Genomic DNA, 144,179 nt, shown 5'->3' on the forward strand with positions numbered 1-144,179 from the left:
CCAGAACTGCTGAGCCCACGTGCCTAGAGCCCGTGCTCCATAACAAAAGAAGCCATCACAATGAGAAGTCCGTGCACCACATGGAAGTGTAGTCCCCGCTCACAGAAATGAGAGAAAGCCTATGCACAGCAAGGAAGATCTAGTGCAACCAAAAATAAAATTAATTAATTAATTAAAAAAAGAATGATCGCTTGAAAGAGGTTGTGTATTTCTGTGTGTATGTGGTGTGCGTGTGTTGGCCCTTGCACCCATGCTCATGCCCACAGGGGATGGCTGATAAATTTCCATGTGTTTTTCTGGGACTCCCATCCTATGCGCTCTTAACTGACTCTTGGGATAGACAGTGACTGGCACTCTCCCAAGACGGACCCAGGAGCTCTAACAGTCAGCAGGTGTCCTCTCCATCATCTAGCATCTTTGCCTCAAAATCAAGTAAATACTAATATTCTGAACTCTGCTACAGTAATGAAGGAAAACAAAGGACTCATATCTGTACCCTAGTGTTACGGATTGAGTTGTATCCCCCCAGTTTCATCTGTTGAAGTCCTCACCTCTAGGACCTCAGGCTGTGACTGTACTTGCTGGATTGGTGTTTGCAGAGGTAATTCACCTGAGATCACTGGGGTGGACCCTAATCCACTGTGACTGGCTTCCTTATGAGAAGAGGAGTTTGGGACACAGACATGCACAGAGGGAAGACCATGAAGATACAGGGAAAAGATGAGTGTCTGCAAGCAGAGAGAGGCCTCAAGAGGAACAACCCTGCAGACACCTAGACCTCGGACTTCTGGCCTCCAGGACTGTGAAGACATTAATGTCCGTTGTTTAAGCCCCCCAGCCTGGGGTCCTTTATTGTGGCAGCCCCAGCAAACCATTGCATGAATGACACAGAGAGACTGCTGATGGGGGTATAAGAGGGAAGGGGTCTTAATACATGGACCATGGTTTCATGAAAACTCTCCATGTCTTTTGAAATGGTTACCTTTCCTTTCTTAAAGAAATTTTTTATTATAAAAATGACATATACCCTTTAAAGAAACAATGGAAAATAATGGGGTTGGGGTCGGGGAGTCTCCAGGGATTCATTGCTACCTGAGTACAACCAGCCTTTGTTTTTTGTTTCAACCATGCCGCATGGCTTATGGGATCTTAGTTTCTCAACTAGGAATCAAACCGTGCTCACAGCAATGAAAGCGCAAGTACTAACCACTGGACCACCAAGGAATTCCCCCAGTACAACCACTGCTATTATTTCTGGAGACTTTTTTGCCTTCCTGCTTCTGCCAGGCCACCCACCTGTCAATCATCCTTGGTGAATCAGCTTGGATCCCACTACTTACTGGAAGCCCTCTTTGGTTTCTCCCCCACCTCCTACCAAATGCCCCTCCTAGGCCCTGCACTTGCCTTCATCACTGCCTCAGTAATGGCCCCGTTATCCCACCTGTTCTGTGTTTCCAGCTGCCTTTTCAGCTGGGAGTTTGAGGCACAAACACCCGCTGTCCAGCTTCTCCAGGAGGGCCTCCAAGGAGAATAAATCAAACTGATGTTTTTATTTTTGGCTGCGTGTGGACAGTGGTTCTCTAAAACATGCTTGGATTGCTACTTATAATGCCATCTAAAACCATTTATCTACCTGTACTTCAGAGGCACCTACCGGTATATAATTAATGTTTCAGGAACTGCAGGCTAAGAAGCAATGTTGTAACAAATTCAATAAAGACTTTAAAAATGGTCCAGATTAAAAAAAAAAAAGGAACTGCAGGCTACCCTTGAGGTTCAAGCTTCATATTCATGGAGTTCTCACTTAGACCGAAAATTGCAGCTCATATTCTGATAGGAGAGGATGCTTTGGGGAACTGGAAACCAGATACTGGAAATCAGACTGAGCAAATCTGGAATGTTTGATACCTATATGTCTTGGTGTCTCTTCAGCCAATGGAGGGAGGCCTGATGTTGGCCCCTTGTGGGGAAGCCCTTGGTGATACAAACAGTGTGTTTTAAGGGCATGGTTGAGCCATCACTTTTTCTTATCACCTCTGTATTGCTTTCATTCTGATTCTGGGTTGAATTCTATTGAAAAAATATTATAAATCACAGAAGCTGAATCCCTTTGAAAATGTAGTGCTCCCTATCATGCTCATGACCCTAGACTAATCCATAGATGGTGTTGGGCCACAGGACTGAGGCTTGAAGACAGTGACTGAGAATCAGGAAATACACATATTGGTAAAGCAAGGTGGAGAAGGACTGGCTGGGACTGCAGGCCATGCTTCCCACCCTCCCCACTATCTCTCCCCCTCACTATCTCCCTCCGTCCCTCTTCTCACTCTCACCATCCCCATCTCCCCTCCGCTTTCCCCCCTCTATGCCTCTTTCTTAGCTGGACCATTCCTTTCCTTTGTCTCCTTGGCCGGCCTTTCTTTTCCACAGCTCTCAGTCATGACTCCTCGGCCTTACAGTTCTATTGCATTGATAGGTCTTTAGAGATGAATTTACCCATCTCATTTTCAAGGTTTTTCCTTCTGTTGCTTTTTGAAAAATTGTGATAAAAATGCACAACAAAATCTGTCATCTTAACCACTTCGAAGTATACAGTTCAGTTGAACCAAGTATACCATTCAGTTGTACTAAAACGTGTCAACCATTTCGTTTTGCAGATGGGAAGCCTGAGGCTCAGAGGGAACGGGACATGTCGGGGGACATGGCAGAGAGAGGACTCACACTCAGACTATGGATCGCCTTCTGGGTCCCGAAAGAGGGCAGGACATGTCAAAGGGAAGAGGAGGAACAGGGTAGAGGGAGAGGTGTGAGGCATGGGCAGGAGGTGCTGGGTCATGGTTAGACAGTGGTCCGCGCTCTGTTCTCTCCTCCTCAGCTGGAAAAGGCATGAACTATCAAATGAAAAGAACATACTCAGTGAAAGAAGTCAGGCACAAAAGTCATCCATATACTGTATGATTCCATTTACAGGAAGTATCCAGAATAGGTAAATTCATCGGTGCAGAAAGTGGGTTGGTGGTGGTCAGGGGCTGGGAGAGACTAGAGAGTGACTGCTTAATAAGTAAAGAGTATTATTATTATTATGGGTGATGAAGAGTTTTGGGAAGTAGACAGAGATGATGATCCCACAATACTGTGAAGACATTAAATGCCACTGAAACATAGTATTCATCCAAAGAACACTGTCTTTTATTACAGGTTAAATATTTAAAGAGGAACATAATAATGTATAATAATACATGCATAATAATAATGTAACTGAAAACTACATTATATTTCGTATTTATTATTATCTACTGAATTTGCTTTCACTTATTTAAGAGGTGCAGAGAAGGCAATGGCACCCCACTCCAGTACTCTTGCCTGGAAAATCTCATGGATGGAGGAGCCTGGTAGGCTGCAGTCCATGGGGTCACTAAGAGTCGGACATGACTGAGCGACTTCACTTTCACTTTTCACTTTTATGCATTGGAGAAGGAAATGGCAACCCACTCCAGTGTTCTTGCCTGGAGAATCCCAGGGACAGGGGAGCCTGGTAGGCTGCCGTCTATGGGGTCACACAGAGTCAGACACGATTGAAGTGACTTAGCATAGCATAGCATGGCATTTAAGAGGTGTTAATTGCTTCTTATGAATATGGAACTTTGTTTTCGTCCTAATGAAAAAAAATGCCACTGAATGCTTTACTTTAAAATGGGTAGCTTTCTGTTCTGTTAATGTCACCTCAGTCAAAAACATTTTTTTTCCCCCAAGATTGTTAGTGAATCTTGCAGATGACAGAATATCACATAACAGATGTTTTCATGGGCATAGTCGTGGTGGGTGACACTCACCAGACAGAAGACAGATGGGAGACACTGCCTTCCTTCTGCCTTGAAGGATTTCCTCATCCACCTTGACAGTAGATTGTAGGAGTGACCAGAAGTGACAGTGTGCTCCCTTTCTGGATATTTTTCCACCCTCTCCTTCCTGCAGGACCATGACAACAGTCGCTCATCCCTCATGACTTAATTCAGGTGTCAACTCTTTCCTGAAGCCCTCTTTGATTGCTCCCCACCCCCAATTGCACGCCATGCTTACATTCCCTGCATTTACCAGGACAGCTGCTGTGAAGCGATTATCCACTGACCTGTCTGCTCCCACCCTGTCTATGGGCCTGTTGAGATCAGGGACCTTTCAGAGGCAGAGTGGAAATGTAGATGTAGACTTTGATGCCACATCTACCTGGGTTCAAAGCCTGGCTTGGCCAACTTATTAGCTGGGTGACTTTGGGGCAAATTGCTTAGCCTTTAGGAACATCAGTTTCACATCTGGAGAATGAAGATGAGATTTCCATTTTAGGGCTGTGTCAAGGCACCTTGATTATATAATCTTATTCCCTGAGAGATTTTATCTTTTTCTTCTTCGCCAGCTCCTCTTCCTTTTCCATTATGATTATTTTACTTTTCATTTTCCCTTAGTTTCAGCCCTTTCTGAATATTTTCAAACTGTCTCTCTGACCAGGTGAACAGCAGAATGGGTAACCTGGTGTCCATGGGGGCGGGCTGCAGTGGTGCAAGTGGGGCGAGCTGAGTGAGGTGGGTAAGTATCTGGGAACAGTGATGTCTGCTGCCATCGCCTAGGGGCAGGAAAGGACAGTATTAGCTTGGATTGCCAGCTCATTCTGTGTGATGCAGCCAGAGAGTCACCCTCTCTGAGCCTCCACTTCTGGTTGTGTAAGTGGGGGTTCATGTGAGGACTTCCCTGGAGTGTGGTGAGGGTGAAATACACACCAGTGGAAAGGTCCGTATAGTCAAAGCTATGGTCTTTCCAGTGGTCATTTTCAGATGTGACAGTTGGACCATAAGGAATCCTGAGCACCAGAATTGATGCTTTCAAACTGTGATGCTGGAGAAGACTGTTGAGAATCCCTTGGGCAGCAAGGAGATCAAATCAGTCCATTCTAAAGGAAATCAGTCCTGACTATTCATTGGAAGGACTGATGCTGAAACTGAAGCTCCAATACTTTGGCCACCTGATGCGAACAGCTGACTCATTGGAAAAGACCCTGATGCTGGCAAAGATTGAAGGCAGGAGGAGAAGGGGACAACAGGGGATGAGATACTTGGATGGCATCACTGACTTAATGGGCATAAATTTTGAGCAAACTCCGGGAGATAGTGAAGGACAAGGAAGCCTGGCATGCTTCAGTCCATGAGGTCGTGGATTCAGACACAACTGAGCGACTGAAAAACAACATGGGAAGACCTGATGCAGACAGAGGTCATAGGAATGGAGCATGTGCTCAATAGCTGCACATGCACAGACATACCACCAGATGCCTTGCTTTTGTAGTATCCCTGCTAAATTGGAGAATGATGTCATGCATAGAAATAGAAATGTACTCAGCTGTTTGCTGGGTTCTAAACAGATTCTTCCGTCAGTGAGCTTTCAGGAACTCCACATTTCTACCCGAATTCTTAAAATGATTTGCAGACAAGTAAGAAAGGAGACAACTTGGCAACTGAACAACAGTAACAAGGAAGGAGTTCGGTTTCCCAGGGGTTCAGCGTCTGCCAATACAGGAGATGTAAGAGACGTGGGTTTGATCCCTGGGTTGAGAATATCTCCTGGAGGAGGGCAGGGCAACCCACTCCAGGATTCTTGCCTGGAGAATCCCATGGACAGAGGAGCCTGGAAGGCTACAGTCCATGGAGTCACAAAGAGTCAGAAATGACTGAAGCGACTTAGCACACACACAGAAAGGATGCTTCCATTCTTCTTTTTTTCGCCTTTTTAAAATTGAAGTTAAAGTTGATTTACAATGTTGTATTGGTTTCTGGTGTCTGGCAAAGTTTAGTTTTATATATATGTGTGTATATCTGGATAAATTCTTTTGCATATTCTTCTCCATTGTAGTTTATTACAAGATTTTGAATATAGTTCCCTATACTATACAGTAGGACATTGTTCTTTATGTCTAGTAGTTTTTATCTGCTAATCCTAAGCTCCTAATTTATCCATCCCCCATCTTTTCCCACTTTGGTAACCATAAATTTGTTTTCTCTGACAGTATGTTTCTGTTTTGTAAATAAGTTCATTTGTATCATCTGTTAAATTCCACATGTAAGTGGTATCATATGACATTTGTCTCTTTTGGACTCACTTCACTTAGTAGGATAATCTGTAGGTCCATCCATGTTGCTGCAAATGGCATCATTTCACTCTTTTTATGGCTGAGTAATAGTCCATCACATATATGTATATATTTATATATCACATCTTCTTTATTTATTTGTCGATGGACATATAGATTGCTTCCATGTCTTGGCTATTGTAAATAGTGCTGCTATGAACATTATGGTGAAAGCATCTGTTTGAATTAGAGTTTTGGGGGAGTTCCATTCTTGTTGTCACAGCTGGTGCCTGGTCTTGCAGGCTGAGAGGTGAGCAGGTAAGGGACAAGAGGCAGGAAGTGACACCCCCACTGAATTCCCTCAGACCACAAGTGTGGGCTAAGGCCCCCAACTCTTGTTGGGTGAGGAAGGTTGAGAAACATGACCTGGACATGTGAAAGTCAAGTCCCAGTGTTGAGTGACTTTGGAGCAAGAAGGGAGACGGGGGTCCCACCCTCCAGGCTGAGTAGGCTATAGCAAGCAGCTCCCTAAAGACTCTAAACTCCAGGGCAAGAGCCCAGTTGAAGTCTTAGATCCATAAGTGGTAAAGAAACATCAGTAGGATGAATCAAAAACATGGGCTGATCCCTGAATTCCCTCTTCTCACTTCCATCCCTATTCAATGGAAGGAAATGTTCTGCAAATTCTTGAGCTCAGTTTCTCTATATGTCAAATGGGCACAATCTACCCACTTCAACAGATTCCTGTCTAAGATGCTACGTTAAGGCTCCCATCCAGGTTGGGGTTTCACACAGGCTCAGCAGGGCAGTTCCTCTCTCTTCTCTCTTACACTATATGGAACCACTTACCTCTCCAGACTTCCATCTTCTCTGAAAAGTGGAGGAAGTGTGCTGTCCCCATTCCCACAAATGGAAGTGTGTGAGCTGCAAAGGCAGTGATTGAACTCCCCGTCCCCTCTGAGCCCAGGAAGTGCTGAGTGGGCATTGCGGAAGGGCAGAGATGTCCCAGGAGCCAACGCTGCTCTGCAGCATGGTCCCTCCTTCCATGGACACCCTCCCGGTCTGTTCCCAGTTCTCCTTGACTCTCAAGCTCTGAAGAAACAAGATCCCTGTCTGGCTCCATCCTCGTCTGTTTCCTGAGATTCCTTCAGAGGTTCATGGACTGACCGCCCATCCTGGGCTGAAGAAAGGAGTCTTCTGGGTCTTTCTTTAGGTCCACCTTATGGGCATTAGATGGGACAGACCTGAGAACCTTTCTCTTCATGATGTGAAATCAGTCAGTGGGTCCCTAACAGGTATTCTCTGAGCAAAACACCTAGGAAAATACTTCTGCCCTTAAAGAGGATGCACTTACAATACAGATTAATATATTAATATATCTACCATGGTACTTGAAATAGATGTGGATACGTGTAACTTTGTACATGCATGTAAATATGTATATATGCCTCCAAGCATTTCTTCACCAACTCTCTATGCCCTACAGTTCAAGCTGCTGTAAAGTCTTTCTTGGACCATCACAGTAAATATCCATATAGATATATACACAAGTAAGAGGTGATAATATTCCTACATGGTGTTAACCCTGGGCATAATTCCAGCCATTTTGCAGTTTTCAACTCATCTATCATCTAAATGAGTTTGAGCAAACTCCGGGAGATATTGAAGGACAGGAAAGCCTGGCATGTTGCAGTCCACGGGGTTGCAGAGAGTTGGACATGACTTAGCAACTGAACAACAGCAATCCTCTAAAACTATCATTATTTCCATTTTACAGATGGAAAAAGTAAGGCATCAGAGAGGCTAAGTATCTTGCCCAAAGTCACACAGCAGATAAGTAACAGAGCTGGGATTTGAACCCAGGCAGTCTGGCTCCAGACCCTGTGCTCGTCATTCTATAATCTCCTGACACTCACCAGCAGCAGCCTCTGATGTGCACATCATCTGCAGAATCAGCCCCTTCAACCAGTCTTCACACACTCTGGAACCTACCTCCCTATTACCTAAAACCCTCCAGCTCACCCCTCACCCCCGTCTTTGGGATAGCAGTGAAACCCCTTCAGCAGGTCCTAATGCCCTCCTCTGCCTCATTTTTAGAAGTGGCTCCTTTGCAACATGCACTTGAGGATCAATATCTCTGTCTTTTTCAGTATGAAGCCTCCTTTATAATGTCAAAATAATTCTTGAACCGAGCATGGTAATAGTTCTACTTTTAGTATCTATTGATTTAGAAAACATCTACCAGCAAAGAGCTACCATGAATTCCGCAATACTTTAAAATATATTTGCTGAATTGTGATATGTGATATATTACTTTTTCAGTTTATAAACCAGGCTGGATTCAGAGATAAATTCTCAGACTTATACTAAATCCCTGAACCCAGAGATTCTTATCCCTTAGCTAGGAAATCACTGTTTTTCTCCACTCTTTCAAAATTTTGCAAGTTCCCAAGGCACATTTGAACATTCTGATAACTTGTCCTGGAGTGACCCTCCCTAAGGACTCGGCTAAAGCACCACCTCCTCTGGGGAGTCCTTCCTGACTCATCTCATCACCCCATCATTGCCCAGCGAATAGCTCTGCTCCATTGTCTCTGCACCATGGCTCTTCTTTACTATTGCTCAGTCACATTGTCCCATCGTCATTTGTTTGCAAACACTAGTGTATAATTTGGCCAAGTACAAGGAGCCTTGGCATCCATGAGACCCAGTTTTCTGTCTTGGCTGTAGCATCTTCTAGCTTTGTGTACTTGGGCAAGCTTGAGCAAATGCCTTCACTATTTTTGAGCATCAGATTCTTCACCTGTAAAATGAGGATGTCCTCCTAGCATCACCTGACACATTTCTGATAACAGAGCCATTCTTTCTGCTTTTCTTCATCTCTATTTTAAAGTAAAGAATCCATTCTATGTGGTTTGATGGGGCTGCAGTGGTGGTAGGTGTTCCAGACCTGGACAAAAGGAGGGCTCCATCTCCTACTCACAGTAATTGGCTTGAAAGTAGGCATGTGGCTCCAAGCAAGCTAATCCAGTCCTGTCTGGAACTTTCTGTAAGAAAATAAGAAGAGATTTTCTTGTCACTCAGGGGTTGCTATGCAGGTAAAATGTGGCTCTAGAGGGGTGGACAACTACCTTACCTAACACACAGAAAGAATCTAAGAAATGGAGCAGAAGATGAAACATTGACTATATCATACAAGTCTCTTGATCCAACCATTCCTGAAGACAGTGAACTCCTGGGTTTCTAATTACAAAAGCCAACAAATCCTTCCCCAGCCCCTTCCCTTTAAACTTAAATTAGCATGAGTCAAGTTTATTTCCTTTGTACCAAAAAGAATTCTATGGCAGTCCATTACGTTCATGGTTCTTGATGAACCATGTTTTTTAGTATTCATGCCCCTGAGTTGTCAACTCCTATCGACTATGGGCGGAGCTTGAAAGTGATCAATGAAATGAGATGGAAGTCATGCTGTGCCTATTCTGGGCCTAAGTCTGAAGAAGGCTTGACAGCTTCTGTCCTCTTGGAAAGCCTGAGCGGCCCTGTAAGTTCAGGAGAGACCATGTGGAGATGCCACATGAAGAGGAGGACATCCATATGCCACATAGAGAGTTAGAAGCTCAGTTTTCTGGGGTCCCAGCTGGATCCAGTCCCTGATCACAGGCAAGACCAGATAAATCATCCAGTCTAGTCCTCTTCAGATTACAGTATTTGGAGTGATGATAAAATGATTGCTGTTTTAAGCCACTGTGATTTGTTGTAGCTTATTATACAGCAGTAAATAACAGGAGCACTGACTAATATACTTCTTCACAGGGCTGTTGTTAGAACTAAGATACTGCATGTAAATTGCTTAGCATAGTGCTTGGCACATAGAAAATGCTCATTAAGTATCAACTATTTCTTTTCTTATCATTGTTATTATTATTTTACCCAAATTTTGTTGTTATCCAAATGTTTGCTGCCCAAATTAGACTGTGATCTCATTGTATCATATACATTGCTATATCCCTGGGATCCAGCCCAGAACATAACATATGTTTAGCACTCTGTCAATGCTGCTTTCAATGAATGAATGAATGAATGAACAGCAAAAGAAGTGTTCACAAATGCAAAATTCAGTGCATCATGCATAGTTTATCTTTAGCGTGTATTTTTGATCTGTGTATATTTCAGATGGAATTCGATCCAAAGTTGTCTAGACCACTGAGGGTCTAGAAGACTTTCCTGGACAGCTGATCTCCTTGTAGTAACTCAGTGATCCAGACGGAGGGAGGTTTCCGAAGTCTGTGGCTATACCATCTAGAACATGGCCTCTGATTGGGTAGTATATTAGGTGAACACAGACATGGTGAACACCACATCGGCTCTTAAATTCTTTCCAGTAGAAGGGCACACCATACTTCCTGTTACACTTCATTGGCCAAAGCTAGTCACATGGCCCCATCTAATTTCATATGTGACAGAGGGCTGTTCTCAGGAAGAGGGAATTCCTTAAACCTTCCCCCCCTCTAAGCAGGTGCTTATGCTTTATGGGCAAGATGGTCAACAACTCTACCACTAGATTAGCCCTGGTATAGTGAAAAACAAAGATAATACTCCGTGCATCTCATTTTACAGAGAGAAAATCAAGACTAATAAGCAAAGTGACTTCCTTAGACCCCCAAGATTGATCAATTTTTAATTTAAAAAATTTAATATATATAAGATAATACTAGTCTAGCAAAATGTTAAGAGTAATTTTCTGCAGTGGGGACACAGTGTTCAGTAGAATTCCTTCAATTTTTCTGTACATTTGACATTTTCTGTAATGTTGGAAATTTAAATTTACTTTTAAATCAGTTAACATTAATACATTTACATTATTCAAAATTCAGAAGGTATCAAAAGTTAAATATTATAAAATCTTCCTTCTCCCCTGTCCCAGGTTCCCAGGTTCTTTCCCAAAGGGAACCAATGTTATCAGCTTCTTATGATTCCTTCAAGAGATATTCTGTGTCTGGGCAACCACAATTGCAAACAGATGCAGACTTCTCTATTTTTAAAAAAAAAATTATTATTAGGTAGCAGAGTTTTGCCAAGAGAACACACTAGTCATAGCAAACACCCTCTTCCAACAACACAAGAGACGACTCTACCCATGGACATCACCAGATGGTCAATAACAACATCAGACAGATTATATTCTTTACAGCCGTAGATGGAGAAGCTCTATACAGTCAGTATAAACAAGACCAGGAGCTGACTGTGGCTCAGATCATGAACTCCTTATTGCCAAATTCAGACTTAAATTGAAGAAAGTAGGGAAAACCACTAGACCATTCAGGTATGACCTAAATCAAATCCCTTATGATTATACAGTGAAAGTGACAAATAGATTCAAGGAATTAGATCTGATAAACAGAGTGCCTGAAGAACTATGGACAGAGGTTCGTGACATTGTACGGGAGGTGGTGATCAAGGCCATCCCCAAGAAAAAGAAATGCAAAAAAGCAAAATGGATGTCCGAGGAGGCCTTACAAATAGCTAAGAAAAGAAGAGAAGCTAAAGACAAAGGAGAAAAGGAAAGATATACCCATCTGAATTGCAGAGTTCCAAAGAATAGCAAGGAGAGATAAGAAAGCCTTCCTCAGTGATCAGTGCAAAGAAATAGAAGAAAAAAATAGAATGGGAGACTAAAGATCTCTTCAAGAAAATTAGAGATACCAAGGGAATATTTCATGCAAAGATGGGCACAATAAAGGACAGAAATAGTATGGATCTAACAGAAGCAGAAGATATTAAGAAGAGATGGCAGGAATACTCAGAAGAACTATACAAAAAAGATCTTCATGACCAAGATAATCATGATGGTGTGATCACTCACCTAGAGCCAAACATCCTGGAATGTGAAGTCAAGTGGGCCTTAGAAAGCATCACTATGAACAAAGCTAGTGGAGGTGATGGAATTCCAGTTGAGCTATTTCAAATCCTATAAGATGATGCTGTGAAAGTGCTGCACTCAATATGCCAGCACATTTGGAAAACTTAGCAGTGGCCACAGGACTGGAAAAGGTCAGTTTTCATTCCAATCCCAAAGAAAGGCAATGCCAAAGAATGCTCAAACTACCGCACAATTACACTTATTTCACACACTAGCAAAGTAATGCTCAAAATTCTCCAAGCGAGGCTTCAACAGTGTGTGAACCGTGAACTTCCAGATGTGCAAGCTGGTTTTAGAAAAGGCAGAGGAACCAGAGATCAAATTGCCAACATCCACTGGATCGTCGAAACAGCAAGAGAGTTCCAGAAAAACATCTATTTCTGCTTTATTGACTACGTCAAAGCCTTTGACTATGTGGATTACAGCAAACTGGAAAATTCTTAAAGAGGTGGGAATACCAGATCACCTTACCTGCATCCTGAGAAATCTGTATGCAGGTCAAGAAGCAACAGTTAGAACCAGACATGGAACAATGGACTCGTTCCAAATTGGGAAAGGAGTATGTCAAGGCTATATATTGTCACCCTGCTTATTTAACTTATATGTAGAGTACATCATGTGAAATGCTGGGCTGGATGAAACACAAGTTGGAATCAAGATTGCCGGGAGAAATATCAATAACCTCAGATATGCAGATGGCACCACTCTTATGACAGAAAGTGAAGAGGAACTGAAGAGCCTCTTGATGAGAGTGCAAAAGCTGGCTTAAAACGCAACATTCAAAAAGTGAAGATCGCGACATCTGGTTCCACTACTTCATGGCAAATAGATGGGGAAACAATGACAGATTTTATTTTCTTGGGCTCCAGAATCACTGTAGATAGTGACTGTAACCATGAAATTAAAAGACACTTACTCCTTGGAAGAAAAGTTATGACCATATTAAAAAGCAGAGACATTACTTTGCTGACAGTTCTGTGTAGTCAAAGCTATGTTTTTTCCCAGTAGTCATGTACAGATATTAGAGTTGGACCCTAAAGAAAGCTGAGTGCTGAAGAATTGATGCTTTTGAACTGTGGTGTTGAAGAAGACTCTTGTGAGTCCCTTGGACTGCAAGGAGATCAAATCAGTCAATCCCAAAGGAAATCAGTCCTGAATATTCATTGGAAGGACTGATGTTGAAGCTGAAACTCCAGTACTTTGGCCACCTGATGTGAAGAACTGACTCATTTGAAAAGACCCTGATGCTGGGAAAAATTAAAGGCAGGAAGAGAAGGGGACAACAGAGGATTAGATGGTTGGATGGCATCACTGACTTGATGGACATGAGTTTGAGCAGGTTCCAGGAATTGGTGGTGGACAGGGAAACCTGGCGTGCTGCAGTCCATGGGGTTGCAGAGTTGGACACAGCTGAGCAACTGAACTGAACCCACTGCACACACAGCTGTACATTGAGAATGTCCCTTGCACTAGCTAAATGCTTTGTACCCAGTATCTCTTTAATCCTCATAGCAACTCTGTGAGGGAATTGTGATGTCCCCATTTCATGGATGAGAAAACTGAACCACAGAGAAATTAAGTGAATTGTTCCAAATCCCATGAATAATAAGTGGCAGCATTAAGATGCTAATCTAGGCTTTCTGACCCCAAATTCCGGGCTATGAGCTGCCACCTGCAGCACAGGCATGGAGGATCAGGGGGATGTTCTGGTATTTTGTACACAAGGATGGCATTGAAACACACTCCTTCTGATGGGACTCAAACCCAGCCATGCCTCAGACTAGGACTTGAACCACAGTTCTTGGCTTAGAGGGGAAGCAAACACACTGTCTTTTAGTTGAAACATCTCGTTTGATCTCAGGACTTACTGGAGCTCAGGTTCTTTTGTCGTGATGCAGAAAAGATTCAGCGTGAGGCAAAGTGATGGACAAAGAGTGAATTTATCAGCATAAGATGCTTGTGAGAGATACAAGCAGGCAGGCGAGGGAGTGCAGCCCTGAGAACAAAGAGGGCTACATTTTTATAATTAAAGAAAAAGTGGGGAGCAAAGAAGACCATCTTCTTTCCCCAAAGGGTAGACATCAAGGCTTACATCATTAGTTCCTCCTTTGAGCCTATATGGTCTAACCAGAACTGTTGTCGTGCTATTTAAATAACTAGTATGTTGGCATAGGATGGTAACATACACTAACATATGGTGATTCAACTCAGGTTTCAAGATAATATCCACCTTCCCCTAGTTTTTTCACCTTTCACCTATATTCCTGTATTAACTACATGCAGAAATGCTAGTCTTCAAGGCCCATTAACACCTTGACTTCAAGTAACAAGATTCAGACTCCATAGCTCTTGTCTTGTGTTTTAACTATCAGGATTGATGCCTTGAGGGTGCCTGGTGCTTGAATGTGCCTGGTCTTCCTTCAAGGCAGAGTAGATTGTTGCCAGGTTACTGGATTCTTCTCTTCCATGGTCATTAGCTTACAACAATCTCCCAGACTTCCTGCAACTTCTGTCTTCGATCCCCTAGCATGGTATAGAGTTTTATAAATGAAGCTAGAAATGAGAACAGGTATATCGCTGTGTGAACTAAGTCCCATTCGAGTGTCAATGAGACTCCAGTGCATCCTGCTAATTTTCACTGAGTCTTACCCAAGCAGTGTCTCCTGGGATGGAAATAGATTTACAGCTGTCACAGTGACTAAGCAGGTATAACCAGAAGCAATTTTGTCTCTTCTGTCCCACCCCAGTGCTCTGGGGCTTGTTCCTGCTCTGATCCTGTAAGCAATTATCTCACTCTTTAGGTAATTAAAAGTGCTTTCACGCTGGTGGACACCCCAGGTATATCAGTTCAGTAACTAGCATGTCGAATTTTATTTAATGGTTGAAATTCCAAATTTTATTCAGAGATAAAGCTTCACCCCTCCTCTGGCTGCCAGAGAAGGAGCCGGCAATGGGAAAAGGGAATGGGGCCACATTTCTTGATTCTCTGTATTTCACTCTAATTACTCATCCTCTAGCTTGATAAGAATTGATGTTAAGAGGGCAGGAGGTTCTTGCCTCTGTGGCACTCTTGGGAAAGGGTGTAGGCTCTTTCTGGATTTGAAAGTGAAAGTGTTAGTCACTCTGTCAGGTCCCACTCTCTGCAACCCCATGGACTGTAGCCCGCCAGGCTCCTCTGTCCATAGAATTCTCCAGGCAAGATTACTGGAGTGGGTGACCATTTCCTTCTCCAGAGGATCTTTCCAACCCAGGAATCGAACCGGAATCTCCCACAATTGCAGGCAGATTCTTTACCATCTGAGCCACCAGGGATCAGATGTTTAAAGTTGAGTGTTTCAGGAGACCACTTACGTGGATTCTTTGGAGATTCTCATTGCTAAGAACTTTTCCTTCCTTTGTGGGTGACATTTCTCAGAAAGGACACTGGAGAATCCTCTCTTGATCCCTGGGCATCCACCTCCAGCTTTCCAGCAGTTTTCTGCTGAGGTCTCTTCATTTATCTAGGCAGCGGTCAAGTGCAGGATCTGAGACCATCTTTTGCTAGCTTGTTCTCTTCTGTGGTCATGTCTACAGAAGATAAGCTCCCCAGACAGCATTAGACTCTCTGTAGCTAGGAGTAGTGTCACTTGTCAGTCAGAGTTACGTACTCGGCTGCCCCTGACCACTTCATCAGACAACAATCTATGAGGCCTTAAGTATCCAGAATACCTGAGTCAGCCTTTTGCTTTGGCTTGCTTGGAGCTTCTCAAGCAGTCCCTGGTGGATTAATCTGCAAAGATGGCCACCAACAATTCCTCTCATCTGTATGTACACTCCACTGATCTCAGCAAGAGGTAGTCTTTCCTCCTCTCTTTTGATGGGTGGAGATGACCTCATGACGTATTTGACCAACTGAAAAGGTACTAGTGATTTGTGCAAGTTCTGAAACCTGGACTTCAAGATACTGTGTAGCTTCCACTTTTGCTTTTTTGGGATCCAGTTGCCATGTAGAGAAGCTTAGGCTAGACTTCTGAATGATGAGAAACCAGATGAAAAGAGACAGACCTGGCCAGTCCTCCACCATTCAAGCTAGTCCAGCTTTCAGCTAAATGCAGTCACATGGGTGACCCCAAGGGACATCATGTGGAAGAAGAGCTGCCCAGCAAAACCCAATTGACCTACAGAATCATGAGACATAACGCATTGTTGCTTTAAACCACTAATCATGACCACAGAAAATTGAAATTAAATTTGGTACCTAGAAGTTGGTACTCCTAGGACCTAAAAGACATGGCATTGTCTTTGAGACTTCATGGAGGGTGCAGTAGGAGGGTATGGAGGAGATTGTTAGTGAGGCTGCAAGAGCATTGAGAAAATTTCACCTAGAGGTTGTAGAAAGGTGGATTCCTTCATATAATATCAGAACTTTTAACAACACTGTTATCTACAATAATGCAGATGATAGAAAACTGCATGATGTATTTATGGATATTCTAAGAAGATGTTTCAGGCCAAATGTTGAAATGACAGTTAGCTTATTTTACTGATATGTAATAGGTATCTCAAAAGAAAATTAAATTGAAGAAGGAAATTTATAGGTAGAATTTTGAGACAACACAGGACCCAGAACAATTTCTCTAGTCAGCAAAAAAATTCTCAAAATAAGAAATAGTCTCAGGGCAAAGATAAAACATAAGGGCGAGTAAAATATGGCCTCAGGATAAAGATCATATCAAAGTTGTAAAATTTCTTTTAAAGACTTTTAAAAACATTTAACGTTTTTCTTTATAGACCCTCTCAGATAGACAAAGATTTCAAAAATCTTAAGGGAGTGTTCCCATACAGCCTGCCATGCTCAAAGGAGAAAGAAACCTATCTTGGATAGAATTATGGGTGGGTCTTTTGGGACACAGAGTAAACACCAATAAGATTCATGTGAAAGTGAAAGTCGCTCAGTCGTGTCCGACTCTTTGCGACCCCATGGACTATAGAGTCCATGGAATTCTCCAGGCCAGAATACAGGAGTGTGTTGCCTTTCCCTTCTCCAGGGGGTCTTCCCAACCCAGGGACTGAACCCAGGTCTCTCACATTGCAGGCAGATTCTTTACCAGCTGAGCTATGAGGGAAGCCCGATAAGATTCATGGGAAACATAAAATTTTTAAGGAAAGTGATTGGTGAAAGGATCATTAGGCTGGACTCAAAGAGAGACAATTCAAATTGAAAAGAGGTCTTTGGGATCCCAACTTTCTATAGTTAGGAAGCAAGTTGAGAAAGCTGTTCTGCTGCAGAAGAGAGGCCATTTCCTATGGAAAAGATGACTTAGAAGGTGGAGCCAAGAGCCAAGATTAGTGGATTAAGGAATTACTCCCTAGTGAAGCAGCTTTTCCTGCCCTAGAATAGGGGACAATGGTAACATGTACTCAGCTGGATTTCCAGATTTTCTATGGACCAGTGACCGCTATGTGCTCCCCTTTCCTCCTCTTTTTATATAGGCCTCACCATTGTATGCTGGGTACATAGGGGCAGAAAACTTGTCTTTTGGTTCATGAATCTCTGAATCAAGAGGAAACTGAACTTGAGGAGTTGCATCTGAGGAGCCTCATTTGTGCCTGGATGATGGAAATAGAGTTTTGCCAAGAAAATGCACTGGTCATAGTGAACACCCTCTTCCAACAACACAAGAGAAGACTCTACACATGGACATCACCAGATGGTCAACACCAAAATCAGATTGATTATATTCTTTACAGCCAAAGATGGAGAAGCTCTATACAGTCAACAAAAACAAGACCAGGAGCTGACTGTGGCTCAGATCATGAACTCCTTATTGCCAAATTCAGACTTAAATTGAAGAAAGTAGGGAAAACCACTAGACCATTCAGGTATGACCTAAATCAAATCCCTTATGATTATACAGTGGAAGTGGGAAATAGATTTAAGGGACTAGATCTTATAGATAGAGTGTCTAATGAACTATGGTCGAAGATTCGTGACATTGTACAGGAGACAGGGATCAAGACCATCCCCATGGAAAAGAAGTGCAAAAAAGCCAAATGGCTGTCTGAGGAAGCCTTACAAATAGCTGTGAAAAGAAGAGAAGTGAAAAGCAAAGGAGAAAAGGAAAGATATACCCATTTGAATGCAGAGTTCCAAAGAATAGCAAGAAGAGATAAGAAAGCCTTCCTCAGCGATCAGTGCAAGGAAATAGAGGAAAATAACAGAATGGGAAAGACTAGAGATCTCTTCAAGAAAATTAGAGATACCAAGGAAACATTTCATGCAAAGATGGGCTCAATAAAGGACAGAAAAGGTATGGACCTAACAGAAGCAGAAGATATTAAGAAGAGGTGGCAGGAATATTCAGAAGAACTATACAAAAAAGATCTTCACGACCAAGATAATCATGATGGTGTGATCACTCACCTGGAGCCAGACATCCTGGAATGTGAAGTCAAGTGGGCCTTAGAAAGCATCACTACGAACAAAGCTAGTGGAGATGATGGAATTCCAGTTGAGCTATTTCAAATCCTGAAAGATGATGCTGTGAAAGTGCCACACTCAATATGCCAACAAATTCGGAAAACTCAGCAGTGGCCACAGGACTGGAAAAGGTCAGTTTTCATTCCAATCCCAAAGAAAGGCAATGCCAAAGAATGCTCAAACTACTGCACAATTGCACTCATCTCACATGCTAGTAAAGTAATGCTCAAAATTCTCCAAGCCAGGCTTCAGCAATACAATGAACCGTGAACTTCCAGATGTTCAAGCTGGCTTTAGAAAAGGCAGAGGAACCAGAGATCAAATTGCCAACATCCCCTGGATCATCGAAAAGGCAAGAGAGTTCCAGAAAAGCATCTATTTCTGCTTTCTTGACTATGCCAAAGCCTTTGACTGTGTGGATCACAATAAACGGTGGAAAATTCTGAAAGAGATGGGAATACCAGACCACCTGACCTGCCTCTTGAGAAACCTATATGCAGGTCAAGAAGCAACAGTTAGAACTGGACATGGAACAACAGACTGGTTCCAAATAGGAAAAAGAGTATGTCCAGGCTGTGTACTGTCACCCTGCTTATTTAACTTATATGCAGAGTACATCATGAGAAATGCTGGGCTGGAAGAAGCACAAGCTGGAATCAAGATTGCCGGGAGAAATATCAATAACCTCAGATATGCAGATGACACCACCCTTATGGCAGAAAGTGAAGAGGAACTCAAAAGCCTCTTGATGAAAGTGAAAGTGGAGAGTGAAAAAGTTGGCTTAAAGCTCAACATTCAGAAAACAAAGATCATGGCATCTCGTCCCATCACTTCATGGGAAATAGTTGGGGAAACAGTGGAAACAGTGTCAGACTTTATTTTTCTGGGCTCCAAAATCACTGCAGATGGTGACTGCAGCCATGAAATTAAAAGACGCTTACTCCTTGGAAGGAAAGTTATGACCAACCTAGATAGCGTATTCAAAAGCAGAGACATTACTTTGCCAACAAATGTTCGTCTAGTCAAGGCTATGGTTTTTCCTGTGGTCATGTATGGATGTGAGAGTTGGACTGTGAAAAAAGCTGAGCATCGAAGAATTAATGATTTTGAACTGTGGTGTTGGAGAAGACTCTTGAGAGTCCCTTGCACTGCAAGGAGATCCAACCAGTCCATTCTGAGGGAGATCAGCCCTGGGATTTCTTTGGAAGGAATGATGCTAAAGCTGAAACTCCAGTACTTTGGCCACCTCATGCAAAGAGTTGACTCATTGGAAAAGACTCTGATGCTGGGAGGGATTGGGGGCAGGAGGAGAAGGGGACGACAGAGGATGAGATGGCTGGATGGCATCACTGACTCTATGGACGTGAGTCTGAGTGAACCTCGGGAGTTGGTGATGGACAGGGAGGCCTGGTGTGCTGCGATTCATGGGGTCGCAAAGAGTTGGACATGACTGAGCGACTGAACTGAACTGAACTGATGAAAATGATGAGATCCTGGACCTTAATTTTGCTATCAAACTGAGAAGAGACTTTGGGGATCTTGGGACAGTCAAGTGTGTCTTATATGTTTGATATCTGTGGCCAAAGGGCAAACTGGAGTGAATTAACGATAGTTGTGAGTTCTTTGCACCTTCTCTTATCAAAAAGTGCAGTGTCTATCATCCTCTTTGAATTTGGGCTTCTCTGTGACTTGCTTTGACTGATACAATGCAGCAGGAAGCCAGCTACCACATAAAGACATCTGAACACTCTGCCAGAGAGAGAAGTCCTGGAGGATAAATGACAACAAAGGGTAAGAGAGAGCCCAGCCATTCCACTAATTCCCAGTGGTGCCAGAGGGTGATAGAAAAGCCATTTTAGATCCTCTAACTTGTTGAAGAAACTTAGCCAACACCCCATGGAGCAGAGGTGGGCTGTTCCCACCAAGCTTTGCCCATTGCAGAATCATGAGGCAACAAATAGTCATTATTTTAGGACACTAAATGTTGGGCTTAACATAACTCATTAATAGAAAACTGATACAGGAGTTGTTACCAGAAGTGGGATTTGAATCTACACAAATGTTGAATCCACTGACAACATGTGCCTCGCTGGATATCATATTTCTATGGCCTATTGATGCCTATGTACCTTCTGTTTTCTCTCTTCTTGTTTTTTAATGGAAGCATCTATTACAGTTATCTCACACTGTGTGGGCATGTGTGGGCATGTGTGGGCATGCCACTCCTCCCATCAAAATGCAGAATTTATTTCTCCAACCTCTTGTCTCTGGGATGTCCTTCTGACTTGCTTTGACCATCAGCATGGGTAGAAATTACACTGTGTGAGTTTCTGAGCCTAGACTTCAAGATGCCTTGTAGTGTCCACCTTTGTTTTCTTAGGATCCAACCATCCTCTAGCAGAGCTTGAGCTAAACCACTGAATAATGAGCACCTACACAGAGAGACAGAGTCCCAGCCAGTCTCTAGTCCCTCTAGTTCACCCCACCTGCTGTGCCAGACTTGTGGATGAAGCCTCCTCGATTTCCCAGTTACACCTAAATCCCAGTTGAGTGTAGCGATGTGACTAATCCTCAAATGACACCACGTGGAGCAAAAAACCACCCAACCGAAAGAATCATTAGAAATAGTGCATCATTGAAGATAAGTTTTGAGATTTTTTTTCCCCCACAGTAATAGGTAATTGAAGCATACCCCCAATAATGACCCCTCAGGGTTGGGGTACATTCTCCAACACATCCCACTAAAGAAAAGTTTTCAACCTTCAGCTTCTCTGCCTCTCCAACTTTAACCCTCTTGTAGCTCCCAGTGGATGAGAGGCCAAGAGTCACACAACTGTTTTTTTGTTTTTTTTTCACTTTTTAATTTTTGCAAGACCAGCATAAGGGATCTAGTAAAGGGCTGGGCAAACCATAGTCCAAATCCAGCCAACCACCTCCCCTCTCCAGTTTTACTGAGGTATAGTTTGTTTAATGGCTCGTAAGTTATGGCCCACAAAGCCTAAAGTATTTAGTCTCTGGCTCTTTAAGAGAAAATTTCCCATCTAGAATCTCTCTTTGGTATGTGGGAACAGTTGGCAGCTCTTACGTTGGTCCCTGAGCTAAAAATCAGATGACAGTCCTTCAATTTCAGCATACTGTTTCAGATGTTTGACAAATAGAGCATTCAATGGCCAAATAAACTTGAGAAATGCACCGTGGAAAAAGCAAAACACGTAAATAAGATTCTTTAATTGCAGCCTTCTCTCCAAAGGGGCAAAAAGAGGCCTCTCATAGGCTGTTCTGCTGTTTTTCTAAATATCCTGGAACCTTTTCCACTGGAGGGTCTTATATGATTTGTGTTCCATATGACACACTTTGGGAACTCCTGCTTTCTGATTCAAAAGATGGTGAACATTCAGAGAAGTGCCAAGAGGCCGGTCTGAATTCTTGATCCTGTGCCTTCATCTTAACCATTTTGCCCTCTTTCCTCCCTAGGGTTTTATCTGGCTGTCTGCCCTTCTTGGTCAGAGGCAAGTCTAATTCACACTAGGGTATAACAGAGTTAATGGTCTCTGGTGGAGCGGAGGGTAGGGGTTGAAGATCTCACGTTTGAAGGATGACAGGAAAGGACAAAGTTGAATCCAGGGGTGCTCACTTTTTCTCTTTTTTGTCACCATCAAAGTTGTGATTTGTCAGCCAGCACCTCTCCTGTAACAGTTCTGTAGCTTGCCAGAGTTACTTCTGAACAAGTTTCTTTATGATCAGAAGGAATATTTTATGCCAGGAGGAAATTAATCTGCTCAGACTTGCTGCATACCCCCTGACATGATGGGCTCCTCTGTCAAAGGATGTTTTAACTTCCAGCTTCTTCCTTTGATTGCATTCAAAAGGACCTGACAATGCTGAGCCATCATTTCAGCTCCTAAGAGCTTTTCTCTGCATTTGCCGTCATCCCAGGAACTCAAGAAGAATTAACTTGCAGTGGAAAACGGTGGAGAGAGGGAAACTCTCTTCTCTTTGCAAAGCTAATTTTGGTCTGGAGGAAGATTTATGCAGGAAGATTAGAGAATATGTTAAAAAAGAAGCCATGGTTGTGTTTATTTTCAGCCGCATTTGCACACATGACATTTGCGGATGCTCCAACAGTAGGGCCTCAACACATAAAGCTTTGATGAATTATCCTCGAACAACAATCTTTTCTTTGATTGGCATAAAATTTCTATTTCTGATTTATTGAAATGCTGAACAACAAAGAGGCATTTTGAGTGATATACACTGCTCTGCATGTTCAAATTCAGTGAGGCTTATCCATAGTTACACGTATGCAGAACTTTGTGGTCTAAGTAGAATTTAATTGTGGAATTTAGGCTTAACAATGGAGTCATGGGGGTGATTCTTGGGCCTGGGGACCTTCTTTCTGCAAAAATGGATGACAAAGGACTTCCCTGGCTGTCAGTGGTTTAAACTTCGCCTTCTAATGTAGGAGGTATGGGTTTGATCCCTGGTTGGGGAGCTAAGACCCCACATGCCTCAAGGTCAAAAAACCAAAACAGAAAAAATACCAGAAGCAATACTGTAACAAATTCAATACAGACTTTCAAAATGGCCCACATTAAAAAAACTAATTTTTAAATTGATTATGGGACAGAGCTGACTCTGTGTGTGCATGTGGTTGGGCTCCTCCTGGGCTGGTCCTGACATTCCTGTCTCAGGCACCCCCGGGAGCATTTGGTATCTCACTTGCCAAGATTAGAGAAGAAGCCAGGAAAGCCTTGCTGTCCACCGGGTGTGCTATGGTACTTTATAATCGCTCCTCCTGTGAGCTTAACAAGCTGGCACAGGGCACACATTTGACTCAGCTCTGAGTGCATGGGCCAATTCAACTCTGGAGCCTTCAACACCGAGGACCGACCCAGTCTGCGGTGTCTGCACAGGACAGTTGTCCCCTTTCACTCCAGCCCCGTCCTCAGAGGCCAGGTGGAGCAGCTGGTGCCTGGCACTGGGATACAGGGTCACAGCTGGGCCCATGCACAAACCTTGCTGGGCCTGAGTCTCCAGCGATGGAGGGGCCTCCTCCCTCCAGGGAAGATGGATGCTCCTTTGGCCAGGAGGACCTCACTGCCTGTGTCACTACCCAGAGCAGTAAGGGCCTCATGCACACCCCCAAGATGGCACAGGAGTGGAGATGGTACCAGAAACACTGCCATTTGAGCTATTCCAAATCCTGAAAGATGATGCTGTGAAAGTGCTGCACTCAATATGCCAGCAAATTTGGAAAACTCAGCACTGGCCACAGGACTGGAAAAGGTCAGTTTTCATTCCAATCCCAAAGAAAGGCAATGCCAAAGAATGCTCAAACTACCGCACAATTGCACTCATCTCACACGCTAGTAAAGTAATGCTCAAAATTCTCCAAGCTAGGCTTCAGCAATATGTGAACTGTGAACTTCCTGATGTTTAAGCTGGTTTTAGAAAAGGCAGAGGAACCAGAGATCAAATTGCCAACATCCGCTGGATCATGGAAAAAGCAAGAGAGTTCCAGAAAAACATCTATTTCTGCTTTATTGACTATGTCAAAGCCTTTGACTGTGTGGATCACAATAAACTGTGGAAAATTCTGAAAGAGATGGGAATACCAGACCACCTGATCTGCCTCTTGAGAAACCTATATGCAGGTCAGGAAGCAACAGTTAGAACTGGACATGGAACAACAGACTGGTTCCAAATAGGAAAAGGAGGACGTCAAGGCTGTATATTGTCACCCTGTTTATTTAACTTATATGCAGAGTACCTCATGAGAAATGCTGGACTGGAAGAAACACAAGCTGGAATCAAGATTGCCGGGAGAAATATCAATAACCTCAGATATGCAGATGACACCACCCTTATGGCAGAAAGAGAAGAGGAACTCAAAAGCCTCTTGATGAAGGTGAAAGTGGAGAGTGAAAAAGTTGGCTTAAAGCTCAACATTCAGAAAATGAAGATCATGGCATCCGGTCCCATCACTTCATGGGAAATAGTTGGGGAAACAGTGGAAACAGTGTCAGACTTTATTTTTGGGGGCTCCAAAATCACTGCAGATGGTGACTGCAGCCATGAAATTAAAAGACGCTTGCTCCTTGGAAGGAAAGTTATGACAAACCTAGATAGCGTATTCAAAAGCAGAGACATTACTTTTCCAACAAAGGTTCATCTAGTCAAGGCTTTGGTTTTTCCTGTGGTCATGTATGGATATGAGAGTTGGACTGTGAAGAAGGCTGAGCATCGAAGAATTGATGCTTTTGAACTGTGGTGTTGGAAACTCCAGTACTTTGGCCACCTCATGCAAAGAGTTGACTCATTGGAAAAGACTCTGATGCTGGGAGGGATTGGGGGCAAGGGGAGAAGGGGATGACAGAGGATGAGATGGCTGGATGGCATCACTGACTCGATGGATGTGAGTCTGAGTGAACTCCGGGAGTTGGTGATGGACAGGGAGGCCTGGTGTGCTGCGATTCATGGGGTCGCAAAGAGTCGGACACGACTGAGCGACGTATCTGATCTGATCTGATCTGATAGCTACTAGGCAGGCTTCCCTTCATGGGAATCCCTGTCTGGCCTTTCCATCATGTAGGCTGCCGTAGCAGGGAAATGTAAACCAAACCCAGTGAGAATGGAAACTAGATACCTTTATTCCCAATTCTCAACCCTCCCATGACCACCATCACGTGCGGAAAGAAATCCCAACTCCTTCCTAGGACCCAGGACCTAGAAGCTCTGGTTCTCTGCCTACCCTGCCTCTGACCTCACCTCCCACCTTGCCCTTCCTCCTTGACTGTGTGCTCCAGGAACCTTAGTAACCCTGTTGGTCCTAGGTAGTGATGCCATGGGTGTTCTTACTGCCAGGTCTCCAGCTCCTCCCTCAATCTGGAATCTTCTTCCTCAGATATCCTACTTCCATAGCACTCTCTAGAGCTTCACTGGGGTCTCTGCGCAACTGTTGCCTAATGGGAGAAGCCATCCCCAGCCGCCACATCTAGGGAGGCATCCAGTCCTCCCCTCTGCTTCTCTCTCTCCTCACTTTTTTTTTGTTTCTTTAAGGCTCTTCCGCTGCTTGCCTAGGAATTGCCTATTCATATCTCCATCATTTGTCTCCCCCACTGGAAAGAAAACCTCAGCGTTTTCCCCACCCCCAGAACCGGTGCCTAGCAAAACAAACCAGTCAATAAATAGTTAATGAATGGATGGATCCGTGAACTAGAGGAGGTAACTCAGTATACACGGTGTCCTGGCTGCGATTCAATGGTGTTTCTGAGTGGAGGGAGATGCCTGGAAGGAAAAGCAGGGCTTTGACCCCCAGCCCTCAGGACAGACAGGGAGTGGCTATTCCCACCACTCCGCACTGGGGTGCATCTGATACACTGTGTTCACCACTCCAAAGTTTAATTTAGCTGATGCCTTGGCTGCAAGCAAGAGCTGGTAAATTTAGTTGGAGGATTAAGGAACGTATAAGATGCATAGCTCCTTAAAAGGTGCTGTATGTCAGGGGAGAAGCAAAGCCGACGCATCTCGAAGTTGGCTGTCAAAGTGGAGGCGGGAAGCCTTCCAGAGCAGGGCAGGCTGAGGGACCATGTTTGCTGGGTCTTTTCAGGGGCAACGTTTCTGAGTGGGGATGGTGAGGGCAGTCACCCAGTCACTGAGCAACCCAGAACAACCTGCTGACAAGGAGACAGAGAGCTCTAAAGCCACCAGGCGGCCCAGAAACCATAAATCAATGGATGGGCAAATGTGACTGGAGGAAGATGCAAAAAAAAAAAAGCCATCACAAAGGCAAAAGCAAGCAACAAGATGGACAAAAAAATATTTACAACACACATGATAAAACAGGGGTTGATGGATGCTGATTTACAGAGTTTATAACCCGTGAGAAAATGATGAACAATTCGATAGGGAAAAGGGTCCCGGACTTAAAGAGAAGAATAAAAAGGAAAGGAATACAGATGGATAATAAATGTATAAAAATCTGCTCAGACTCATCAACCATCAAGGAAACACAAATCAAAATGAAATGCCTTTTTCTTTTTATTGGATTGGCAAGAATTTTAAAGTATGATCCTATCCAGCAATAGAAAATAGCAGTGAGGAAAGGAAATGCAAATTTTCCCTGTGGGAGGGAAATTTGGTGATTTCTATCCAAATTAGAAATGCACAAGCCCTTTGACCGAGAAATTCCACCATTAGGTAACTACCCTATGGATACTTACGATGGTTCTCTAGACAAAATGTTTGTTTCTGAAGGTTTTTGGCAAAAAAAAAAAAAAGACTATAAGCAATTTAAATTTTCATTAATGGAAGATACCTATGGGTTAGCCATACCTGAGGGTTAGCCATACTTGTGGGTTAGCCATAGGTGTGTTAGTCATTCCTATGGGAGATACCTATGGGTTAATAATGAAATATACTATGGAGGTTTGTTTTTGTTTTTACTATGTACATCATTTTTATTTAAAAAAAGTTATTGGGTATAACCTGAATCCCAGGATGTTGAACCCATTTTTGTTTTCTGACTTAAAAAAAAAAAAACCCTATTATGTGTAATATAAGATGAAATAGAAAAACCTGCAACTGGTTTCAGCAAGCTGGACTCCAGACATGCAGTCTGAAAATTGCATCTGAATGACTTTGCCATTTGTTAAGCTATAGGATGACTCTGGGCAAGTTGTTTCTTTCTTTCTTTCTTTTTTTTTGCACCTCACTGGTTTTGTTAAAGGGGAAAAATAATCCTTATTTTGTATTGTGACTTTAGGCAAGTGATTTTACTTCTTGGGGACTTGAGCTCTTTGTCTATAAAATATAGATAATAATAGGTACTCTTGGGATGGTTGTGAGAAGTAAATAAAATAACTCATGTCAACATTTAACACTGATGATGACTGATGATGATAATGAAGATGATGGTAGAAGAGGAGGAGGGACCAAGATGAGGCGGGTAAAATGGAGCGGGGGGAAAAAAAGAAGGCCAGTTGGAGCCTCCTGAGTGTGGGCACTTTACATGCCTCAGCTCAGCAGTCCCCAGCCTTTTTGACACCAGAGACCAGTTTTATGGAAGATGATTTTTGCATGAATGGAGGGTTGGCAGCGAGTGGGGAGGGGATGGTTTCAGTATGATTCTCAAAAGGAGCATACAACCTAGATCCCTTGCATGCTCAGTTTCACAATAGGGTCCTCATTCTTATGAGAATCTAATGCCACTGCTGATCTGATAGAAGGCAGAGCTCAGGTGGTAATGGAGTGATGGGGAGCACCTGTAAATACGATGAGGCTTCACTTGCCACCTGCTGCTCACCTCCTACTGTGCAGACTGGTACCAGTCCGTGGTCTGGGGCTTGGGGACTCCTGTCTTAGCTAATGCAATTCTTCTAATTATGCCATGAAGTCTACATGTTGTAGATGAGATAGGTGACTACCCCATCTGCCTTGGATGATCAAGGAAATATGGATGATCAAGGAAATAAAGGTCAATGTTGTGACCAATCTGAGGTCACCCAGAAGCTCCCAATAGAGCCAGCATTCAACCCAGGGTTGAACATTCAACCCTGAAGATGTTTTTGGTTCCAAGCCTCCCCATAGCACCCAACACCATGCTTGGCACATAGTAGGTGATCAATAAATGTATGCTAAATCAAAATTTATTTCTAAGAGAGTTTTTAATCCCTCTAAATGATGCTTTGGGAGTTGCTCTAAGACCTGTGGTCCATTTCTTTGCAATTCCCCAGTGGCGAAGGTAGTCTGATTATTAAGCTATGAATTCAGCCCCAGACCCACACTTTTCTACATCCCACCTCTGTGGTGCTGGAGCTGAGATTTTGCAAACCCATTTCTGTGCTGCCAGCTGGCTCTTGTAGGGCTCTGCCACTAGCGGATGCAGAGAGAGGCCTCAGGCTTGCGGGGGAAGGAGGGCCTTGGGTTTTCCCTCCTCCTTGCCTTTCCCCTGAGCATCACCCAGCCTCATGTCTGCACCCTAGCAATGGCCCGTCATCTGCATGGCAGCACTTGTTACCATCTCCAGTTTTTCCCAACTCCCCAAAACCAGCCTTATTGCATTCCTTCAGATTCCAGAGCCATCGGGTATTATCCCCTTCTCAGCAGTACAAATCTCAGCTCTCCAGGGTCCCTCATCTGACTTGCTAGGTTCTCAGACCTGTTGAAACAATTTCCTCTAGTAAATTCTCTCTGTTAAAATAACTTGTACTTTCTCATTTTCTGCTGGACCCTGGTTGAGGGCTCCAGTCAAAGATATACATTTTTTTGTTTGTTTGTTTTGGTGGTGCAGGCTCTTTCTTATGGTGTGCAGGCTTCTCTAGTTTTGGGGTGCAGGCTTAGTTGCCCCATGAATGTGGGATCTTGGTTCCCTTACCAAGGATCGAACCTGCATTCTTTGCATTGGCAGGCAGATTCTTTACCACTGGACCACCAAGGAAGTCCCTGTAATGAACAAGGTAGATTTGATTTGGGGAAGTAACTATTCTTTAGACCCCAGTCTTGGGGGGAAAAAGAAGAAGGAAGAGGAGGAGGAAGAGGATCAGGCTGTCTTGTTTGCATTTTTGTTCATTTTGCGTCAGAAGTAACTCTTGACCATGAAGAAATGAGACACATGTTCTCATATGACTTACTGAGCTATCTCCTTCCTCCTGGTTTTGGATTTCTACCTTTACAACCCTGACAGGAAAGGTGTGAACACAGGAGATGAAGGTGGAGCACAGAAAGTCCAGTTTCCTCGTGGCAATGAATAGCACCTTCCCTGGGGTCTGGATCTGTCATTGCCTTCACTGTGTCCTAAGGGGTTGGGAAGAAGGTGCTATGATCCTTTGAATGTTCCGACCCAACCAGGCCCACAAACTCCTTCCTACTTTTATCCTTGGAATTCAGGCAGAATCAGTTTGAAACTGTCAAAAGACCTCACTAAACCCTAAGGGAGGGCAGCTGAGAAGTAAACACGAAGAGGACATGAATTTAGGCACGTCTTGCTCAGCTCATCATCTGGTGTTTGGAACCTGCTTGCAGCCTGTCACTCAAGAGAATCCACAGAAAGCTGGCTTTTCTTGGGTCCCTCACTAACTACCCTGGTAGCTCAGAGGGTAAAGAATTCCGCCCGCAATGCAGGAGACATGGATTTGATCCCTGGGTCAGGGAAGATTCCCTGGAGAAGGAAATAGAACCCACTCCAGTACTCTTGCCTGGAAAATTCCACGGACAGAGGAACCTGGCGGGCTACAGTCCACGGGGTTGCAAAAAGTTGACACAACTAAGCGACTTACACACAACAAACACTGCAGCCTGTCACTCAAGAGAATCCAGAGAAAGTTTGCTTTATTTGATCCTCATTAACTAGCCCTTGGCCTACTTCCCTGGGCCCAGTGCCGTTTGCCATCCCCCACCCTGGGGTGTTGATCCCAAGCAAGGGCTCTTGTGTCCAAGATGCAGAAAACCAAACATTCTCAGTAGATATTTGCAGCAAAGGAAGGGTTTATTTCAGGCCTCCAAGCAAGGGAGTAGGAGACAAATCTCAGATCCACTCCAACTTGGTTTATGAGTTGGGGTGTTTTTAAAGGAGAAGAACGAAGAAACTGGGATGAATCATCTTCTTGTGACATTTCTTAATCGTAGCTTTGGGCGTCAAGGTGTCTTCAGGTTACGATTCTCTGGCCAGGTGGTCCATGGCTTGGGGACCTGTTAGCCCATCATGCCTGGACAAACAACCTGAGTTTGTATGTTAATAATGAAACCAATAAACATCAATTTTATACCTCAAAGACAACTTCATCAACAACAGCAATTTTATTCATTGACCATCTTCATAATTCAACAGTAGTTTGAATTATCTGACTCTGATTGATTAATTTTCAGTTAGCATAAGACTGAGGTCGGAGGGAATAAGAAAGGGTTTGGAGAGAAAGAGTAAACATGAACTTGAAAAAGAAACTTGGCTTTAGAGGGGGCAGTTCCAGGTTATGGGGGTGCTGATAATGGTGAGATAATTCATGTATTAACTCAACCACCCCATGAGACACTATTCTGAGCCCCATTCTATAGATAACAAAACTGAGTCACAATGAGGTTACTTAACTTTCTAAAGTCACTCAGCTGAAAGGTAGCATACTAGGATTTGAACCCAATCCATCTGCTTCCATAACCCCTTCTAAGGATGTCACCCTACAGGGGCCCCACCTCACTAGCATACTGCCATTGATAGAAAATTCTTTATATTGACCTGGCATTTCCTTCTAACCCTATACCTGGAATTTCCTTTTAAAGACACACAGAATGAATCTATATTTCTTCAAAGCCGGCGTGAGTCTCTTTCTGAGTTTTCTCCCCTTCTTATACTGCTGGAGTTCATACTGCCTCTTAGCAGTATGACCTTGAACCAGTTACCCACTCTTTGCCGCAGTTTCCTCATCTGTAAAATGGGAACATTGGAATAGCTATCTTATTGGGTACTTTACACATAGAGCCCCTGGAGCAGTGCTGAACAGAGTAAGCCCTTGATGTAGATAGACTGTTTTTATTGTTCTGTAGCCTCAACTTTCCCACTTCAAATGGGGATAGTATTTACTCTTGCTCTGTACAGTGTGGCTATGTGGAGTCAGCCATGGATTTTGTGATCCTGACTTCTATCTGTCCCTCTCTTCAGACCCTCCCTTGGATGCACAGTCAGCCTCCTACCTGATCTTCCAGCTTTGGTCTTGTCCTGTTCCCACCCATCTTCCCCTTGGCTTTCTTGATGCTCGAGGTAAAACGTAAATCCCATTCAGTCCCACCCCTGCTCAGATCCCTCCCCAGCTCTTCCTGGGCTTCCAGATACAGTTCAGTCTCCTTCTTTTGACTTTTAAAGCCCTCCTTGGTCTGTCCCCTGCTGACCTCTCCATCTCGCCTCTCCTCTCTCTGCCCTCTTGTTCCATTTTCAGCCAAATGACCCAGCTCCCAGGTCTCTGAGCCTCACCTGACTTTGAGCTGCTTCTGCATCCTGCCTGATCCCCCAGGGCCCGGCACAGGGCCTGGTGCACAGCAGAGGCTCTCAGTCTACAGAGGTGCCCAAGGGCTAACACAGAGCGAATGCTCTAAGGCAGTGTGACATTCGTGTCAGTTAATGTCATTATTTTGGGGGGAATCCCATTCAAGATCTGTCACCACAATTGTCTGATCCACAGCAGTGTCCTGGAGGCTGCCTGATGATCCAGGCATTAACCCTTTAGTCGCTGGATTATGAAGAGGCTCTGGAGGTCCGTGGGGAGAGTTGGGGGTGGGGTGGTAGTACACGGGCACCAAACTGGGATAGAAGTGCCAAAGAATGGATGCTTTTGAACTGTGGTGCAGGAGAAGACTCTGGAGAGTCTCTTAGACAGCAAGGAGATCCAACCAGTCCACCCTAAAGGAAATCAGTCCTGAACATTCATTGGAAGGACTGATGCTGAAGCTGAAGCTCCAGTACTTTGACCACCTGATGCAAAGAACCAAGTCATTGGAAAAGACCCTGATGCTGGGCAAGGTCGAGGGCAGGAGAAGGAGATGACAGAGGATGAGATGGTTGGATGACATCAGTCACTGTCCATGACCCAATGGACATGAGTTTGTGCCAACTCCAGAAGACAGTGAAGGTCAGAGAAGCCTGGTGTGCCATGGGGTCACAAAGAGTTGGGCACGGCTGAGTGACTGAACAACAAAAGAAGCATATCAATATTTTGATGATGGCACAGCTGTGCCTGCTTCTCTGGAAAGCTCCTCCCCCGCCCACCCGGCACCTGCTCCCTCCCTTCTCCCCAGGTCCCCAGTCCTGTTGCTCTGTGGACACCTCCAACCCCTTACCGTCTGAAGACTTTTATTTTGAAGACTTTATGGCACTAGGGTGACCCATTTTTTTCTTCCCCAGAGTTTGGCCACAGGGTTTGGAAATCCTTCCTCACCACATGGCACTGTGGACACCCATCTGGCCTGGTTTCTTTAGACTACAAGTTCCTCAGCCCTGAGGTCACACACCCAGGATGGGGGCCAGGGAGCTCCTAGACTGCTCCCCTCCCTCTTCCCCAGCACACACTACACAGACAGCAGGGGGGCATGCAAGCTCGTGATTCACCACCTGAGACCTCCATCCAAATAGGTCTGCAAGCTGGATTAGCCTTTGAGACACAGTTTAGCCACCTCATTTAGGAATGAAGGATGCGAATTGAGATGTCCTTGATTGATGGGAGCCTGTGACCTTGGACCAGGTACTTGGCCTCTCCAGGCCTCTGGGTCCCCTTGGGCCAGGGCAGATGAGTCTCCCAAAGGAAAATCCCCTCCCCTGTATTTGTTGCTTCATGGTCTCCATGGTGCTGGGTGCTTGTTGGCTGCTCAAGTTGGGTCCATTGGAAAACCATCTTTAAATTTGTAAGAGTTAGAAATGTCCGCAGGAGAATCATCAAGAGATGGCTGAGGTCAGCCCTTTGTGGACGGGGCATTATCCTTTGAGAACGTGGAGTATGTCACTCTGGTGGTGGTAGTGGTTTCGTTGCTCAGTTGTGTCTGACTCTTGTGACCCCATGGACTGTAGTCTGCCAGGCTCCTCTGTCCATGTGATTTTCCAGGCAAGAATACTGGAGTGGGTTGCCATTTCCTTCTCCAGGGGATGTTCCCGACCCAGGGATCGAACCCACGTCTCCCAGATTCTTCACCACTGAGCTACCAGGGAAGCCGACATGTCAATCTAGGGAGTCTTAGTTGCCTTGTATAAAATGCGGGCTGTTGCAGCCTGCAGTGCCAAGGGAGCCAGGTAAAGCGCCAGGCCAATTCATGGCCCCTGCATCTGTGTTCTTCGTCAGAGGGAGCTCTGAGCCCCAGGCTGGGTGATGAAGCCACAGGCACTCTGAAACGAGAAGGATGGAACTCCAGTCCCAGCTCAGCTCTGTGACTGGGGGCAGTTCATCCCCCTCTCCAAGCTGGAGTTTCCTCATCTATGAAATGAAAGATATACTGCAAAGGAAAGATAAAAAATGTATCGCAAATTTTTATAAAGTGGCTGTTATGCTATGCTTCATTCCTGGAGGAGTTGGGAGCAGGTGACCTCTTAGTTCAGGGGAATACTTTGATTAATTTTTGTGAGTTATTAGAAAGAAGTCCCCTGGGCATAGTCTGTGTAAAAGATGCTTATACACACAAAAAGCAATAAACCACTTTGTACGAAGAAAGGTAGCAGCATTGGATTCTCCTCCCTCCTGAGCACGAGCTGTCATTATAGAGAAAAAGTATAAACAGTATAATCCCACAAGGACAAAGGGACTAGAAAGGGAGCATCAAGAGTTGAGAGATTACAACACACTTTAGAAGAGGGATTTGTTTGGAATGATGGTAACGTATTTAGAAGGCAGCAGAAACCAGAGTACACAGAAGGGGACTCCAGTGAGAGAACCCCAATAAAGTCCAGGACTTAAGGGGTGCAGGTGGAGGGGATGATGGGGTAAGTTAAAAGCCAGCAGGCAAGGGCTTACCCTTGAGCCTCATGAAAGATGTTTATTCTCTGGAGACCATTAAGGGGAGATTCTTGGGGCACCAAGGCCACCAGCATGACTCAGGACAGGGACAAGACCTGGGGATGAAAATGGTATTAATTGGAAATTTGCTTTCCAAATGGTCAGAACATCCTCCTGATCCTACCACCCCCAATCCACCCTTGCCCACTCCTGCATTCCAAGCATAGAAGTTCAGCTGCAAGGCAAGTTACTGGAAAATTTACTAGAGAAAATGACTTATGCATGCTATCTTTGTGAGTATTCCCAACAAGATAGTTGCCTCCTGGCCCAACACCCACATAGACACCTGTCAGTCCACAAGCCATCGCCCACCCTTGCAGAGCTGATCAGCCTTATCAGCATGTTTGTCTTAAATAGTGAACAACCAAAGAGCATCAGACAACTGAAGAAAGCCACCCATGTGAAACAGAGACATCAAACTAAAATGATAAAAGAAATTGAAAGAAACATTGTCCCACTAGATTGCATTTCAGAATGAATCACTGGGGAATCCCTGGCATTCCAATGGTTAGGACTCTGCGCTTTCATGGCCAAGGACCCATATTTGATCTTTGATTGGAGAATTAAGATCCCACAAGCTGCATGGTGCTGTCAAAAAAAAAAAAAAAAAAAGAATCATTGTATCAGAATGACTCCAGTCAAGCCACAGGGCAGGAGCAAAATAAATTGCTGAACTTCACCAGTGGTCTAGTGGCTAATTCCCCATGTTTTCAAAGCAGGGGACCAGGGTTCAATCCCTGGTCAGGAAACTAAATCCCATATGCCACAGTGAAGATCCCATGTACCACAAGTAAGACTGGAAGCAGTCAAATAAATACATAGCTTATTGTTGCGTGTCACTGCGATTTTTGTGGCTGTTACACAGCAAAAGCTGACAGATACAATTCATAAAACCAGAATAGGAAGCTGTGACTACTGAAAAATCAGAGCACAAGAGAGAAAACTTGAAATTTAGCCAAAGGTAGCCAAAATAAGAATTTCAGTAGTAGTTTTGGAAAATAAGTCACAGAAATATCTCTAGGGTATAAAAGGAAGAATTGGAGATGGAACATATGAGAGGGAAAAACAGACTTAGAAAAACAATTCAGGAGGTCTAACATTTGACTTAGAGGAATTAAAGAATGAGAGAGCAGAGAAAATTATCAAAGAAATAATTAAAGAAAGTTTCCACAAACCAAAGATCGTGAGTCTCCAGATTGAGTTGGTTTATGTGGAACTAGTAAAGTGAACAAGAAATAATCCATATCACAAACATCATCATAAGACCAGCAACAAAGAGAAGGTCCCAAAAGCTTCCAAACTTAAAAATAGTTTTAATACATTGAAAGTCACTTACTCCTTGGAGGGAAAGTTATGACCAACCTAGACAGCATATTAAAAAGCAGAGACATTACTTTGTCAACAAAGGTCCGTCTATCAAGGCTATGGTTTTTCCACTGGTCATGTATGGATGTGAGAGTTGGACTGTGAAGAAGGCTGAGTGCCGAAGAATTGATGCTTTTGAACTGTGGTGTTGGAGAAGACTCTTGAGAGTCCCTTGGACTGCAAGGAGATCCAACCAGTCCATCCTAAAGGAGCTCAGTCCTGGGTGTTTATTGGAAGGACTGATGTTGGAAGCTGAAACTCCAATACTTTGGCCACCTGATGCTGACACATTTGAAAAGACCCTGATGCTGGAAAAGATCGAGGGCAGGAGGAGAAGGGGATGACAGAGGATGAGATGGTTGGATGGCATCACTGACTAGATTGACATGGGTTTGAGTGGACTCCGGGAGTTGGTGATGGACAGGGAGGGCTGGCGTGCTGTGGTTCATAGGGTTGCAAAGAGTCAGACATGACTGAGCGACTGACTGAACTGAAGTCGTTGCTGACTATCTATTTTATATATAGTAGTATGTTGATCCAAACCTCCTAATTTATCCCTCCCCTCTGCCTTTCCCTTTGGTAACCATAAGTTTGTTTGTTTGTTTGTTTGCTTTTTTATAGAAAAGTTTTGCTTTATTTTTTAACACTTTTATTTTTTTTAACTTTTTTCTGAATTTATTAACATGATTTGTCTCCTTTTGTTAATGTGGTGAATTACCTTCATTGTTCTTTTTTTAAATTTATTTAATTGGAGGTTAATTACTTTACAATATTGTATTGGTTTTGCCATACATCAACATGAATCCACCACAGGTATACACGTGTTCCCCATCCTGAACCCCCCTCCCACCTCCCTCCCAGTACCATCCCTCTGGGTTATCCCAGTGTACCAGCCCCAAATTTCCTGTATCATGCATCGAACCTGGACTGGCAATTCATTTCATATATGATATTATACATGTTTCAATGCCATTCTCCCAAATCAACCCACCCTCTCCCTCTCCCACAGAGTCCAAAAGACTATTCAATACATCTGTGTCTCTTTTGCTGTCTCGCATACAGGGTTATCATTACCATCTTTCTAAATTCTATATATATGCGTTAGTATACTGTACTGGTGTTTTTCTTTCTGGCTTACTTCACTCTGTATAATAGGCTCCAGTTTCATTCACCTCATTAGAACTGATTCAAATGTATTCTTTTTAATGGCTGAGTAATACTCCATTGTGTATATGTACCACAGCTTTCTTATCCATTCATCTGCTGATGGACATCTAGGTTGCTTCCATGTCCTGGCTATTATAAACAGTGCTGTGATGAACATTGGGGTACACGTGTCTCTTTCCCTTCTGGTTTCCTCACTGTGTATGCCCAACAGTGGGATTGCTGGGTGGTATGGCAGTTCTATTTCCAGTTTTCAGTTTTTTAAGGAATCTCCACACTGTTCTCCATAGTGGCTATACTAGTTTCATTCCCACCAACAGTGTAAGAGGGTTCCCTTTTCTCCACACCCTCTCCAGCATTTATTGCTTGTAGACTTTTGGAGAGCAGCCATTCTGACTGGCATGAAATGGTACCTCACTGTGGGTTTTTTTTTTTTAATCATTTCTTTTTTTTTTTTTTAATTTTATTTAATTTTTAAACTTTATGTAATTGTATTAGTTGTGCCAAATATCAAAATGAATCCGCCACAGGTATACATGTGTTCCCCATCCTGAACCCTCCTCCCTCCTCCCTCCCCATACCATCCCTCTGGGTCGTCCCAGCGCACCAGCCCCAAGCATCCAGCATCATGCATCAAACCTGGACTGTTTTTTAAGTCTAGGGTCTGTTTTTGTTTTACAAATAAGTTCATTTGTATCACTTTTTTAGATTCCACATATAAGTGATATCATATGATATTTGTCTTTCTCTGACTTCCTTCAGTTAGTATAATAATCTCTAGGTCCATCAAAAATATAAATATAAGCTTTTTATTTAGAAATATAGAGACACTTAAAGGAAATAATGAAAAGGGTTTAAGTAGTTCCTTTGTGGGTGAGAAAGACAGGGCTTCGTAATTTTCTTTTTTGTTGTGAAATAAATGTCTACATCTTTTGTTCACATGATGACAGAGGGACGAGAAGAAGTAACAGGTGCAGTCAGAGTCACTGGTAGGGAGGAGAGTTGGAAAAGAGGGCTCACATATGGGAGAAGATTCCTGCAGGGGGCCATGCCTCCGGCCCAGGACAGAGAGCTGGCGAGGAGACCCCTACACCCTCTAGTCAAGCCCATGCCTTCCAACCTTTCCTGGAAGACTGCCACTGTGGTCTGAGGGGACTGAGGGGCAGAACTTGCCCCATAAGGGACTGCAGGGCCCAGCGGGGCTGGGGTAGGGATGGAAAAGTGTGGCTGCAGAAGAGTAGAGGAGACGTTTCTCATCCTGGAAGCACCTTTCCTCAGGTAGTACTTAGAGGCAGTAGAAATAGGAGTTGGTCAAGCAGAGAAGCTGTGGACACGACTGGGGACCAACCTGCAACATAAACTGGAGTTAGGTGAGGAGGGGAATGAGGCCTGACTCGGGCTGGATGGAGCCTGGCTTGAATGGAAGCCATCCGGGCTCAGTGTCCTGAGAGCCAGAAGGATTGGAAGGCTGAGAGTCAGATGTATTTAGGGAAGGCCTCCCTAGAGCCAGTGTGGATGATAAACTGCAGGGCTGAGATGGAGGAAGACCAGTTAGGCAGCTGTTGAAATAACTCAGGCCAGACAGGAGGGAAGTCTGAATTAAGACCAGACTGGGGACTTCCCTGATGGTCCAGTGGTTAAGAATCTGTCTGCCAATGCAGGAGGAACAGGTTCAATCCCTGGTCCGGGAAGATTCCACATGCCATGGGGCAACTAAGCAGGTGTGCCACAACTACAGGGCCCATGCTTTAGAGTCCGGGAGCTGCAAGTACTGAAGCCTGAATGCCCCAGAGTTTGTGCTTCACCAAGAGAATCCCCACGCACCACAGCTAGAGAGTAGCCTCTGCTCTCTGCAACCAGAGAAAGCCTGCATGCAGCAATGAAGACCCAGCACTATCAAACTTAATTAAAATTTTAAAACCATAATAAAGTCCAGGCTGTAGGGATGAAGAGGTGGGGGAAGTTGGAGGGAACTTGGGCAGTGAAATACATTCCCAACCAGTAAGATATAGCAGCTAGAGGGGGATGAGAAGGCCACGGTGACTCCCAGGTTTCTGGCTTTGATGAATTCGGAGACAGAATGTGTGAGGAGGATCCACTGTGAAGAGAGAGGGAGGCCACCTTTGGGGAGCTGGGGGCACCTAGATGGAATGTCCAGGAGGCATTGGGACACACAGGCTTGAAACTCCGGGGAGATTTGGGGGAACCACTAGTGTGTACATGGTCCTGGAGGCAGGGAGTAAATGAAACCCACAGCCAGAGAGAGCATGGAGGCTGAGAAGGGGGCTGAGGAAGCAGATGGCAAGGAGCCTGGGATGGAGCCCCTAGACTCACAGGAGGAGATGTCAGAGAGGTGGTGCCAGGGAACAAAGGCAACTTCGTGGGCATCAGAAGAGGCCAAGGCTGGAGAATGGGTGCCACATAAGGCATGGATTGGACACACCAAGTGTACCACTGGTCACCCTGGCAGGAGGTCCCATCAGGGATGGGCGTAGATCACCAAAGAGTAAGAGGATGGAAGGGCGGTTATGGAATTTCTCAAACCTCATGTTGAAAGCTGTCCCGTTCCTGGGTTGTGTTTCTGGGTGGTGGGGTGCTCTGGGAAGCTCTTGCACATTGTGGGCTTGGAGAGAGGAAGTGCTTCCTTTAGCACAGAAGGTGGAGCCTTGAGGTGGAGGAAACACATACCTCAGTCACCAGGGTCCCAGCCTGGCCCAGGGAGAGGGGAGTTCCTGGGACGGGAAGCCCAGTCCTAGTGGGTCTCCTTGGCCTGCATCTGATTGCCCCCTTCGTCACATCCTCCTTCCCACCAGCTCCTGTTGGTCCTGCCTTGGACATTGGACTTTGGAGACTCATAGATGAGTATGACACAGTCCTTGACCTAAATGTGTTCATGGTACATAATCCTCAGCAGGAAGAGATAGAAGGCTAGAAGGCGCTCTCACAGAGACCCGCAACTCCCAGGAGCTGGGAGAGAGGCTGCCCAGTCTTCAGAGAAAGTCTTTGACCAGCTTAGGTGATGCAAAGAATTACAAGAAAGAGGAAAAGCCATAGCGTCACAGCAGTGGGAGGGAAATGGGGAGAAGGCATGGAGAGAGGCCAAGTTGATCTGTAGAAACATAAGGGAAACGCTCTGGGGGCGCTCGGGCTGGAGGGAGAGCCTGGGCGAGGGAGGCTCCCCTTTTGGTGCCTTTAAGAAAGTCAAGTTCGTGGGGAGAGGGAGGGGCGAGATAGAGGTAGGGTATGAAGAGTACAAAATACTGTGAAGAATCTGCTGCCGGTGCTAGAGACTTGGGTTCAATCTCTGGGTCAGGACGATCCCCTGGAGAAGGAAATGGCAACCCACTCCAGTATTCTTGCCTGGAAAATCCCATGGACAGATGAGCCTGGCAGACAGTCCATGGGGAGCCTGGCAGACAGTCCATGGGGTCGCAAAGGGTCGGACACGAATTAGTGACTAAACAACAACAACAATATATTGTGCAACCCAGAGAATATAGCCCATAACTTTTAATAACTATAAATGGAGGATAGCTTTTAAAAATCGTGAATCACTATATGGTATACCTGAAACTTATGTAATGTCATAAATCAATTCTACCTCAATAAAAAAAAATGTGAAAAGAAATGGAATCATTAAAAAGAAGTGTCAATTTCCAGCATGGCCAGGCTGTACAAACTACCATCAGAGGAGCCCTTCCTTCCTGGGGCAGAGTTCCATTAGAGGCAGTGACACCATGGTGGCACCAAGAAACAGCTGTAGACCCCTCAGGAAGGAGGGGGCCCTGGGTCAGGGAGGGCACGTACTTGGGCAGCTGCTCAGCCTCATCTCCACCTGAGCTCTCCTCAGCTCTCACTCCGTGCACTCTTACCAGGGAGACTCTTGGCTCCTAAGTCTGCTGCGGGGATCTGCAAAGTATGGGCCGAGGGCCATGTCTATGACCTATTTTTGTAAATAAAGTTGTATTGGAAGTCAGCCACACCCATTCAATTATTTATTGTTTATGACTGCTTTCATGCTGTGACAGCAGAATCCAGTAGTTGTGAGTGCCTGAGACTGGCGCCCTGCAAAGCTTAAAATATTTACTATCTGGCCCTTCACAAAACACTTTTGCCAACACTGCTCTAATGGATATAGTAGGACACAGGCTTCGTGGCTGCAACGAAGGTCAAAATCTCAGTGGCTTGAACACAACAGAGGTTTCTTTCTTTCCCATGAACAATCTGAATGTAAGCTGTGCAGTCTGGTCGGAGGCCCAAGTTCCCTCAGCCATTCGTTCTCCACTGCAGGCCTCTCCAGCTAGCAGGAATGGGAGGAGGAAGGTGGAGGACATGCCTTCTTCCTTTGAGGGTACAGCCCAAAAGTTGTGCCCGTAGCTTCCCTTCCCATCCCACTGATGAGCTGTTGGTCACATGGTCACATGTAGCTGCAAGATAGAGTGGGAAATGGTACCTTTTCCAGAGGGCCATGAGTCCAGTCCAACTTCTTATGGACTTCATTACCAAAGGAAGAAGAGGAAAATGGATTCTAGAGCATTCTCTAGTCAAGAACAGAGTGAAGAGGGAGAGGAATTTGCATTCCCTAGAGGATCTTGGAATAAAATTTGTAACATGCCCAACTTGAGCAGGTGTCTGTAATATAAAATGACTCCTTCCCCCATTTTCTTCCTCAAATATTTATTGAACCCTTGATTAGATCAGGCTCCAGCTGGGTGTTTTTTTTTTGTTGTTTTGTTTTGTTTTGTTTTTTACAGATAAGGAAGCTGATGTTCAGAGTGGTTAGGTGAGTTGTCTGAGGGCCTGTCCTTTTGCTCCAGGCATGAGACTCCGCCTGGCAGACCATCCTGCTTCCCTGGAGACATTCTAGTTGGGAGCTAGACTTGTGGCCTGTGAGGCTGCCTGAGTATTGGGGGAAAAGCAGACAAATTATTTTAACAGTGAGAATTTAATATAGGGGATTGATTGAACGGATCTCAGAAGACTGAAAAGACAAAAGGAGACACTGAGGTAACCAGATAGTAACTGCTTCCTATAGCCGTGGGAATAGGAGGAAGAGGGTGGGGTTGTCATGACTTAGAAGCCTGGAAGAGGGAGCTGGTGGAGGGAGTGTTGGAGCCCAGCTGGGGCTGGTGTCTTAGAAGCTTGGTGAAGGGTCCTCAGGGAGCTCGGACTCAGAACTTCAGACCTCTGAGGAGGGAGTGGGGAACCTCATCCTGGGAATGTGGAAAGAACTAGAAACTAGAGTCAATGGTTACTGGGACCAACTATGGCTTCCAGAGCAGCAAGACTGTTGGGTACAGTGAAGACATATGAAGGAGTGCCTTCCTCCTCTCCCTCTAGTAGCCGCTATTGGCAGAAGCTATTGGGAATCAGCTGGCAAAGCAGAAAAGTGGTTTGGAGACCCAACCCCAGCTCCAGAAAGCTGAGCATAGAAGGGTAGATTTGTTTGTTTTGTTTTTTGGCTGTGCCCCATGCAGGATCTTGGTTCCCTGACCAGGGGTCAAACCTGTGCCCCCTGCAGTGGAAGTGTGGAGTCTTAACCTCTGGACCACCAGGGAAGTCCTCAGAAGGGTAAGTTTGGAGCTGAGAGGAGATAACAACTAACCCAGAGGCTATAGCTGCACTTAGACCCCTGGTCTTTACAGATGGAGCCCCCATCTCTGAGCCAGCGTGGACCTGGAACCTCGAACATCTGCCTCTTGATACACTGGCTGCCAGGAATGCAAATGGTGCAACCACTTTAAAGTTAAATATGCAGGTATTAAACCACCCAGCACCCCCCTCTTAAATATTTACCGAAGAGAAATGAAAACTCATGTCCACACAAGCACTTGTGCTTGAATGTTTGTAGCAACTTTGTTTTAATAACCCCAGACTTGGAAACAGCCCCAGTGTCCATCAACTTGTGAATAGATGCCAAATTATGGTATGTTCCTACTATAGACTGCTACTTAGTGATAAGAAGAGTAATTACTGATATACACATCAACACTGATGAATTATACCCCGTGAAAGGAGCCAGGCACAGAAGACTGCATGCTCTGTAATTAATTCCATTCATATGAAATTTGAGAAATGGCAAAGTGGAATGATAGCACACAGATCAGCGGTTGCCAGGGCCTGGGGTGGGGAAGGGAGGAGATTGATGCACAGGGGCGTGATCCTTTGGGAGTTTTTCAGGGATAATGGAAATCTCCTGTATCGTGATGCAGTGGCTACATAAGTGTCAAAACTCATTGAATTATACACTCAAACTTGGTGAGTGTTTTGTTTGTTTGTGTGGTTGTGCTGGGTCTTCGCTGCAGCTCGAGGGCTCTCTAGTTGAAGCACATAGGTCTAGTTGCTGCTCGGCATGTGTGATCTTAGTTCCCCGACCAGGGATCAAACCTGAGTCCCCTGCATTATAAGGCAGGTTCTTAACTACTGGACCACCAGGAAAGTCCCTAAGTTGGTGATTTTTATTGTATGTAAATTATACCTCAATAAAGCCAGTTCTTAAAATGCTGTTAGAATGGGGCACATAGTCTATTTACTTCTAATACCACCTCCTGGGAGCCTCTGTTTGAGCAGCAGACAAAGGGATCTTTTTAAAACATTAATCAGATTACATCACTCTTTATTTAAACACTCTCATGGATTCTCTTTCCTCTTTGAATGAAATCCAGAGGATTACTGGGGTCTACAAGTCCCTATGCGTTGCTTACTGACACCAACACTAGGGGGCTGGAGCAGCAGGACAAATGAAGCCCGGGTACTGTGTGTTTAAATTCTTATGACTGCTAATAAGACAGTTCTGTTCTGCCTTGAAATTCTTATGACTGCAGAGCGAGCCAACAAGCTGCTAATAAGACAGTTCTGTTCTTCTGCCTTGACCAGTAGACCTTCATGGGGAGCTGGAAGGCCAGGTTCACAGTTAGAATTCTTAGAGTCCTTGCAGTTCTGTGCCAGAGGTAATGGCATGGAAGGCAGACCCTAAGCCACAGTTTGCCCCACCCCCTTGAGCTTTCCATCCAGGCTCCAGCCGACACTGAAGATACCTGCCAGGCCCCTGGAGACATCTATGTTTGTAATCCCCTGGAGGCTGAAGACAGCATTGGGTATAGAATCAGGGAAACCGGATTCTTAACATGTATCTCCTGATTTCTCCCCAACCTGTGCTTTGCTCTGAATCCCTGAGTGTATATGTGGGCATGCATGCGTGTGTGGGCATGTCTCCATGCGTGCGTGGGTGCACCTATCTGTGTATGCTCACTTGTGTGCAGGTGCATATGGATGCATGTGTGTGCTTGTGTGTATGCACAGATGCATACATGTGTACTTCAGCAGTGGTATGAGTTCCATGAAGGCAACTACTGTGCCAGATTCATCTCCGTATCCTTTCTACCTGTACAGAAGAGATGCTCAATGCTTGAGAAGTGAATATATGAATGAATTAGCCAGTCCAGCACATTTATTGACAGTGTGGGTTTGAAATCAGCCAGATTTAAGGTCAAAATCTTACTTCATCACTCATCCAGTAAGTAACTTTGGTTCAGTCTCCTAATCCCATAGAGCCTTGGTTTCCTTATCTCAAGAGCAGGGGGAAAATGACATATTATAGGGGTTGGAATGAGGATTAAGTAACAGTAATCAGAGCCAACATGTATTGGGCTGGACTTTGAGCCAAACACTGTAGTTAGGGCATTGAAAGTGCTAACTCACATACTCTTGCAATTTTGTGGTGGAGGGTTGGTTAAACAGTAAACTCTGAGTATCTTAGCCATTATCATATATGTGATTAAAGGAGAGGAGATTCCGGATCTCTCCTCAGGGGGCTTCTTCTCATGACTCCTGCTCAGATTCTGGCTGATGAGGCCGCCTGGAGATTTGGCTGTGGAGTTCAGCAAGCAGCGCTTTGCCAAGCTAGCTCTCACTATTTGACCCTCTTGTCGAACCGGTCCTTTCGCTTATGACTTATGATGTTTCCTCCTCCAGGTGGCGCTGCAGAGTAGGTCGCAGCGTCCCCTGGTGGTCAATTTCCATCAATGATTTTGATTAGGCACAGAGCGGTTTCCACAACTCAAGTGCAGTGACAGTGGATGACATATATGGGGGGAAAATAGAATTTGATGTAATAAGTTTTAAGTCAGAGGAGAGTGAACTGTGCAGGGGGAGAGAGACCAAGAAGGGACCAAGCCATATCAAGGAAATTATCATCAACATTAACATCAGTGATGTCCATCAATTACTGTCCATCTTCCATATGCCAGGCATTATACTGAGTTGGCATTCACCAACTTATTTAACCCATCTACAGAAGGTTTCATGAGAACAATGGCTTTCATTGAAGCTGGGCACAGAGTAGGTGTCTGGGACATAGTAAGTGCTCACTACGTTTTGAGAAATGAATAAGGCAATAATCCTATGAAGCAGGTATAATCATCTCCATTTAGAAAAATGAACAAGGAAACTGATGGTCAGAGAGGTTACATAACTCAGGTGTGTCAGAGCCAGGGCACCTAAGTTCCAGACCCAGCTCTGCTGCATGCTGAGACATCACAGAGGAGGGCAGGGCCCTTCTGCCTTCCGGGAGCTTGCTGTCTAGTTGGCTCCATCCACACCTTCCTTGTCTTCAAATGCTGCTTCCTGGGGCCTGCCAGGTGGCTATTTATGGCTCAGGGAGGAGGTCAGTGAGGTTCCCCTCATAAATTACAAAGAGAGACACATGTGGGTCAGGATTGGGGAATTCAGTACGTAAGGGATCCCCAGGAACCTTGCTCAGTCTAATCTGGGATTTTCCTTCTCTTCCTTAGGAGAGTCATTATTCCAGGCGGTGGACACTTGCTGACTTCCTGTAAGATGAGCTCCAGGGCCATCTCCCAGTCTTGCCCCAGCCCCTGATCATCATCATGCTCTTGTTTCTGCCACTGGAGCTCTTAGCCCTGATAAACAGCTACTCAGAGGTGGGTTTCTTCATTTTATCTTGCAGACCTGCAGCACTTGAATGAGAAAGGTTTGAAAACTGCTGTGCATTTTGTGACATTAAGATCTAGTCCTTAAAAAAAAAAAAAAGATCTAGCCCTCATTCAGGACTGGCAGCCCTCAGATATGTTCTGAGAGTATTGAACCTTTCCTTGGAGATGTGATTATGAATGGGTATTAGTGCATGCATGCATGCTAAATGGCTTCAGTCCTGTCCGACTCTTTGCAACCCTAGGGACTGTAGTCCGCTAGGCTCCTTTGTCCATGGAATTCTTCAGGCAAGAATACTGGAGTGGGTTTCCATTTCCTCCTCCAGGGGATCTTCCTGACCCTAAGATGGAACCTTCCGAATTGCAGGCAGATTCTTTACTGCTGAGCCTCTGGAGAAGCCTATTGAATGGATATTAGTAAACCTTCATAATGCAGCAATGCCCCTTCTCCGGGTGGCCCCTGGTTTATTTTTTTTTAATATATAGCTTCAGTGTCTTCCATTTTCTTTCTTATTTATTTATTTATGACTGTGCTGGGTCTTCATTGCTGTGCGAGGGCTTTGTCTAGTTGCAGGGAAGAGGGGCTGCTCTTCTTATGGTGCTTGGGCTTCTCGTTGTGGAGGCTTCTCGTTGCAGAGCACGGGCTCTAGGGGGTGGGGCTTTAGTAGCTGCGGCTCTGGAACGCAGGCTTCGTAGTTGCCGCACCCAGGCTTAGTTGCCTCACACCATGTGGGATCTTCCGGGACCAGGGATTGAACCCGTGTCCCCAGCATTGGCAGTTGGATTCCTAACCACTGGACCACCAGAAAAGACCCTAGCATTTGTTTTTGAGTCCTTGAGCCTCTATTTTTCAGCGTTCTCTTTGGCAGCTTACTGTCAGAATGTCAGAATGTCACTTTACTGTCATTGCTTCCTACTGACACTTGCAGTTTTCTTCCTCCTGACCTTTTGGCTTCAAACCTCTGAGCTGTTAGCTTTGGGTGTACATTCAAAGTAACCTGGTGGGAAGGGAGGGCCTGCAAACTTGTTTCTGTGAATAAAACACGTGAGCGTTACTGCCTGGACCGGAAGCTACCAATTCGAACAGTTGAATAACGTGTGTGAGTTTTTCCCACAGGCTGTGGAGAGGGGAGGTTATCACAAGTCAGTTCTCAAGATGCAAGAGGTCACTTCAGGCATTTCTTTGTACCTACTCAGAAAGACTCAATACAACTGTGCTGCTTGGAATGTGTGAAGGGTTTGGCTTCTCTTCCTGGCAATTCCTCTGCCTCATTCTCTCACCACAGCAGCAGCAGCAGCAGCAGCAGCGGGAGACCAGTGGTGGGGGTGAGGGACACAGGAATCACAGCAGCAGCAGGACCGGGGCCACTGCTGACAGAGTGTCTGGCCTCAAATTACACTGTATCAGAGCTTAGGCATAAAATTAGCAGCAGTGTTCTGTGTATGAGGAGCCAGAGAAAATAGCCAGATTCAGCAGAATTATGGGCAGAAGAAAGGGAGAGAAGGAGTTGGGGAGGGGAAGAGCTGGCCCACGACAGGCCTTCAGCCCTTCCCTGGACAACCCTGGACCGCTGCCCCGAGGCAGAGGCAGCTGCCCAGTGGCTGAGTCAGGTCCCCAGGAGGCTTTTTGGGGTGGAGGGCGCTGGGGATGGGAAAGGAAGATCTTGAGAAACCGGGAAGGTGAAACTGAGGGTTTATCCTACCCTACACACACACACACACACACACATAAACACATGCACAAAACAGAACACACAACATGCACACATACACACTGAAAACTTGGCACAAGATGTAGATATTCCCATATCTAGGCACTTTTCGTGCATTTTTTCTCATTAAGTTTTACTACAACCCTATTTGGTAAGCCTGTTTCACAGATAAAGGGATGCCCAGTTCATGTGCTACGGATATATTCATGTTTATGCTCAGTTTGGGCTCACTCAGATTCCAGCATTTCAATATAGCCTCTCTGTGGCCACTGTGGAGAAGAGGATGGAGCTTCCTTAAATGACTAAAAATGGAGTTACCATGTGATCCAGCAACCCCACTCCTGGGCATATATCTGGAAAAGATGAAAACTCTAACTCAAAAAAATACAATCACCCCAATATTCATAGCAACAGTATTTACAATAGCCAAATATGAAAGCAACCTAAATGTCCACTGACAAATGAATGGATAAAGATGTGATATATATATATATACCCCCCCACACACATACACAATGGAATATTGCATGCATGCTCAGTTGCTCAGTTGTGTGTGACTCTTTGCAACACTATGGACTGTAGTCCCCCAGGCTCCTCTGTCCATGAGATTCTCCAAGCAAGAATATTTCCTCCTGCAGAGGATCTTCCTGACCCAGAGAACAAACCTATGTCTTCTGCATCTCCTTCATTGGCAGGCGGATTCTTTACCACTGAGCCACCTGGGGGAACACAATGCAATATTATTGTCAGTGATAAAAATAATGAAATAATGCCATTTTCAGCAACATGGATGGACCTAGAGATTATTATACTAAGTGAAGTAAGTTAGAGAAAGACAAGTACCACGTGATATGGCTTATGTGTGGAATCTAAAATAATGATACAATGACCTTATTTACAAAACAGAAACAGACTCACAGACACAGAAAACAAACTTATGGTTACCAAAGGGGAAAGGGGTGTAAATCAGGAGAGTGGGATTAACAGATACAAGCACATGTGTGCCAAGTCACTTCAGTCATGTCTGACTCTGTGAGACCCTGTGGACTGTATTCTGCCAGGCTCCTCTGTCTGTGGGATTCTCCAGGCAAGAATACTAGAGTGGCTTTCCTTGCCCTCCTCCAGGGGATCTTCCTGACTCAGGGATCAAACCCAAGTGTCTTATGTCTCCTGTATTGGCAGGTGGGTTCTTTACCACTAGTACCACCTGGGAAGCCCAACAGATAAACGCTACTGTATATAAATCAGATCAAGAACAAGGACTTACTGTATAACACAGGAAACTGTATTCAATACCTTGTAATAATCTATAGTGGAAAAAGCCTGAAAAAGAATACATATATATGGATATTTACATATATATATATATATCTGATCACTTTCTATACCAGAAACAAGCACAATATTGTAAATAAATTATGCTTCAGTAATAAATAAATATAGCCTCTCAAACTTACAATGTCACGACTGTATACATTGCATATTCTTAATATATACAATATAAATACCCTCACACTTGTCTACACAGACTCATATATGTTTAAAAACATGTTTGTATATATGTTTTCAACTAAGTGCATATGGTGATACAATCGCATGCCAGTGCTAGATCATACTTCTTTGCTAACATCGTTGTCACTTCTGTTTTTCCTGACCAGCTGCAGGCCAGCGTCCTCCCGGTCCCCAGCCACAGCTAGGTGCTTGCACCTCTTGGAACTCACAGGCACCTGCCACACGTAACCCTGTCCTGTTACTGCTCGTTTAGTTTCATCCTCCGGATGGGGAACCCTGAGTCACCATGACTGGGACAGAGTCATTGCCTGTATTATTTCTAGTTCTTTGGGTGTGAATTCTTTGGTATGCTGAGTCTATAAGCTATTTTTCATAGTGGAAAGGTTCTTGCCACAATTTGCATTTTTGGTCTGTAAGTCTACAGGGAAGTTTTGTTATTGCCTTGCAAGCTCATGGCATCCAAAGTATTTTGATGTTACTACTTCAGCTTGGGATATCTATACTGCGTGGGTAGCTTGGATCTGGGTCTGACACCAGTGCATATTTTAGGTTTGAGGCTCTGATCTTGTATATGTATCTCTCATTTTGCCCATGTCCTGGGAGAGCATCTCAACTCCTGCAGTGACCCCAGGCTGATAGTGGAGATGTTCTATTCCTTTAATCAGTTCTGACACCCAGCTTCAAACTGGGAGTGCAGATTTGATTTCCTGCCAGCAGAGCAGGACGTAGAGCCTGAACCTAGTCTGAGACTGGTGGCTAGTCCCTGATGGCTCAGACAGTAAAGAATCCGCCTGCAATGCAGAAGAACTGGGTTTGATGCCTGGGTCAGGAAAAACTCCTGGAGAAGTGAATGGCAACCCACTCCAGTATTTTTGCTTAGAGAATTTCATGGCCAGAGGAGCCTGGTAGGCTACAGTCCATGGGGTCACAAAGAGTCGGACACGACTGAGTGACTAACACTTTTCACACTTTCAGTCCCCGATTAGGCATTAAGATCTTAGCCCTATGAGCCCATTTCTACCCCTGGTTTTCCCACTGGGTGTGGGGTGCCTCTCACTGGTATAGGTTCCCTTTTCTTAGAATCTGAAAATTACACTTTCTTGCTTTTGAGCTGGACTTGATATGTTTAAAATACTTAAAAATATATTATCTTGCAGCTTTTATATGCCTGGAGTAGGATGGGAAATTTTGACTTGTGTTCACCCTGCCATGTTTATCTCTGTATTCCAAATGCCCTGTTTGATAAATAGTTGGTTGGGTACATCCCTCCATTTTTCTCCTTTCTTGTCTTCTGTTCTGTCCTCCAATGTTGTTCCTGCTTCCCAAGGAGTCCATAAAGAATCTTGGTTTCTGAAGAGCCCTTGACCCTGGCCAGGCTGCAGGAAGGGAGGCAGATCCTCATTGGGTCAGGGCTGTAGTGCTGGGCCCAGAGCATATTGCCTCCTGGGGATTTGGGCTCTGCCCTGAACTCTGTTTGGGGCAGAAGGTCCCTTGAGGTGGCTGGGTGGAGTGGGGATGAGGTTTACAGGAAGGGCTTGAGGCTGCCAGCTGTCCTTCATTTGTGAGCCAGATAGCCCTTGGGATCCTAAGAATGACTCTTATCCCCAGTCTCTGTGTGGTGGAAACAACGAAAGAACTACACTGGGAGATCCTGGTTTCAGGCTCCACCGGGCTGGCTCTGTCCCTACGGAGCCTCGTCCCAGCCCTGCGGGCCCTAATTCAGCTTGGGTTTGGGACAGAGGGCCAGAAGGGCCCATTCTGTGATGCCAGAAGGCATGTCTTCCCTATCATCCATACCCTCTTCCTGCTGCTTTCTACTTTGCATCTGTGATGCAGGAGTGAATGTGAATGTGAGTGTGTGTGTGTGTGTGTTTGTGTGTGTGTGACAAGTGGGTGTGGCTCTCTTGGGAGAGCTCCCTTCAGAATTCTATAGCCATACAGGTTAGAGGGGCCACAAAATCATGTTCATTCCCTGAATATTGGGTGAGCACTTGCAACGTGCTAGGCACTGCACTAGCTGGGAAGACAGTTGTCAGACATATAAAAATACAAACAAATATGGAGTTACAATAGTTCTCAATGCTCTAAAGCAGAAGCACAGGGATCTGGGAGAGAATAGCAGAGAGAGGGGGACATATTTAGAGTTCAGGTTCCTGGAAGGTCTCCCGGAAGAGGTGACTTCCAAGATGAGCCCTAAAGGAGACAGGGAAGAGCATTCCAGCAGAAACAGCCTGCATGAAGGCTAAGAGGGGAAGACATCTTGGAACATTCTAGAAATGGACTAGAGGCCATTGTGGGAAGGAAATAGCCCAGGAGAGGGGGCTGGGGAAGCCAGTAGGGTGTTCAGAACTTTGGAGGCAGACAGGACTAGAAGTTTGGACTTTCTCCTAGTGCAGGGTGAAGCAGTTAAAGTTTAAGCAGGGAAGAGTATGCTCAGATTTGTAATGTGATGCTCACTCTGGTTGGCAGCCCTGTAGGGAGAAATGGCTGTGCCAGGCCCAAGTAGGCTTGGGGATCTAGGCATGAGAGAAGTGCAGCCCAGAATTCCAGGAAAGGGGGAATAGAGAAAGATAAACCAACCCTCACATTCTAATATGACACAAGTGCCTGTGAGCACTAATTTTGTTGGGGGTACCAGGAAGGCTTCCTGGAGGAGGTGGCATCTGAGAGAGGACTTTGGGAAGGAAGGTGAGGTGGAGGCCCGCACTCCCAGCTTAGGGAATAGGTTGGGTAAAGTCTCGACAGTGAGGGGGTGCAGGCTGGGTGTGATGAGTCAGTGGATGTGAAGTGACTCCCCAAGGATGTAAGCCCCCTCTGGTGGCTGAGTCAGCACTGAGGCCCAGTCTCTGATGGAGAGCAGGTCTCTGATACCCAGCCAAGATCTGGCACCAAGAACTGACATCGAGGAAGTCCCCAAATGCCCCTGCCAAATCAGTGTACCCCACATACCCAGCGTCAGAGAGTGTGTACTTCCCCAGCTATGGTACATCTGCATGGTGGGGAAGAGGAAGTATGGGCCACAGCCAGCCCCAGAGGGCCTGGAGGAGGAGCCTCTTCTAGAGCTGAGAGAAGCTTGGCTGGGGGCCTCCCCAGAGGCAGCTCCTGGGGACTCCTGGGACCACAGCCTAAACGAGGCTAGCTGGAGGGAAGTGAGAGGTGACCTTGGTCTGGGCCCAGTCGTGAGAACCTCCGCCACCCCTGCCCTGGACTGACAGCCATGGCCAAGGCACAGCAACTTCGGGCTGAGAGGTGAGTGCAGGGGCGCTGCCCGCCCGGGGCTTCCTCACTGTTCCCGGCAGGCCTTGCAGGGCAGAGGCCCACCGTCCTGCAGCCGCTTATCAATGTCAAAAGTTGAGAGGTTGGAGTTGAGTCAGACCCCAAATACTCAGAAATACAGACTCTGAGAACTTTTTAAAGGAAACTCCTAGTAGTGGCTCACTTCCCTCAGGCATGGGTGAAGACACTGAGGTTCAGAGAGGGGGAGTGACTTTCCCAGGGTCACGGAGGAGTGGGTGGTGGAGTCTGGACGGGAACTCAGGTGTCTGGGGCCCAGGGGACCTCACTACTCCACAGTGTTGAGTAATGGCTTTTCATCTTCTGTTTAGATGGAGGCACAGAATCTGGCTGTTTTCCAGGGCTTGGCTCAAATGTCAACTCCTTCAAGAAACCTTCCTTAACAGCCCCCTCCAAACACTTACCCTGTTTCCTTCTTCTGTGTAGTCCTTACTTCTCTGGCATAATAGTCTATACGCACTCATCTGTTTTCTTTGTCACTGGCTCCGCAATTAGAAGGAAGTCCCATAGGGTATTTATCTCTTTTGATCATTGCTATATCCCAGGTCCATCTAGTCAAAGCTATGGTCTTTTCAGTAGTCATGTACAGATGTAAGAGGTGGACTGTAAAAAGTGCTGAGTGCCAAAGAATTGATGCTTTTTCATTGTGGTGCTGAGAAGACTCTTGGGGGTCCCTTGGACAGCAAGGAGATCAAAATAGTTAATCCTAGAGGAAATCAACCCTGAATATTCACTGGAAGGACTGATGCTGAAGCTGAATCCATTACCTTGGCCATCTGATGTGAAGAGCCAACTGATTGGAAAAGCCCCTAATGCTGGGAAAGATTAAGGGCAGGAGAAGAAAGGAGTGGCAGAGGATGAGATGGTTCGATAGCATCACCGACTCAATGGACATGAACTTGAGCAAACTCTGGGAGATAGTGGAGGACAGGGAAGTCTGGTGTGCTGTAGTCCATGGGGTCGCAAAGAGTCGACATGACTTAGCAAGTGAACAGCAAATGTCCCAGGATTTGAACAATGCCAGTACTAAGTACTTAGTAAATGCTGCTGAGTGAGTGAGTGAATGAACGAATAACAGATGGATGGATGAATCTTTGAGCTGGAAAATGTCTTTAGATCATTCGGGACCAACACTGTCATTGTATGGATGAGAAAACTGAGCCCCAAGGAGAATAAAATATTCACTCAGGGTCACATGGAGTGAGTGGCAAGGTTGGGGCTCCGAGCATAGCCTTGCCAGGGCCTCCCCTCATTTCTTAGGAGACATTCTCTGAGTTTCCTCGGTAGGTCAGCCTGTGCTCTGAGCTGTGGGGGGACCTGAGGACATAGGGCTTGGTTCCTGCCTTTCTGGATCAGAGCTGCAGATGACATCAGAAAGAGTGTGGTAAAAGCATGGAAGTGGCTCAGAGGGTCACCAGGGATGGGTCAGGCTGGTCTGGCTGAAGTGGGCAGCAGAGGGCCCCTGGGGGACTCTGCGGCTAGAAGTGGGAGCCGGGATGGAATTCCTGAATGTCAAATGTCAGAAGGAAGGTGTGTGTGTGTATGTGTTGCAGGAGGGATATCAAATGCAAATGCTTGGAGGGTGATTCAGGAATGCCCTTCCAGGGATTTTCCTAGCAGTTCAGTGGTTAAAACTCTGCACTTCCACTGCAGGGGGTATGGGTTTGATCTCTGCTCAGAGATCTAAGATCCCACATGCCACGCAGTGCGGCCAAAAAAAGAAAAAGAATGGTCTTCAAGAGCCACAGAGGGTGGTGCTGGGGGCTGGGGTGAGGTTCAGGAAGGCAGGAGCCAAGCCCTATGTCCTCAGGTCCCCCCACAGATTCCAGCTCCTCCAGCCCCCAAGTCCTCAGTGGAGGCTGGGCCTGGCATGTAAACCTGAACCTTCAGGAAATAGCTGCTGTTTGAGGCTGGTGCACCTCCTGTTTCTCAGGGCATGTGGGTCAGAGAGATGATGCCCAGAGCCGACCCCTCCCTCCAGTCCTGGTCCCCTGGAAGCTGTGCTTGCCCCTCTATGGGGGAAAGGTGCCCTTCCCCCCTCTTTCATGGGGCTATGGAGCCGCGCCTGGGGTCTCTGTCTCCCTGTACCTGGATGCCTATTTAAAAGTGAGGTCTGGATGCCTGAGGCCGAAGTGGAGGACGTAATGGGAGGGCAGCAGATTTCTGGTAGCAGGACTTTCTAAGGCGTGAGGCATCTGAAGGTGGAAAGGACTGCTGTGGGGGCATTGAGTGCACTTTCCACAAGCGTGTTTTGAGCGCCTACTGTGTGTAGGAGGCAGGAACCCTGAACTAGCTGCTGCCCCAGGGTCTTTCTACCCGTCACCCAGCTCCTCCTGTCCAGGCCTCCCAAATGGACTTTTCATGAACAATATCAATCTATGGGCCCTGAGTGGACTTCAGTTCAGAGGGGTTCTGGCTGAGGTCTCCAGGGGGCAACTCTTCTAGGGGGACTTGCTGCCCATTTTTTTGCACCCCTGCTTTTGCCTGGTGCAATGACTTCTTGGTTCAACTCCCTGGCCCCGCCTTGCAGGCAGCCAGGCTGTTCCCACGTGGCCCACAGTGGTTGCTTTTGTTGTTGTTTAGTTGCTAAGCCGTGTCCGACTCTTTGCAACCCCAAGGACTATAGTCCGTCAGGCTCCTCTGTCCATGGGATGTCAAGCAAGAATGCTGGAGTAGGCTGCCATTTCCTCCTCCAGGGGATCTTCCCAACCCAGGGATCTAACCCACGTCTCCCTTGTCTCCTTCAAGTCTCCTACACTGCAGGTGAATTCTTTACTGCTGAGCCACAGTGTCAGCACACAGTGGACTTGCTGTAAAACAGACACGGGGAGTGGGCTTGCATCTCCCTGAGCACCTGCTATGTGCCAGTGCTGTTCTGGGCACTGGGGATACAGCAGTGAGCAGGGTCCCTGCTCATTTGGGGCTTCTCCAGCTACGCTTGTTACAGATGTGACCTCCAAACCCTCCCGGGATATAAATACCTCCTTGGGCCCCATCTCGGAGTGGTGGAGGGGTCAGAGCTCAGAGAGGAGTCTTCCCAAGTCTGCTGACCTTGGCAGTGTCAGAGCAGGAATTCAGGTCTTCATCTTTCACCTGTGCCCTCCCCTCTGTGACACACAGGTCTCCCAACATAACCCTTCTTTGCCCCACCACCCCAAGGCGGGGCACAAAGCACCCTTCATGAGTAGGCTCTGCTGGTCTCCCTGGCCTCATCCCTTGTAACTTACCCCTTCTTGCATAGTTGAGGCCTCTGCACCCACTCTTTCTCTTGCCTGTTGTCCTGAGTCGACTCCTCTTTACCTGGTGCCATTTCTTCTAGGAAGCCCTCCCTGATCATCCTCAGTCTGAGCACACCTTGCCCTCCCTGCAGGTACAGCATCCTTGCTTCTCCCTCTGATAACTTCACCCCCATCTTAGAAGTGTCGGCTTGGTGAGCTTTCTTGCCTGATGTACTACTGATTCTTCCAGGGACTATAGTAATGGCTGGGCTCCTGCTGTAGCTTGAAACGTTGTGGACTTTTCCTTCACAGCTTCTATGATTACTGAAATTATGTAATTATTTATCCAACTCTTCCAATCAACCATGAAACCCAGGAAGGCAGAGGCCACATCCTAGAGTTCTTAGGACAATGTCTGAGTTACAGTAGCTGCTAACAATATTATTACTGTTGTTATTATTTTAGATGGGAGACTGATGCTGTGAGGGGCTGGGATTTATCTGAGTTTAACACAGCCAGCTGTTGGGAGCTTCAAACCAGGGCCAGTGGACTGGGAAAAAATTCTGGAGCCAAATCCCAGTTTTTTTACTTTTTGGGACAAGTTTGTTAACCTCTGTACCTCAGTCTGGAAAAAGGTGACACTGTCTTAGAAGGGTCCCTGGTGCTCCGTGTGCTTAGGACATCGTCAGCTGTAGTTACCATTACCTGTTTCCCTGCAAAGGGCCGTTCTGCCTCTCCAGTTCCTTCCTGCCCCACCGGCCTCCTACTGAAGGTGAAATAGTCAGGAAATTCACCGTCTCAGGGGAGAAAGTGGAGGAGGAAGCTTCTCCCAAGGGTGTTTGTTACCATAGGACCCTGTGTGGAAAGTGAGTGGGGAGGCTGCTAGCCTGGGAGTGGTAGGGATTTCCTGTGCCTGCCCACCGCCATCCTGAGTCACCTCCTGGGCCAGCCTCCAGAGTCCTGAGTTAGATCCCTGCAGTCCACGTCACTTGGGGCCCAGTGGGGGCTGGGAATGAGGTTCCATCTGGCTCCGAGGTTCAGGCAGCCCTGCCCCCCCCCTCTCCCACCCTGTTTCCCAACTGCTGCAACAGGAACACGATTGCTGATGGCTTCTAATTTCTTCATCTGTCTACAAGCGGCTGGACTGGGTGACCCTAGCTGCTCCTCCTCCCCCGCCTTGGTGTTCCGTTTTCTCTTCCTCCATCTGTCCCTCTCAATCCCCTCCTCTGCTCACGGATTGCTCTTCCCTGGGGGTTTTAACCACTAGTCACAGGGCAGAAGGTTCTTACCACTCGCAATCCAGCTGGGACCCTCTTCAACTCCACTCCCTGCAGGACTCCAGAGCCACACACCAACTTTTGCAGGATCATGACCTGGGTGCCCCAGGGGCCTCTCAGATTAGCACGTTCCAAAATGTGTCCATCAACCCTGCTCCCCTTCCACCCATCCTGGTCACAATACGGGTAATATGTGGGCGTCACTCTTGACACTGCCCTTTCTTTCACCTCTATATCCAAACAGTCCCCAAACCCTGCTGGTCGTAACTCTGGAATGACTCGTAAATTACCAGTGTATCCGTTGGAAATGCAGAAGGCTGCAGAGAACAGAGGAACTGATAGTGGCTGAAACAAACAGAGGTTTATGCTTTCACATAATGAGAAGTTCAGAGGTAGGTCACAACTGGTTCTGCCGCTCAGTGACTTCAGGACCAGAGTCCCAGAGATTCCTGTGATCATTCCCACGTTTTTGCCTCATGAATGCAATGTGGCTGCTGCAAGTCCAGATGTCACATCTACTTTCCAGGCAGGCAGTTGGGGAAAGAGGAGAAGACCCTACTAGCTTTGTTCATCTCTCTGGATCTTGATGCAAACCGTCTCCCAGAGGCTCCTACAGCAGATTTCCTCTTAGGTCTCTTTGGTCACAACAGGTTACATGGCTGCTCCTAGCTGCAAGTGGGTCTGGGAAACAGCAAAGGGATTATTATGTTTGGCTCAGGCCAAGTGACCTATCACCTTGGGGCTAGGCTTTGTCATCGTGAAAAGAACTGGAGCTTGATTAGTTAGGAAGAAGCAGAGGGCACAAAAATGGCACAGTGTCTGTTATCAGGTATCCCTCCTGTCTGTCTTCTCTTCTTATCCCCACTGTCTGGCTCAGGCCCACCTCATCTCTCAGCTGGACCACGTCAGAGCCTCCCAGTGGCGCTCTGTCCCCCAGTCTCTGCCCTCCTTTTTCTCTCCACGCCACTGCCAGAGTTGGCATCCTAAAGCCAGAGCCCTGTTGCGTTTTCGCTCTCTTCTGAAGCTGTCCATGGCTCCCTGTTGCTTATAAAATTCCTTAGCTTGGCTCTGGAGACCCTCCTCAGCCTGGCCTCATCTGCCTATTCAGACTCTGAGCACACCAGACTCCAACCACAATAGACTTGGCCCTCAGAGCCTTAGCACCTGCATTCAGTCTGCCAGGGAGGAGGGCAGGCATTCCCCTGCTCTGGTCCTACCTGGTGGACTCCTATTCATCCTTCTAGACCTGGCTCAAATGTCACCTCCTCTGTGAGGATTTTCCCTGGGTGTAATCAGCCATCCTCTCTGGGAAGCAGGTGACCCAGGGCCTAGAACAGGGTGTAATAGGCAGGGGTGCTTGATGCTCTGCTCCTGAATGAATAACGCAGCCCCACAGAGATTTGCTAGATTCTAGTATGGTTGTTGACATGTGGCTCCAACTCCAGACGCCTGGTCTGTGTCACAGCCTGGCATGTGAAGGATGTTGAACAGAGAATGCTGGGTACATGGGTTCACTTGGCACAGGGCCTTGCACCTTGCAGCCCCTCAACACTTCAGGATGATAACCAGCATTTCTTCTCCTCCCACCTCCCTCAGCGACTTCGACCAGCTTCCTGACGACATTGCCATCTCAGCCAACATCGCTGACATTGAGGAGAAGAGAGGCTTCACCAGCCACTTTGTAAGAAAGACCCCTGCACCCTCACCCTCTGACCTCTGAGCCTCCAGTGCTTTCCTCTCCTAAGTTCTATCCTGGTGGTTCTCACCAGGGCAATTCTACCCTCCAGGGGACACTTTGCAGTAAATATCTGCAGACAGTTTTAATGACCACAACCTGGGGTGGGGCATCTACTGCATGGCATCCAGGGATTCTGGTTCATGTCATGTGGTGCCCATGACCGGGAAATACCTCACCCCCAAAGTGATACTGAGGTCAAGAAATTATTATCTAACCCTAGGGCCTCTGGACCTCCACCATCCTCTACCTCTGGCCTGTGAGGCCACCCCTCCCCCCACCCCCGGTCTGCAAAGCCCCAATCCCTGGCTTGCTAGCTCAGCCTGTGGTTTTTGTCCTTAGGTTTTTGTCATCGAGGTAAAGACGAAAGGGGGGTCCAAGTACCTCATCTACCGCCGCTACCGCCAGTTCTACGCCTTACAGAGCAAGCTGGAGGAGCGCTTCGGGCAGGAGAGCAAGACCAGCCCCTTAACCTGTATCCTCCCCACGCTCCCAGGTAGGCAGCGACTGGCTGCCCCAGGTCGGAGCCCACTGGCTCGCCTCTCCTCCCAGCTCTCTGGGTGCTGTTCGGTGCTTCTGTTTTAGCATAAACCATTCTATTTTAGTGAAAACTGTTTATTTAATCCATGCCCCCCTCCTGCCAGTCACAGGCTGCCACCTCTGGCTCTCCGGCCTCGGAACCCTTAACCTCTGAGCCCTTGACCTCCTGTGCTCTATGACCTGCGCAGCTGCCCCGGTTTAGCCATCCACCACCAGGTTTGAGCGCATCAGCCCCGGCCTCTCCTCCTGGAGACAGTGATCCCTGTGTTCCCCATGTTAAACACAGACTCATCTTCCAGCCCCTCGAGGGGAACTGCCCTGTAACTCCTCAGTCCCCCATGGGTGCTCCTCCTTCCCTGCTCTGCTGGGACACCGTGGGGGCGCACCCACTGCTGCTTTTGGATGGGCCTCCACCCCCCTGTCTCCTGGCCTTCCACCCCTACTCGGTCCTAACACGCACCTTGGAAAGGTGCAAACTTCTCGGCTTCTCAAGGCCAGCCTTCGTGAGCCCAGCAGGAGAGAACCCTGCCAGAGTGTGGTATAGGGTTCATGGTGTGTGCCTTGGCTGTGCCTGCCCCACCCCACAGGCTGCAAAATACTCCCTGACCTTCCCTTCTTCAAGCTTCAAACCCCACCTCCAGCTGGGCTTCCTCTCTGCCTTAGCCAGTGCCTGAGGTTCCCAGCCAGCAGCCAGCCCCAGGGAGGAAACTCACCCGTTCCCTCACTCACCCTTTCCCCATCTCTGGGTGGCAGGGAGGAGGGGCCCCTCCTGCTCTCAGTTGATCTCTCCTCCCTGACAGCTTGTCCCTTGCTACCCCTGTAGATTCACCTTCTCCTTCATCTACTGACTGTCTGCCAAGCTTCACCACGGGCGGGCTTGGTTCTCTTTCATCTTTAAGCAAAAACGTATCCTAAGTGAGCATTCTAGCCAGAAGCCTCTGTTAGCCCCAAGGGCCCTCAAAGATCTCTCCTTCCTTCCACAATAAATCTTGACTTGCTGTCTGACCTTCTCATCTTCCATCCTCTGCTCAACCCACCAGCCGGGTTTCAGCTCTTCCTGCTCTGTGAGTTCCTCTGGGGACAGTGGCCCATGACATGATCCATGGGTACAACTCAGGCCTCAACTTCATCAGCCCACTTCTTCCTCTGGGGTGCTCTCTCCAAACTGCTGTGGTGCCCTCTCCAAACTGCTGTGGTGCCAGCCTTTCCCAATTCCCTTCCTGTCTCCCGTGGCTCCTCCATCTCCTTACAGAGTCGCCTCTTCTGGTGCTCCTGGGAAGGCAGGCACCCATCGTCCTCACTTTTGTCTTCTCACTCCCCTCCCTTCCGCCTCTCTGCCGCCCCACACAGATAATTTGACCTGCATGCCTATGACTTTAGTTGCCCTTTCAGTTCAGTTCAGTTCAGTCGCTCAGTCATGTCTGACTCTTTATGACCCCATAAATTGCGGCACGCCAGGCCTCCCTGTCCATCACCAACTCCCAAGGTTCACTCAAACTCACATCTGTCGAGTCCGTGATGCCATCCAGCCATTTCATCCTCTATTGTCCCCTTCTCCTCTTGCCCCCAGTCCCTCCCAGCATCAGAGTCTTTTCCAGTGAGTCAACTCTTCGCATGAGGTGGCCAAAGTACTGGAGTTTCAGCTTCAGCATCATTCCTTCCAAAGAAATCCCAGGGCGGATCTCCTTCAGAATGGACTGGTTGGATCTCCTTGCAGTCCAAGGGACTCTCAAGAGTCTTCTCCAACACCACAGTTCAAAAGCATCAATTCTTCGATGCTCAGCCTTCTTCACAGTCCAACTCTCACATCCATACATGACCACTGGAAAAACCATAGCCTTGACTAGATGGACCTTTGTTGGCAAAGTAATGCCTCTGCTTTTGAATACGCTGTCTAGGTTGGTCATAACTTTCCTTCCAAGGAGTAAGCATCTTTTAATTTAGTTGCCCTTTACTTGCTACTAATCTCCCAGTTTCTCACTCCCCCAGGCCTCAGATGCTGCCCTCCTGCCACTCCCAGACACCAGTGTGCCTCAGGGGCAGTGGCCAGCAGGAGCCAGACCTATCTCACATTTGCCTTCTGGGGGGCTCTCTGAGTGGGTGATTCAGAGCCCCCTGAAGTTCCCAGAGAGGACATTTGTCTTTGATCAGCATCATCAGTTTCCCTTTCCCCACAAACACTCTGTCTTGCTTTCGAGGAAGGCTTCACCCATCCACTCCTCAAATATTTACTAGTTCGGCCCTTGTTCTACACCATGGCTCTTTAACCTGTGTGGCATATTGGAAGTACCTTGAGGTTAAAAGATTGTTGATGCCCATGTTCCACCCCCAGAGATTCTGATTTAAATTCTTCTGGGGTAAGTCCTGAGCAATGAGATTTTACACACTCCTTGGGCAACATGAATGCACAACCAGACTTGAGGACCACAGTTCCAGGTGATGAGACTGTAGCTGTGAGCAATGCAAAGATCCTGTTCTCCTGGAGCTAAGAATCGTGTGTGTGTGTGTGTCTGTGTGCGTGTGTCTGCGTACATGTGTAGGAAAAGGCAATAGATAAACAGTTAAAACAAGAAAAGTATCAGCTGATGATAGTATAACAGAGAATGCACATTGGATGGTGGCCCCCAGAGCGCCGTGGGCCGATGAGCGGGAGGAGCGCTGAGCTAGTGGAAAGGGTTCCTGCCTCCGGTGGGCAGCTCCTGGCCCGGAGACAATGCTATTGGGCCAGATTCCCAGGACAGCTTTTTGCGTTTTCTCAGCCAAAGTCTACGTGGGTGTGAAACAGGAGATTGCCGAGATGCGAATACCTGCCCTCAACGCCTACATGAAGGTAAGGCGGGGCTAGGCCACGTGGCTCCTGGGAGGGGACAGGGTGCTGAGCACAGGGAGGGGCCCAGGTGGCTTTGGGAACTGGGGCTGGCTCTCCTGCTCTGATGGCCCTCATCTTCAATCCTTAAAGGCCAGGCCTGGGGAGAGAAACAGGACATATTCTCAGGGTTCCAGGGGGATGGGGCAGGAGCAGTGGAGAAGATTCAGGAAGACACACCTTGAACTGACTAATGGCTGTGCTGAGCCTCCTGGTAGAGAGGAGAATAGGATCCAGTGCCTGCCCCGAGGTCCCCACTGTCTTATGGGAATACAGACAGATGAAGAACGGCCTGTATAACAGGGGCATGGCAAACCAGGCCCCCAGCTTTCTCACATAACACACATGAACAGGACACAGGCTGGATTTTAGTGGCATCCATGGGCCTTGGACAGATGCCCTTATGTATTCCCCAACCTGTATATTGTCTGCATCCTCAGGAGATGGGAGCACAGAGGAAGGAGCATCTTATAGACAGACACAAGGCTGGTTAGGAAAGCCTTACACCAATTAAAGCTGTGCAAGAAATGGATAGCGTTCCTAGGGTAGTGGGCACCCCGTCACTAGAGGTATACAAGACATGGCTTGATGGCAACCTTAGGAAACTGGAGAAGGCAACCCTCTTCAAAGCCAAGAGGCATCCTCAGAGACAGTGAGATCGCCCCTTCCTCTCCTACTCTTACGGGAAAAGAGCACCGAGCTAGGAGTCTCTTTGGTCTGTGCTTTGTCATTCCCTGCGTGATTTAGGATTAATTGCTCATCCTATCTAGGTCTCAGTTTTCTTGCCTATGAAATGAGATGGTGCCCCCAACTTTCTGGTTTCACAGGAGGGGACTGATGTTGAGAAAAGGACAGAAAAGTGCTTTGTAAACTGTGAACCTGCCTCCAGAATGTGAGACAGCATGACTCCTAATGGAGTGAGGGGGCAGGAGGAGTGTGGAGGGGGAAGCAAAAGGGAGCAGGTGGCTGGCTTGCCCTCCCCAGCGGCTGCAGGAATCCTGGGCTCTGGGTGGAGAACAGGTAGGGTAGGAAAGCACCTGGGCTCCAGCACTGGTGGTGTCTCCCCTGCAGGGGGCGCTGTGACAGCTGCTCCTTCAGGGTGGCTGGCTCCTCTAGTCTCCTCCAGCAGGGCTGGAAGGAGCCAGAGCGAGAAGGCGTGTGGAGCTGGAGCTCTTTGCTCTTCACCTGGTCTTGGCAACCAGCAGCCTGGAGAATCTCATCTCTACCTGTCTGTCTGAGTGGGTTCCTTGAAGCCAAAAGGTCAATCAGTGTATTGGTAACCCCACCCTGGGCTTGGAACATTCAGAGACAGGGAGCTCATTACCACTCTTCCTGACCCAGGCTGCTCATCCATTGTTGGACAGCTATTAGAAAAGCCCAGCTTCCTGTGACTTCTACTCAGTGGTCTCACCTCTGTCCTCATTAAGAATAGGGTTCATGTGATAACGACAATTGCCTGGAACCAGGTGGTGTACAACTAAGAGGCTCTTGATATATCCATGCATTTGTTGGATAAATGGCTTATTTAATTCTCTCAATAACCTGTGAGTTCAGTACTCTTATCCATATTTTAAAGTGAGGAAATGGAGGCACAGAGAGGTAGAGTCGCTCCCTTGGTGTCACAGAGCATTTAGTAAGTAGGATGGGGTTCGAACACACATCTCTCTGACTCCAGGATTTTGCTCTATCCACTGTACTGTGTTGGAATAAAAGTAATAGCAACAATGATAACATTCAGCTTGGATGGGGCCCTTGCTAGATGCCTGTTCTAAGTGTTTTGCACAAATTCACTTATCTAGTCCTTCCACAATCCTACAAGGGAGGTACCCTCACCCTCATTGTATTAATGAATACACAGAGGCATCCTTGCCAAGGTCACCTAGATGAGTGGCAGATTCTGTCCCAGGCACAGCCTGGCTCTATCTGTGCCCGTGAGCTCATCTCTGGGCTGCTGTCTCCCATCCTCCCCATAAAGCAACCGTGCCTTTTCTAGGCTCTGAGTTTGCAGTCCCTCTGGGGTGGAGTTCCCGGCCTCCCTCCATCCTGCCGTCCCCATGGGGTTTTCTGGGGGGGCTCTGGGTGCCTCTGGAGCTGTAGCACCCAAAGCCAACTGCAGTGCTCCTGGGGACCTGTGCAATGGACAGCTTGGAGGGATGACCCTGCCAGGTTCTGGGTGCTCTGCATCTTCGCAGCTTGAGGGTCATTGCATCATGGGTGTTGCAACCAGCATCAGATAATCAATCTCAACCCTACCACTTCCTAGCTCTGCCCACTGACCTGAGCACTTTCCCACTCTGATCCTATAATATGACATACAGTATCAGGAAGCGTCATTTAGGTGGTAATATCACCAAGTGTTGTTAATGTGGTTTATCTGGGAGGTGCTTCCCCGACCATTGTCTCATTCTGACCTAAGGGATGAGCTTTGGTGGCAGATGGCTCTGGGTGACCAGCTCTGTCGCTCACTAGGCTGTGCGGCCCTGGGCAGGTCCCTTCACCTCTGTGACCCTCACTCCCAGGTTATTGTGAGAGGGAGCGAGGTCACACGGTGTGGCGCTCAGTGCCGCGCCTGAATAGTCACCACCGCATCATGTCATCTGTTGTGTCTGGAGGGCTGTGGGTCTTTTCCAAACGAGCTCTTCTCAAGTTAGGTGGTTCCTCCTGACCTTGAACCCGGGGGTAGATCTTGTGACATGTTTCATTCACCCTGTTGAAATTTCAAAATATATCTTGTTTCTTTATCAGGCAGAGAATGCATTAATGGCCGGGGAATAGTGTGTGTGGGGGGAGTGGGGATGGAGCTACGGGGCTGGGATGCCAAGACTGCTGACCCCCGACCTGTCCTGCCTTCTCGGCAAACGCAGCACCTCCTCAGCCTGCCCATCTGGGTGCTGATGGACGAGGACGTTCGCATCTTCTTCTACCAGTCGTCCTACGACGCCGAGCAGGTGCCTCAGGCGCTCCGGCGGCTCCGCCCGCGCACCCGGCGAGTGTAAGTGATGGGGCCCCGTGCTCACAACGGCCCTGGGCCACTTGCTGCTGACCGGGTGGGCTGTCCTGGAGGCCCCTGCCGCGAAGGCACTTTTTCCCCTGAAAGAAGGCAGGCATATAAACTGGTTCTCTTGTCTGAGTCCTCCAGGGTGGTTTGGGTTGTTAGGTAAGCTTGGAAAATCAAGCGTAGGGTCTGGACGGACAGAAAGTGGGTGTGTTTTGATGTATGACACGACAGGCCAGAGGACAGGGGCTGTGACGGGAAAAAGCTTGTTGCCATGGCAACCATTGGCGATGGCCCGAGGGCTTTGGGTGCTTGGGGCGGGGAGAGTCGGGAAGGGAGGGGGAATGGTTCTGTCTGCAAACATTCTTCCCATCATCGCCTGGCACGCCTTGTTCCTGGTTAGTTTTAGTTCCATGGGGCCGGCTGTGGCTCCTGGTGTATCACACTGGCCACCAGGGGACGCTGCTGCTCACTCCTTTATTCTAAAGGGCCCCCAGCTCCCTCTGGCCCCTTCTAAGCAGGGGGTAAAAAAATCACTGAAAATTCAAGCCGATGAACAACTCTATGTTGCTGCTGCTGCTAAGAATCGCAGGACAAGGCTCCTGAGCCCCGCCTGCCTATCCAGCTCCTCCCTCCATTCCGGCCAGTGTCTCTGAGTGTCCTCTCCAAGTCGTGCCTGGCCATTTCCCACAGGCACCCAGGCAGGTGTGGCCTGAATTCCATCTGTGCCCCACAGCAACCCTGGGTCCTGGAGTGGAGCTCAGCACTTTCTGAAGCCCATTTACTCAGCTGGAAGATTAGGGGTTGAGTGTGGGGAGTAACGGGAAAGAGTTGGCAAGCTATGGCCCTAAGCAAATGTTTATCTGAGCCTCTGCTTTCTGGTCCACAGAGGGGGGGTGCAGTCCCTCCTCCAGGGCGATGAGAGCTGTGGGTAGCATGCTGGCACAGAGGAGCAATTGTAGCTGCATCTTTAACTCCTCTGCTGAGGCCCTCCTCGGCACAGAAGCAGAAGGGATGACAAGCCCCTCTTCTCTCTCCACAGAAAAAGCGAGTCCCCACAAGCTGCTGGCATTGACCGCATGGCAGCTCCACGAGCAGAGGTACCATCCCACCTCACCACTGGGCAGCAGCCTGGCTCCATCTCCAGCCCCTGAGCCCGTCCTGCTGGTGCCCACTGTGTGCCTAGGGCGGGGGTTGGGTACAGGGCGGGGGAGGGGAGGGGAGGGAAGGGCCCACAGCCTCAGCCTCAGACATGTCAGAACCCCCAGCCAGACCAGGGGAGGGCCTGTGATGAGCACACAGAGGCGGAGGGTACCAGCCAGCATTCATTCAGCAAGCTCAGCCCCGCCTTGGGTACCAAAACTTCAGAGGTGACTTAGACCAGGCCCTGTCCTCAAGGGGTTCACAGCTCCCCAGGGACACACTCTTAAACATGGCATTTCAAAACCAATGTGGTCAATGCCCTGGGGACTATGGGGGCACAGGAGTCCCCAGTGAGGCCTGGGGGATGGGGAAGTTACCAAGTCCGGGGAGTTTGAACCCTTCCCTCTTGCTCATGCCCCCAGGCTTGGAAAGAGCAGCTGCTCTGGAGTCAGGGAGACCTGGGTTCTAAACCTGGCTTCTCCCTAACAAATAGAGTGGAGCATCAGAAAGTCACTCATCCTCCCTGAGCCTCAGGTTCCTCATCTGTTAAATGGGACACTGGAGTATGTAAAGCACTGTAGTAGGAACTTGGTGAATGTTTCTTCCCTCCTTCCTTACCATTTCCTTCTCCCAGGCCCTGTTTGATTTCACTGGGAACAGCAAACATGAGCTGAATTTCAAAGTTGGAGATGTGATCTTCCTTCTCAGTCGGATCAATAAAGACTGGCTGGAGGTAAGTTTGGAGGTGAGCATGGAGGTGAGACTGAAAATGAGGAGGAAGTGAGGTTGCAGGTAAGTTGGAGGTGAAGTCGTTTTGATTCTATGAGGGATCAGAGAAAGAGGAGGGATCTGAGAAGGCCCCAGGGAAAAAATGCTGTCCAAAGGTGTAGATCGGGGAAGCCTGAGGAAATATTGTGTATGTGACGGGAGCAGAAGATTCCGGCACCTACACTTGCCTCTGACCCCATCAGTGGTCACATTAGAAAGTCAGTTAACCCTCTGAGTTTCATTCCTTGTTCTATAACAGGGTCTCTCAGCCTGTTCACTCTGACTTGTGGGAGCAGGCAGTTCTCTGTTGGGGGATGCCCTGTGCACTGTGGGGTGTTTAGTGGTGACCTTGGCGTCCATCTGCTAGATGCCAGTAGCACCCCTCCAGCTGCAGCAATCAAGAGCGTCCCCTGACCTCTGGCCCCAGAAGGCAGAATCATGCCCAGTGGAGACATGCTGTCTATAATCGGATAAAGTTACTCACCACTCAGGGAGTGAGTGAAAGTGAGGAGGGAGACTGACTTGAGCTCCAGCGTCTGACGTCACATCCTAGCTGTTTTTAGCTAGCTTTGTGACTTTGGGAAACTTACTCAACCCCGTGGTTTCCTCTCCCGTAAACGGAGATAACCCTGGCTGTTTCTTCATAGGTTTCTGGGAAGGGTTGAATGAGACGCAGCTGTTCAGGGCTCGGCCCATATAGGGCCTGGGTGTGTGGCATCTTGGCCACGCTTTGTCCCTGCCAGCAGCAAGCATGGCCCTTACAGAGGCTCAGAGCACAACTGGAGATGGAGGGGATATCACCGAGTGGGAAGTCCAGGCCTCATGCAGCCTTTTGGATTAAGTCCTCTTGTTATGGAAGATTCCCTTTTCTTGGGGCTCCTGAAGCGGTGTGTGAAGGAGCTTATGGAACAGGTCCCGAGGCAGGGCCAGCCGCCAGGGGTCCGGAAACCACTGAAGGAAGGGGAGGATCCCTGGCGCCCAGGGGCTGGAGAGGAGTATGGGCCAACTGTTCATCTCACAACTTGGTTTGATTTTTACCCCAGTCCCGCAGCTCTGTCTTGGGTACTCATGAGCTCTGACAGCTGAAGGGTATTGCTGGGTCATTCTCCAGAAACAGGAAATGTTTGTTGACTTCTTGTTTTCTAGAAGGTTTTGTGGGTCAGTATGCTAAATGACTTCTGGCTTCAGATGGACAGGAGGGTTAGGGAAAGAGCAAGAGTACTACCTCAGCCTCAGTTTATATGTCTGTAAAAGAGGCTGGAACAATATGTCTTCCAAAGGGTTATGAAGATTAAGAGAACAGTTGACAAACCACAGCAATGGCTAGGTCTTGGCTGGAGTTTAGTAAAGAGGCCTGGCTGGAGGGAGAGTTCTGGTTGTTTGGTCTAGAGCAGGTGGTGTCCATGGATGGATGAATGAATGAATGGGCCCTGCCTCTAACCCTCTCCCTCCCCTATCCCGTTTTCCTCCTGGACACCTACCATCATATGACTGCCTGTAAAGTTCACCTGTTTACCTGTGCCTTGTCTGGAGCACAGTGGAAGCTCCAGGGGGAAAAGCAGGGATTTCCATCCCTTCTGAGTGCCCAGAGCCTACCCCTTAGCTGGCACTCAAGAAGTAGTCAAATGAATGACTGAGTGAGTGAATAAATGAATGAGATGAAAGCAGGTTTCCAGATAAATTCAGGTCTTGACTTGTTCAAAAATTGATGTCTTGGGGTGAACAGCTTGGTGACCTTGTCCACTTTTTCTCTTTCTTCTGCATGAGGGGGCCCAGACCTTGTCTGACTTTCCTCATCATTATAAAAGGGCAGGACCCCGAGACATGGCCCTGCTGCCTCTCCCAGCACCCACAGGGCAGTGTCTTCTTTCTTCCCTCAGGGCACTGTCCGGGGAACCACAGGCATCTTCCCAGTGTCCTTTGTGAAGATCCTCAAGGACTTCCCAGAGGAGGAAGACCCCACCAACTGGCTACGCTGCTACTACTATGAGGACACCATCAGCACCATCAAGTTGGTGGCCTGCTGGGAGGGAGGGGTCTGTCCAGCCTCCCTGGCCCTCCCCAACCCCACTCCACCTCTGGGCTCCAAGACCAAAACCTGATCACATGTCCCCCGACCAAACACACGTATCTGAAAGCCTGCAGTGGCTCCCACCATCCTCCAGATAAGTCATACCCCGTCACAAGACTTCAAGGTCCAGTGTGACCTGGCCAGCTTCATTCCCTTATCCCCTTCCTGGCCGGCTGCCTCCTTACTCCTGCCCACTCTCTCCTTAGGGACATTGCAGTGGAGGAGGACCTCAGCAGCACCCCACTCTTCAAGGACTTGCTGGAGCTCATGAGGTGAGGGGCTAGGGTGGGAGTTTCGAGGGGTGTCAGACACCCTGCAGGAGAGAACAGAGGGAGGAACACAGCACATTCAAGGGCTGGGCGTTTTGTATCTATTTCACCTTTTTGTTTTGCTCACCACATTAGAGATGGGGGGAGGGGGCTGCAGAGAGGTAAAGGGGCTTGAGGTTTGTGGGCCCGGATTTGCTGAAGTTTTTCTAAGTCAAAACCTTGGACTTGAACCCTTCTCCATCAGGGAACCACCACCTCCCAAGACCCAGTTATGAACAGTTGCTTTACAGAATGGAAATGGCATTGTTATATTACTGACTGTAAAAGTAATATCTATTCATTATTTTTTAAAAAGAATGTCAGAAGTCATGGAAAAGTATAAAGAACTGAAATCACCTCATATTTTACTCCTCTCATTATCTGATGTGCATTCATATTTCTTCAGCTCACACCCCACCGGCACCCCACTCCCCATAATTTTATTATTTAGTTGGCTACAGAGCATTGTTCTGTGGCTGCACCATAACTAAAGCAGCCATCCCCTTTTGTTGGCATTTAAGTTATCTTCCACTTTTTTACATACTACTGTGAATAGTGCTGCGATTCGCCTATTTGATGTTTTGCCTGATTATTTCCTTAGGATGATTTTCTAGAAGTGAGGTTTGGGGATCAAGGTGTTTGCAAGTCAGATAGAGCTTCTGACTCATTTTGTCAGATTTACCTGTGGAAAATTTGAATGGCTGTTCACCCGTCTACCTGTACCCAGATCAGACACTTCCAGTCCTTCATGAGTTCTTTGTGGCCACACACAGGGCTGTCTCGGGGGCTTTATCCTCCTCTACTCTGTGCTCAATAAAACCCACTTCTCTTCCCCATGACAGTTCTTAAAGTCTTCAGCACATTATAAGACATTTCAAGCTGTTCCACAAATTTATTGTGAAAGTCCCATTTTCCCCTGGAAGTCTCAATTTCCCCATCTGTACAATGGGAGATTGGACCACTCAGATGATAGAACCAGTGTCCAGCTCTGACCCCTTCCAATTCTTAGATCCCGGCCCTAAATCTCCCTCCATCCCCTCTCCCTGCTCCCACACCTAGGCCTAAAGGCTGCTGGACCTTTCCCGAACTCTGGTCTCTCCCACCCAGGCGGGAGTTCCAGAGACAGGACATCGCCCTCAACTACCGTGACGCTGAGGGGGACCTGGTTCGGCTGCTGTCAGATGAGGACGTGAAGCTCATGGTGAAGCGGGCCCGAGGTCTCCCCTCCCAGAAGCGTCTCTTCCCCTGGAAGCTGCACGTCACCCAGGAGGACAACTACAAGGTCTACAACACAGTCCCCTGAGCCAGTGGTGTCCCTGGGGCAGTGAGGGGACTCCTGGCAAAGAGCCCTCTGAGGGCATTAGGACCAAGAAGGGCTGGGCGTGTGGGACAGACTTCCTGGTTCTGAGTTGGACAGACCTGCTGACCTTGGCTTGTACATTTGGTCTCTGAATTAAATAAACCATTTCATCTCAAAGGGGCAGGCTGAGGAAGAGAATGTCTTTGGAGGAAAGAGAGGAGAGGAAGTAAAAACCCATTCATGAGTATCACTGAGGGATCATTTATATACAGAAGAGGGCCCTGGCTTTGTGCCCCTAATTCAGCCACCTGTTTCCTCACCTTGTTCCCTTGTGTGGGGAAACCCAGTGACACTCCTGTCCCTTCTGGTCACTCCCTTTTAAACCCTTTCCAAGGAGTAACCACTGGCCTCATGGAAGTCATCTTTCCCTGGGTACCCTCTGGGTCAGGCCAACACCAAGTCCTCTGTGTGACCAAGGTCAAGGGCTTCCTCTGCCCTCTTATTCCTGCTGCTCTGCAGAAGGGCAGAGACCTGAGTCATGCTGTTGGTGGTCTTCATTGTAAGTAAGGGGTGAAGGGAGGGCAGACTCTGGCGCCTCTGGGGAGGAAGAAGAAGCAGAATGGGAGGATCTCCCTCTATGAGCTGAAGCCTTTTCTCTCCTAAGCAGCCAAAATATCAATAGGTATCACCTTCAGTAAGACTGCAGGAGGAGCTTGGCAGACCCCTCTTCTCAGTGAAACAAACATTTGATCAAAAAGTACTAAAAACCAACCATTGAAAGTTGAGAGGCCCTACTGCTGCAGCACAATGAGACCCTAGATAGCACACACTCTTTGAAGAATCATGAGCCTAATAAGAAGCAGTGGGTTCTCCAATGACCCTCCCATACTTCTACCCACCCCTGCTGAAAAAAAAAAAATCCCATGGTAAGACCTGGGGTCAGAACCCACAGCCTCTGGGAGGTTGTTCTGGAATGCAGAAGCAGTGCTACTGTTAGAAAGCTTAGGCCCAGGGAGGCCATGGCATAAAGAGCTTGGACCAGGGGCTCTTGTGCTAGATCAAGGCCTAAGGGGAAAGGATGAGGTGATTCCGAGAGAGTGGTATCCCTGCCTCTAAGCGGAAGAAAGTCCCCTCTGGAGTGAAGTGTTCCCAGTTAGGCTGACTGGAGCCACTTGAATTAAAATGCAATAAAATCTCCTAGTCAAAGATCACTTAATCTCTGTGAGTGACAATAGGCAGTGAGAATAAATGGTAGCTTTAGACCCCCAGGGTCTGCAGATTATTGAAGTGCATGGCTAAAGTGTTCAAAGAAATAAAGGATGAAATCATAAAAATGAATGACCTAAAGTGAATGACCAGGCAGATTTGCAAAAGAAAAATGATGTATGCACAGGTGTATGTGTGTGTACATCTGTTGAGGCAGAAAAGACAGTGGATGAGTTAAATAGAGTATCAAAACATTACACACAGGTGATGAGAAAATTAGTGAATTGCAAGATAAAACCAGAAATTACGCAGAATATAACACAGATACAAGTAGTTGGAGAGTATAAAGATGGAATTAAGAGATGTAAACAATAGAATGAGATTTTTTTAAAAATTAGAATCTCAGTATGAGAAAATACAGAGAATGGCAAAGAGGTGATGTTTAAATAGATGGCAGATACAGTATTTCAAAACTGATGAAAAACTTAAATCTATGGATACAAGAAACATGTATGGATAAGCAGGATGAATAAAAAATGGTCATAACTGGCTGCTGCTGCTGCTAAGGCTACAATAGATCAAAACTACAGAACATGGAAGCCCAAGAGAATATGTTAAAAGGAGTCAGAGAAAGTGGAGATCACTATCAAATGACAATTAGAATGAGAAGCAGACTTTTCAATTGCCCCAATGGAAGACAAAACCATTATAATTGTACCTTCAGATTTTTAGAGAAAATAACTTTCAATCTAGAACTTTATGGTCAGTAATGAAGGTGAGAGGACTTCCCTGGTGGTCCAGTGGTTAAGAATCAGCCGGCAAATGCAGGAACATGGGTTCAATCCTGGTCTGGGAACTAAGATCCTACATGCAACAGGGATAACTAAGCCTGTGAGCCACAACTACTGAAGTCCAGGCGCTCTGGAGACTACTTCACAACAAGAAAAGCCAGCACTTGCCACAACGAGAGAAATGTCCACACAGCAATGACGTGCTCATGTGCTGAAACAAAGACCCGCCGCAGCCAAAAATAAATAAAAATAATGAAAGTGTGTGTGTTAGTTGCTCAGTCATGTCTGACTCTTTGTGACCCCATGGACTATAGCCTGCCAAGCTTCTCTGTCCATGGAATTCTCCAGGCAAGAATACTGGAGTGGATTGCCTTTCCCTCCTCCAGGGGATCTTCCTGACCTAGGAATCGAATCCAGATCTCCTGCATGGCAGGCAGGTTTTTTACTGTCTGAGTCACCAAGGAGGCAATGAATGTGAAATGAAATCAAGTATGGATACAAGTGGAAAATCTGTCATCAAGATACCTGAACTATGCTGTATATTAGAAATTAGCCCAACATTGTAAATCAACTATACTTCAACAAAGAAAAAAGATACCTGAACTAAAATTATCTTTAAAATACACACTTCAAGGATAAGGAAAATGGCCCTTGAGGGATAATCTGAGATGCAAGAGCAAATGATAAACAAAAAGGTGAACATAATTTTTGGACTTGTATTGACTTAGCTAAACTGCAACTGTATTTCCTAGAATTTTCTTCACTGCGTGAATCCAGGTTAGCATGAGCCAAAAGAGACATTTTGCGAGAGACATTTAGAAAGCGATTGTGAAGCAGCGGCCAACCTCTTTTTAGTTTAGGTAAGAAGTGTTGTCCACTATTGTGCAAACCAGACAGCATGAGTAACGAGAGAAATATCATCTGACTGATTAGCAACCACTTTGCGCCCGTGGTGCATATTCAGTGCAGGCATTCTGGACGAGAAAAAAAAAACAACAAACCAGACTGGTGAGATGTTATCATCCTTCCTGGAAAACTGTTATGCACACCCCCTTCCTGAATTTCTAATGAAAAGCAGTGTTTCAGTTTTAATTTCTCCCTAGTGGGATTTATGCATTACAATCCACAAACAAAGAATTTTTGAGCAAGGGTAAACACATTTTTTTTCCTGACTGTGCTTGCTGCAATCACAAAGCCTAAGACTCTGACACTCTTGAAAGAGTTCAGTCTTAAGAATGTCATTTACAGAACTTCCAACGTTTAAGATGATGCTGATAAATCAGCATTGACAAATGCTGATGCAGACTCTGTCTATGTTGATGTCACTTCTTCCCCCTGATCCACAGGGATCCATGGGTTTAATGCAATTAGAAAATACACTCCAATAATATTTTTGTTGTTTAGAGTTTCACAAACCTATTCTAGAATTGATATGAGAAGAGTAAAGGACTTGGAATAGTCAGTACTCCTGAAGAGAATAAAGTGATGAGGCATGCCCTCCGGATAGCAAAACTTATTTTAAAGCAACAGAAAAGAAAATGGTGTGGTATTTGGACAGGAATTGACAGTCTGGCAATGGAGCAGAACAGAGAGCTCAGGAACATCATGCATAAATGGTATTTGATATATGATAGAAGTAACTTTGCAGATCTGTGGGCTTCCCAGGTGGCTCAGTGGTAAAGAATCTGCTTGCCAATGCAGGAGACGCAAGTTCAATCCCTGGGTCTGGAAGATGCCCTGGAGAAGGAAATTGTAACCCACTCCAGTATTCTTGCCTGGGAAATCCCATGGACAGAGGAGCCTGGAGGGCTACAGACCATGGGGTTGCAAAGAGTCGGGCATGGCTTAGTGACTAAACAGCAACAAAATTTTGGAGATGTGGTCTTCCCCGATAGCTCAGTTGGTAAAGAATCCACCTGCAATGCAGGAGACCCCGGTTCGATTCCTGGGTCGGAAAGATACCCTGGAGAAGGGATAGGCTACCCACTCCAGTATTCTTGGGCTTCCCTTGTGGCTCAGCTGGTAAAGAATCTGCCTGCAATGTGGGAGACCTGGCTTCGATCCCTGGGTTGGGAAGATCCCCTGGAGAAGGGAAAGGCTACCCACTCTAGTATTCTGGCCTAGAGAATTTCATGGACGGTATAGTCCATGGGGTCACAAAGAGTCAGACACAACTGAGCGACTTTCACTTTCACTTTCACATGGGAAAGAAGAAAATCAAAGAAGAAAATCAAAGAATGGTACCTGGGCAAATTATTCAATCATATGGAACTCAAAACGAATGAGACTGAATCCCTAAGTCAAACAATTCCCAAAGGCAGTTTTAGATGTATTAGGTTGTAGGAAGGAAAAACAATACTTAGGGAAGATATACCTAATATTCCCTACCTAATCTTGGAGTGGGAAAGAAATTCTTAAACAAAACAAAAATAAATATTAATACATTTGACTACGTTAAACATACAAAGTTCTGTTTACCAAAAGACGTAAGAGACCAAATAAGCCAAAAGCTAAAAGAATATATTTGCAAGATATATAACTGAAAAAAGATTAGTCTAGAATATATAAAGAATTCCCACATATAGAAAAGAAAAATACAAACAATTCTATTTAAAATGAACAACAAACATGAATATATTTTCCACCAGGGAGGAGCAAATAAATGGCCAATGAATAATGAAAAGATGCTCAGTAATAATAAGAGGGATGTAAATTAATTCACCCTCTTTGGAAAACCATTTTCCATTGTTTTGTAAAGTTGAACATTCATGTAGTTTATGATCCAACAGCGAACTCTTGCACAGGACCGGGATACAGCAGCTCTCTTTGCAATAACCCCCAACAAGGTTATCCAGCTGAGCTCTCATCCAGAGAACTGTAGGTTCATTCATTGATTCGAACACAATGGTGAAACACACATGGCAACATGAAAGAGTTTCAGAAATATAACCAATTGGAAAAAATTAAGTCTCAGAAGATAGGCTCCTATTTTTATTTATTTTATTTATTTTTTATTATTTATTCTTATTTATTTATTTTTTAAATAAATTTATTTATTTTAATTGGAGGTTAATTACTTTACAATATTATATTGGTTTTGCCATACATCAACATGAATCCGCCACTGGTATACACGTGTTCCCCACCCTGAACCCTGCTCCCTCCTCCCTCCCCGTACCATCCCTCTGGGTCGTCTCAGTGCACCAGCCCCAGAATGGCATTGAAACATGTATAATATCATATATGAAACGGATTGCCAGTTCAGGTTCAATGCATGATACAGGATGTGCTTGGGGCTGGTGCACTGAGGCTCCTATTTTTATGAAGCTCAAAAAATATGAAGAAAGAAATAGCAAACACAAAATTTTGGATAGGAGTTGCTTCCGGAGTAAAGGAGGGAATACATAGGGGAGAAAGACAGTTGGGTAAAAATGATGGGTAATGTGTTGCAGGACTCAGGTGTGAGTGGTGGGTTCACAACTGTTTGTTATACTTTGTAGCTTACACACATGTTACACATATTCTTTTCTAAATATCACTAAGACATTAAAGGTATCCTAGAGATTAAAATTTTAGGATCAGATCAGATCAGTCACTCAGTCGTGTCCGACCCTTTGTGACTCCATGAATCGCAGCACGCCAGGCCTCCCTGTCCATCACCAACTCCCAGAATTCACTCAGACTCACATCCATCGAGTCAGTGATGCTATCCAGCCATCTCATCCTCTGTCGTCCCCTTCTCCTCTTACCCCCAATCCCTCCCAGCATCAGAGTCTTTTGCAATGAGTCAACTCTTCACATGAGGTGGCCAAAGTACTGGAGTTTCAGCTTTAGCATCATTCCTTCCAAAGAAATCCCAGGGCTGATCTCCTTCAGAATGGACTGGTTGGATCTCCCTGCAGTCCAAGGGACACTCGAGAGACTTCTCCAACACCACAGTTCAAAAGCATCAATTCTTCGGCATTCAGCCTTCTGCACAGTCCAACTCTCACATCTATACATGACCACAGGAAAAACCATAGCCTTGCCTAGACAAACCTTTGTTGGCAAAGTAATGTCTCTGCTTTTGAATATGCTATCTAGGTTGGTCATAACTTTCCTTCCAAGGAGTAAGCGTCTTTTAATTTCATGGCTGCAGTCACCATCTGCAGTGATTTGGGAGCCCCCCAAAATAAAGTCTGACACTGTGTCCACTGTTTACCCATCTATTTGCCATGAAGTGATGGGACCGGATGCCATGATCTTCGTTTTCTGAATGTTGAGCTTTAAGCCAACTTTTTCACTCTCCACTTTCACCTTCATCAAGAGGCTTTTGAGTTCCTCTTCACTTTCTGCCATAAGGGTGGTGTCATCTGCATATCTGAGGTTATTGATATTTCTCCCGGCAATCTTGATTCCAGCTTGTGTTTTTTCCAGTCCAGCGTTTCTCATGATCTACTCTGCATATAAGTTAAATACACAGGGTGACAATACACAGCCTTGAAGTACTCCTTTTCCTATTTGGAACTGGTCTGTTGTCCCATGTCCAGTTCTAACTGTTGCTTCTTGACCTGCATATAGGTTTCTCAAGAGGCAGGTCAGGTGGTCTGGTATTCCCATCTCTTTCAGAATTTTCCACAGTTTATTGTGATCCACACAAAGGCTTTGGCATAGTCAATAAAGCAGAAATAGATGTTTTTCTGGAACTCTCTTGCTTTTTCCATGATCCAGCGGATGTTGGCAATTTGATCTCTGGTTCCTCTGCCTTTTCTAAAACCAGTTTGAACATCAGGAATTTCACAGTTCACATATTGCTGAAGCCTGGCTTGGAGAATTTTGAGCATTACTTTACTAGCGTGTGAGATGAGGGCAATTGTGTGGTAGTTAGATCATTCTTTGGCATTGCCTTTCTTTGGGATTGGAATGAAAACTGACCTTTTCCAGTCCTGTGGCCACTGCTGAGTTTTCCAAATTTGCTGGCATATTGAGTGCAGCTCTTTCACAGCTTATCTTTCAGGATTTGGAATAGCTCAACTGGAATTCCATCACCTCCACTAGCTTTGTTCGTAGTGATGCTTTCTAAGGCCCACTTGACTTCACATTCCAGGATGTCTGGCTCTAGGTCAGTGATCACACCATCGTGATTATCTGGGTCGTGAAGATCTTTTTTGTACAGTTCTTCTGTGTATTCTTGCAATCTCTTCTTAATATCTTCTGCTTCTGTTAGGTCCATACCATTTCTATCCTTTATTGAGCCCATCTTTCCATGAAATGTTCCTTTGGTATCTCTGATTTTCTTGAAGAGATCCCTAGTCTTTCCCATTCTGTTGTTTTCCTCTATTTCTTTGCATTGATCACTGAGGAAGGCTTTCTTATCTCTTCTTGCTATTCTTTGGAACTTTGCATTCAGATATTTATATCTTTCCTTTTCTCCTTTGCTTTTCACTTCTCTTCTTTTCACAGCTATTTGTAAGGCCTCCCAGACAGCCATTTTGCTTTTTTGCATTTCTTTTCCATGGCGATGGTCTTGATCCCTGTCTCCTGTACAATGTTACGAACCTCATTCCATAGTTCATCAGGCACTCTATCTATCAGATCTAGGCCCTTAAATCTATTTCTCACTTCCACTCTATAATCATAAGGGATTTGATTTAAGTCATAATCTGAATGGTCTAGTGGTTTTCCCTACTTTCTTCAATTTAAGTCTGAATTTGGCAATAAGGAGTTCATGATCTGAGCCACAGTAGCTCCTGGTCTTGTTTTTGCTGACTGTATAGAGCTTCTCCATCTTTGGCTGCAAAGAATATAATCAATCTGATTTCGGTGTTGACCATCTGGTGATGTCCATGTGTAGAGTCTTCTCTTGTGTTGTTGGAAGAGGGTGTTTGTTATGACCAGTGCATTTTCTTGGCAAAACTGTATTAGTCTTTGCCCTGCTTCATTTGTATTCCAAGGCCAAATCTGCCTGTTACTCCAGGTGTTTCTTGACGTCCTACTTTTGCATTCCTGTCCCCTATAAAGAGAAGGACATCTTTTTTGGGTGTTAGTTCTAAAAGGTCTAGTAGGTCTTCATAGAACCATTCAACTTCAGCTTCTTCAGTGTTACTGGTTGGGGCATAGACTTGGATTACTGTGATATTGAATGGTTTGCCTTGGAAATGAACAGAGATCATTCTGTCGTTTTTGAGATTGCATCCAAGTACTGCATTTCGGACTCTTTTGTTGACCATGATGGCCACTCCATTTCTTCTGAGGGATTCCTGCCCACAGTAGTAGATATAATGGTCATCTGAGTTAAATTCACCCATTCCAGTCCATTTCAGTTTGCTGATTCCTAGAATGTCGACATTCACTCTTGCCATCCCTTGTTTGACCACTTCCAATTTGCCTTGATTCATGGACCTGACATTCCAGGTTCCTCTGCAATATTGCTCTTTACAGCATCGGACCTTGCTTCTATCACCAGTCACATCCACAGCTGGGTATTCTTTTTGCTTTGGCTCCATTCCTTCATTCTTTCTGGAGTTATTTCTCCACTTATCTCCAGAAGCATATTGGGCACCTTGACCTGGGGAGTTTCTCTTTCAGTATCCTATTATTTTGCCTTTTCATACTGTTCATGGGGTTCTCAAGGCAAGAATACTAAGTGGTTTGCCATTCCCTTCTCCAGTGGACCACATTCTGTCAGATCTCTCCACCATGACCCGCCCATCTTGGGTTGCCCCATGGGCATGGCTTAGTTTCATTGAGTTAGACAAGGCTGTGGTTCTAGTGTGATTAGATTGACTAGTTTTCTGTGAGTATGGTTTCAGTGTGTTTGCCCTCTGATGTCCTCTTGCAACACCTACTGTCTTACTTGGTTTCTCTTTCCTTCGGTGTGGGGTATCTCTTCACAGCTGCTCCAGCAAAGCGCAGCCATTGCTCCTTACCTTGGACGAGGGGTATCTCCTCACCACTGCCCTTCCTGACCTTCAAAGTGGGATAGTTCCTCTAGGCCCTCCTGCGCCCGTGCAGCCGCAGCTCCTTGAACATGGGGTTGGTCCTCTGGGCCACCGCCCCTGGCCTCGGGCTTAGGGGTGTGGGGTATCTCTTCCCGGCCACCGCCCCTGACCTCGGACGCTGGGTATCTCCTCTCGGCCGTTTCTGCGCCGTCGCAGTCTGGCACTCTCGGCCACTGCCCCTGACCTCGGACATGGGGTAACTCCTCTTGGCCGCCGCCCTTCAGGCATGGGGTTAGGGTTAGGGTTATGGCAACCTACTCCAGTATTCTTACCTGGAGAATCCCATGGACAGAGGAGCCTGGTGGGCTACAGCCCATGGGGTCACAGAGAGTTACACGACTGAGTGACTAAGCACAACACAGCACAGCATAGAAAGCAGAGCCTCAGTAGATACCTTACTCAAAAGAGTTTCTCACCAATTCCCCAAATTAGACATCTTTACACATTTTGAAGTTCTTCAAAAGTTTAAGATCTATACAATACCAGGTGTCATATTCTTCCGTGTGGATATGAGTTCTAAGTCAAGAAGCTGGCCTGACTTTTTAAAACATTATGATGCTTTTACTAATGTTCATTGTAATTTTTCCTGATTATAGAGATGATATTTAGTCCCTCTGAACTTTCCTGGTATCTGAGTTGTAAAGAATCCATCTGCCAATGCAGGAGACACAAGTTCAATCCCTGGGTCAGGAAGATCCCCTAGTGAAGCAAATGGCAACCCACTCCAGTATTCTTACCTGGAAAATCCCATGGACAGAGGAGCCTGGTTGGCTATGGTCCATGGGGTCAAGAAAGAGTCAGACACGACTTAGTGACTAAACAACAACAACAACATATTCCTCTTAGAAAATACAGAAAAACATGACAGGGACACTAAAAATCACCCGTAACCTCACACTCTACATGTCTTCGTTCCTGTCATTTGAAAATATTTCCTCCTAGTCCTTTGACCTTTGACAGATGATTACTTTAAGATCTAGTAACATTTTCCCCGACCCTACCTATATGACAGAATCACTTTGCTGTACATCTGAAACTCACACAACATTTTAAATCAGCTTCAATTTATAAAAAGTTTAAGAGTGAGTTTTCATGGGAGGTTCACGCTCTCCGGTTTTCACAACTTCAGGTTCATTTTGTGTGAACTAATTATTCTATGATGTTATGAGAGCATTGGCTCCCTCCCTTGGGTCACTTTGGACATGCATGGACATGAAGTGACACTGATCAAGTCTTTCTCTCCTGGCTCCAGAAGGGGCATGACGGGATTGAGAGCTGACATTTCCCATCTCTCTGATAAACAGAGGATGCCGCTTTTCTGGGAGGGAGTGACTTCTATTCTTTGCAGTGCTCAAGGCTGAGATCCGTGAACGTGACCTGAATATGTTTCCTTGACTCTTCTGGCTGATGGATGTGATAGAAGAGGGGTTTTCCTGAAAGATAGGGCCAGATGAGGTTGTGGATTGACGAGCCTGGCTTTGGCGAAGAGAGGCCAGGGCAGGGATCCAAGTAAACACTGTTGTGGTGAGACTTGGAGCCCTCTTCCCAGGCTGTAAACTTTGGGACTTTCCTCCTTTGAAATTCTGGCTCATGGTCCATTTCCCCAGAAGCTGGTGCAGTAAATCCTCACAATAGCCTTGGTTTGGAGATTTATTTTTAGGGGCACTGAGGGATGGACGAAAGGAAGGAAGTGTGGGGCCAACTTTTGGAAGGCATGGGGAGGAAAGGGAAAAAAGCAGTTGCCAGCTGGAGGGAGGCTGTGAATAGCATGAAAACAGGCTAGGCATTGAGCTGCATGGGTGAAAACATGGGTTCTGTCTTCATCACTTCTTAGTTGGGTAACTTGGGTTAGAGATTCAGTTTCTGCATGTGTAAAATGGGTTTGTGATGGTAGCACCTTCCTTTGTCACAGAGTTTGTGAAAATAAGGATATCTAACTTGTACATTCCTTGGCATATAACACTCACCTCCAAAACACTGACTTAATAAAGAGAAGACCACCTGGAAAGAAGTCTAAGCTTTAAGAGAAACTGAGCATTTGAGCTGGGGCCCCTGGCCCCACGGGGAACTGGGGTGCAGTGCAGGCTGGCTGGAGTCTGGAGGGAATTGTAGACACTTTGGTCATACTTTCCTACCCTACCCCACCCACCCCCATCTGGTCCTGTAAATACAAAACCATCCAGGGACTGTGCTGGTGACGTGGTTATTATTGTTAAGTGGACTTTTATAAGCCACGTCCTTTTCTTCTCATGCCTGTCGAGAATTCATCAGGAGATTTCCTATAAGGCTGATTTGATTTTTTCATCCTTTTGATATAAACAGCATTTGGACCCATTGGGATGTTTGGTGATTTTGGACTGGGGCTTGCATCCTTCCTGTTCAGAAACTGGGACCTTTGAGAAGCAGTTCTTGTGGATGCTAAAGTCTTATAACCTCAGAAACCTGAGCAGTTGGAATCCTGGAACCCCCAATGTTTGAGTCACAGAATCTCTGAAGATCAGGGTGTGTGTTTGGGAGAGTGAGCAGGGCAGAGACCTCCCAAAAAACAAACTAACATGGGACAGATGAGACCAAAGTTGTACGAAAAGGACAAAGTGTTTCTGCCACCTGAGGTCGAAAGACTCCTGGTGACGGCCCAACAGTGGTGCTGTCTGTCCCCTTGTCCCAGGGAAAGAAAGTGAAAATGTTACTCACTCAATCTTGTCTGACTCTTTGTGACCTTATGGACTGTAGCCCACTAGGCTCCCCTGTCCATGGAATTCTCCAGGCAAGAATACTAGAGTGGGTTGCCATTCTCTTTTCCAGGGGCTCTTCCCTACCCAGTGATCAAACACAGGTCTCTTGCATTGATGGCAGTTTCTTTACCACCTGAGCCACTAGGGAAGCCCTGGTCCCAAGGAAAGTGGAGGTCATCTGGTAGGAGCCATTGCTGCCAGCCTTCTGCAAAGGGGTGGCCAGAGCAGGAAGCCAGATGCCTGCCTGCCCCAGCCCCCTCGCCCGCCGCCCTTCCTCTGAATATCTTGTCGAGGCTGTTGGCACCCAATAAGTGGCTCAGACCTGCATTGACAGGCAGATCCTTTACCACTATTCCTACCTGGGAAGCCCCAGATACATACTTCCGTTGTTGTTCAGTTGCTAAGTTGTGTCCGACTCTGACTGCATGGACTGCAGCACACCAAGCTTCCCTGTCCTTCACTATCTCCCGGAGTTTGTTCAAACTCATATCCATTGAGTTGGTGATGCTATCCAACCATCTCGTCCTCTGTCGTCCCCTTCTCCTCTTGCCCTTAATAGTTCCAAGCATCAGGGTCTTTTCTAATGAGTCTGCTCTTTGCATCAGGTGGCCAAAGTATTAGAGCTTCAGCTTCAGTATCAGTCCTACTAATGAATATTTAAGATTGATACCCTTTAGGCTTGACTGGTTTGATCTCCTTGCAGTCCAAGGGACTCTCAAGAATCTTCTCCAACACCACAATTTGAAAGCATCAATTCTTTGGTGCTCAGACTTTATTATAGTCCAACTCTCACATCCATCCATGACTACTGGAAAAACCATAGCTTTGACTAGACAGAACTTTGTTGGCAAAGTAATGTTTCTGCTTTTTAATACTCTGTCTAGATTTGTCATAGCTTTTCTTCTAAGGAGCAAGCATCTTTTCATTTCATGGCTGAAGTCACCATCTGCAGTGATTTTGGAAAGTGAAGTCGCTCAGTCGTGTCCGACTCTGCAACCCCATGGACAGGAGACTACCAGACTCCTTCATCCATGGGATTTTCCAGGCAAGAATACTGGAGTGGGTTGAGCCCTCCAAAATAAAGTCTGTCACTGTTTCCATTGTTTCTCTATCTATTTCCCATGAAGTGATGGGACCAGATGCCATGACCTTAGTTTTGTGAATGTTGAGTTTTAAGCCAACTTTTTCACTCTCCTCTTTCACGTTCATCAAGAGGCTCTTTAGTTCCTCTTCACACTACTATACATAAAATAGATAAACAATAAAGTCCTACTGTATGGCCCAGGGAACTATATTCAATACCCTGTAATAAACCACAATGGAGACCTTGCAGAGGCTGCCACCCTGGAGCCTCTGGTGCTGTCAGCCATGGCCAGCCACACTGTACTCTTCCACATCGCCATTGACTGAGCCCTTGGGCTGCATCTCCTTTGAGATAAGGGACCTGGAAACCAAGAAGCGACAGCTCATCTAGTAAAGCTGTTAACAGATTGGAGCTGTTTGCAGACAAAGTTCAAAAGACGGCAGAAAACTTCTGTGCTCTGAGCACTGAGGAGAATAATTCCAGGATTTGCATGCCAGGGTAGTGGCTTCACATGCCATAAAGGCACTGGTGGCAAGTCCATGTATGGTGTGAAGTCTGATGATGAGAATTTCATCCTGAAGCATGAGTCCTGACATCTTGTCCGTGGCAAATGCTGGTCCCAACACAAATGGTTCTCAGTTTTTTATCTGCAGTGCCAAGACTGAGTAGTTGGAAGGCAAGCATGTGATCTTGGCAAGGTGAAAGAGGGCATGAGTATTGTGGAAGCCATGACATGCTCTGGGTGCAGGAATGGCAAGAGCAGCAAGAAGGTCACCATAGCTCACTGTGGACAGATTTAATAAATAAATTTGATTTTTGTTTGTTTATTTATTTATTTTTAGGTGCGCTGGGTCTTTATTGCCTCCAGGGCTTTTCTCTAGTTGTAGTGTGCCAGCTTCTCACTGTGGCAGCTTTTCTTGTTGTGGAGCACAGGCTCTAGGTGAGCAGGCTTCAGTAGCTGTGGCGTGTGGGCTCAGCAGTTGCAGTTCCTGGGCTCTAGAGCACAGACTCAGTAGTTGCGGCCCATGGGCTCAGTTGCTCCATGGCATGTGGGATCTTCCCGGTCCAGGGATCAGACCTGTGTCTCTTGCATTGGCAGGCAGATTCCTTACCACTGAGCCACCAGAGAAGCCTTTGATTTGTGTTTTATCTTAACCACCAGTCTGTTCTTTTGTAGCTCAGGAGACCACCTCTACACCCCCATCTGCTCAAAATACCCTATAATCTTTGTGCTCTGACTGCAGTTCTTTGGGTTCCACATTTTCCTAATCTCCCTCCAAGTGTAGCTGGATGGCAAAGTTAAGTTTATGGTTATGAAATAAAAACTAAACAGAAAACCATAAAGGAACAGAATATGAATAAATATGTAAGTATATGCATGCTTGCACAGTTGTGTCCATCTCTTTGTGACCCCATGGACTGTAGCCCACTAGGCTCCTCTATCCATGGGATTTCCTAGGCAAGAATACTGGACTGGGGTTGCCATATCCTACTCCAGGGGATCTTCTTGATCCAGGGATCAAATTGGTGTCTCTTGCATCTTGTGCATTGGCAGGAGGATTCTTTACCACTGCATCACCTGAGAAGCCCATGTGTGTGTACACACATTTATATATACAACTGATTCATTTTGCTGTACACCAGAAACTAACACAACCTTGTAAATCAACTATACTTAATTTTTAAACTGATGTACTAAGATATGCATTCAAAACAGCATAGACATATCAAAATTAATTAGGGAAAATTCTAGAATGTGACCTATAGAAAGGAAGGGAAAAAAAGAGAAGCAAAAAATAAGATAAAACAAAGCCATACAGGATAATGAAGCAGAAGCGTATACTGAACACATACTTTGCCGGGGCAGGCTCTAAGCTCATTCCATGGATCATCTCACTGAACCTTCAAAGCATCCCCAGTTTGGAAGTGAGGAAACAGAGGTGTGGAGAGACTGAGTAACTTGTCTGAAGTCCTGCTGACAGTAGGATTTGAACCTAGGCAGTTCTGTCTCAGCCTTTTCAATACTTCTTATCTTACCATGAGATAAGAAGTATTTGCCTTTATTTTTGAAATCCAATTATTTGAATGCTTCAGTTCCTTCCAACATTTTTCCTTAATTTTTGAGATGACATATTTTCTCCGGTGGAACTCCAGGACTGCACCATTCCTGGGTTTCTCGACATCGAGATGTGGTTAGACAGAGGTCTGCTCTTATTCTTTTACTCTTGAATTGTGGATGTTTGCTGTGTTTGGAACAAATTTGAGAATTTATTTTTATTTCTGGTCTAGTGTCAGAATCTCCTTGGTTAGGCAGATGAGGCTACCGGCTTCCAATCCACACCAACCATCACCCTTGTCCATGTGCCCTTCCAAGGGCTCCTCATGTCCTTCCTGATGGTATAGCTGTCTTCAAGTATTCTAGCAGTTTCAGTGACCAGTAAGCTTTCACTTCTCTTTTCTTGCCCTGTTCATAAACAATACATGTTGAAAAACAAGAAATTACAGCTAAGCAAAGAAGTAACCAAAAATCACCCATAGTCCTAGCCAGAGAAAAAATTTTTGACATTTTTTAGCTCTTCCAGTCTTTTCCTTTTACATTTTTATATTTAAATTTCCTTTTATAGTTGCGTAAGTATAATTTGGGGAGAAAAATTGGATCAAATATTATTTTTCAACCAGCATTTTTACTTAACAATACATTGAGAACATCTTTTTATGGTTGTGTATCTTCCATAACTTATGTAACTGACATTCTCATTTAATGTTTAGATGGTTTCCTTTTCTCTTTTATTTTCGTTCTCTTTTTTGCTATAAAAAGCACTTCAAAGAACTTCCTGGGATTTCTCTGGTGATTTGGTGGTTAAAACTCCATGCTTTTCATGCGGAGGGCTCAAGTTTGATCCCTGATTGGGGAACTAAGATCTCATATGCCACATGGCATGGGCAAAAATAAAAACAAAAAAACTTCCTGGTACAAGCCCATGTACTTCTCTTTAAGTATCTCTTTCAAATAAATTCCCAGAAGAGAACTATCTGGGTGAAAGGATATACATAGCTTTACTTAAAGCTACTGATACTTATTAACAAGTAGCCCCACTGAAAGTTTGCAATACTCTCACCAATAGTGTACAAGAATTTGAGTCCCTCTTCTTTTACTAACTTTTGGCAACATTGAATATTAGTATTTTTTTTTCAGTCTATTATTCTTACTGAGAAAATGGTATGACATTGCACTTTCTTGGTTAAACTTTTTTCTCACATTTATGGGGCATTTACATTTCTTCCTTTATGAATCATTACTTGGTATCCTCATGGTTTTTTTTTTTTAAGTATTTGTAATACTGCTCTTTCTATAGAGATCAGCTCTGTGTCTGGCATGTTTAGAAAAAATTTTCCCTCAGCCTGTCACTTTCTTGATGTCTTAGAAGGTTGCTTACCACATCTTAGTCCTGTGCAATTACAGTTTAGCTCTGGGAGGTGTGATCTGCTTTTTAAATTCTGGAAGAATGTCACTCAGTGGCTCTCAGAAAAAAAACAAAGGCATAGATAACTAACAAAGACCTACTGTATTGTACAGGGAACTCTGCTCAGCAATCTGTAATAACCTAAATGGGAAAAGAATTGGAAAAAGAATAAATACACGTATGTATATAACCGAATCACTTTGCTGTACACTTGAAACTAACACAATGTTGTTAATGAACTCTGTTGTTGTTTAGTCACTCAGTATTGTAGACCTCTTTTGCAACCCAATGGACTATAGCCCACCAGGCTTCTCTGTCCATGGGATTCTCCAGGCAAGAACACTGGAGTGGGTTGCCATTTCCTTTGCCAGGGGATTTTCCCGACCCAGAGATCAAACCCATGTCTCCTGCACTGGCAGGTGGATTTTTTTTTTTTTTTAACCGCTGAGCCACCTGGGAAGCCTACTCCAATATGAAATAAATATTTAAAAAATAAATAAAGCAAAACAAGGGATTCCCTGATCAGCTTAGTCATAGGAATCCAGCGGGGTATTTTTTTCTGGGTGTGGGGGGGTGGTTATGAAAGATTTTTCTAAATTGTATCTCCTTCAAATGCATAATAAATATATAGGACAAAAATTGCCATTATAAGTACACATGTATTGGCGTGAATTATGAAGTTTATCATTTTATTGGATAACCCAGCTCCTTCCCAACGCAACCACCCCATTTCCTTATTTTTCTCCCATATCTATAACTCACCTGTACTGATTATTAAGCTATTGTCTCTTAGCTCCTTCTGTTTTCCGCTTTGTTGCCATGTGAGTCCTGAGACTTCCCAGACACATTTCTGCTCTTTCAGTTGGTTCCCTCTTAGTGTCTGTTGGTGGGGATGCAAGAGAGATGCTGGGAGGCTGGAGGAGGCAGAAAGGACTTGCTCCTTCCTGCCTCCTCACTGTTCTAATGAGCCTCGCTTTGGGAACTCCACCTCACCCCACCAGTGGCAATTCTTTCCTGTCTATTTGCCATTTTTTCCAGCCCTGGCAATACCAGTTTCATTGGGCAATTCTGCCCCCCACCTCCCTAGACACTAGCACGTGCTGAACAATGTTGTCTCTTCGGAGATCTGAACTTGGCCTTAATGGGGTCCCTTCTCCCAGTTTCTAAGTTTTTATAATGCCAGACTCTCCCCTTTGTTCTCCAGACCTCAGGCTGGTAACTACATCCTACAGTTGCTACCTCCATGACATCTTAAATTCTCTGTCTCTCTTTTTAAACTTTCAGTTACCAACTTCATATTAAACAATTATTTATGTCAAATTCTCTCTGGTTAAATAAATCATGTAATTTACAAAATTTCTTTTATTGAAGTAGAGTTGATTTACAACATTGTGTTAATTTCTGCTGTATATATAGCAAAGTCAAATCACGTAATTTCTGTCTCTGGATTGGACCTTGACTTATACACTGAGTTAATTCTGTTTATTGCATTGTCACTGTTTAAGACTTAGAAAGTCTGTATTACATACCTGTTTCTACCATCAATATATAAAGAAACCAGTATATAAAGAATATAGTATATAATCAAATAAACAATTTCTTGGCTTGTTCCTCTCATTCTGCTATCATCCTTTTGGGTTACAAAGTTCTACCTGCTAGACTGCTTTTATTTCCAGGATATACTAATATTAATACTAATACTAGCAATTTTAGGGGGCCGCATGATACAGCATGTGATACCACTAAGATCCCATGGTACAAGGATCTTAGTTCCCTGACTAGGGATTGAACCCATGCCCCTTGCATTGGAAGTGTAGAGTCTTAACCACAAGACTACCAGTGAAGCCCCAATATTAGCATTTATTATGAGTTTATTATGTGGCATATAGTTTATTTGTCTTTTCTCATTTAGTCCTCAAAACAACTTCATAAAGTAGATGCTAGTCTTATTCTCACTTTATAAGCAAAGACACTGATACACAGAGAGGTTAGATGTGCCTGACGACTCAGCTCTAGGTGGCAGTGACAGAAATCAACCCCAGGTAGATTAACTCCAGAATCCAGATGCTTCACCTGTTGGCTGTGGGACTGTAGAAGGAAAAAAAGACTCTGAACCACAGCCCTGCCACTTAAGGGGCCGAGGTGCTGGATGGATCGATCTTGGAAATGATGTGAAGGGAAGAAGACAGCAAGCCAGGTCCTCGAGCCATCAGTGATTGACAGGGGCTGCCAGGAGCCAGCACGGGAGTCCCCACCCATGACAAGGTCATGTGGGAGGGTTCTGGTGGGCAAGGCGAGCCAGAACTCGAGGGGTGCCCCTCTGGGCCTGCCTGAGCATCTACCCCAAAACCAGAATCTGTTTTACTATTTCACGACTTTCACTAACTCTTCTGACATTAATGGGGAGCTATCCCTGACCACCTTTCTCTGTAAGAAAATCAACTTAAAACTCTAGTTAATAAGTCTCCTGCACATAATAGGAGTGTTTCAATTCAAACCCCTCTGATGACTTTCTAGCTTGCCTGACAGGTTTGTTCATATTCACAGCCTCCCAACCACAAGAGGAACGAGAAGCTTAAAATATTCTAACAATGCAGAGCTTCTCAGAGAATAGAACTAGTAGAGGATTTCTTTGTAGAAATAATGCTTGCTGCCAAGTTTCCGTATCCCTTACCTACTGTGTCCCTGGGAGTGTATTGATTAATATAGTTGGTGTATAGAAATGTAAGTAGTAGCTTTAATGTTTGTAACCTTGGACCCTTGAGTTAATTCTTTTCTTGTTATAGCCCACCACACTTTTGCCCTATAGGAATGCAACTTTATCTCATGCTTTCGGAGGGTGGCGCCTGACTTTAGAATAATCACCTTTAGAGAAAAATAAGTTTTCTGAAGAAAGGGTCATAAAATGTTAACAGGCCTCCTGGCCAGAAGATGATGTAAATCACCTAAAACTTTTGCATATGATAAGTTTGCAGAAAGAAAGCCTGGCTTCGATAAGGATCAAGGACTGCTGACCTTGCAGGACTCTACCCCTTCCCCCATTATCCTCTATGCACAACTTAAGGTATAAAAACTACTTCGGAAAATAAAGTGCGGGCCTTGCTCACTGAAGCTTGGTCTCCCCATGTCGTTCTTTCTCTTTCCTTTTCCTTTTCAGGCTGATTTCCCTGGAGCACAGGGGTTCTCTGCGTTCACTTTCCTGCCTGGGCTTCTAAGACCCACTTGAGAAGGTGCCTAAGGTGGGGCACCTTCCGCGATTCAAGAAGTCACCTGCGGCCTATGTGAACAGAGCAAGTCCCGTGCTGGGGCTTTATTGGCTTTCTGCGTAAAACAAGGAATATCAGCCTCTTTTCTCTCCTCTATTTTCTTAACTGCAAAATTCTTTCCCTATCTCTTTATCTATTCTTTCGCCGACGCCGTTCTCCTGAGGGAATCCCTGGATCCAGCAGGGGCTGGACCCCGGCAAGGGGTCAATTGGAATGTTGGCAGATGCCAGGGAACACAGAAGGGAGTCAGGTAGAATCTGATGCTGTGAACTTCAGATGAGTAGGGGATGGATTGGGAGAAAAAAATTCCTCCACCAGAGAGAGCTGCAGAAGAAGCAGGTGCCCTCCAGGGAGGGCAAGTTTGAGTCAGAGCTAGACGGGAATCAGTTTTCTGGGGCTACCTTAACACCGTAGCATAGACTGCGTAGCTCAACCAACTAAATTCTCTCTTAACTCTGGAGGCCAAAGGCTAAAGCCAAGCTGTTGGCAGGGCTGTTTCCTTCAAGGGCCAAGAAGGAAGGGTCTGTTCCTGGCCTCTCTCCTTGGCTTGTAGATGGTGTTTATATTCACAGAGTGTTCTCTCTGTATGTTTGTCTATCTCCAAGTTTCCTCTTTTTATAAGGATGTGCCTGCTTCCAAATTTCCTCTTTTCATAAGGATACCAGTTATATTGCATTAGGGGTTGATTTTGACCTCATTTGACCCATAGTGACCTCATTTTAAATTGATTACCTCTAAAAAGCCTCTGTCTTCAAATAAGGACACATTCTGATGTCCTGGGGGTTAGGACTCCAGCATATGGATTGAGGGTAGGTCGCAATGGCACCCCACTCCAGTACTCTTGCCTGGAAAATCCCATGGACGGAGGAGCCTGGTAGGCTGCAGTCCATGGGGTCGCTGAGAGTCAGACACGACTGAGCGACTTCACTTTCACTTTTCACTTTCATGCACTGGAGAAGGAAATGGCAACCGCTCCAGTGTTCTTGCCTGGAGAATCCCAGGGACGGGGGAGCCTGATGGGCTGCTGTCTATGGGGTCGCACAGAATCGGACACGACTGGAGCGACTTCGCAGCAGCAGCAGCAGTTGAGTTCAGTCACTCAGTTGTGTCCCACCATGGACTGGAGCATGGTCTTTGCGACCCCATGGACTGCAGCACACCAGGCCTCCCTGTCCATCACCAACTCCTGGAGTTTATTCAAACTCATGTCCATTGAGTTGGTGATGCCATCCAATCATCTCATCCTCTGTCATCCCCTTCCCTTCCTGCTTTCAATCTTTCCCAGCATCAGGATCTTTTCAAGTGAATCAGTTCTTTGCATCAGGTTGCCAAAGTACTGGTTTCAGCTTCAGCATCAGTTGTTCCAATGAATAGTCAGGACTGATTTCCTTTAGAATGGACTGGTTGGATCTCTTTGCTGTCCAAGGGACTCTCAAATCTTCTCCAGCCCGACAGTTGAAAAGTATAAAATTCTTCGGTGCTCAGCTTTCTTTATAGTCCAACTCTCATATCCACACAGGACTATTGGAAAAACCATAGACAGACCTTTGACTAGACAGACCTTTGTTGGAAAAGCGATGTTTTTTTGCTTTTTAATATGCTGTCTAGGTTGGTCATAACTTTTCTTCCAAGGAGCAAGTGTCTTTTAATTTCATGGGTGTAGTCACCATCTGCAGTGATTTGGAGCCCCCCCCCAAAAATAAAGTCTGTCACTGTATCCACTGTTTCCCCATCCATTTGCCATGAAGTGATGAGACCAGATGCCATGATCTTAGTTTTCTGAATATTGAGTTCTAAGCCAACTTTTTCACTCTTCTCTTTCACTTGTATCAAGAGGCGCTTTAGTTCTTCTTTGCTTTCTGCCATAAGGGTGGTGTCATCTGCATATCTGAGGTTATTGATATTTCTCCTGGCAATCTTGATTCCAGCTTGTGTTTCATCCAGTCCAGCATTTCTCATGATGTACTCTGCATGTAAGTTAAATAAGCAGGGTGACAATATACAGCCTTGACGTACTCCTTTTCCTATTTGGGACCAGTGTGTTGTTGCATGTCCAGTTCTAATTGTTGCTTCTTGACCTGCATACAGATTTCTCAGGAGGCAGGTCAGGTGGTCTGGAATTCCCATCTCTTTCAGAATTTTCCACAGTTTGTTGTGATCCACATAGTCAAAGGCTTTGGTGGAGTCAATTAAACAGAATTAGATATTTTTCTGGAACTCTCTTGGTTTTTCAATGATCCAGTGGATGTTGGCAACTTGATCTCTGGTTCCTCTGCTTTTTCTAAATCCAGCTTGAACATCTGGAAGTTCATGGTTCATGTACTGTTGAAGCCTCACTTGGAGAATTTTGAGCATTACTTTGCTGGCGTGTGAGATGAGTGCAATTATGCAGTAGTTTGAGCATTCTTTGGCATCGATTTTCTTTGGGATTGTAATGAAAACTGACCTTTACCAGTCCTGTGGCCACTGCTGAGTTTTCCAAATTTGTTGGTGCATTGAGTGCAGCACTTTCAGAGCATCATCTTTTAGGACTTGAAATAGCTCAACTGGAATTCCATCACCTCCATTTGCTTTGCTCTTAGTGATGCTTCCTAAGGCCCACTTGACTTCACATTCCAGGATGTCTGGCTCTAGGTGAGGGATCACACCATCATGATTATCTGGATCAGGAAGATCTTTTTTGTATAGTTCTTCTGTGTATTCTTGCCACCTCTTCTTAATATCTTCTGCTTCTGTTAGGTCCATACCACTTCTGTCCTTTATTGTGCCCATCTTTGCATGAAAATTTCCCTTGGTATATCTAATTTTCTTGAAGAGATCTCTAGTCTTTTGTATTCTATTGTTTTCCTCTATTTCTTTGCATTGATCGCTGAGGAAGGCTTTCTTATCTCTCCTTACTATTCTTTGGAACTCTGCACTCAAATAGTTATATCTTTCCTTTTCTCCTTTGCCTTTCACTTCTCTTCTTTCCATAGCTATTTGTAAGGCCTCCTCAGACAACCATTTTGCCTTTTGCATTTCGTTTTCTTGGGGATGATCTTGATCCCTGTCTCCTGTACAATGTCACAAACCTCTGTCCACAGTTCTTCATGCACTCTGTCTATCAGATCTAATCCCTTGAATATATTTCTCACTTCCACTGTATAATCATAAGGGATTTGATTTAGATCATACCTAAATGGTCTAGTGGTTTTCCCTACTTTCTTCAATTTAAGTCTGAATTTGGCAATAAGGAATTCATGATCTGAGCCACAGTCAGCTCCCGGTCTTGTTTTTGCTGACTGTATAGAGCTTTTCCATCTTTGACTGCAAAGAATATAATCAATTTGATTTCAGTATTGACCATCTGGTGATGTCGATGTGTAGAGTCTTCTCTTGTGTTGTTGGAAGAGGGTGTTTGCTATGACCAGTGTGTTCTCTTGGCAAAACTCTATTAGCTTTTGCCCTGCTTCATTCTGTACTCCAAGGCCAAATTTGCCTGTTACTCCAAGTATTTCTTGACTTCCTTGTTCTGCATTCTGGTCCCTTATAATGAAAAGGACATCTCTTTTGGGTGTTAGTTCTTGAAGAATTTGTAGGTCTTCATAGAACCATTCAACTTCAGCTTCTTCAGTGTTACTGGTTGAGGCATAGACTTGGATTACTGTGATATGGAATGGTTTGCCTTGGAAATGAACAGAGATCATTCTGTCGTTTTTGACATTGCATCCAAGTACTGCATTTCAGACTCTTGTTGACCATGATGGCTACTCCATTTCTTCTAAGGGATTCTTGCCCATAGTAGTAGATATAATGGTCATCTGAATTAAATTCACCCATTCCAGTCCATTTTAGTTCACTGATTCTTAAAATGTTGATGTTTACTCTTTCCATCTCCTATTTGGCCACTTCCAATTTACCTTGGTTTGTGGACCTAACATTCCAGGTTCCTATGCAGTGTTGCTCTTTCCAGCATCAGACTTTACTTCCATCACTAGTCACATCCACAGGTGGGTGTTGTTTTTGCTTTGGCTCAGTCTCTTCATTCTTTCTGGAGTTAGTTCTCCACTGATCTCCAGTAGCATATTGGGCACCTACCGACCTGATGAGTTCATCTTTCAGTGTCCTATCTTTACCTTCTCATACTGAAGGTAGGTAGGTGTGTGCTTAGTCGTTCAGTTGTGTCTGACTTTTTGCAATATCATGAACTTCAGCCCATCAGTCTTCTCTCTCCTTGGGATTTTCCAGGCAAGAACACTGGATTGGGTTGTCATTTCCTCCTCCAGGGAATCTTTAGGACCCAGGGATCAAACCCAAGTTTCCTGTGTCTCTTGCATTGGCAGGCAGATTCTTTACCACTGAGCCATCTGAGAAGTCCATGAACTGTGTTGAGGGGAGATGCAACTCACCCCTTAATAGGAATGATGGGAAGAGTCAGAAAAGGAAACATGAGCTGTTGTTAGACCAGGAAGGGTTTGGAAAGGCTCAAGGATCAGAGTGAGTGAGTGAAGTCTCTCAGTCATGTCCGACTCTTTGCGACTCCGTGGACTATAGCCCACCAGGCTCCTCTGTCCATGGGATTTTCCAGGCAAGAATACTGGAGTGGGTTGCCAGATCAGACAAGGGTCCAATTAGGAAGCATACAGAGAATTCAGTTCTAGGTTAAGAGGGAAGCCCTGGGCGTCTGGAATTCTGGCAGTGGCTGGGGTGAATAAGGAAGAAGTTAATGTGCTGGCCTTGGCCTGATGGCCCTTTGGGGAAGATGATAACCAGTTCCAGCTGGCCTGGGGCCACTGGATAGCTGACCCCTCTTCCATTCTTGATAATTCAGGGCCAAGGCATGGATGAATGCTTCCTCTCCCTCAGGCATAATTGAGGATGAATGTGGTTCCTCCTTCTAGAAAAAAAAAAAAGCACAGGTGATCTTCCTCAAGGTGATTGAAGCGGAGATAACATCACTGAGCACCATTGACCCATTCTGTGCAGAGGAAGGTCCATGGAAGTTCCCGAACCTTTGTCGTTGTTCAGTTGCTCAGTCATATCTGACTGTTTGTGAGCCCATGGGCTGCTGCAGACCAGGCCTCTCTGTCCCTCACTATCTCCTGGAGCTTGCCCAAGTTCATGTCCATTGCATTGGTGATGCCATCCAGCCATCTCATCCTCTGACACCCTCTTCTCCTTCTGTCCTCAATCTTTCCCAGCATAGGGGACTTTTCCAATGAGTTGGCTGTTTGTGTCAGTTGCCCCAAATCAGCTTCAGCTTCAGCGTCAGTCCTTCCAATGAATATTCAGGGTTGATTTCCTTTAACATTGACTGGTTTGATCTCCTTGCTGCCTCAGGAGTCTTTTCCAGCACCACAGTTTAAAGGCATCAATTCTTTGGCATTCTGCCTTCTTTATGGTCCAGCTCTTACAACAGTATGTGACCACTGGGAAGACCTTAGCTGTGACTATATGGCCCTTTGTTGGCAGAGTGATGTCTCTGATTTTCAATACACTGCCTAGGTTTGTCATAGCTTTCCTGCCAAGAAGCAATCGTCTTCTGATTTGATGGCTGCAGTGATCCTTGAAGGGGAGAACCTTTGAGACTTCCCTCAAGTAGCCAGATTTATTACCTCTGTCAAGTTTTATCTTGTAATTATCAGGGAAACAAAGTCCCAAGAATGCGGAATGCCCTATGGCACTTTTGAGGCCTCTTGCCTTAGTGGGTATTGAGGCTACAGAGGGAGTGGTCCCTTGAAGAGAGATAGTGATAGAGAATTTCTGAAGCCCACAGGAGAACTAGCTGCATGAAAAACCACCCCATCAACCAGGCTGGAAGGAGAGAGCAGTGCTGGGGGTCAGGTCCTGGGGCAGCACTCAGATGGGAGAGGCCCAGATGGCCTTGGACCCTAGCCAGGGCTGATGACCCCATGCATCTGAATCTACTTCGCTCTCCTCATCTGCTTTCCCACCAAATTCTAACCCCCACCTGGCCTCATTGCCTGACCATCTCATGTGAGAAACCCCATCTGTCTAGTCAGTTTCCCTACTCCCATGCTAATCACCCTAAGACACATGCTTTACACTTCCTCTTTTGTACTCAAGAAATAATCAATTCAAAAGAATCAAATTATGTAACAGAGAGTTCAGTCTAGATATAGCACCAAAACCACAGTTTAGAGAGAAGCAGGATCTTATGCCATACCCCTGAGAAAATGCAGCTAAACTTAGGAACAGAGGATGAGCACTCCCTGAGTCTTGGGCAGGTCCCTGCCAATGGTGGGGTGAGATGGTGATCCTCTGGATGGGAAAGGGGGCCGTGAGGGTCTTAAGTTCCCTCCCATCTCTCTGTCAGCTCCTCCAACCAGAGCTAGTGATTCTGGTTCCCTAAGACTGTGCAGGATCCCAGACTAAGCTGCTCTCTCTGAGCCCAGCGCTTCACACCCCCTTCTCCTGACTACTCCGTCAGACATCTGCCTTCAGATTCCTTTGATCAGAGTCACATTCACAGGATCTCTTTGTCCAGGCCTCTCCCCAAGATGCCTTCCAGGGGTCTCTGAATTCTTGCCTGGAGCACAGTCTTCAGTCTCACAGGAGAGCATTATCAGTGATGTTCCTAGGTCTCATTTCCTCATGGCTAGCCACTGTCTCCTCACTCCTCATTCCCCAGCTGGAGGCTCAGATCCATCCTGACCTACAACAGGAAGAATAAACAGAGTTGTAGAAGTTTCCCAGACCTCCTTAAGACTCTGTTCTTGCCTCTGGGTCCAACCTTGTTTCTGAGAGCCAGAGGTACTTATGCCTAACAACTGAATCCCTGCATTCCTCTCCATGACAAACTCTCTATTCTAAAAACTCAAGATGATCCTCAAACTCATAAAGAATATCTACCAAAAGACCTACCACTAACTTCATATTAATGGTGAGAAACTTGAAACTTTCCCCCTAAGATTGGGAACAAAATAAGGATATCCCCTCCCAGTACTCCTTTCCAACATTATACTGAAAGGTCTAGCTTATGCAATAAGACAAAAAAAGGAAATAAAAGGTGCACAGATTGGGAAGAAAGAAATAAAACAGTCTTTGTTAGTAGCTGACATGATGATCTGTGTAGAAAATAAAAAGAATTGGCCCAAAATATTGTCCTGAAAATAATAAGCAATTACAGCATTTGTAAGATACAAGATTAATATTCAAAAGTAAATCACTTTCCTGTGTACTAGCAATGACTAAGTTGAATTTGAAATTAAAATGAAATATCATTTATGTTAGCACCCCCAAATGAAATACTTAGGTATAAAGCTAACAAAATATGTACAAGATCTACATGGGGAAAACTCTGATGAACAAAATAAAAAAAAACTAAATATATGGAGAGATATTCCATATTCATGGGCAGACACACTCAATCTTGTAAAGATGTCAGTTCTTCCCAAATTGATCTATAGAGTCAATCCCATCCCAATCAAGATCCTTGGAAGTTATTTTGTGGATATTACCAAAATGATTCTGAAGTTAATATGGAGAAGCAAAAGACCGAGAATAGTCAACACTATATTGAAGAAAAACAAGTTGGAGGACCAACACCACCTAATTTTGACTCACTGTAAAAACTACAATAATCAAGACAGTGCAGTATTGGTGAAAGAACAGACAAATAGATCAATGGACTAGAATACAGAGCTTAATAGACCCACAGAAATATAGTCAATTGATCTTTGACAAAGGAGCAAATGCAATACAATGGAGAAAAGATAGTTTTTTCACAAATGGTGCTGCACAAATTGAATCTAGACAAAGACTTTATATCCTTAACAAAAATTGACTCAAAGTGGATCGTTCTGTAGATCTTGGTATAAAATGCAAAACTATCAAATTCCTGGAAGGTAACACAAGAGAAAGTCTAGATGACTTAGGTGTGGTGATGCCTTTTTAGGTGCATGCCACCAAAAGTACAATCCATGGAAGAAAAAACTGATAGGTTGGACTCCATTAAAATTAAAAAATATCTGCTCTGTGAAAGACAATGTTAAGAGAATGAAAGGACAAGCCACAGAGTGGGAGAAAATATTTGCAAAAGACACATTTGATAAAAGACTATTATACAAAATATTCAAAGAAACCCTTCAAACTCAACAATAAGAAAATTAACAACATGATTAAAAAATAAATCAAAGACTTTAACAGATGCCTCACCAAAGAAGATAATGTCATCAGGGAAATGCTAATTAAAACAACAAATTTACACACATATTAGAATGGCCAAAACATCATTACACGTCTATTACAATGGCCAAAATCCAGAACATTGACAACACCAAGTGCTGGTGAAGATGTGGAGCAGTAGGAAAGTTTATTCACTGCTGATGGGACTGCAAAATGGTACAGCCACTTAGGAAGACAGTTTGGTGGTTTCTTCCAAAGGAGGTGAAAACTTACGTTCACACAAAAACCTGCATATAGATGTTTATAGCAGCTTCATTTAGAGTTGCCCAAACTTGGAAGTGATCAAGATGCTCTTCAGTACAGTGAATGTGAAAGTAAAAGTCACTCAGCTGTGTCCAACTCTTTGTGACCCCATGGACTCTACAGTCCATGGAATTCTCCAGGCCAGAATATTGGAGTGGGTAGCCTTCCCATTCTCCAGGGGATCTTCCCAACCCAGGGATAGAACCCAGGTTTCCTGCATTTCAGACAGATTCTTTACCAGCTGAGCCACCAAGGAAGCCCACTCTTCAGCAAGTGAATGGACAAATAAGCTGGGATACATTCAGACAGTGGAGTATCACTCAGTACTAAAAAAAAAAAAAAAAAGATTAGTTATGAAGACGTGAAAAGACACAGAAGAAACTTAAATGCACATTACTAATGAAAGAAGGCCATCTGAAAAGGCTACATACTGTGTGATTCCAACCATATGACATTCTGGAAAAGGAAAAACCATGGAGACATGTTGGGGGCCAGAGTGAGGTACTCCGCCTGTGGCAAAGGTCATGAGGAAGGAGGCTCGACATACGCAAAGGCGGGATCGAGCCTCAGGAGTCCCCCTGGAAATCCTCGAGCATCTACCCCCATAACCAGAGCCTGCCTACTTTACTACTTTGTGCTCTCACCTACACCTCTGACTTTACGGGGGGCTGTCCCCCACCACCTCTTTCGGAGAAGGAGTTAACCTAGAGCTCCAGTTAATAAAAACTCCTGGGCGTGACAAGAGTGTTTTAACCTACAAATTCCTCTGAAGGTTCTCTGTCCTGCCTGACAGGCTTGTCCGGCCACATGTGATTGCTCACAGCCTCCCAACCGTGAGAGGCACGAGATGCTTTAAACCTTCTAAAAACAGGTTCCTTAGAAAAGTTAGAAAACTATTAGTATAAGTATAATGGGCTGATTAGAAATTGTATTGGTGAAGGGTTTTTCATTTGTTGAGCCAATGTTTGTTGCTAAGTCTCCACATCCCCTGCCCTTACACACATTAATGAATATATAGAAGAAATAAGTATTAACCTTTGATATTAATCATGTTAGACCTTAGGCTAAGTAAATTCTTTCCTTAACTAAAACCCACTACACCCTCATCCTATAGGAATGTAACTTTATTTGAGTGACATCTGTTTTAAGAATAATCACTCCTGGAGAAATAAGTGTTGACTGACTGCTGTCACAAGGAGAGGGTCGTAAAATTGTCAGCAGGCCCCCCCGGCCAGAAGATGATGTAACACCCCTAAGACCTCTGTATACATTTGTGTGAAGCACCTGACTTTAATAAAAGTCAGGACTGCTGTCCCCGCGTGACTTTTGTATAACATCTCAGTGTATAAAAACAGACTCTGGAAAATAAAGAATTGGGATCAGTTCCTCGAAATACTGGTCTCCCCATGTCTCTCTCTCTCTCACTCTGGCTGAGTCTCCATCTGGAGCGTGGAACCCACCATGCTTACTAATTATGCCTGGGCTTCTAAGATCCGACCGGGGAGGCCTCAGTGTCTCCTCTCCTTCGGGAGAACGGAAGGACGCCTGTGGCCTACGTAAGTGGTGCAAACTTCTTGTCTTGAAGTTTTATTGGTTTCCCGCGTAAACCAAGCTACTCAGCCTCTTTTCTCCACTGAATTTTCCTACTGAGCTATCCTCATTCTATTACTCTTTACATCTTTAATTAATATCTAATTGAACCTATTGTATCCTGACCCTCGCTGACGTCGTCCCTGCTTCGAACTCTCTGGATCAGCCGGGGCTGGACCCCAGCAGAGACAGTAAAAAGATCAATGATGGCCAAAGGTTAGGAGAGAAATGAATACGTGGAGCACAGAGGATTTTTGCAGCTGCTGTGATACTGTAATGGTGGATAAATATCATTAGACATTTGTCCAAAACCAGAATGTACAACACCAAGCGTGAACCCTAATTTAAGCTATGGACTTTGGGAGACAGTGCAAGAAGCATAAGCTGGAGTCAAGATTGCCAGGAGAAATATCAATAACCTCAGATATGCAGATGACACCATCCTTATGGCAAAAAGTGAAGAGGAACTAAAAAGTCTCTTGATGAAAATGAAAGAGGAGAGTGAAAAAGTTGGCTTAAATCTCAGCATTCAGAAAACGAAGATCATGGCATCTGGTCCCATCACTTCATGGCAAATAGATGGGGAAACAGTGGCTAACTTTATTTTTCTGGGCTCCAAAATCACTGCAGATGGTGACTGCAGCCATGAAATTAAAAGATGCTTACTCCTTGGAAGGAAAGTTATGACCAACCTAGATAGCATATGCAAAAGCAGAGACATTACTTTGCCAACAAAGTTTCGTCCAGTCAAGGCTATGGTTTTTCCAGTGGTCAGGGTTGGACTATAAAGAAAGCTGAGCGTAGAATTGATGCTTTTGAATTGTGGTGTTGGAGAAGACTCTTGAGAGTCCCTTGGACTGCAAGGAGATCCAACCTGTCCATTCTAAAGGAGATCAGTCCTGGGTGTTCATTGGAAGGACTGATGCTGAAGCTGAAACTCCAGTACTTTGGCCACCTCAGGCGAAGAGCTGACTCATTGGAAAAGACTCTGATACTGGGAGGGATTCAGGGCAGGAGGAGAAGGGGACGACAGAGGATGAGATGGCTGGATGGCATCACTGACTCGATGGATGTGAGTTTGAGTGAGCTCTGGGAGTTGGTGATGGACAGGGAGGCCTGGCGTGCTGCGATTCATGGGGTCGCAAAGAGTCGGACATGACTGAGCCACTGAACTGAATTGAGTCTCTAAGTCTCCTTTCCAGTGCTGGAGCTGTGGCTGCACGTGCTGGAGTGACTTGAGGAGATACCCCATGTCCAAGGGCAAAGGAGAAGCCCCAGCAAGATGGTAGAAGGGTCAAAACCATGTTTAGAATCAAACCCCATATCTGCCAGAGATACTCAGAGGGCTCAAACCTTGTGCATACTAGGACCAAGAGACCCCACAGAGACTGAGACACAACTGTGTTTGAGTGTCTCCTGAGGAGATACAGATCAGAAGTGGACTGCTGCAATGACAGGGGCTCTGGGTGCAGCAGATCTGGGTATGGCAAAAGCTCTCTTGGAGGATGTTGCCATTAACCCCACCATTGAGCCACCAGAACTTACATAGGACTGGGGAAACAGACTCTTGGAAGGCACAAACAGAAACTTGTGCACACCAGGACTTAGGAGAAAGGAGAAGTGACCCCATAAGAGACTGACCCAGACTTGCCCATAAGTGTCAAGGAGTCTCTGGCAGAGGTGTGGGTCAGCAGTGGCCTGCTGCAGGGTTGGGGGCACTGAGTATAGCAGTATGTGCATGGGACCTTTTGAAGGAGGTCACCATTATCTTCATTACCTCAACCATAGTTTGGCCTCAGGTCAAATAACAGGGAGGGAACACAGTCCTACCATTCAACAGAAAACTGGATTAAAGATTTACTGAGCATGGCTCTGAGCCATGCCATGTAGGGCCACCCAACATGGATGGGTCATGGTGGAGAGGTCTGACAGAATGTGGTCCACTGGAGAAGGGAACGGCAAACCACTTCAGTATTCTTGTCTTGAGAACACCATGAACAGTATGAAAAGGCAAAATGATAGGACACTGAAACAGGAACTCCTCAGGTTGGTATGTGCCCAATATGCTACAGGAGATCAGTGGAGAAATAACTCCAGAAAGAATGAAGGGATGGAGCCAAAGCAAAAACAATACCCAATTGTGGATGTGACTGGTGATAGAAACAAGGTCCAGTGCTGTAAAGAGCAATATTGCATAGGAACCTGGAATGTCAGGTCCATGAATCAAGGCAAATTGGAAGTGGTCAAACAGGAGATTGCAAGAGTGAACATCGACATTCTAGGAATCAGCGAACCAAAATGGACTGGAATGGGTGAATTTAACACAGATGACCATTATATCTACTACTGCGGGCAGGAATCCCTTTGAAGAAATGGAGTAGCCATCATGGTCAACAAAAGAGTCCGAAATGCAATACTTGGATGCAATCTCAAAAACGACAGAATGATAGAGATCATTCGTTTCCAAGGCAAATCATTCAATATTACAGTAATCCAAGTCTACGCCCCAACCAGTAACACTGAAGAAGCTGAAGTTGGACGGTTCTGTGAAGATGTACAAGACCTTTTAGAACTAACACCCCCAAAAGATGTCCTTCTCTTTATAAGGGACAGGAATGCAAAAGTAGGAAGTCAAGAAATACCTGGAGTAACAGGCAAATTTGGCCTTGGAAGACAGAATGAAGCAGGGCAAAGGCTAATAGAGTTTTGCCAAGAGAACACACCAGTCATAGCAAACACCCTCTTCCAACAACACAAGAGAAGACTCTACACATGGACATCACCAGATGGTCAACACCAAAATCAGATTGATTTTTTCTTTGCAGCCAAACATGGAGAAGCTCTATACAGTCAGCCAAAACAAGACCAGGAGCTACTGTGGCTCAGATCATGAATTCCTTATTGCCAAATTCAGACTTACATTGAAGAAAGTAGGGAAAACCACTAGACCATTCAGGTATGACCTAAATCAAATCCCTAATGATTGTACAGTAGAAGTGAGAAATAGATTTAAGGGACTAGATCTCATAGAGTACCTGATACACTACAGACAGAGGTTCATGACATTGTACAGGAGACAGGGATCAAGACCATCCCCATGGAAAAGAAATGCAAAAAAACAAAATGGCTGTCTGGGGAGGCCTTACAAATAGCTGTGAAAAGAAGAGAAGCAAAAAGCAAAGGAGAAAAGGAAAGATATAAGTATCTGAATGCAAAGTTCCAAAGAATAGCAAGGAGAGATTAAAAAAAAAAAAGCCTTCCTCAGTGATCAGTTCAAAGAAATAGAGGAAAACAACAGATGGGAAAGAATAGAGATCTCTTCAAGAAAATTAGAGATACCAAGGGAAAATTTCATGCAAAGATGGGCTCGATAAAGGACAGAAATGGTGTGGACCTAACAGAAGCAGAAGATATTAAGAAGAGGTGGCAAGAATACACAGAACTGTACAAAAAAGATCTTCATGACCCAGATAATCACGATGGTGTGATCACTCACCTAGAGCCAGACATTCTGGAATGTGAAGTCAAGTGGGCCTTAGGAAGCATCACTATGAGCAAAGCAAGTGGAGGTGATGGAATTCCAGTTGAGCTGTTTCAAATCCTGAAAGATGATGCTCTGAAAGTGCTGCACTCAATACACCAACAAATTTGGAAAACTCAGCAGTGGCCACAGGACTGGTAAAGGTCAGTTTTCATTACAATCCCAAAGAAAGGCAATGCCAAAGAATGCTCAAACTACCGCACAATTGCACTCATCTCACACGCCAGCAAAGTAATGCTCAAAATTCTCCAAGTGAGGCCTCAACAGTACATGATCCATGAACTTCCAGATGTTCAAGCTGGATTTAGAAAAAGCAGAGGAACCAGAGATCAAGTTGCCAACATCCAGTGGATCATTGAAAAAGCAAGAGAGTTCCAGAAAAACATCTAATTCTGCCTTATTGACTCTGCCAAAGCCTTTGACTGTGTGGATCACAACAAACTGTGGAAAATTCTTCGAGAGATGGGACTCCCAGACCACTTGACTTGCCTCCTGAGAAATCTGTATGCAGGTCAAGAAGCAACAGTTAAAAGTGGACATGGAGCAAATGACTGGTTCCAAATCAGGAAAGGAGTACATCAAGCCTGTATATTGTCACCGTGCTTATTTAACTTATATGCAGTGTACTTCATGAGAAATGCTGGACTGGAAGAAACACAAGCTGGAATCAAGATTGCCGGGAGAAATATCAATAACCTCAGATATGCAGATGACACCACCTTTATGGGAGAAAGCGAGGAAGAAGTAAAGAGCCTCTTGATGAAAGTGAAAGAGAAGAGTGAAAAAGTTGGCTTAGAACTTAACATTCAGAAAACTAAGATCATGGCATCTGTTCCCATCACTTCATAGCAAATAAATGGGGAAACAGTGGATACAGTGACAGACTTCATTTTCTTGGGCTCCACTGCAGATGGTGACTGCAGCCATGAAATTAAAAGATGCTTTCTCCTTGGAAGAATAATTATGACCAACCTAGACTGCATATTGAAAAGCAAAGACATTACTTTGCTGATGAAGGTCTGTCTAGTCAAAGCTGTGGTTTTCCAGTAGTCGTGTATGGATGTGAGAGTTGGACTATAAAGAAAGCTTAGCACTGAAGAATTGATGCTTTTGAACTGTGATGTTGGAGAAGACTCTTAAGAGTCCCTTGGACTGCAAAGAGACCCAACCAGTCCATGCTAAAGGAAATCAGTTCTGAATATTCATTGGAAGTACTGATGCTGAAGCTGAAACTCCAATACTTTAGCCACATGATGCAAAGAACTGACTCATTTAAAAAGACCCTGATGCTGGGAACGATTGAAGGCAGGAAGATAAGGGGACGACAGAGGATGAGATGGTTAGATGGCATCACCAACTCAATGGACATGAGCTTGAGTAAACTCCAGAAGTTGGTGATGGACAGGGAGGCCTGATGGGCTGCAGTCCATGGGGTCGCAAAGAGTCGGATACGACTGAGTGACTGAACTGAACTGGACTGATGTTTCAGTGCAGGTTCATCACTAGTGACTAATGTGTAGGTCTGGTTCACTGGGGAAGCTGCCCAGATGTAGGACAGGTATATGGGAAATCTCTATACTTTCCTCTCAAGGTTGCTGTGAGCCTAAAATTGCTCTAAAGAAAAGTTTTAAAAAATCTTTAAAGCTCAAGTTGGATGCGTGCCTATTCTGTCTACACCCCAACCTCTGCCCCATCCCAGCTGGCTTCCCTAATCTTGCACCTGGTACCCTGGGTCCCAGCCCTGGGGCATGGGGCCCAGCTCCCCCTTGATAGCAATGCTTCAGATCAAACCAGCTTTCACTGTCACTGTAATCAGGGGTGGGGACACCCTTCTCCTTGGGCAACAGCTGTCTGTCACTAGTGATCGCCTGGAGCCTCTTAGCTTCGAACTCCACTGCCCAGAGACCCTGTGAAACAGCCCAGCATTTGAGGAGGGAGCCTGGTTTGTCATGCAGGGATTTTCCTGGACTTCATCACATGAAGGCAGTTGTTTTATCTGTCTCTGCAGTGATGAAACCCTGACAGGCGCTTATCTTCCTCATGACTCCAAACCACACAGCTGGGTTCCTGGTATCTCTACCACTGACTTGACCCACCCTTGAAAAACAGAGATGGTTTCCTGCATGGTTATCTGTCCTCATTTGCAGTTCCCTATTTTTGGCACAGGTGCCCCTGCCAGTGGGGAGATATGAGGGGGGAGCTTCTCTGGCCCTGGAAGAGCTAGTGGTCCAGGGCAAAGTCATTGAGATGGTCCAGGGAGAGCAATGGGAGGAGGGAGAGGAGTGGTGATAGCAACTGCCCTGGAGGTATCGTCTGCCCCGAGGCCTGCTCCTGCACTCCATCCATCCACTCAGCTACACAAAGAAATGCCTGGGGCCACCGCTCCCAGCTCTGCAGGGTTCTGTGATGATATCATCCAGTGCTCTGTGATTCAGTTCAGTTCAGTTCAGCCACTCAGTCATCTCTGAATCTTTGCAACCCCATGAACGGCAGCACTCCAGGCCTCCCTGCCCATCACCAACTCCCGGAGTTTACTCAAACTCATGTCCATTGAGTTGGTAATGACATCTAACCATCTCAACTTCTGTCGTCCCCTTCTCCTCCTGCTTTCAATCTTTCCAAACATCAGGGTCTTTTCAAATGATTCAGCTCTTCACATCAAGTGGCCAAAATATTGGAGTTTCAGCTGCAGCATCAGTCCTGTCAAAGAACACACAGGACTGATTTCCCTTAGGATGGACTTCTTGGATCTCCTTGCAGTCCAAGGGACTCTCAAGAGTCTTCTCCAACACCACAGTTCAAAAGCATCAATTCTTCGGCGCTCAGCTTTCTTCACAGTCCAACTCTCACATCCATACCTGACCACTGGAAAAACCATAGCCTTGACTAGATGGACCTTGTTGGCAAAGTAATGTTTCTGCTTTTTAGTATGATGTCTAGGTTGGTCATACATTCCTTCCAAGGAGTAAGCATCTTTTAATTTCATGGCTGCAGTCACCATCTGCAGTGATTTTGGAGCCCAGAAAAATAAAGTTAGCCACTGTTTCCCCATCTATTTCCCATAAAGTGATGGGACCAGATGCCATGATCTTCATTTTCTGAATGTTGATCTTCAAGCCAACTTTTTCACTCTCCTCTTTCACTTTCATCAAGAGGCTCTTTAGTTCTTCTTCGGTTTCTGCCATAAGGGTGGTGTCATCTGCATATCTGAAGTTATTGATATTTCTCCTGGCAATCTTGCTTCCAGCTTGTGTTTCTTACAGCCCAGCATTTCTCATGATGTACTCTGCATATAAGTTAAATAAGCAGGGTGACAATATACAGCCTTGACATGCTCCTTTTCCTATTTGGGACCAGTGTGTTGTTCCATGTCCAATTCTAACTGTTGCTTCTTGACCTGCATACAAATTTCTCAGGAGGCAGGTCAGGTGGTCTGGGATTCCCATCTCTTTCAGAATTTTCCGCAGTTTGTTGTGACCCACACAAAAGCTTTGGCATAGTCAATAAAGCAGAACCAGATGCTTTTCTGGAACTCTCTTGCTTTTTTGATGATTCAGCAGATGTTGGCAATTTGATCTCGGGTTCCTCTGCCATTTCTAAAACCAGCTTGAACATCTTAAAGTTCATGGTTCACATATTGCTGAAGACTGGCTTGGAGAATTTTCAGCATTACTTTGCTGGTGTGTGAGATGAGTGCAATTGTGTGGTAGTTAGATCGTTCTTTGGCATTGCCTTTCTTTGGGTTTGGAGTGAAAAGTGACCTTTCCTATTCCTGTGGCCACTGTTGAGTTTTCCAAATTTGCTGACATATTGAGTGCAGCACTTTCACAGCATCATCTTTTAGGATTTGAAATAGCTCAACTGAAATTCCATCACCTCCACTTGCTTTATTCATAGTGGTACTTCCTAAGGCTCACTTGACTTTGCATTCCAGGATGTCTGGCTCCAGGTGAGTGATCACACCATCATGATTATCTGGGCCATGAAGATCTTTTTTGTATACTTCTGTGTATTCTTGCCACCACTTCTTAGTATCTTCTGTTTCTGTTAGGTCCCTACTATTTCTGTCCTTTATCGAGCCCATCTTTGCATGAAATGTTCCCTTGGTATCTCTAATTTCTTGAAAAGATCTCTAGTTTTTCCCATTCTGTTGTTTTCCTCTATTTCTTTGCACTGGTCACTGAGAAAGGTTTTCTTATATCTCCTTGCTATTCTTTGGAACTCTGCATTCAAATGCTTATATCTTTCATTTTCTCCTTTGCTTTTCGCTTCTCTTCTTTTCACAGCTATTTGTAAGGCCTCCCCAGATAGCCATTTTGCCTTTTTACATTTCTTTTCCATAGGGATGGTCTTGATCCCTGTCTCCTGTAAAATGTCACGAACCTCCATCCATAGTTCATCAGACACTCTGTCTATCAGATCTAGTCCCTTAAATCTATTTCTGACTTCCACTCTATAATCATAAGGGATTTGATTTAGGTCATACTTGAATGGTCTAGTAGTTTTCCCTACTTTCTTCAATGTAAGTCTGAATTTGGCAATAAGGAATTCATGATCTGAGCCACAGTAGCTCCCGGTCTTGTTTTGGCTGACTGTATAGAGCTTCTCCATCTTTGGCTGCAAAGAATATAGTCAATCTGATTTTGGTGTTGACCATCTGGTGATGTCCATGTGTAGAGTCTTCTCTTGTGTTGTTGGAAGAGGGTGTTTGCTATGACTGGTGTGTTCTCTTGGCAAAACTCTATTAGCCTTTGGCCTGCTTCATTTTGTACTCTAAGGCCAAATTTGCCTGTTACTCCAGGTATTTCTTGACTTCCTACTTTTGCACTCCTGTCCCCTATAAAGAGAAGGACATCTTTTTTGGGTGTTAGTTCTAAAAGGTCTTGTAGGTCTTCATAGAACCGTCCAACTTCAGCTTCTTCAGCGTTACTGGTTGGGGCATAGACTTGGATTACTGTAATATTGAATGATTTGCCTTGGAAACGAACAGAGATCATTCTGTCGTTTTTGAGATTGCATCCAAGTATTGCACTTCGGACTCTTTTGTTGACCATGATGGCTACTCCATTTCTTTGAAGGGATTCTTGCCCATAGTAGTAGATATAATGGTCATCTGTGTTAAATTCACCCATTCCAGTCCATTTTAGTTTGCTGATTCCTAGAATGTCGGCGTTCACTCTTGCAATCTCCTGTTTGACCACTTCCAACTTGCCTTGATTCATGGACCTGACATTCCAGGTTCCTATGCAATATTGCTCTTTACAGCATTGGACCTTGCTTCTATCACCAGTCACGTCCACAACAGGGTGTTGTTTTTGCTTTGGCTCTGTCTCTGCATTCTTGCTGGAGTTTTCTCTCCACTGATCTCCAGTAGCATACTGGGCACCTACCGACCTGCTGAATTCATCTTTCAGTGTCCTATCTTTTTGCCTTTTCATACTGTACATGGGGTTCTCAAGGCAAGAATACTGAAGTGTTTGCCATTCCCTTCTTCAATGAACCACATTCTGTCAGACCTCTCCACCATGGCCCGTCCATCCTGGGTGGCCCCAATGGGATGGCTTAGTTTCATTGAATTAGACAAGTTGTGGTCCGTGTGATCAGATTGGCTAGTTGTCTGCGATTGTGGTTTCAGTCTGTCTGCCCTCTGATGCCCTCTCTCAGCGCTTACCTTCCTACTTGGGTTAGCTGCAGGAGCGGTGGAGAGGAACTACCCCGTGTCCAAGGTCAGGGGCAGCGGTTGCACTTGGCTGCAGCAGCTGTGAAGAGACACCCTACTTTCAAGGTAAGAGAAACCCAAGTAAGATGGTAGGCTCTGTGATTGTATCCTTTAAACATGTCTGGAATGTACTCACTTTTCTCACCCCACTGTCACCACCATAGTCCCCTCCAGCATCAGCTTCATCCAAATGACTTCCTACTCTGTGATAACCCTGTCTCCAGCCTTCTTAGTGTGGCAGCCTGAGCCGTCTGGTCAAAAAGCAAATCTGGGGCTTTCCTGGTGGTCCAGTGGTTAACAGTCCACCTGCCAGTGCAGACTGGTATAAGGTCACGGATTCAATCCGTGGTCTGGGAGGGCCAACTAAGCCTATGCACCACAACTACTGAAGCCCGTGTGCCCTAGAGTCTGTGCTCCCCAGCAAGAGAAGCCAAGGCAATGAGAAGCCCACACACCAACTAGAGCGTAGCTCCTACTTGCCCCACCTAGAAAAAGCCTTCGTGCAGCAATGAAGACCCAGAGCAGCCACAAATTTTTTAAAAAGAAAAGCTATAAACAAACGAAAAAGCAAACCTTAGTCTATCCCTGCTCTGTTGGAAATTCCCATAACTTCTTTAGTGCTCTTAGGCTAAAGTCCTAAATTCTTACAGTGGCCCAAGAGTCCCCCTAGAACGTGAGCTGTCACCAAATCTCCATTTCTTCATGTCCCCCGATGTGCCCCTCCCCCCTTCTGCCGTGCCCCTGCCCCAGTGCGCTTGCCCAAGCGAGGGTTGGGTCCCGGTCTTGCCCCCCGCGGGCCGGTCGCCATGTCCTTGCTGACCGGCATCCCCCGCCCCTCTGGGGCGGGTGGATGGATGGACGCCAATATTCTCTTATCTCTGGGACGCTTATTGGACTGTCTTCCCTCCCCAGCCAACTCCCACCCACCCTTCTGGTCTCCCCTTAAAAGACGCTTGTGGTGGGATCTGCCCCAGAGTTCAGGCTTGATCAGGCAACCCTGTGGTTTCCCTCCCGTAGCAGCTTTATTTTTCCTTTTACAATATTTTGAAAGGTCCATCAGATTTTTGATTGTTATCTCTGTCCTGAAGAGAAGGGAATGGCAAGCCACTTCAGTATTCTTGCCTTGAGAACACCATGAACAGTTTGAAAAGGCAAAATGATAGGATACTGAAACAGGAACTCCCCAGGTCAGTAGGTGCCCAATATGCTACAGGAGATCAGTGGAGAAATAACTCCAGAAAGAATGAAGGGATGGAGCCAAAGCAAAAACAATACCCAGTTGTGGATGTGACTGGTGATAGAAGCAAGGTCCGATGCTGTAAAGAGCAATATTGCATAGGAACCTGGAATGTCAGGTACATGAATCAAGGCAAACTGGAAGTGGTCAAACAGGAGATGGCAAGAGTGAACGTTGACATTCTAGGAATCAGCAAACCAAAATGGACTGGAATGGGTGAATTTAACACAGATGACCATTATATCTACTACTGCAGGCAGGAATCCATTCGAAGAAATGAAGTAGCCATCATAGTCAACAAAAGAGTCTGAAATGCAGTACTTGGATGCAATCTCAAAAACGACAGAATGATCTCTGTTCGTTTCCAAGGCAAATCATTCAATATCACAGTAATCCAAGTCTATGCCCCAACCAGTAACGCTGAAGAAGCTGAATTTAATGGTTCTATGAAGACCTACAAGACCTTTTAGAACTAACACCCCAAAAAGATGTTCTTTTCATTATAGGGGACTTGAATGCAAAAGTAGGAAGTCAAGAAATACCTGGAGTAACAGGCAAAATTGGCCTTGGAATACAAATGAAGCAGGGCAAAGGCTAATAGAGTTTTGCCAAGAGAACGTACCAGTCATAGCAAACACCCTCTTCCAACAACGCAAGAGAAGACTCTACACATGGACATCACCAGATGGTTAACACCAAAATCAGATTGACTATATTCTTTGCAGCCAAAGATGGAGAAGCTCTATACAGTCAGCCAAAACAAGACCAGGAGCTACTGTGGCTCAGATCATGAACTCCTTATTGCCAAATTCAGACTTATATTGAAGAAAGTAGGAAAAACCACTAGACCATTCAAGTATGACCTAAATCAAATCCCTTATGATTATAGAGTGGAAGTCAGAAATAGATTTAAGAGACTAGATCTGATAGACAGAGTGTCTGATGAACTATGGATGGAGGTTCGTGACATTGTACAGGAGACAGGGATCAAGATTATCCCTATGGAAAAGAAATGCAAAAAGGCAAAATGACTGTCTGGGGAGGCCTTACAAATAGCTGTGAAAAGAAGAGAAGCGAAAAGCAAAGGAGAAAAGGAAAGATATAAGCATTTGAATGCAGAATTCCAAAGAACAGCAAGAAGAGATAAGAAAGCCTTCCTCAGCGATCTATGTAAAGAAATAGAGGAAAACAACAGAATGGGAAAGAATAGAGATCTCTTCAAGAAAATTAGAGATGCCAAGGGAACATTTCATGCAAAGATGGGCTCAATAAAGGACAGAAATGATATGGACCTAACAGAAGCAGAAGATATCAAGAAGAGGTGGCGAGAATACACAGACGAACTGTACAAAAAAGATCTTCATGACCAAGATAATCACGATGGTGTGATCACTCACCTGGAGCCAGACATCCTGGAATGCAAAGTCAAGTGGGCCTTAGAAAGCATCACTACGAACAAAGCTAGTGGAGGTGATGGAATTCCAGTTGAGCTGTTTCAAATCCTGAAAGATGATGCTCTGAAAGTGCTGCACTCAGTATGCCAGCAAATTTGGAAAACTCAGCAGTGGCCATAGGACTGGAAAAGGTCAGTTTTCATTCCAATCCCAAAGAAACGCAATACCAAAGAATGATCTAACTACCGCACAATTGCACTCATCTCACACGCCAGCAAATTAATGCTGAAAATTCTCCAAGCCAGGCTTCAGCAACACATGAACCGTGAACTTCCTGATGTTCAAGCTGGTTTTAGAAATGGCAGAGGAACCCGAGGTCAAATTGCCAACATCTACTGGATCATCAAAAAAGCAAGAGTTCCAGAAAAACATCTATTTCTGTTTAATTGACTCCACCAAAGCCTTTGACTGTGTGGATCACAATAAACTGTGGAAAATTCTGAAAGAGATGGGAATCCCATACCACCTGACCTGCCTCTTGAGAAACCTGTATTAAGGCAGGAAGCAACAGTTAGAACTGGACATGGAACAACAGACTGGTTCCAAATAGGAAAAGGAGTACTTCAAGGCTGTATATTGTCACCCTGCTTATTTAACTTATATGCAGAGTACATCATGAGAAATGCTGGCCTGGAAGAAGCAGAAGCTGGAATCAAGATTGCGGGGAGAAATATCAATAACCTCAGATATGCAGATGACCCCACCCTTATGGCAGAAAGTGAAGAGGAACTAAAAAGCCTCTTGATGAAAGTGAAAGAGGAGAGTGAAAAAGTTGGCTTAAAGCTCAACATTCAGAAAATGAAGATCATGGCATCCGGTCTCATCACGTCATGGCAAACAGATGGGGAAACAGTGGAAACAGTGTCAGACTTTGTGTTTTGGGGCTCCAAAATCACTGCAGATGGTGATTGCAGCCATGAAATTAAAAGACACTTACTCCTTGGAAGGAAAGTTATGACCAACCTAGACAGCATATTCAAAAGCAGAGACATTACTTTGCCAACAAAAGTCTGTGTAGTCAAGGCTATGGTTTTTCCAGTGGTCATGTATGGATGTGAGAGTTGGACTGTGAAGAAAGCTGAGCGCCGAAGAATTGATGCTTGTGAACTATGGTGTTGGAGAAGACTCTTGAGAGTCCCTTGGACTGCAAGGAGATCCAACCAGTCCATCCTAAGGAGATCAGTCCTGAGTGTTCATTGGAAGGACTGATGCTAAAGCTGAAACTCCAGTACTTTGGCCACCTCATGTGAAGAGTTGACTCATTCGAAAAGACTTTTCTGCTGGGAGGGATTGGGGATAGGAGAAGTAGGGGATGACGCAGCATGAGATGGCTGGATGTCATCACTGACTCGATGGACGTGAGTTTGAGTGAACTCTGGGAGTTTGTGATGGACAGGGAGGCCTGGCTTGCTGCGATTCATGGGGTCTCAAAGAGTCGGACAGGACTGAGGGACTGAACTGAACTGAACTCTGTCCTGAGCAAAGGTTTAAACTTCACAAAGGCAGGACCATGGCTGTTTGGTTCACTGCTCTGTTCTCAGTGTCCTATACTGTGCTCCAAAAATAGTAGGAGCTTAGATAATTCAATTAGGGTTGTATTCATTTGCAATTGTTTAATTTCTTTTCACAGAATAAATCTGAAAGTGAGGGATCCCAGTGTTGGTCCATTGCCCTGATGATGTCAGAGCCAGTGTGTGGATGATTCTCTTGGCTTTTCCCTCATCCCTATCGTTCCATGGATGGAAGAGAGTTGTGCTCAGGGCTTTAAGTTCAGGGACAGAGGAGGGTGAAGACAAGAGGGCAAAGACCATCTCTTCTCAAACCTATATCTTTTTATTTGTGAAGTGGGGCTCTCTCCTACTCTCCTTGATTTGGTCAAAACAGGTCAGATATTCATGCTGTAGGCCAGTCACTGCCCAAGCAGAAGGAAGCTTCCAAAACTGCTTTAATTAAATTATGACTCTTTTTTTTTTAAAGTCACGATTCTGATTATGAATTGCAATAAAGAACTATCTTCCCTGAACATAAGGATCTCCCAGACACCTGGAAAATCATGGTTCTGTTAGAAGAAGTGGGGAGCAGTCGCGAGGAGTACATAAATTGTTGCTGGATATTAAGTTACTCCAAAATCAACAATTTAAAACAATAAACATTGTCTCATATAGTCTCATATGAGGATCAGAAATCTGGGAGCAGTTTAGCAAGGTGGTTTTGGCTCAGGATCTCTCATGAGGTTTTAGTCCAGCTGTTGGTTGGGCTGTAGTCAGCTGAAGGCTGGACTGGGGCCAGAGGATCTGCTTTCAAGATCACTTCTGTGTTTGTTGGCAAAAGACTTCAGTTCCTTGTCATGTTGGCTTCTCCATAAGGCTGTTCATGATGTGACAGCTGGCCTCTCCAGAGTGAGTGAGCTGGGCCAGAGTGCTGGGAAGGAAGGAGGGAGGAGAGAAAAAGAGGAGGAGGGGCAAGATGGAAGCTGCAATGTGTTTTATAACCTAATATCAAAGATAACATGCTACCTTCTGCTCTATTCTACCGGTCACACAGACCAACCCTGGCCCAGTGTGGGGTCGGACTACATCAATGTGAATCAGGAGATGGGACTCATTGGGGTGATCTGGGAGACAGTTAAGGCATGCCTGTAGAGTAGACAGCAGACCTTGGCTGCCATAGTGTACCTTCGTTGAGTTGAACTGATTGAAATGAAGGAAATGAGTTGAAATGAAGTGGTCTCGATTTCAGGGTGAAGAGAGGAATGGTATAAGAAAGCTTACACTAGCTTCGTGCCTACTGTACACTAGCCATGCAGCATAGGTAACTGCATTGACTTTCCCCAGCAGTGCTGTGACAAATAGGTGGTGACATCTCCATCGTGCAGATAAGAGCACTAGAAGGCCAAAGCTCAGCCTGCTTCCTTTGCATCTGACTCCTTCGAAAGTCATCCCAACCCACAGCTGGCTGTCAGTTCATGATACTTGGATTAGTTGAATCTGATTCTCTTCTCTGAACTTGAATGAAGAAGACTTGGTGAGAGAGTGAGGATATGGTCGCGGGAGCAGAAGCTGCAAACCACGCTGTGGTGGACACAGATACACACTGAGACCCACTGAGAAGGGCCTGTTAACCAGGGGCTGGGGTTCTGCTGACTCCATTGAAAGCCCATTAAGGGAGTTCTACCTTGCCCAAGTCATGAGCTTTCCCGAGGGACAAGGGAGAAGATATATAATAATTAATGGGTGTAACACAAAGGCCTGGACATCTTGGCCTGACACAACTCTGAAGGAACATTTTAGCTCCTATGGGATTGGTCAGACACTTGTGGGTCTGAATCACAGTTCAACTTCTCCCTCTACTTAGTCCTGTTTCTATCCCTTCCCCTCCACAGTCTTTGATTCTAAGGGTGTTCCTTAGTAAACACCCTGCACACTGAACTGTCTCCAAGTCTAATTCCTGAAAAATCTGACCTGCAACAGTCAGTAGCTGGAATGGTTCAAGAAAGCTGGCACAAAGATAAGGTTTTGTATCTGCCCAGGCAGGAGTGGGACCCATTACTGGTGGCAGGTTGAGCATAAATAGCCCCCAGCACAAAGCGGCAGGTCAAATGTTAACATTTGTACCAACGGCAAATGACAGTGGCAGATGTTAGTGTCACTCTTAAAGATCTAAAGGATGCAGAGAAAAATAAATAAATTGAAGGATGTAGAGGTGGTGGTCTCCATCATGACCTCACTGTGTTCGTCAGTTAATGTCCACTGAAAAAAACACTGAGATCACAGAGAATGGCAGAGGTGTCAAAATGGCAGACAAACTCAACCAAGTAGCAGCAGCTCCTATTGTAGCTGACATGGCAGATGTGGAGTCCTTGAAAGAGTGGATAAACATGGCCTTATGTCCATGGTATGTAGCCATGGATTTGGTGAATGTGTTATTTTCCACCCAGTCAGAAAGGAGGATCAGAAACCATTTGCCCTGGCATGGGATGGACGTAGTCTGCAGTTAGAGGTTTTCTGCAAAGCTCTGTTAAATCTCCAACCCCAGGTCACAATAGAAGACAAATATAAAGGCATCTGGACCATCTGGACACTCTGGAGAATAGCAGGTTGACCCACTGAGTTAATGATACCATACTCATTAAACCAGATAAGCAAAAAATGCCCAGCACACTCAAGGCCTGGGTAGTTCACATGTATCCCAGTGGGTAGGAAATAAAACTTATGAAAATTCAGGGCTTTCCATTTCAGTACAAACTTCAAGGGTCTAGTGATCAAGAGAGTACTGGGACAGTCCATCCAAAGTCAAGGACAAAACATTGTGTCTTCGCATATTTAACCACAAAGAAGAAAATCCAGTACTTGCTAGGCTTCTGCAAAGCTTCTTTTCAACCTGGGAATATTTCTCTGACTCACATACTGAACCACATTAGAGCTGCCAGATTTTTCTACGTTTATTTTTTTAAATGACAATTTATTTATTTACTGGGGTGCACTGGGTCTTCATTGCTGTGCTCAGGTTTTCTGTAGTTGCAGTGAGCGGGGGCTACTCTTCACTGAGGTACACAGGCTTCTCACTGTGGTGGCTTCTCTTACTGTGGAGCACACACTCTAATCACATGGGCTTTAGTTGTTGCACCACGTAGGCTCAGTCATTGGAGCACACAGGCTTAGTTGCCCTGAGGCGTGTGGAATCTTCCTAGACCAAGGATTGAACCTGTGTCCCCTGCATTGGCAGGTGGATTCTTAACCACTGTACCAGCAGGGAGGTCCAAGGCTTCCAGATTTGAGAAGGACTCAGAGAAGAGAAGGACTGTGCAGCAGGGTTGAGATACAGAGCAAGCAGCCCTACCACTTGGGTCCTAAGGCTCAGCAGAATCTATGACAGTGGAGGTATCAGCAGTGGGAAGAGATGCCATGTGATAAGCCCTGGTGGGAGAACCGCAACAGAGACTGCTGGGGCACAGAGGCAAGGCCACATCTTCTGCAGTGGAGAACTGTGCACCTTTAGGAAAATAATCCTGTGCCATCACTTTGCAGGGCCCTAGTAGAGACACAGTGCTTGCCTATGGGATACCCCGGGACCATGTGGCCACAACTGGGCATCACGGCTTCACTTTGTGAACCTCCCAAGCCTTAATGTGGGGAAGGCTCAGAACATTATGTCATCAGATGGAAGTGGTCCACCTGGGATTACATGTGAACAGGACTGAGGGGTAGGGAATGAAATCAACAAACCGCATGCCCCAATTCTTCTCCCTTAGCTCATGCTTAGGCTACATAGGGTGGGAGGGTTGCTTAGGACAAGCTGATATAGAGAGAAAAAGCTTGGTCCATTTATGGGTCAGCTAGTATGTGGGTAACCACAGAAAGGGTGTGGCAGTTGTGTGGCAGCCCCAGTAATGAGTGGTCTTGAAAGATCAATGAAAAATCCCCCAGTGGACCATTTTGAGTAGAGCATTTGGCTATATGTATAGAAGGAAAAGTGGCCCAGGGTTAGAATAAATATAGACTTAAGTGCTGGCTGTGGTGGGGCCTGCATCACAACTCAACTTCTGCTGCTAGTCCTGCTTCCTCTCCTCTTCTCTTACAGGTTTTGATCCCAGGACACATCTTTTTTTTTTTTTTTTTAACTTTACAATATTGTATTGGTTTTGCCATATATCAACATAAATCTGCCACAGGTATACACGTGTTCCTCATCCTGAACCCTCCTCCCTCCTCCCTCCCCATACCATCCCTCTGGATCGTCCCAGTGCACCAGCCCCAAGCATCTAGTATCGTGCATCAAACCTGGACTGGCAACTCATTTCATATATGATATTATACATGTTTCAATGCCATTCTCCCAAATTATCCCACCCTCTCCCTCTCCCACAGAGTTCAAAAGACTGTTCTATACATCAGTGTCTCTTTTGCTGTCTCGTATACAGGGTTATTGTTACCATCTTTCTAAATTCCATATATATGCGTCAGTATACTGTATTAGTGTTTTTCTTTCTGGCTTACTTCACTCTGTATAATAGGCTCCAAACATCATCTTGGAGCCTGCCTAACAGGGCGCCCAGCCTGGGACATAGGGAGAAAAAGCAGGTGGCAGGGAGCCTGCAATGGAAGAGCCCATGGGAGCCATGATCAATATAGGGATTCCGGCTGAGGATGCTGACAGGCAGGGAGGGGCCAGAGGGAGGGGGTGGAAATAGAGGGGAGTGGTCACCGTGGTGGCAGGTGCTGCTGCTGAGTGGTTGACAGTGTAACCAGTCCCTAGCGCTGTCTCAAATCTCAGCCACCTGCAAGTTCCCAATTACTTTCCCAGTTCTGCAAAGCTTGGCTCTGTGAGTGCCTGGGGATGTCCATTATCCTGCATGGGGCAGAGACGGCCCATTGTCCTCAGTGTCTGCACTTCCCTTTTCCTAATAAAAGGATCTGTGGTGGATACAGAGTGCAGTGTGTTCTCCAAAACATGTCAGTACACCAACCCCCAAAACACGTAAATGTGACCTTATTTGAAAAAGGAGTCTTTGCAAATGAAATTAAGGTAAGGATCTCGAGATGAGACCATCCTGGGATATCCAAGTGGCCCCTAAATCTAGTGACAGATGTCTTTAGAAGAAGAAAGCAGAAGATAGGCACAGAGGGGAGGAAGGACCATATGAAGACACAGGCAGAGATTGAAGTTATGCAGCCACAAGTCATGGAATGCCTGGAGCTATGAGGAGCTGGAAGAGGCAAGAATGGATCCTCCCCAGAGCCTCCAGAGAGAATACAGCTTTAAGACACAACAATTTTGCACTTTTGTCTTCTGAAACTGCAAGAGAAGAGATTTCTGTGGTTGTGAGCCACCAAGTTTGTGCTCATTTGTCACCACAAGCTGACATACACAGTCACCATGAATAAAGACTGAGTTTCCCAGTTTCCCATACAGCTGAGTGTGGCCATGAGACAAAGCCCCATCTGGGGGAATAAGCAGAAGTAATGGGTGCCTCTCCTAAGCTCTGTTTCTACCAAATGAGGCAGCTTTGAGAAACTTAGAATCCAGGGGAAGAACAAAACTTGCCTGCAGAGGTACCTACCTCTGAGGAAGAACTATAAACCAACTGTTCCCAAATTTGTGGCCAAGATCAAGTTTTCACCAGTCTGAAATATAATGGAGAAAGCTAAAGCAATTATATTCAGGACTCCCATGGTGATACAGTGTAAAAGAATATGCCTGCTAATGCGGGAGACACAAGTTCAGTCCCTGGTGCAGGAAGATTCTACATGCTGTGTAGCAAAGAAGTCCATGAGCCAAAACTACTGAGCCCGAGAGCTGCAACTACGGAAGCGATGCACCTCAAGCCTGTGCTCTGCAACAAGAGCTGCCGCAACGAGAAGCCTGTGCACCGCAAAGGAGTGTTGGTCCCTCTTGCCTCTACTAGAGAAAGCCCAAGCAGAGCAATGAAGACCCAGTGCAACCAAAAACCTAAATAAGTGATTTTTAAAACAGTTGTATTCAATTTATGACTATTTATTCTGGGATTATATCCTTAAAAAGAAAAGCCAAAACAAAAAAAGCATCTTTCTCTAGTGAAATTAGCAATGATAGACAATGCGATGACTGGTTTTGACTTTTTCATCCCATAGTTCCTTTTATTTACCTGATATTCCAGGAAGGGAACTAGAAGTAAGTGGAACATCCCCAATGTAAGAATCAGGAATTGATGGCAAGTTACAAGAGCAGCCATGAACAATAAGGAAACTGACTGATCTGTGGTTGCTTTTGAAAATGTCCTTAACTGCTCCTCCACCCAAACATTGGCAACTGTATGGTGGTTGCTGTAATATTTTGGGAAAAACTGGGGTGGGAAATGTTATCAGTGTGTCACTTTGCAAAATCTGAGGCTTCTGGGGTAGAGCATCATGCAGGGAAGATACCAAGAGCCTGACAGCATCTTATTTAAAGAATCCACGCCCTTAGAGAACAGACTTGTCATAGCCACGAGGAAGGGATGGATTGGGACTTTGGGGTTAACAGATGTAATCCATTATATACAGAATGACTAAACAGCAAGGTCCTACTGCATAGCACAGGGAAGTATATTTAATATCATCTAATAAACCATTAATGGAAAAGAATTTTTAAAAGAATGTGTAGGACTTTGCTGGCAGTCCAGTGGTTAGGACTTCATGCTCCACTCAACTCTGCAGGGGGCACAGGCTCAACTCCAGGTCAGGGAACTAAGATACCACATGCAGAGTGCCATGTGTCATGGCCGAAAAATTAAAAAGAATGTATATATACATATACATATATAACTGAATCACTTTGCTGTACAGCAGAAATTAACATAATATTGTAAATCAGCCATACTTCAATTTTTAAAAGTCCATGTTTTAAATGTTTCTGTAAGGAAATTCTCCCCCATTTTTATTTTTTCAATTTTTAGGTATGTATTGGCTGTACTGGGTCTTCACTGCAGTGCACGGGCTTTCTCTACTTGTGGCACGTGTATCTCATTGCCCTGCAGCATGTGGGATCTTGGTTCCTTGACCAGGGATCAAACTCACGTCCCTTGCATTGGAAGGCAGATTTTTAACCGCTGGACCACCAGGGATGTCCCTTCCATTGTCTTTAGATTTTAAGGAAATTCTGACCACAGCTGCCATTTCATTGCAATACTTCTGACTCATCAGCTCAGAAATCATGTGAAAGAATGCAGGAAAAACTTCAGATATCAGAATCTCTTCAGGATGATCAGAATGAAGGAAAGTTGCTCAGTCATGTATGACTTTTTGCAATCTCACTGACTGTAGCCTACCAGGCTCCTCTGTCCATGGCATTTTCCAGGCAAGAGTACTGAAGTGGGTTGCCATTTCCTTCTCCAGGGGGATCTTCCTGACCTGGGGATCAAACCCAGTTCTCCTGAATTGCAGGCAGACACTTTACCCTCTGAGCCACCAGGGATACCAGAATCTCTTCAGGATGATCAGAGTAATACACAGAATTTCAGGGACAAAATTTCAAAAAGTGGGAGTTAAAAAAAAAAAAAGGTCGATAGTGGCCTGCAGTCATGCTCTATGGCTCTCTTTGCACAGTGTTGTATGGGACACTGAGTTGCTGGAGGTCTGAGGCCCACAGAGGGGGTTATGCCTAAGCACCAGACAACAAAATGTGAAATACCAAAATGTCAGGGGGAGGTATGGGGTACTGATCAAAGGGAGCCACATATGATGAAAAGGAGGGTAAAGCATAGAGTTAAATAGGTGAATTCAGCAGTGTAAGTCAAACAGGTTTAAGTTAAGGAGCTTAAGTCACGCCATTGCTCTGTAGTCAGATCTTGAGTGGAAAAAAAAAAAGACAAAATAGGCCCGAAAACAAGCAATCACTGAGGATCAGCTTCTACCCTCAGGAGTGAGGGTCCCTGGAGCAGAGCTCTAGGCAGGTGATGCTGCTGCTGGTGGTCCAGGGATCACATTCTGAGTCACAAGGAACTGTCTGGCATCACTTTGGGGGAGGATCTGGGAGGGTTTGTGGAGCAAAGAAGGATGTCATGAAGTGGGGGGAGAACATATTGTAGGTAAAAGGGTGTAGTAATGAGGGCCTTCTCAGCTGCAAGCAACCAGAAAACCACTGAAAGTAGCCAAGCAGTAAGACATGGTGCCTGGAGGTGGGACAGTACCGTGTGAGTCAGTGCAAGGTCTCGACCTTGTCACGAGCCCGTGTGCTTTCCCTCCTTCTGCCCTAACAGTGTGGAATGTGGGTTATGATGACTGGGGTGGCTCCAGATTCACAGGCAGAGGACAATGTCAAGAGGTAGGAACGATGTCCTTCCTCGAAAGGCAAGGTTTCCCTTTGTGAGCCATTGGCCATACTGAGTGCACTTGCCTCTTCCCTAAGCTGATCTCTGGCAGGAGCATTACCCTGAGTGGCTCAGACTAATCAAGTTCTGCCTCCTTGGGTCTGGGGACAGGAATAGATCTTATATCCAAGATCTGATTATTCCAATATCTTTGGTTCTTGAAGGTCATTACCTATTGTTAATTGTTTATGCTTACTCTCACCTCTGATGGCTCGTTTTCTTGTGAATATGGTGACTGTTAATTAAGGACTTAGGTGGCTAGGTGAAAAGTCAACATGGTTTGGCCAAAAGTAAAAAAAACAAAAACGTGGTGTCTTCTACAAACAGACAACTAGAACTTGGTTCCTGAGAGACGTTTGGGATTCAGTTGACCCACGGCTCCTCCTGGTCAAGTTGGGGTTTGTTATAAGTCACATGGTCCCTTGTCCACACTGTCACACCTGCTCCCTCTTTCAGCACCGCTGCCTGGAGGGAAACCACAGAAAGCACAAGCCCAGGGCAAACAGAGAAGGGTGCTTTCTCTTCTAACACCCAGGACTGGTGTTCACAGCAAACTAGGCAACCTGTACCACAATTCCAAGGTTGGAACAAACTAGGCTGTCACCATGAAAAATGGCCATTCACACCCCAAAGGAGTTCTCACTGGTTGGCTCTCTCCTTGGATTTCACTAGTGACTATATTTGCAGGATCTCTGCAGCCCACCACAAGCCTTCTGCTGTTCTTCCTCTTACCCTAGGCCTTGGGCTCTGCCCTAAATCCTCCACTGAGCTGCCTGGGGACCCTTCAGATTTCTGCAACTTAGTTATGCTGAGCAAGTCTAGCAGGAGGACAAGGCCTTCATCTTTCATGAACATAAAAGTACCTATAGATTTCTTCAGAGTTCAGAAATAAAACAGATTTGGTCTTCACAGCGTGTTATGTGGCTGAAACTCCCCTGGGAAAGCAGCTTGAACTGAGCTGAGGGCCTGGGTGGGCCTCGGAAATACCGTCACTTAAAGGTTGGGCAGAGAAAGAAGAGACCATGAAGGAGAAGCAGAAGGAAATAGAAAAGCATGGTGTTCGGAGGCCAAGGCACAGACACACATCAGGCCCTGAGTGTCCAACATCGAAGCTGCTTGTCTGCAGTGCTTTAGGTGGCTGTGGGTTTGGCAGTGTGGAGACAGAGCTCTGCTGGCTTTGTCAGAAGCAGTGTTTATGGAGCCGATTTTCTTGGGGGGAGGCGTTAGTGGGAGGCAAGAAGTGATGGTGATGGTTGTAAGCAAGACTCTTTAGAAGCGGCAAGTGTCTCTTCTGCCCAAGGAGCTGGACCTGACCATCCCTTTTAATGCTGCAAGTTGCTCTCCTCTCGCTCACCCAATCTTCTTATCCTGCTTCACTTATTTTCCCCATGATGGCATTAATCCCCTTCCATAATATTACATGACTCTATCCTTTACTTGGGGCTTCCCAGGTGGTAAAAAACTTGGGGCTAGTGGTAAAGAACTCACCTACCAATCCAGGAGACATAAGAGAGACAGGGTTCGATCCCTGGGTTGGGAAGATTCCCTGGAGTAAGAAATGGCAACCTCGTTGCCACTACAGTATTCTTGCCTGGAGAATCCCCACAGACAGAGGAACCTGGTGGTCTATACTCCATAGAGTCACCAAGAGTCGGACACAACTGAAGTGACTGAGCACAGCACACAGCACATCCTTTACTAACTTATGGTGTTTTTTATTGATTATGTCTCTCCCTTGTGAGACCAAAACAGTTTTGAACATGGAGATCCTTGTCAGTTGCATTCACTGATATATCCTAAGTGCCTAGAGCCTAGAACAAAAGGTTAGCACCCAGTGGGTTTTCAAAAATGAATGAAGAAGAGAAGGACAGGGATTAAGAGAGATGCTGGGGCAAAGCAGGCTTTGGTTCTAAAGATGGTGGCAGCCTGACTATGTTTATGGCTTGAGTGACCTCTCCAGTTTGAAAGCACAGAAGAGAGAAGTGGGAAATAATGACTCAAGGTCTAAGAAATGGTGAGTTTCAGAGCATGCTTAAAAAAACAGTCTGGTTTGGGGAAGTTGCATGTGGTGACATGTAAAGGGGATGGTAGGTCCATGGAGTCTTAAATAACTCCAGCGGGCTCAGAATTAATGACCTGGGAAATGGAAAACCTGGGGTTGATGCTGTTTTTGAACAAGGAAGAGACAGATCACTTTGGTGACCACTCAGGGTCACAGTGTTGCAGTATCTCAGGACAGACTATTCAAAATCCCGTACATCACAAGGTGAATGGTGCCTTCTGGAGCTCTGTAACATGGCAGCCCTGTGTGGAGGGGCTGGTGCTGAGAAGGGTGCAAGGCAGGATTGTATGATAGGAAACTCTTGGAGACGTAATGAGGCCTGACTAGGGTGTGGAATAGGGCTGGGTAGAAAGTTCCAAAAGGCTGATTTTTTTTTTCCAGCTTGTTGCAAGCTTTAATATCATTCACACACAACTGATTGCAGAATTTGTCCTTGTATTTATACTAAAGATATACACAGGGATGCTTTTATTCATATTTCTATTACTTTTATAAAGAACATGGTTTGAAAAATGTGTCCGGGGGTAGCATTAATGCAGGTTTATCTCCTTTGGTTCTCACTTTATTGCATGCTCCTTTTGTGGCCCCATACTGACTTCCATACTGAACAAAGGTCCCCTGCATTGGGAGGATGTAGAACTGGTCTGTTTCATTGGTTGGAGTTACCTTCTCCCGTGTTCCCCATGGAAAGAAAGGCACCTGATGCAGACAGCTGACTCATTAGAAAAGACCCTGATGCCGGGAAAGATTGAAGACAGGAGGAGAAGGGGACGACAGAGGATGAGATTGTTGGATGGCATTACCGACTCAATGGACACGAGTTTGAGCAAGCTCCAGGAGATGATGAAGGACAGGAAAGCCAGGTGTGCTGCAGTCCATGGGTTCGCAAAAAGTCAGACACGACTGAGCGACTGAACAACAATAACAACTAGTGGTTGGGAAGGTAAGAGGACCTGAATATTAAGTGTAAATTGTTTATGGAAAGCCCTTCAAAACCTGGGCTGGCTGGACTGAGGAGATAATGAACTGAGGTTTTGGTAGTTGCAGTTGCTCAAGAAAGAAGGAAGTCACTTAGATACCATAAAATGTTTTGTTAAAAGCATGATTGTAGATAAGTTTCCAAACAAGACCTATAAAGGGAATTTAGCACTTACCCAGAAAAGGACAACTGGAAGCTGTGACCTTTGAGATTGATGTAGGGAGGCCACCTATGTCCTACTGAGATCATATTTCACTGTCTTTACTATTCTTACTTGATTCATTGTCATCTTGTCCCCTCTGTAAGATTTAACTATGTTCTAGTCCATTTAATAGATTTTAAAAGGGTATCTAGAAATCCTTGGTATCAGAAATACGAAATGAATGGTGAGAAGTAAATGGCATAGTCCCTGCTCTTGACAGGTTGTCAGACTTCCAAAGAAGACAGAAACATAAGCAACCATGGTAGACTGTGGTGGTGGTGGTGGTTTAGTTGCTAAGTTGAGTCTGACTCTTATGACCCCATAGGTTGTAGCCTGGCAGGCTCCTCTGTTCATGGGATTCTCCAGGTAAGAATACTGGAGTGGGCTGCCATTTCCTTCTCCAGGGGATCTTCCCATCCCAGGGATTGAACCCAGGTCTCCTACATTATAGGCAGATTCTTTACCAACTGAGCTATGAGGGAAGCCCTACTGCTAAAATGAAGCTTCTATGGGGATTGGGGAGGACAGAGGGAGGAGAAGGTTCCTTCTCTCTGAGTTTCCTATGGAGACTTTTCCTTAGTCATCTTTCTGCCCGAAGTCCCAGGAGCTGGAGTGTACAGTGGGAGGGAAGAATAAAGAAAGCTCAGGATTTCACGTTTGCTCCTGGGATCCCTGACTCTCCTCAAAGTCATTAGAGGTAGCATTGGCCTACACTCAACCTCTAACTGGCTGTGACCTTGAGGTGCCATTCACTGCTGGTGAGCCTGTGAGTAGGGATGTGGACCCAGTCTTATGTGGAAGCCCTTTTGACTGCCTGGTGCCCTCATTAGAAAGCCAGGTCAATGAGTAGACCCTAGGGATAATGAGCAAAAGCCCTCACCCCAGCCTGCCCAGATAACCTTTTCCTTTGCCTGGTAAAGCCTCCATAAACTCTAAGATCTAGCTCCATGGATATCTCCTCCATGGAGCCTCCTCTGATCTCCTAGGAGATGTGTCTCCAGCTTCCACGTGCTCCTACTGTGAGTGGGAGGTCCTCACAGAGCATAGGAGTGAGAGGTTTGCACCTGACCCCCCCTGGATTGTGCATTCCATGTGGCCAGTCACCGGCTTTTACTAAACTTCATTACCTAGCACATGGCAGGTACTCAGTGCTGGTTAAACAGATGAATACATGAATTAATGTCAACATTTTACATCCTCCTTCACTCCGCAGAGCTACCATGAAGGTCCTTGGAAGCTTCCTTTGCCTCCTTGGGCAGAAGTCATCTTTCCTCATACTCTGATGGAATGTTCTTTTACTATCTACTACAATATGCCAGAAAATTTGGAAAACTCAGTGATGGCCACAGGACTTAAAGATCAGTTTTAATTCCAATCCCAAAGAAAGGCAATTCAAAAGAATGTTCAAACTAACACACAATTACACTCATCTCACACGCTAGCAGAGCAATGCTCAAAATTCTCCAAGCGAGGCTTCAACAGTACATGAACCATGAACTTCCAGATGTTCAAGCTGGATTTAGAAAAGGCAGAGCAACCATAGATCAAATTGCCAACATCCATTGGATCATAGAAAAAAGCAAGAGAGCTCCAGAAAAAAGTCTACTTCTGCTGTATTGACTATGCCAAAGCCTTTCACTGTGAATCACAACAAACTGTGGAAAATTCTTAAAGAGACGGGAATACCTGACCACCTTACCTGCCTCCTGAGAAATCTATGCAGGTCAAGAAGCAACAGTTAGAATCAGACACGGACTGGTTCCAAATTGGGAAAGGGGTACGTCAAGACTATAGATTGTCATCAGTGATCAGTAATCAGTGAAAGTCACTCAGTCTGACTCTTTGCAACCCCATGGACAGAATAGTCCGTGGAATTCTCTAGGCCAGAACACTGGAGTGGGTAAATTTTCCCTTTTCCAGGGGGTCTTCCCAACCCAAGGATCAAACCCAGGTCTCTCGCATTGCAGGCGGATTCTTTACCAGCTAAGCCACAAGGGAAGCCCAAGAGTGCTAGAGTGGGTAACCTATCCTTTCTCCAGCTGATCGCCCCAACCCAGGAATCGAAGTGGAACCTCCTGCATTGCAGGTGGGTTCTTTACCAGCTAAGCTATGACACCATGCTTGTTTAACTTATATGCAGAGTACATCAGGTTAAATGCCAGGCTGGATGAAGCATAAGCTTGAATCAAGATTGCTGGGTAAAGTATCAATAACCTCAGATACACAGATGACACCATCCTTATAGCAGAAAGCAAAAACTAAAGAGCCTCTTGATGAAAGTGAAAGAGGAGAGGGAAAAGCTGGCTTAAAACTCAGCATTCAAAAAACTGAGATCATGGCATCCGGTCCCATCACTTCATGGCAAATAGATGGGGAAACAATGGAAACAGCGACAGACTTTATTTTCTTGGGCTCCAAAATCACTGCAGATGATGACTGCAGGCATGAAATGAAAAGACGCTTGCTCCTCGGAAGAAAAGCTATACAAACCTAGACAGTATATTAAAAAGCAGAGATATTACTTTGCCGACAAAGGTCCGTCTATTCAAAGCTATGGTTTTTCCAGTAGTCATGTATGGATGTGAGAGTTGGACTATAAAGAAAGCTGAGCACCAAAGAATTGATGCTTTTGAACTGTGTTGTTGGAGAAGACTCTTGAGAGTCCCTTGGACTGCAAGGAGGTCCAACCAGTCCATCCTAAAGGAAATCAGTCCTGAATATTCATTGGAAGGACTGATGCTGCAGCTGAAACTCCAATACTTTGGCCACCTGATATGAAGAACTGACTCACTGAAAAAGATCCTGATGCTGGGAAAGATTGAAGGCAGGAGAAGAAGGGAACAACAGAGGATGAAATGGTTGAATGGCATCACTGACTCAATGGACATGAGTTTGAACAAGTTCCGGGAGTTGGTGATGAACAGGGAAGCCTGGTGTGCTGCAGTCCGTGGGGTCACAAAGAGTCGGACATGACTGAGTGACTGAACTGAACTGAACAAAACAGGAGCTGGCAAAGTTTGTGTTTTTTTTTGTTTTTTTTTTTCCCCTTAAAGGACCAGATGGTAAATATTGATCTTTGTTTCAACTTCTCAGCTTTTCCAATGAAGCATAAAATAGTGGAATAATTAAGAGCAGGGCCTCTGGAGATAGAATAGCTATACTCAAATTCTGTTTCCAAATTCTGTTTCTTCCTTCCTTTTGCAGTCAGAGTTCCTAGGCAGCCTGATGAGGGTGGGAAGGCAACCAGGACTCATGCAAGGAGGGTGGGAGTAATAGAGTACCAGAACTAGGTAGCTCAAGACAACAGACATTTATTGTCTTAGAGTTCTGGAGACTTGAAGTCCAAAGTCAAGGTGTCAACGGGGCTGAGCTCTCTCTGACAGCTTTAGGGGCGAATTCTTCTTTGCCTTGTTCACGCTTCCAGTGTAGGCTGACGATCCTTGATTTTTCTTGCTTGGAGATGCTTCACTACTCTTTGTGTGTCTGTACATCTTCTTTCTGTGCATATCTCTGTGTCCACATGTCCCTTTTATATGCATGCCAGTTATATTGGATGAGAGTTCACACTAATGACCTCATTTTCACTTAATTACTTCTATAGAGACCTTGTTTTCAAGGAAAGTCACATAAAAAGTATACTGCCCTTAATATTTTCTTTAATTTGAAATTGTTTCAGAATAAAAGCAAAAAGAAAAAAAAATACAATGTAATCAGAGACTAACTATTTGACAAGTTGTTTCACTTTTTATGCCTTAGTTTCATTAGGAAGGATAAAGCAACAACTACTTAAAGGATATTGTGAAGGATAGAGATCATGTGAGTGAAGCACCAGGTCCAGTGTCTGGCCATGACGTAAATGCTCACACCACGGCTCTCATCAGTACTATGTTCTTGTCCACAATTTGCAGTATTTCTTAGAATCTGAGATGCCATCAACAATAATGTAAGGCACATTATTATTCTATATGCTACTGGGAAAATAAGAACATACCTAATTAAACTGACAGAATGATTCTTTTCACTTAGAATTTTTAATATTTCTTGAGAGAGCTCTTTTAGATTTCTTTTAATGTAGATTTTAAAATTCTGTGTCTCTATATTGATTATGTCTCCAAAATCAATGTGGATGGTGACTGCACCCACAAAATTAAAAGACACTTGCTCCTTGGAAGAATAGCTATGACAAACCTAGATAGCATATTAAAAAGCAGAGACATCACTTTGCCAATAAAGTCCATCTAGTCAAAGCTATGATTTTTTCCAGTAGTCATGTATGGATGTGAGAGTTGGACCTTAAAGAAGGCTGAGCACTGAAGAACTGACACTTTTGAACTGTGGTGCTGGAGAAGACTCCTGAGAGTCCCTTGGACTGTAAAGAGATCAAACCAGTCAATCCTAAAGGAAATCAGTCCTGAATATTCATTGGAAGGACTGATGTTGAAGCTGAAGCTCCAGTACTTTGGTCATCTGATGTGAAGAACTGACTCACTGGAAAAGACCCTGATGCTGGGAAAGCAAAAGGAGAAGGGGGTGACAGAGGATGAGATGGTTGGATGGCATCCTGACTCAAGGGGACATGAGTCTGATCAAACTCAGGAAGATAGTGAAGGACAGAGAAGCCTCATGTGCTACAGTCCATGGTGTCGCAAAGAGTTGGACATGACTCAGTGACTGAACAACAGCAAAATGATCACATGAGAAGGAAATTAGAAGCAAAAAAAAATGCATTGGTTGAGGTGTGCCTAAGATATCTTCATATTTGCAGGCTGGTGCTCCCAGATCATTTAATTCAGAGTCTTTGCGTCTTTGCTTTTCTATCCAACAGCATCCTGTGTGCCATCAAGGGCATCAGTGATGCAGTGAATGTTCCACTGTTAATCTCTGAAATGTTCTTCCTGGCTACCACCACCTACCATTCTGTGTATATTTAGACTTGTTATTATAGAACAATGAAGGAAAAAGAGAAAAGAAAAGGGAGAGTGAGGGAGATTAGGAGAGTGATGACAGATTTTATCTGTCTTTTTTATGCGTATATCTTATGTCCAACATCTGATTGCTCTACATCTTTATCTCTTGGGGGTCTATATCTATTGTTTGTTGTTTTGGCTTACTTTCTGCAGCTTCTTTCCTGGTAAATTTGGTGACTGTCGTTTGTGAACTTATAGGTGGGGAACTGAGAATGCTTTTCTCCAGAGAGATATACATTTGTTTTCACAGGGCTTCAGGGACTATCCTCCCCTAGACTTGATTGCAGTCTCCTTCAGGGCTCTAAGTTCAAGGTGAAAACCTTGAGTTCACTGTCCCTGTCTTTGGGAGCCCTAAGTCCAGATGGTCAGAGCAGTTAATCAGCATTTGCACTGATAGCAAATTTGACACCACATTTCCTGCTTGCTTAATACTCGGAGTTTCAGCTCACTATTTTTGCTGTGTTTTTTGTTTTTTGGGTTTTTTTTTTTTTTTTTTTTTTGATTCTTGTTTGAAAAGAGGGAGTGCTTTAGAGAATTCCTTCTCCCCTGGGAAGTCGAGCAACGCATTTAAAGACGAAGTGGAGGCAGAATCTAGGGATTTCAGAGTGGAAGAGACCCTTGGTGTATTTAGATCATCACACCAATTGACCTAGTAGATCTTCTGTTGTCTTTGTGGGGTTGACTCATGGTCACAGTGAGTGGAATGCCACAGTGAAGCAGCAGATGATGGCCTGATTATTATTATTGTTTTTATCCCATGCAGGTGGTATGCAGGAGTCTTGAGGGCTTTTGTCAGATCTTTGTAGGGTGTCCACTTGGCTCCTTGGCCAGCTCCTCTGCACTTTGAAGGGCCTTTCTGTCTGGATGTGCTTACTCCCTCTCTTAGTTTTGCTTCTGACTGAAGACCAGAGGAGCCCCCTGTGCTGGGTTGCCCACCTCTTCAGTGATTTCTTTGCTTCTGTGTCATAAAATCAAGAGCAGAAAGTCACTTCTATGTCCTCGATTGGTTGCTTTGGTACATTTCTTTTCAATTTTCTTCATAAATTTTTTTTTCATTTTGGTTAGTATCTGGGAAATACAACCTGAGATTTTTGCTTCACTCTCTCATTTAATCCGGAAGTCTGAAATCTACATTTTTCACCTTAGAAGTCGCAGATGTTCTTTAGATCAGAATTTGAAAGTCAAGGGTCACCCATGGTGACCAAGTTAGCATGAATAAGCAGAGAAGGTTGTGGACAATTCTGATGTCAGAAGGTCTTTGCCTATCACTTTGTTTAACTGAAGCACATAAAATGCCACTAAGCATAATGTGATTTCATACAAGTAAAGTTCAAAAGCACGCACAATTCAGAATGGCAGCCCCTCAATCCTTTAAACAGAAGTACCATAGGCTCATCATTTCCACTTCTGGGAATATTCTCAAAAGGAGCGAAAGCAGGTATTCGAACAGATATGTGTGTATCTGTGTTCATAACAACATTATTCACAATATACAAAAGGTAGAGACAACCCAGATGTCCATTATAGTTGATTAGATAAACAGAAGCAGTCTATTTACATAATGGAATATATTCAGCTTTAAAAAGAAGGAATTCTGACACTTGCTACAGTATGGATGAAGACATTATGGCAAGTGAAATAAGCAAGTCATAAAAGCTGTAGCCTGTATAATCCCACTTACATGAGATACTGAAAATGGTCAGTTTCAAAGAGATGGAAAGTGGAATGGTGGTTGCCAGGGATTTGGAGGAGGTGAGAACAGGGAATTATTGGTTAATGGGGACAGACTTTCAGTGTTGGATGATGAAGAATCTCTGGAAATGGATGGTGGTGATGGTTGCCCAGCCATGTGAGTGTACTGAACTGAATGCCACTGAACTGTACAACAGGGTAAAAACAGAAAATTTGTTTATTTCACTCCAATTAAAAAAAACAACAAATTTACAGTCAGGGAAATCAAGGTAATGGTTATCTTTGAGAGAGAGTGATGGATGGAGGCACAGAGGAGACTTCTGGGGTTTGGGAATCTTCTATATTTGATCTAGAGGTGATTATAAGAGCATATAGATTTCTTAATAGTCCCTACACTATATATTTACTGCTGCTGCTGCTGCTGCTGCTGCTAAGTCGCTTTAGTCATGTCCGACTCTGGGATTTGTGCAATTTAGAGTATGCAACTTTAAAATGTTCTAAATACAAATACCATGGAGAATTTTTTTTACTTCCACAAGCAAAACTTGTTTGGTCCCAGGCAGACAGGAGTTGGGCTCCATGACATTCACAGCAGTCAAGAAAAGAATCACAGAGCTGGGAAAAGGCAGCCTGCCATGAACCAGGTGGCATCCTCCACCCTCCAGTCAGAACCGTGTTGAGTAACCACGCACCCCATCCCGCCCTGTGAAAGTTCACACCCAGGTCATAGTCACGCCTCAGGAACACAATTCAGTTTCTCTTGGTTTATTTTTTGCAAAACTTCTTGTTGTTGTTGCTTGTTGGTTTTTACATTATTAGGGGCTTTATTTTCAGACATCGAAGATTGTTAACCTCTGATGCTCCATGTTCAGGTCACCTCACTGCTGGTAACACATCCCATCACTGAGTTCCCCATACGGAGCCCTGAGCCTGAGGGGCATCTTTGCCCCCTGAGAAAGAGGGGTGTAACTCTTGTTGGGAACTCTGCTGAGCTGGGAGAGGGAGCTGGGCTGCCAGGTACCAGAGAGTTGATGACAATAGCCGGCTGACAACTGAAAGGGCTAACTTTCATCACTTACCGCAATGGTGTAAGATGCTATAAGATGGAAGAAGCAAGATGGTAAAACAGGAGAAAGCGCCGATCCTTGTCCTACCTCCATAGGATCAGATGAATCCTCTCAGAACACAAGGCTCCAGCCTTTTTATGGACCTCTGAGTTGGGTGAGGCCAGGTGGAGGGCTTGGAGTTGAGAAGCACAGGGTTCTGAGTAGGGAAGTGTCCTCCAGGTGTCTCCCTTCCCCCCATAAGGGGACCTTCACCCAAGGCCTCAGCTAAGAGGCCTAGTAATGCAAGGATGTGAAAGAGCATGACCGACCATGGAGAGCCTGAGTCCTTGACCTCAACTCTGCCGGAGCTGGCCCTGCACTGTGTGTGCACAATCTGGAGTAGGGGTGGGGGCAGACAGGGAAAGCTAATCTGGGGTCAGGGCTGAAAAGCACACACGGATTTTTAACCAGGAGCTGGACTCCTCAGCAGTGTGTCTCTTGCTCTCTCTAGGTGGGAAACAAGGGGGTGGAAGTTCAGACCTTCCCCAAGGAGACCAGATGGAGCTACTCAGGCTCCCTGGAGATCTGGAGAGCTCAGCACCTGTTGCTCAGTCCGCAGAGCTCAGTCCAGTGAGACCACCCCACCTTGACTTCCTGGAAGGGCCTGTTTCCTCCACCTAATAATCAGGCCTGGGATGGCCCCTTTGGGGTGGGGTCCCCACCCCCTAGACCACAACAGAGGAGCACAGCCCATGCCTTCTCTGTCTCACAGGACATTCCAGGCATTTGGGCCAGGCCTCTCCTGGTAGGAGAAAAGCAAAGAGCCATTAGGCCAGGAATCCAGTGGCCACAGGTTCCAGCCTTCCTCGCCCTTCTGCCCCGACCCCTGCCCTGTACCATTTCCCCTCATTTCTCCCCTTTCCCCTCACTCTGTCTCTGCTCAGGAGAAAAGGTACTGTTTCTTGCCTGACTCCAGTATGGCTCAGGGTGGACCATCACCAATGTGTCTTTATTTAAAATTTTGTATTTGTTTATCGTGTATTTTTAAAACTTTTTTTACAATATTGTATTAAAATATCATCTTGAGGACTTCCCTGGTGGTCCAGTGGTTAAAATCCACCTGCCAATGCAGGGGACATGGGTTCAATCCCTGGTGGGGGAAGATTCCACATGCCACAGAGCAACTAAGCCTGTGCCCCAAAACTACTGAAGTCCATGCACCCTAGAGCCTGTGCTCCGCAACAGGAGAAGCCACCATGATGAGAAGCCTGCACACCGCAACAAAGAGTAGCTCCACTCGCCCCAAGTAGAGAAAGCCCTTGCACAGCAGTGAAGACTCAGCGCAGTCAAAAACAAAATAAATACTTTAAAAAGTTATATATATATATATATATATATATATATATATATAAATAAAACTATCATATTGATTACTGAGGATTTGGGTGCCACCTGAACTTTTGAGCCCAAGGAGATGCCACACTCACTTGGCCTTCATCTTGGCCCTGCTGTGCTCAGGGGCCACTCACCATTCACTTGTTCATTCATTCATTCATCTGTTCCACACACGGTTGTTAAGGGCCCCATCTGTGCCAGGGAGCATGCTGGGTACTGAGGAGAGAAAAGGAGTTCACAGGACAGTGTTGGGGAAAGACAGCTGTGAGCCCCCAGACTTGTGGGACAGTGGAGGAGGGCAGGTACAAGGCTAAGGGGTCCCAAGGGAATCAAAATTGTACCGGCTAACACCTGGGGGTCTCTTGTACCAGGCTTTGAGCTAAGGTCTTGCCCTGTGACATTTCAATGGCCCTTTGATATTTACAGATGCTTGTAAGTCAAGAGGTAGGTCCTGAGCCCTGGTGAAATTACATGCAGGTAATTTGCAGAAGATCTCACCCTGAGCAGGTGGCAATGGGAGGCCAGGTTCCTGTGGCTCTGAGCTCTCACCTGCTCTGGGTGTTGCAGCCCCCTCCCCCCGCATCCCCTTCGGGGGTGTCTGGGAAGGCTGCATGAAGGAACTTTGCACTGAGCAGAGAGAGCACACGTGGAAGTTTATAGGGACATCACATAGAAAAGATTGAAGTACTTCTAGAAGAAGGAACATTGGCAAAGCCAGAAAGGCTCAGAATAAAACTTCATATCTTGGTGTCCACAATTCTGAGAAACCAGGCAATCTTGTGAAGAGGCACTTGTACAGAAAGAGGCCAGGGACTGCCGCTTCCTCTTTCTGCTTCTCTGTTTCCTAACAACGTCAGCATAAATAGGAAGCCTGAGAGGCTTGCTGACTGCCTCCAGGAGACACCACAGAAGGTCCGTCTGTCCCGGCACAAAGAGGTACGTGTGGGCTCGGCGCAGGGTGAAGGGTGGGGTCGGGAGCAGGGGCGTGTAGCAGTCTGGGATGGGAAGGACAGGGAGAGCCTGGGGGTGTCAAGTGGGCAAGTGTGCCCCAGGGACTTGGGAGGTTAGGGCTTGGCCTTTTGGGAAAATCTGAACCCAGACTCCTGGGAAGCCAGTGGACAAGGAGACAGACAGCAGGGACAGACCAGTCTGGGTGTTGGGGGAAGGGCTTTGGGAGTCCAGTCCTCACTGGTGAATCTGACTGTCCTGTCAGCAGGGAAGATGCCTGGGGCGGTAGAGAGTTCAGGCCTGGGAGTCACACAGCTGTGTACCGTTGTCTTTACTTTGTCACTAAGGTGTCACTAAAGGGTTGGTGGCAGTGATAATATCCTGTCCTGGGCTTCTGTCTCATGTCTGGAACAAGGGAGTGCCGATAGTCCCTGACATCCTGGTTTAGAAAAAGTCTGTGTGTGCATGCACATGCACACACATTCGTGTGCGTGCACACACATGTGTGAATGTCCACGGGGATGCAGAGATACAGGAGGCAGATGATGAAGCCAGGAACCTTGTTATGCTCAGACCTAGATTGGTGTGGGTTGAGAAGCTCATGTCGGAAGATAAGAAGGGAGCAGGTTCCTTACTTACTTAGAGACATGTCTTCCCCCCTCCAAGAACGTTTTCTTTATGGTTGTACTCTGCCCTGACCACTGTTGATTAGCTGGGTTTGGGCCAAGCTGTGGATGCTGCCACTGATGTGAGTTGGCTAGGGGGTGGGCGTCTGCGGGTGTTTTTGTCCAGGTGTGCACTTGCCGGGTGGATGGGAAGGCCGGTGTTTCTCCGGGTCCCCACTGAGATAAGAGCCTGTGGGGACTCGCCAGGCAGCCCGCAGCAACAAGTTGCAAACGTGCAGTGTGTAGTCTTTAGACACCTTGCTATTCCATTTTCGTATAACCAGATTCTAATTTTCTCTGCTTATCATCTTCCTTGCTTTCTAATGGTTTTATAACAAGTAAAATCTGTCCTGCTAATTTTGGGTCACCCTTTTTTTCATTCATTAGTTTTACTTATATTGTGCTATATCCACTAACATCACAGGATACTTCTTGAGTTGTTTAATGAATGTATTTAATATTAAACAAGTGAATCCATGGATCTATGCTTTGCTAAAAAATTAAAAAATGGGAGTACATAAAAGTGATTATAACATACATGTTGTCCTATGGCTTAGTTTTCCACTTAGTATTACATTTTGGACAACATTCCATAATAAGATGTAGAGATTTGACTCATTAATTAGCCCTGAGAGATACACGACATTTATCAGTTTAGGTGTTACTGAAAGAGCAGGATGGGGTCTGGCTGCTTGCCGTTCAAAAGCCAATAAGCAGGCCAGGTTGGTGGAAAGGAAAGTTTGCTTTATTTCAGATGCTGGCAACTGTGGTTGTAGATGTCTGTCCAAAGGCTGACTCCCCCACACTGGCAACCAGTGGGGCAAGAGCTTTTATAAACAGAAGGTGGGAATGGGGGCTACATACAGAAACAGCACAATCGCCTCTGACAGTCATCAAATTGGTCATCGCTGATCTGCCCAGTGTCATCGTTATTGTTTTAGGTACAGTTAATCTTCAGTTCCGGGGTCCATTTGTTCCCATTTCTTTGAGGCCAATTCTCAGAATCGTGGCAGCTTATGTTGTGGGTATAGTCTGGTGGTCACGTAGTTAACTTCTCCATCTTGGTGTTTTAGTATCTACAAGACAGCTCATAGGATATGGCTCAGAATATTGTCTATAGCCCTTGAGAAAGCACTAAAGATTCTTGACTATACTTAATGATTACATTATTATTATTTGGTCTATTTTGACTGTTTTTTCCTTTGTTTCTGTATTTCTCACTTTTCTGATTAAACTTATTCTTTGACTAAAGTTTTCCACGGACAAAAGGCAGGCAGAGGACATGGTGGGGTGGAGGGTAGGCAAGGACCAGGGGGTCCTGCTCCATATCATAGGTGCACCACGATTTACCCAATCCCACGTTGCTAGACACTTGGGTGGTCTCCAGTTTTCCACACCTGAGAAAGTCTTCCTACAGCCCAGATTCCTAGAAGCAGAATTGCTGGGCAAGAGACTGCACATTTAAAATAATAATAGATATTGTCAAACCATCCTCAAAGTAGCTGAACTAACATACATCCCATGGCAGTGCATAAAAAGGCTGGTTTCTCTTTAAGGAAACAGTCCATCTTTTAATTGTGTCCAGTGTAATGGATGAAAATTATCTGGTTCTCTCTTGGATTTTTCCTTTCCCTGGTGATAGGTGAAGTTGTGCATCTTCCATGTGTTGAAAGGACATTTGGATTCAGTTTGTAATGTGCATGGAAAATTCCTTTACATTTCTCAGTGGGTTGGTTGTCTTTTATGTATTGAGTATTAATATATTTGGAGCGTTTTAGGAGTGTTTCATTTATTACTTGTATAAACCATTTATTGACATATGTTGAAAATATGTCTTTCAGATTACCACTCTATTTTCTCTTTGGTGTGTTTAAAGATACCTTGCATTGTATAAAAATGTATTCATTGCTTTTAAGTCAAATCTGTCATTATTTTGTATTTCAGGCTTTCTGGATTCGGTGTCTTATTCAATCCCTGAGATTAAAGAAATATTTTAGAGCTTTTATCATTTTTAGCTTTGACATTTAAATATTTAATCCATTTAGAATTTGGAGGTGTGGGTAATAAGTAATCATCTAACTTTAAAAAAAATGATTAGCTGGTTGTCTCAATATCAGAGTGTGCAAACCATGTGTTCTCTGTGATTTGAAATTCTATTATTACTTCCAATTCCTAAGTCGTTCTTTTCCTTAACATTTTCTGTTCCATCTGTCTACTATTATACTCATCGTTTTTCTAACCAATAGAGCAAGTCCCTCATGTTGGATTTGTTATAATCTAGAATCAGTTTGTTAAGCCAGTTGAAAATCTTTCTGGAGTCTTACTTTGGATTGTCTTAAATTTAGAGATTACTTGGGGGAATACTGATCCCCAAATAGGGGTCATAACAACAGCAGGCAGCCTTCTACTTTAAAGCAGAAGGTACTGACATTTCTGTTGACTCTAATGTTACTGTAGTTTTCTAGTACATACCCAGAAATGCCAACATTCTTTTCAATTCCTCATTTGCCAAGGTTTATTTCTTTGTTTCATCAGGAATGGCTTTTGTATTATCAAGTATTTAAGGGCATCTGTTGAGATAAGCTTATCTTTTTCTCCTTTTAATCTGTCTGTTGATCTATTTCTATTAATCACAAAGAGAGTTGATGCATTCTTCTTTTTAAAGTCTTCATCAGGCTGTCCTATGAAATTGTTTTTGTCTGGAGTGAATTTGTGCCTTTTTTCCCCTTTTCCAATTGCTATTTTTATCATTAAATTTCTGCGGGAGTTTGAGAAGTTTGGTGAGCATGTTTATTTTATTTTGAGTGAGAAGGCATTTGGCTTTTCTCTCCTCTTCCTCCCTCTCTTCCTTTTCTTTCCCCCTTCCTGTCATCCTCTGGTTTCCATGCTTAATCCTCACTCATAGTGATCTTTAACCCTTACATTTTAAACACACATATTTATATTTAACTTATGTTTTCCATCAGCATTTGGGCTTACTCAGAATATATACATTCCTCCAAAACAAGGCAAGATCCTTAGCAAGCTTTCGGTTCATCTCTGCTTTTTCCCTGTAACCTCACAGCCAACACTTGTGTTAAAATGATCTCAGTTTTACTTCAATGCTGTTACTGTGTATTTATTTGTTTTTACTTTGAAAAGTGGAGTTGCTCAGTCATGTCAGACTCTTTGTGACTCCATGGCCTGTAGCCTACCACGGGCTACAGTGGTAGCCTCCATCCACGGGATTTTCCAGGCAAGAGTACTAGAGTGGGTTGCCAGTTCCTTCTCCAGAGGATTTTCCTGATCCAGGGATTGAACCCGGGTCTCGCTCATTGTAGGCAGACGCTTTACTGTCTGAGCCACCAGGGAAGTCAGTAACAATATTTCTTTACTTAACAGTAAGTCCTATTGGTTTCTTTTTTCAAAATTGATTCCAGTATCACGTGCTATCTCTCTTTCTTGGGATTTTTTTTTTTTTTTCTGAAATATATGCTAGAGTAACTCTCTTTAAAAAGATCTGGAAAGCTTTTTTTGTCCTTACATTTCCAAAATATTGTGATTTTTTCCCCCTTGAACTTCAAAGTAAGCTAGACTTTTTATATTTCTAGGTTCAAACATATTTTCTTCTCAGTATTTTCAAGACATTACTATCTATTTAGTATCCTGTGTTACTTGTTAGAGGACCTTGCAAACCCAATCTTTTTTCACTGAAAATAACTTGTTTGTTTACTTCTGGAAGCTTCTAGGATTACTTTTTACTCTTTGATGACCAGAAGTTTATTAGCATGTGACTGAGTATGGTGCTATTAAAAATGAATTTTGCTTTTAACTTAGTAGGTTATTGCCTGATTTAAAGCCCTGTGAATTTTTCTTCTATTTGCAATTTTATCTCTTTGGTTGCACATGGAAAAACCCCAAATAACAGTAGCATAATACTATATAAGTTTATTTTTTCCCTCACATGAAAAATGTCCAGAGGTAGGCAGTCTCAAACTGTATGGTTGGTTCACAGTGAGAAGAGGGATCGAGGTTCCTCTTTTTCTGTTGCTTATGACTCCTATACTCAACAGAACCTTATAATTCAAAATGACTGCTGGAACTCCAGCCATCACTGCAAACTGGAGAAAGGAAAAAAAGCAGGAGGGCAAAAATAGATTCCTCCTACCTGAGCCACTTCCTTTAAGCAACTTTTTTTGAAAGACACACACAATGATTCTACTCACATCTTCTTGGACAACATTTAGTCACATGACCACACCTAGCAATAGGAGAGTATAAGAAACAAAATCTTTTATTCTGTGCAGCAATAAACCTAGGTAGAACCTAACCTTTCGTTACCAAGGGGAAAGGGGACAGCTAGGCAAGCGCCACCATCTGCCGTACCTGCCCTCAGTTCTCTGTCTTCTGCTTCTAGATGTTGGAACTCTTGAATTTCTTTCCTAGGCCTCAATTTTTCTCTAAGACTTTTCATTTCCTAGCCTATATGCTGTCTTCAATATCTACCTTTGTAACATGACAGTTTATAGTGTTAATTCTGATTTGGCCCATTATTGAGTCATGGTGTGTGTTTGTTTGTTTTATGGATTTCTTCAATAAAACTTCAATAAAATTTCAATTACCTTCAAATGCTAAGAACTCTGTTTTATTTGTTCTTTGCATAGCAATCTGTTCTTAAATGGCCATGATTTCTCAAATCTCCCTGAGCATGCTACTTAAGATGTTTCAATGTTTTGTTTTGTTTTGTCTTTTCACAGACATTTGTGCATATCTGTAGAAGTGTCTGTTGGGTCAGTATATGTCAGAATAGAGATGTACGATACCAATAATTGGGAAATATAACACTATGCTACTCACTATTTTAACTGGTTAAGAACACAGATTCTAAAGCCAATCTCCTGTGCTACAGTCTCAGCCTTTTCCTTTCTGCTGTATCATCATGGACCTATACCAGTTTCCTCATCTACAAAGTGGAGATTTTAACCTACACATTGATGTATTAATATCTGTAAAGCCTTTTGAACAGTGGCCAGATGATGGTAAGTGTTTTGTAATTGTTAGCCACTAATACGAATTCTCTGCATGTAGGTGTCTTTTATGCCTGTGTCCTTGGATGCCATTAATTTGTTTGAACTATTTATAGCATAAAGGTAGTCACTTGTTCTCCATACTTCTGGCACAAACATTTATTTTTCACTTTGTCCTTTGCTTTGTGGTTCAGTTATTTTTATAAAATACCGAAGTGTTCACTTTTATGCACTTTTATTTCTCAGCCTTTGTCTTTGATTTCTTCTAGTGCTTTGAAACTTAAATAGTTCAAAGATATTCACTTGTACAGTTTGCAAGTTTCATAGGATTTAACTGCCTATATTTACATTTTTCATTGATTTGATACATGGGGAATGGTGTAAGGTAGGGATTTAGGCTGATATGTTTTATGTTGTTATTCAATTGTTTCAACACTTTTTATTATTCCATCACTTAATACTGTTTTGTGGTTCCTCTTCATCACGTAGTACATTCTCTAGAGAAATACAGTTCGTCTAATCAGTATGTCCACTGATTTGCTGTGTGTGTGCGCGCACGTGTGTGCATGTGTGAAAATCCATTAGTTTACTTATCAGATCTTTATAATAAATTTTTATATTGAGTGGAAACTCATTATTTTATTGAACTATAGTTGATTTACAATATTTAGTAGGTTTCAGGTGTAAAGCAAAGTGATTTGGTTATACATATATATATCCGTATTTGTTTTACTTTTGATTCTTTCCCATTATAGTTTATTATAAACATAGTTTATTTATAATAGCTTATTATTGAATATAGTCCCTGTGCTGTACAGTTAGTCCTTGTTGTTTATCTATTTTATATATGGTAGCGGGCATCTATTAACCCCATACTCCCAATTTACCCCTCCCCGTTTCCCATTTGGTAACCAAAAGTTTATTTTCTGTTATTGCTTACTCACTCAGTCGTGTCTGACTCTTTGCAAGCCTATGGACTTCCTGCCAGGTGCCTCTGTCCATGGAATTTTTCAGGCAAGAATACTGGAGTGGGTTATCATTTCCTCCTCCAGGGGATCTTCCCAACCCAGGGATCAAACCGGTGTCTCCTGTGTCTCCTGCATTGCAGGCAGATTCTTTAAATGCTGAGCCATCTAGGAAGACCCATTTTTCTATGAGACTTCTTAGTTTTAAAGTCTTATTAACTGTCCTCACACATATTTTTTCTCTTGTGAATTCCTGCCAAAAAGAAAGAAAATCTTGTTAAGTTTTGATTAGAGTTGTGTTAAACTTATAACTGACTTTCAGAAGAATTAACCTCTTTACATGTGAGGAATTTGCATTTGTGGTAAGACCCAAAGAGAAACTCTGAGTTTTTAGCTGAGTTCCAGGTAGGCAGAGCAAGCTGCACCAGCTCAGGCAGACTCTCCTTTGCCTGCCAAGGCACTGCTCCCCTGCAGGAGCTAAAATACTCTCCCCAGCCCCAGACAAACCCACTCTTCCTTCCCAGGCATTTCTTGGACTAACCACCCCACAAAGATCATCAAGTTTGGTTGTCCCTCATGATCTCACGTGAGATACGTCGGGTTGGGCCCGTTTTACAGATTTAGAGAGTGAGGTTCAGAGGGCACTGATAAGTCAGCCCAGGCCACCAGCACAGGAGGGACAGGGCCTGTGTTGAAAGTCAAGTTGGCTGTGCCTAGAGCCGTGCTTTTCCCAGCAACAGAGCTTCTGGTATGTGTCTGTGCAGCTTGAGTGAAGTTTTCGACAGTCTTACGGACAGAAAAGGAGTCACGCTCCTCTCTGTTCTACTTTCCTGGTACTTCCCGGGGGCTGGATGAAATGAAATAAGGAAATCCCCAACCTTCTGCAGAAAAAAAAGGGAACCGGCATTTCAGGGGGTAGTGTGGGAGGAATGAGGTAAATGGAACAAGGTGGGGAGAGCACCAGGCTTGTGTGTGTGTGTGTGCAGGTGTGTGTGCGTGTGTGGTGAGGGTGTGTGCACGTGCTCACTCCCACGGGAGAAGCACGCCCCAACACCCAGTGACTCCCCCGGGTCAGTACCTGGTGGGGGGAAAAATCCAATACCAGGCTTCTGTCTTGAATTTTCTCATTACCAGGGCAGTGTGACCCAGTGGGGACCCACATCTGCAGAGGCCACTGAGTGCGTCTCCTTCGCGGTCACATCCCGGGCACTGAGTTGAGGAGCAGGGACGGTCCCAAGGTCCAGGCTGAGGCAGCAGTGGGGCTGCAGCCAGGCAGCAAGGCCACTCCTGGGTCCGCCCTACCACGTGGGCCAAGTCCCACGGGCTGACGCTTCCTTCCACAGGCCTGGAGGAGGCAGGATCCCGGAGAGAGGAGGATTCCCAAGAGCTGATGACATGGGTCTAGCCCAGCCTCCAGCAGGGGAGGAACACAAGACTCCAGGACAGTGAGGAGCCCACACCTTGCCCAGACGTGGACCCACTCGAGCGGGCTACCTGTTCTCCAGAGCTGAATCACGAGATGACACTGACCCAGGGGCTGCTCCCCCTGGCTCTGCTGGCGCTCTGCTGGGGACTCAGCATAACAGGGGCTGAAGGTGAGCCAGATCACCCCCCTCCTTTTCACTGCCGGGCCACAGAACCCAGACCCCCCAGCCTTCCCTCCCCTCGACCATCTCTTCTCTCTCCTGGTTTTCCCTGGAGGCCTCCCTTCCCTCCCCCAGCACTCCCGCTCATTCTTCTCTGGCCTCCTGTAAAGACCTCTCTGGCTGTGTGGCTTCTCTGTCCACATTTCCCGGTGTGGCATTCCAGACCTCTAACCTCCTGGCTGGCCATTCCAGTCCTTTGTCTGACCTTGCATTCCCCCCAGACACTCAGCACCTGGGGGTCTTGACCAGTTCTCACCTCTGTACCTTTGCTCTTGGGGACCCTCAGCCGTGGGGGAGGGAGTGTCTCTCCTCTTGCCTCAAGGCCCTGCTGAGATGTCCCCCAACCCCAGGCTCAGGCCACTGACCACCCTCCCCAAGGGCTCCCAGAGAGCTCAGCTCCCCTGATAACCCTGGGAACCACACTCCACTTTCCAAGCATCAGGCCTAGCGGGGCCTGATCCGAGAGCAGGGTGGGGAGGTCCCCAGAGTAGGCCCCTTAGGGGTGGGTTTGTGCCTCTGTTCCCAGGCTGCGCCCGCCCAGAGGCCCAGGGGCAGGGCCTGTGTCTGACGCATGTGCCCACCTGTAGTGGGAGGGACTCTGCTCCTCCAGGAGCAGAGCAAGGCAGGGGCTCACGACACGTGCTCTGAATCAACTAGAATATTGTGTTTTTCCCCAGACAAGAGGGTCCACAGCTGGCTCCCTTACACCTTCACATCTGCAGAGACAGCCGCCCCTACCCCCGCCAAGGCCTCTGGGGACCTTTGCCTGGGCTCTAGGAGCCTCTACAGGACTCTGGGAGACTTCTTTGCAGTGCTGTGCACCCAGGAGGGGCTGCAAGGGGTGGTGACAAGGGACGTCTGAGGGGGAAGATGTGACCCTCTCTCTGCTTCCCTCCCTGGCAGAGACTGTCCCGATGCAGACCCTGCGCTGCCATAATGACTACACCAGCCGCATCATCTGCAGGTGGGCGGACACCCAGGATGCCCAGCGACTGGTCAACGTGACCCTCTACCGCAGGCCCAAGGAGTGAGTGAGGAAGGGCCC

General features: G+C 45.4%; 2 protein-coding genes across 5 annotated transcripts in view; both read left to right on the forward strand.

Annotated features, from left to right (window-relative positions):
* Nucleotides 1-51,753: 51,753 nt before the first annotated feature.
* Nucleotides 51,754-70,415, forward strand: NCF4 (neutrophil cytosolic factor 4). 2 transcript variants are annotated; one of them, XM_019961329.2, is made up of 10 exons: nt 51,754-51,972; nt 58,109-58,193; nt 58,590-58,743; nt 61,547-61,617; nt 64,518-64,645; nt 65,691-65,748; nt 66,426-66,524; nt 68,440-68,570; nt 68,837-68,902; nt 69,998-70,415. In XM_019961329.2, the coding sequence occupies exons 1-10, from the start codon at nt 51,941-51,943 to the stop codon at nt 70,239-70,241; spliced, it is 1,068 nt and encodes a 355-aa protein (XP_019816888.2). In that variant the 5' UTR covers nt 51,754-51,940; the 3' UTR covers nt 70,242-70,415. The 2 variants fall into 2 exon arrangements, with proteins under 2 accessions (XP_019816888.2, XP_019816889.2); XM_019961330.2 differs by having other exon boundaries at nt 51,757-51,972; nt 70,046-70,415.
* A 64,281-nt stretch (nt 70,416-134,696) lies between these two features.
* CSF2RB (colony stimulating factor 2 receptor subunit beta) overlaps nt 134,697-144,179 on the forward strand; it is a 23,604-nt gene continuing 14,121 nt past the window's right edge. Inside the window, exons 1-3 of one of the 3 annotated variants that reach the window (XM_019961331.2) lie at nt 134,697-134,840; nt 142,832-143,083; nt 144,038-144,161. In XM_019961331.2, the coding sequence (XP_019816890.2) occupies nt 143,008-143,083; nt 144,038-144,161 (200 nt within the window). In that variant the 5' untranslated portion in view covers nt 134,697-134,840; nt 142,832-143,007. Of the gene's footprint in view, nt 134,841-134,885; nt 140,536-142,831; nt 143,084-144,037; nt 144,162-144,179 lie in introns of those variants that run through there. The other 2 variants (XM_070789766.1, XM_070789767.1) reach the window with 2 other exon arrangements.

This window comes from Bos indicus, chromosome 5 (assembly GCF_029378745.1).
Source record: "Bos indicus isolate NIAB-ARS_2022 breed Sahiwal x Tharparkar chromosome 5, NIAB-ARS_B.indTharparkar_mat_pri_1.0, whole genome shotgun sequence".
In the NCBI taxonomy this organism is placed as follows: Eukaryota; Metazoa; Chordata; class Mammalia; order Artiodactyla; family Bovidae; genus Bos; species Bos indicus.

What these genes read in the sequence shown, in the direction of transcription:
- NCF4 (XM_019961329.2), top strand. Translation starts at nt 51,941, where the DNA reads ATGGCCAAGGCACAGCAACTTCGGGCTGAGAG. An exon ending in CGCCCGCGCACCCGGCGAGT is followed by an intron (nt 64,646 to 65,690) that starts GTAAGTGATGGG and finishes CTCTCTCCACAG; the next exon opens with AAAAAGCGAGTCCCCACAAG. An exon ending in TCAATAAAGACTGGCTGGAG is followed by an intron (nt 66,525 to 68,439) that starts GTAAGTTTGGAG and finishes TTCTTCCCTCAG; the next exon opens with GGCACTGTCCGGGGAACCAC.